Source organism: Argiope bruennichi, chromosome 10 (assembly GCF_947563725.1).
Source record: "Argiope bruennichi chromosome 10, qqArgBrue1.1, whole genome shotgun sequence".
NCBI classification, from domain to species: domain Eukaryota; kingdom Metazoa; phylum Arthropoda; class Arachnida; order Araneae; family Araneidae; genus Argiope; species Argiope bruennichi.
Genome location: NC_079160.1, coordinates 27,184,021 through 27,305,916, shown reverse-complemented (window position 1 = coordinate 27,305,916; position 121,896 = coordinate 27,184,021). Strand labels below are relative to the sequence as shown.

General features: G+C 28.9%; 3 protein-coding genes across 8 annotated transcripts; 2 read left to right on the top strand and 1 right to left on the bottom strand.

Moving 5' to 3' along the window:
- Positions 1 to 616: 616 nt before the first annotated feature.
- On the bottom strand, positions 617 to 65,259 carry LOC129989263 (uncharacterized). Of its 4 annotated transcripts, none has more exons than XM_056097668.1 (3): positions 65,189 to 65,259; positions 9,613 to 9,729; positions 617 to 5,226 (listed from the first exon to the last, which is right to left on the bottom strand). In XM_056097668.1, exon 3 carries the CDS (start codon positions 5,207 to 5,209, stop codon positions 2,825 to 2,827), a length of 2,385 nt encoding a protein of 794 aa, XP_055953643.1. In that variant the 5' UTR covers positions 5,210 to 5,226; positions 9,613 to 9,729; positions 65,189 to 65,259; the 3' UTR covers positions 617 to 2,824. The 4 variants fall into 4 exon arrangements, with proteins under 4 accessions (XP_055953643.1, XP_055953640.1, XP_055953641.1 ...); XM_056097665.1 differs by lacking the exon at positions 65,189 to 65,259 and adding an exon at positions 31,471 to 31,840; XM_056097666.1 differs by lacking the exon at positions 65,189 to 65,259 and adding an exon at positions 14,205 to 14,420.
- LOC129989264 (BTB/POZ domain-containing protein 3-like) lies at positions 63,405 to 78,135 on the top strand. The gene is made up of 6 exons (XM_056097670.1): positions 63,405 to 63,469; positions 63,600 to 63,691; positions 65,922 to 65,964; positions 66,757 to 67,031; positions 69,202 to 69,454; positions 75,886 to 78,135. Exons 3-6 carry the CDS (start codon positions 65,936 to 65,938, stop codon positions 76,577 to 76,579), a joined length of 1,251 nt encoding a protein of 416 aa, XP_055953645.1. The 5' UTR covers positions 63,405 to 63,469; positions 63,600 to 63,691; positions 65,922 to 65,935; the 3' UTR covers positions 76,580 to 78,135.
- A 16,358-nt stretch (positions 78,136 to 94,493) lies between these two features.
- LOC129989262 (BTB/POZ domain-containing protein 3-like) lies at positions 94,494 to 118,061 on the top strand. Of its 3 annotated transcripts, none has more exons than XM_056097663.1 (5): positions 94,494 to 94,635; positions 94,829 to 94,924; positions 98,328 to 98,554; positions 100,301 to 100,553; positions 114,755 to 118,061. In XM_056097663.1, exons 2-5 carry the CDS (start codon positions 94,893 to 94,895, stop codon positions 115,470 to 115,472), a joined length of 1,230 nt encoding a protein of 409 aa, XP_055953638.1. In that variant the 5' UTR covers positions 94,494 to 94,635; positions 94,829 to 94,892; the 3' UTR covers positions 115,473 to 118,061. The 3 variants fall into 3 exon arrangements, with proteins under 3 accessions (XP_055953638.1, XP_055953639.1, XP_055953637.1); XM_056097662.1 differs by having other exon boundaries at positions 94,540 to 94,744; XM_056097664.1 differs by lacking the exon at positions 94,829 to 94,924 and having other exon boundaries at positions 94,539 to 94,771.
- The last annotated feature ends 3,835 nt before the right edge of the window (positions 118,062 to 121,896 follow it).

Sequence of the window (121,896 nt, the reverse complement as noted above, 5' to 3'; positions counted from 1 at the left end):
ACAGAACAGTAAAGCATCTCATCTCAGTATTTACAATCGCAATGCACTATGGGATGCGTACCTAATCAGATATCGTCATCTATTATCCAAAAGAAAAGACAGAGTAATGCAACTGCTACTATACATATTTATATATATGTATGGTTAATTGACCTGTAAGATATTGAATTTATAATTTTTTTCAAAATACCACAAGCTCATTTATACACGGACAATATAGAAATTTCATACATTATTGTATTAAATATTATATAATTGTTACTATTGTTTAGAAATTATATGGTAGTAAATTTTGGAAAATTTATATTGATAAAAATAATAATTTTGTATTAAAAAAAAAGGGAAATATTGCATCAGAGACAGTGCGTTTTATTGGTGATAAAATTAAATATTCACATATTTTTATGTTACTAATTTAAAATTAAAAACATATTGTTTCTTTCATTACTTACATAATTGCTTTAAATGTTCTCTGATTCACGAGTTTCAAATGCTTAGTATTTCAGAGAATTTCTGTTTAAAAATGCATCAAAAATTATTTATTTGATATAGTAAAACAAATAGACCATTATGTCCAGTAACAGTCAAGAAGAAGGGGGAAGGATTCAGATTTTAGACTGATATATTATCGAATTAAATCCATAAAAGCAGCAATTTGTTTTGTTTTAAAATTCTTTTGATCAATTAATTATTCATCATAGCTACCATGTTCTCTGCTTTGTTTTTAAAAGGAAAAAACATGAAGAATTTTCTGAATGCTACTCTTTTCAACAAATACTTATATACGCACTGAGATTTAAATGGCAAAAATATATGTAATATGAAGCAGATGATTCACATTTAAAAAATGAATTATCTGCTGAATATTAATTATTATTTTGCTATTTAAGCTCCTTGACAAATTGCTTTAACAAATACTCAGAACTAACATTATTCAAACATTTATTAGTTGTCTCTTTTTAATTCTACAAACATTGCTACAAGATATTATAAGACTATGTTGAAGTGTCTCAATATTTTTTCAGATTTTCTCTCATTTTAATTTATTTTAACATCAACTTTTCTATCTAGTAGTAATAGATAATCTTTCACAGTTATAGTCACCATGTTATGTAGAAGAATTATAACTAGCCAAACTAGAATTTCTCTAGCATTGAGCATTGAAGATGTCGAGTTTACAAACATTCTGTTAAGACGAGTCAGCACAAAAATGTAGATTATAATTCTAGCGACTTCTAAAAAAGTTCCGCTTTTGTTTAAAATTATTTTTAAAAAAGAAAAGAAGAAAGAACAGTTCAGATACTTGGTTGCAAATCTGAAGTAAGTTATTTACCGCGATGATAATCCGATGGACAATGTGTTCTGCATTGTGCGTATATCCATTTTCTTGCATAAATTAATTTTTATCTCCAGAACTTTTGGATATAAAAATATTCAGATCTTTTAATCTTCTTCGGAGGAGGAGGGAATTGCTACAGGATATTACAAAACTTAGTTGAAGTGTCTCAATATTTTGTGAGATTTTCTCTCATTTTAATTTATTTTAACATCAACTTTTCTATCTAGTAGTAATAAATAATCTTTCACAGTTATAGTCACCATGTTATGTAGAAGAATTATAACAAGCCAAACTAGAATTTCTCTAGCATTCAGCATTGAAGATGTCGAGTTTACTAACATTCTGTAAAGACGACTCAGTCTCTGAAATCTCCTTGTTATGTAGAAGAATTATTACTAGCCAAATTAGAATTTTCCTAGCATTGAGCATTGAGGATGTGGAGTTTACTAACATTCTGTAAAGACGACTCAGTCTCTGAAATCTGAAGTCTCCATGTTATGTAGAAGAATTATAACTAGCCAAACTAGAATTTCCCTAGCATTGAGCATGTGGAGTTTACTAATATTCTGTAAAGACGACTCAGTCTCTGAAATCTGAAGTCTCCATGTTATGTAGAAGAATTATAGCTAGCCAAACTAGAATTTCTCTAGCATTGAACATTGAGGATGTGGGGTTTACTAACATTCTATAAAGACGAGTCAGCACGAATATGTCGATTATGATTCTAGCGGCTTCTAAAATAGTTCCTCTCTTGTTTAAAATTATTTTTTAATAAAACAGTTGAGGATACTGGCACATTGGCTGAAAATCTGAAGTAAGCTATTTACCCAGATAATAATGCGGCAGATAATGTATTCTGCATTGTGCATGTATCCGTTTTCTTGTATAAATTAATTTTTATCTCCAGAACTTCTGGATATTAAAATATCACAAAATCTTTTAATCTTCTTTGGAGGAAGAGGAAATTGCTACAGGATATTATAAGACTTTATTGAAGTGTCTCAATATTTTGTCTGATTTTCCCTCATTTTAATTTATTTTAATCTTTCTATCTAGTTACTAATCTATCTTCTAGCTACTTTTCTATCTAGTAGCAACGGATAATCTTTCACAGTTACAGTCTCTACGTTATGTAGAAGAATTATAATTAGCCAAAGTAGAATTTCACTAGTATTCAGTATTGAAAATGCGGAGTTTACTCACATTCTGTAAAGACGTCTCAATACAAATATGTAGATTATAATTCTAGCGACTTCTAAAAAAGTTCCTGTTTTGTTTAAAATTATTTTTAAAAAAGGAAAAGAAAAGAAAGAAAGAACAGTTGAAGATACTGGTACATTGATTGAAAATCTGAAGTAAGTTATTAACCGAGATGATAATCCGGCTTATAATGTGTTCTGCATTGTGCGTGTATCCATTTTCTTGCATAAATTAATTTTTAGTTTTAGAACTCTTAGATAATAAATTACCTTCAGATATTTATATCTATTTTCGAGGAGCTTCACAAGTATCGCAGTGCTTTGTGGGTAGCTTAAAAGTACCTTCTTGTGTCTGTTTCGAAACATTTTCACCGGGCACTGGTAAATTTTGTAGCGAAATTTCTGAATGTTTTATGGTGGCCTTCGATTTCTCATTTGTATCTGTAATGAAATTCATATTTTCATTCGAATTATTCTGAGGTAAATTTATTTCACGAGGGTTTCCAGAAACATTTTCTTCGATAATTATGTTTGACTCAACCATTGAATCAACTGGTGGATTTGATGAGGCATTAATATTTGCGATAATATTAGAATTTGCTGCAGCCTTGGCATTATTAAGTATTTGGCGAAGAAATTCTTTTGAGAACAATTCTTCATTCGGATTTTCCTTTGACTCTATCGACAGATCGTTAGAAGTTTCACTTCTATTATTGTCATCTGATGGCAATAGACAAATGGTAGATGGACAATTATCTGTCTCAGAGTCTTCAGTCTGAGAAGTAGTGACACTCATCGAGGATGATTCACTAACCTCCGAACAGGATTCAAAACGCAAATTTGGAGAATCATTCTGTTGCATTTCGTCACCTAGGTTTTCTTCCTCAGATTTAATAGAAAAGCGAGCAGATATTGTATGTGGTAGTTCAAATATGTCATCTTTTGTATTACGATTAAAATATTGAAGTGCTGGAGAATAAAATATTGGCTCACACAAAATCGATGGACCACCAAAGAAATCATCACCAGAGAAAAAAGGAATACTTATCAGAATAGGTGCATTTGCAAGTGTCGTTTCAGATGATACAAAGCCAAGGGTTTCAATATTAGAGTTAGTACTTTTCTGTGATACGTCTTCATTACTTTGCACATCATTACAGGCATTTTCCTGACATTCCATAGTTTCTGTTTCAATCTTTACTAGGGTACCAAGTTTTAAATCATTTGCGGATGAATCGATGTTTGACTCATTTTCGTCAGAAACCTCATTTTTTTGTGCTTCTTCATTGCTAACTGGACAATTTTCTGCCATATCTTTAACCGCTTCTTTTGTCTGTTGTTCATTAATAACATCCAACAAATGTTTTATTTGAGAAATAATTTCAGTATAAGAAACTGAGGATGAGCTTGGAATTGCCATATAACTATAATTAAATTCCCAGTTTTCATTAGGATCATTTTGGGCATTTTTTGATGAATGATCATCATAATTCATATTTATCGGATTAACATCAAAAGAAAAATTTGGAACTGTTGCATAGTTGTCACTGAGTACGTTATTTTCATTTTGATTCATTTTCATACAAACAGAATTCAACATATCATTAATGGCATTCATAACATCTGACATGTTTTTTGCGTTATAACCTGAAACAACATTAGAAATACAAATTTGGCCAATGCTTCCTCTGTTGTCATCATTTTGTCTATCCAGTTCACAACGTAAACGAGAATTATAAGACGTGATGTCTGGGTGCCGACTGACAACAACATGAGATGGTATTATAATGACTTCAGTATTATTTTCATTCAACTTGCCCTGCTCTACTTTTATATGAACATCATTATCCAAGGGATGGACAACACAATATCGATCTTCATCATTTATTTTATTCAAAATTCTCTTTTCAATCTTCATTTCAATAGGAGAATGGTTTTCCATGGGAGGATCGATACTTTTACAAATATCAATGTAAGACTGACTGGCATTGGCATCACTGTTATTTTCACAGGTTTTGTTTTGCACAGTTTTTGTTTGAATAGTATGGCAATTAATGCTTGTCGTATCAACAACATCAGCAATGCTGTTGGTTTGCTTATTTTTTGCTTGAATAGCATGCCAATTAATGCTTTTCATATCAACAACATCAACAATGCTGTTGGTTTCAATGCTAATAGTGTTTGGTCTGTCAGGTAATCTGTTCCCTAGGCAATTAGAGGTAGTTGAAGAGCATGGTAACTTTAAGATTGAATGAGAATTATCAATCAAATCGACGGATTCATTTTGCATTTTAGGGCTTTCTGTCATAATAACATCATCAGATATTGCTGGCTTCATTAATTTAAGCGAATCACTTCCTTTAATCTTTTTAGGCTTTGTGGACATTAATTCTTCTTCAGCACGACGCTTGAAAGTTTCACTTGGAATTTCTGACATTAGATCTTCTTTTTCGTTATCGACCAGCATTCCCTCGGTTTGAAAAAGGATGGTAGAGTGTGGTTGTATATCTGGATAAATTAAATCCTCATTTCTCAATGGCTTGTTTGCATCCATCTTCGAGACAAGTTCTATGGATGTAGGCAGCTCTGTAGGTGTATCAGGCGTTTGGCAAAGTTCTTGTAGTGAATATGTCTCTTTTACTTTGTCTTCTTTTGCCTTTTTTAACTCCATGGATCTTTTCTGGGCATCTGAAAAATGCATAAATGCAACTAAATCCATATTATATATCGTTATGCATAATGTATAAAATATTTAAGCCTATTCCATATAATGAAAAAAGAATAAAATTTAATCCGTTCAAAAGTTAAAGCATATAACAGTAAATAAAACTGTTTAAAATCTTGGGCAGAGGGAGAAAAGCATTTTTGAGGCTTCATATCTTAGAATCTTAGTTGTCAGCAAGTAGTGGAATTCTATGTTCTTTGCTGCCACCTGATCTATTCAGTTGTATTTTTACTTTTGAGACAGCCTGTTGGATAAGATGTAAAAGAACAATCCACACATTCTTGAACGAACTGCAGAAGAATATATGCAATGTCATCACTAACATCAAACAGAGAGAGCAATAGCATTCCGCCCTAAACATAATCAGGCTTAGCTGGAGAATGTATGTATGCAATTAATGTATCATCCAACTCCAGTATTAGCCTGATAATAAGATTGGATGATGTATTAGCCTGATAAGGTCTGATGTATCAATCAGACAATTTTGTATCATGTATCAATTTGATACATCAACCTGATAATGCATATTGATAATGTATCAAGTACGCAGAAGTGTCATGTAACCAGTATCAATGATGTTAAATGGACACGATTGATATTAAATGGTAATCTCTTCCACTTCATTCATTTTCAGTCTAGTGATACTATATCAATCTGATACAAGGTATTAGTTTTATATTGTATATTCAGGTACAAATGAGTATCAGTATCAACTTATAGCTATATAGCGAGTATCAACTCAACTCTACTATGCAGGGACTATAGTGGTCAATGTCTCCAGAAGCCTTTGTAGAAATAATTTTTCCCAAGCACTCATAATGTGCTCGTGCAAGCTAAATTTTATTTCCTTTTATGCCACATAAATTGTTGAAAATTATGATTAGAATATTTTATTAAAAAAATTCATTAAATATAGAAATTTAATTTATTAGGTTAAGATTTTCGCATCACAAAAAAGATTATTTTTTTGAACTTTAAGTTGATGTAAAAATAAGTTTTGTTCTGTAATATTTTTGGAAGTTATTTCAGAAGAACGTCAATATTTTGCTTAATTTTTAATTAATTAAAAATCTAAGTAAAATTTCAAAAAGTTCTGCAACTAAGTGCACATTTCCATCCTCCAAAGAATTATGGGAAAATTTTGGTAGCTCTACGTCATATAATCTGGTGTGTGGAGCGCCAACACAAACACATATAAATATACACACGCGCAAACACAAACTTACTTTCATTTAATAATCAGCCTAGAAGAAACTCTGGACATTAATTGGATTTTTTTTTTAAGACGGTGGATGAAAAGGATTATAATCGTGCGTTTTTATAAACTAATTATATTCAAATTTTTCATAAATCATTCAGTTTTAGTGATTGACTTAGTTGATTGGAGTGAAACTGATCTTATTTAAAATAATAATATCCAAGGATATTTTGTTAAAAATGATTCACAGGGCAGAGGATCTATGTAAAAGTTTAAAGTTCATAATTTGTCAGAGCATTTATTGATGCAAGTTACATAAAATAAAATTATTTACTTTATTCAGATCATTTTCTAGCAATTGTATGTCTGTTACTAAAAGTTTACAAATTGGTTGCTCGACCATGATTAGAGTAGATATCTTGTATATGTTAAATCTTGCTTATCTTAAATAAAACTGTATTCATTTAATTAATAAAATAGATATTGTAAAAGATCACAGAAAACTTTTTCTTGCATTTATTTTTTAGAGAGTATCATATTTATTTCATTTCATAGAGATACGTGCTGAAGATTACACTTTTTTAGGTTTAATATGCAGTAATAATTAACTTTTTTTTTAATTTGAACTTTTGTTAATATGATGGTAATACGTTGATAAAAGCTCATTTTTCCCATGCACACCTAACGTGCTCATGCAGGTTAAGTTTTATTTCTATTTTATGAGAAATAAATTGTTAAAAAATGTGGTTAAATACTTTTTTTAAATTCATTGAAAATACAAACTTAATTTATAGGTTAAGACATTAGTATAATTTTAATCATTGGCATCATTTTAATGATACCAATGTTTGAACCTTAATTTGATGCAAAAAATCATTTTTGTGCGATAATATTTTATTAAGTTATCACGGAAAAACGCTAAATTTTTGCTGAATTTTTAATTTTTTTAAAATTCTAATTAAAAAATTTTAAAAATGTTGCGAGGTGCACATTTTTAAACTCGAAGGTTATGTGTGCGAAATGTGATAGCTGAGGTCTAACGGTCTGGACTTTAAAGCGCCTACAAAGACACACACACATTTTCATTTTTATTATAAGTATAGGTTACATTAGAAAGTTTCTGAGTGATTTCTTCTGCTAATTTCTTATATGTTTAATTTTGCAACTTTTGTACACTAAGAAGTAAACCCCAGACAATGGTATACCCAAAACTTTCTCGCATATTCTCCAATAAAGGAGTTATCCCCCATTCGCCCCATGAAATTCCCATTTTAGAAAAAGTCATGAACGCAACGAGTAAGTACTCAGATTTTTACTTTCAGAATCTGACACATAAGAGATGTGTTCTTCGTAATATAGTAAAGAATATCGATGCACGTGTATTAATTACATATCATTGGCGAACAATAGTTAGGAAGCATCGATCTTTGGTATGAATATATATATATATAACCAATCTTAAGTAAGAAAAAGTTTGAAAACGAAACTAAAATGAAAACGAAACAAAACAGTTTCGAAATCGCAACTAAAATTTATAACCTATTTAAACTAAAACCAAAAAAGAACTTTGATTTTTTGTTTTTCCTATTAACTTGATTATAATACTTTTATATATATATATATATATATATATATATATATATATATATATATATATATATATATATATATATATATATATATATATATATATATATATATATATATATATATGCACTTGCCTTTTTTTATTATTTATATATTGATTACACTTGCCTTGCTATTTTTATATCCGAATAGTAAAAGATTTTAGAGACAAATTACCCACAAATTTCAATTTGTTTAAAAATATATTTATTAGTACTTGATACATTTAATTCAAGAAACAAACATAATGTATCAAGAAAATGAAAATATCAATATCTAATTCAAATATACAAAAAAAATCTTGAAAGTATATTTCATTACAAAATGCAAGTAAATATACAATACAAGTAATAATTATTTAAAAATGTATTAAAGTATACAAATACTTTTATACATTTTAGAAAATGGAAAACATTATCAATTTTAGCTGATATTGATTTCAATTTTTTAAAAAAGTATTTTATAAACATTGTGACACTGCTGTTCTTCGTAATAAAATACATAAAAATTTGCTTTAGTTTTTATTATTATTATTATTCCTTTTATTTTCATGAAATGTACTTAATTTCAGTTTCATCAGAGTTTTTGAAGTCTTGTGTTTATTATTTTTAATTTTGCAATATTTATTAGGCAGTTGTTGCTGATCTTATTATTTTAGAAATTATCTTTCAAAGACATATAACAGGAGACAAACTAAAAAGTCCCTCATGTCTTTTGAAATTAAAAGCTCTTCCACTAATTTCCTCATCAAATTACAGTGAAGGAATTACAGTTACAGTTACTCTGAATTTTAAAAATACAAGCTCATACATTTCACTGACTAACTATTGAATCACAAAGTATATGTGAAGAACAATATTAGTAACAAATTCTAATGGATAAAGTAAATTGTTTGTGTTTATTTTCTTCTCTATTTAAATTTCATTTTGGCTTTGCTTAGCTCGGAAAAACTGTAAAATAATACCAGAAAATATATTTATAAATTTTATGTCGAACAGCTTTTCAAATCAAGAAAGATTTAAAATTTTAATTGCAAATTTCTCAATTTTTCAGATAATTCAATGAAACTTTTTCTTGTGTTCTTATTATAGTACAGTGTACATTTTTCTTATTGGATGTTTTGACCGAGCTCTTTTATAATTTGTGTGATTTTTGTAACTTCTTTATTTCACTGTTAGGAGCAATGTAATATGTCTCAATAAATTCAGCTTAATCATTTTACTATAGTTACTTCTCTGGCTATACAAGACGCCGTTTTGAATTTGAAGAACTTGACAATTTTACATATTACTTTGTATATCAAAACATCCAACAGTACAAGAAATAAATTTTTGTTCTTTATGTATCTGAAATTTACTTTCAGTTTTCATTGATTTAATGTACAGAACTAAAAAAACTGACATATTAAAGCTGATTTTTTTATAGTTCTCTTACACTGTTCCTTCAAATTTCATCTTTCTACCGGTCCAACACAACCCTTTTTTCGTAAATGACAAATAAAAAAGACAGGAAAAATAATACGAACTGCAGCTTCTTTGAATCTTGGCTTTTTCAAAATGGCCGACAATGTTTCTCCAGTTGTTTCCTTTCAATAAGCTGTGACAAATTCTATACAGTTTTCTTTGAAATGCTTTTTACGTACCTAAAATAAAAAGATAATTCCAGAATTTAAATAATGGCTTAAATATATGGTATATTAAATCATAATTGCAAATAAACACAGCTGTATATATATAAATTCAGATTTCTCATTTTTCTTCTTCTTGTGTGTGTGTGTGTGTGTGTGAAAGGACGGGGGGGGGAAGTGGGCAGACTTTTCAAAAGCTGACATTTTTGTCATATCTGTCAGTGAGAAAAAACTATAATAAATAAATTAAATTAAACTTTTCTAAAAAGTAAATATTGCAATGTACTATCTAAATTTAATTTACTAAAAATATCCTACAATAGTCCTGCCTTATTGAAAATATAGTCATATTAGTTATATTTCTAATCTTAGCCTTTGTACTATTTTTTTTTTTTTACTTACCTTTGCATTTTTAAAAAGTTCTAAGTCTTTTTTCAGAAATGGCCTCTATCTATTTGAATTTTAACTCACCAAAGTCCATGTATGCAGCTTTCCAAAGGCTGAATGCATGGTATCAAGGTTTTTTTTTTTTTTTATTTGTCTCCGAAGCTTGTCGGGTATCTTAACTTCAAACTTTCAATAATGGTCTGCTTTACTTTGAGAAATATTTTTGTCTATTTTCATAAATATAGCATGCATATTCGAGAAGATATAAAAACTTTTATTGAAAAAAAAAAAAAATCCAAAATTTTTTCCCTCGGTTTTTGTTTAAAAAACGCTGAGTTTTCAACTAGGTAATACGAAATTCACTGAATATATGACAAAGTATTATTAAAGCCTTATATTAAAATTGAAGAGAATTCTTTAAATATTCAAGGTAATAAAGAATATTTTTACTAAATATTTTTTTACTGTGCACTAATTACTTTCTAATAATCTGAAGTGTAATCGGCCTCGAGATTTTGACGAATCTACATGCTTTGGTATCTATCTGTCTGTGACTAAAAACCACTTTGAGTCAGACTGATGAAATTTGGTATATGGTCTTTACACCAGATTAGTAAATTTCTATCAAATTTTGAGCAAAACTCATTCAGAGGAAGTCTGTATGTCCACCTGTTTGAATATAAGTTAACACGATAACAACAAAAAGAAGAGAGCTAGATGGATAAAATGTGATGCACAGACTTAACTTCTACAGTGTAGACATTTATCAAATTTTGAGTTAAACCCAACCTAGGACTGGTCGTCTGTCGGTATTTGGTATTATTTCTTATCTTGTAGAGAATTCAGTATAATTATTTAAAGATTCAAGTTTGAAAGATTTCAATTTCTGGGAAATTCTTCGTAATTTAACTTCTCTTCGAGAGCAACTGAAATTAAGTTCAATGAAAGATCGATATTTTCCTGAATCTCAAATGATATTTCACTGTAATTTTCACTTAAGTTGTCCTGTATATATTCAGCTTTAAAATTAAGGAAACAATAAAATGCTATAATTCCCGCATATGCGGTTAAAATTTATTTACTAAAAGTATTTATTCCTGTTTCCTTGAAATTTATAAATTCAGTTCAGATTTCAATAAAATACTTTTATTATATTTTGCCATATAATCTGTGAATTTTGTACTATTTAGTTGAAGTTTGCATTTTATAATAAAAAGAAATTTAGAGAAAAATTTGGGTTTTTTTAAAATTTCCTGAAAATTCGTGCTGTCTTTGCAAAAATAAACAAAATTGTAACTCGAAGTAAAGAAAATGTAGTTCAAAGTTTGAATTTAATCTTTTCTTTCTAAACAACGAATTGAATCAAAATGCCCCCCCCCCTCATCAATTTCTGGTCGGTCTCCTAAATGCTCTCATAATAGAATCTTAATGGTAAATTCCGAGTTAAAGTACATATTTTGCATGATAGAAATTCAAAAACTGTTCTTCTAAGTTTCCCGGGATATTTGGAAAAAATACATAAATCCGGTGATGTCCGATTATTTTTGATCATATAGTGCAACATAACAGACATAAAAAAAAGTAATAAAATAATTGCAATAAAAATTGTAGCCTATTCAAGAAATATTTTACAACAGAAATCTTTAAGCAATGCATTTCATAAACAAAATGTAATGATTGTTAGCTTCTGAACTTTCAGCATTATTAAGAAAACCAAATAATTTCATTCTAGCTTGAAATTTAATAAAGGCTCCAGAAAAATATTAAATTTTTGGTATTAAGTAATATTAATGAATTTCGGAAATAATTTTTAACTATAACTGCAGAAGCGTTTCTTACAGTAACTCCTAAGAGATGACATATAAATATTTATATGTAAATATTATACTCATAAACATTCGATTCAACTTTCTTTTACTTACGATTAAACTTACATAAAAATAAAACCTTATATGAATGTAATTACTACGCGACGAAAGAAAAATATTGATAGTTATTTGTAATAGATATAATCAAATACAGTGGAGTACCCAGAAATTTGTTTGGGAGTGGGGAGCATAAAGAATTTCCCCCAAAAATAATAAAGATACCATGAGAACAAAACTGTCTACTTACCTGAATTCAACGCCATTTAAAAATAATTGATAAAAAATCATTTACTGACTTAAAAAATGGTCACAATTTAAACAATGCTTAAAAAACAATGCAAGAATAATGAAATAAAAAATTATATTTTTAATTAATTATTACTAATTAATTCAATTGGTAATAATTAATTAAAATACTAATTCATTTTAATTAATTACTTTAGTTAATTAAAATTAATTAAAGCAATTTAATTAATTATTCCACTAATTAATTTTTACACAGTTACATGTATTTCCTATTTATATTTTTCAAAATATTTATGACTTCACCCTCACTTACAGATATATATTATGTATGTGAATAAGTATCCATTTAAATGTATTTTAGATTTAATTTTTTAAAAATATTTCGTCTTTGAAAAGGATTTTTCAGCAATATATGATGTAACAGGTTAAATAACAATTGTTTGTTTGTTTTTTTAACGTATATGGATATTCGAGAAAATATCTAGGTTGCAGTTTTGTAAAGCGTTCACTGTAATTAATCTAAGTTATTGTGCCAGTAATTCTTTTTTTCCCCTTCTTCTTCTTCTTCTTCTTTTTTTTTTTTTTTTTTGTAGCTAATATTCAGCAGTCAAAATACTAATACTGCAATCTGACAAAATTGAAAAATATGTTTCAATATTCCTAATTTATTTTCATCTGCAGAAAGGAGGTCATTCTCTGATTTGATTGCAAAATTTAATGAACTCATAATTACTTTTCACCTAGATAATATATTTTTTAAGATATAAAATACAGCATCCGGAAATTGATTAAAATTTGCAATCCTAAAATAAAATTCGGATGGGATTTTAGAATGCGGATGGGTGTTTTCCTTCCTGTTAGAACAATTCTATAATCTTCATATATTTGTTTTAAAACAGGTTCTAATTTGGGATGAATAGAATTGAAATTGGTATTCTATTTGACTCAAATTCTTTTGCAATATCGTAATACAATTGGATCGCGGAAAACGAGGTGAACTACCTTAGACTGCAAAATCTTAGGTAAAGGTAATGCAAGAGAAAATAAAATAACAACATAATTGAAACTGCTCAACGAATTTAAAAGAATGTAGAACTCCGCAGAATAATTGTTAACGTGCCATTTTTCTATAAATTCATGAATCAAAGTCTGAAACAATTACACTAGTGAATGATTTTCTATTTCTTCGCTGTAATTTAATTCACACTATTCTACTTCAAATTTATGTTTCAAATTTTTTTTCACCAGAATTAGAATAATTTAAAAGCAAGTTGTTTCCTCCAGTTTCTTCTCGAATCGAAAAATTAAGAAAATGATTTTAAAAATTTAAAGATATAGAATTATAAGCTCAGAAAATTGAGCAAAAGAAAGTATGATAAAACCAGATTTCCTGACCACTGTTCGTTTAAGGAGCCGAGACTACCGCTCATGGACGATTTAATTTTACAAAGGGGTGGTAAATACACTATGGTGGCCATTTTCAGAAGACCTTTTTAGAAAGTCGTCAGTTTGACTGACCGGAAGAAATGTATGCCTTCCGTGAATCTTTTCTAGAAAATTGTTAGAGAAGTAACATCTTTTATAGAGATGTCCCCCCCCCCCTTGGCCTACAAATAATAACTTAGAAACACTTATTTCAATGACAACACAGGTTGTTCTATTCTTTCCTCAGGAGCTTATTTAGATGAAATGGTTTTTTTTCTCTTATTGATGGAAAAAAATAATAAATAAAGACATGGGAAGAAGTACATTATTTTGAAATTTAGAACATCGATAATGGTATAGTAAAAGAATTATCCTCAAACATTTCAATTTCGAGAAAAAAATCTTGAGTGTGGGTAAATATGTCTTTTTGTACGCACTTCTGGGTACACCACTAATCAAATAACTCTAATATATTTGTATCAATTTGTTAGATTTATCAATACTTATATTTAGTATGTTTAAATGATTTAAAGGAAAAAACAGATAAAAAAAAATTACACTTACCTTTTTTAATATGCTTTTTCAGAAGGGACTATTAATAGTCTTGAAGGGATACTGCAGAATTTGTCGATTTCTGTCTGAAACAACATCACTGTCTTCAAATTACAGATGTCAGGTTTCCAGGACAGACTTACCCTGATTTACTCACTGATTTCGTCTCCCCCCCCCCCCTTAACGCGATGACTCATGCTGCTGGGTGTTTTTCACAGTGATATAGGAGAAAAGATTTGCGGGTCTTCTTATGTTTCAAGAGACGCAGATTATCACGGATCACTCACAGCTGATATTGAGAGCTTCGCTTTTCCCTTTAAATGATGACTCATGCCGTAGCATAGCAACCGGGAGCAAAACGGGGGGGGGATGCCTCGGGGCGAAGATTTTTGGAGGCGGGTACCGTAGTGAACAAAAGGTTAGAGTGTTTATGCCTCTTTTTGAAGTTAAATACGACGAGGGAGCATACACCCCTCCCCCAGCTCTATTTACACTTTCTGAGTAGCTGTTGGTGATGGTGTGGGGGTGAAAAATCATGGTACGCCCCGCTTATTGTTGCTATGCCACAGGGCATGCTACTGGTGTTTTTGTCAGCCCTTCAGACAAGTGGGCTTTCTTATATCTCGAATGTCACAACCTGATGAATAAGTTCATTAACATTGGCGGATTTATTATTTTGAAAACCTAAGTTGTACACATAACGAGGCCTTTTTTTTAAAAAAAAAAATAATAATAATAAATAGTGGCTAACATAGTAACACATTTCTAATGCACTTTTAACATTAATTGTTTATTTCAGATATTATTTTATTTTATTTTATTAACTTTGTGTAAAAAGTATTTGTTTTAATTCATTCATTATGACTCCAGACTATCCAGCATCTACTTTTGTACAAAATATTATTTAAATAGTTTTTTGGTGTTTAAAAATGTTTTAATAACTAAATGAACGAAATGAAATATATAGGAACATAGTTAATTACACCCGATAAAGTACTGCTGATAATCTAATATTTTATATTGCATAGAATTAATAATTTTTACAAGCTTATTTATGTGTCAAGTAAGGAAAATAAAAATTTTAAATCGACTTGCTGCGGCCTCCTTTTAGCATAGCGGTCATAATCAGCTGCTTAATCAGAAATCCACTACTGATCATTAATCTGAATTGATATCACTGACCATAAAATGACCATCTTAAAACTTTATTATCAGCTGGGATGAAACAGATGGTGGATGAAAACATTGACTTAATATATCAAAATATACCATAAAAATGGAGAACAAATATACCTAGGCACGAAAATCTAGAATAAAGAGAAAACAAAAAGTGGTCAATAAAGTATAATAATGGTTTTGCATCCTCAACCCTTTTGCAAATGATGCCCATAGCAACAAGGATAATAAATAATGTTTTCAAAAAAGATAAATAATCTGCTATATATATTGAATATTGGTATAATCCAGAAAAGCATAAATCATCATGGCATAAAGTGTTCTCGTGTAGATAGAGTTCTTTCTGCAAATACAGTGTTCAACGTACCTGTTGAACCAATCTGTTGTATCACAGATTCAATATAATTAAAAGACCAAACAAGAAAAATAAAAAATCCATCCTAATTTGAAACCTTCAACCCCATTGATGTTTATATCTTGATATTGGAATCACAAACTATGCCACTGGTGGCAGACTCATTCAGCGAGTAGTATGGTATCAAAAAGGTTCTTTCAAGAAAATTTGTGATATTTAGCCAAAACTCTGTCAGTATATCTGATGGATGTAGTAATCCTATAGTAATAATAAATAAATAAATTGAGGGAAATATTGAAATTTTCCTTAAATCAAAAAATGTTTGTGTCTATATCCATATAAAAAAATTTATTTTGCTCAAGAATTAATTATTTTTCACTCATCTGTGCATCGATAAATAGTTTCTGAATCAGGAACAAGTTCGTTGACTTTATATGATAAGGGAAAAAGGAATATATATGTTACGGCCAAAGTCCGAAGTATAGCCAGTTCGCGAATTGGCTGGCCAATTCGCGAACAGAGGTTTGGCCAAAGTCCGAAATACTTGCAATTAATATTGTATTTTCTACTTTGGCTGGCCATTTCGCGAAGTGACCGGGAATCCTTGGCCAAAGCCCGATGTGATAATCTATACTTATAAATAAAGCTCAATGTATGTTTGTGTGTGTGCGCGCGCGCATGTTTGTGTGTGTGTGTGTGTGTGTGTTGGCGCTCTACAGTCCAAACCGTCTGACAAACAGTTATCGAATTTGGAATATATATACCTTGGAGGTCGGAAATGTGCACCGTGGAGCGATTTTTTTTAAATTTTTAATTAGAATTTTAATTAAAAATCAAGCGTAAATTCGACGTTTTGTAGCTATAACCAGAAAATATTACAACACAAAATCGATTTTTGCATCAAATTAAAGCTTTATTTAATTAAAGCTTAAAATTTAATTTATAAATTATGCTTAGATTAAATTATGCTAAGATTTAATCTGCACGAGCACGTCAAATTAAAAAAAAATAGCTTTTATCAACGTGTTGCCATCACATTGATAGAAGTTTAAGTTAAAAAATAAATCAACTATTATTGCAAATTTAATAAACAAAATTGTAATTTCGGCAGGTGTCTGTATAAAATGAAAAAAAATGAAATAAGATATTTTTTGAAAAGTAAAAGGAGGAAAGGTTTTCTACGAGCTTTGACAATACCTATATTATTAATTCAATAAAACAATTTAATTTAAGTCAAACATAGTTTAATATGCTTAGGATAATCATTCTAATCAGCTACCATCAGCTAATTTGGGGCATACATTTGCTAACAAAATGGTCTAAATTAACTAAATAATTATATTTAATATAACTTTAGTCAATAAATGCTCCGATGAATCAGGAATTTTAAATTTTTACATAGGTCCACTACCCTTTGAATCATATTTAACAAAATATTCTTGATACACCACCAATATTTTTAATAAAAATTGTTGAACTCCAACCAACTAAATCAATCACTAAAACTGACTGATTTATGAAATTTCAATATCACTCTTCTATAAAAACTGGCGATTTTAGACCACTTCACCGACTATCTCAATGAAGATACGCTAATCCTCTGCAGGGTTTCTAGACAGTGATTGGCATGTGAGTATAAAAATGTTGATAATTCTAAAACTGATGCATAAAAACTTCATAAATCGGTCAGATTTCACTGCTGAACGACTCTGATTTCAATTTTCATATTAAAAAAAAGACATGGTTAGCTTTAATATAAAAAGCTTTTATATTGATTGCAGTTTAACATTTCCACTTTAGTTTAAAGTAGAAATTTTATGGATACTGACAGAACATTAGGGAAAGTAGTACAATGAAACAGAACTGTTTAAGGTCTACATAAAAGTACGACTGAATAATATAACTACCAAAATATGAAGCTCAAAAATATTTTTCAGAAAAAGCTACTAAGAGAGCAATTTGCATTAATTGAAAATTTTAGTGATCATTAATACAGGTAAACCGGCTGGTCGCCAAAGGCGACTAGTGGTAAATATAATGACATTCATGTATAAAATATAAATAAGGACATGGTGTTGGTGAAATTCGACAGATGGCGCCAACAAAGAAATGTCTTTAAATGATATTAATAACAAAACTATTTGTCCTACATATTTGTTTTAATTAGCCCTTATTTTTGTTATTTGCCTTTGCAAAAAATTTCATATTTTTTGAAGCGACATTTCGGGAGACAATGTGATCTGGGATCTTTAACATTAGGTCCATGGAGCAGAAAAAGACTAAGGATCACCCTTAAAGGTAATTGAAAACTGAATACTCAATTTGCCTTTGTATTCATACACGATACGCAACGCCTTTGCTCAAGATATAATTCTTCCATTTTGAAGGGCACAAATCTAATTTTCACGCTATCACGTTGTTAAAGTATATACGTTCACTGAATAATTTCTATTATCTACTTAATATGAGAACAGAATAACACGAGATCATATTTTTATATATTACAAGCTTATTTTTAACTCAGAGGTGTCACTTATATTTGAACTCGTTTCTGAAACAATTGTACTTAAAAAAAAACAGTACACAGAAGTACTCATTTTTAAATACTTCATTTTTAATAGGGTGTAAAACAATGTGCTCTTGATTCCTTTCTTTCTACTTTGGCCGATCGTTCCCAGCCATTTCGCGAATTGGCTGGCCAAAGCCCGAAATCAAGAAAAGATCGGACATTGGCCGGTAAGTTTACAGCAACGTTGGCCAGATCGCGAATTGGCCGGCCAATTCGCGATCTGGCCGATTTCGGGCTTTGGCCGTAACATATATATTGTTCGAAGATAAAATCTTTCCGAGATTCGACAGTTTGCAGAGAAATAAAACCCAAAGTAGATGGTTGATTTCGATAGATGAAAACCATTTTATTTTTTAAAAAGATAGGGAGAACCACATGTACAAGAACAATATGAGTACATTAATTTTTAAATTAAAATGGTACTAAAGATTTTCAATATTTCAGTAGTTTTAATAGGTAAAAATGAAAAAAAGTTTAGAAGCTCTAATTCGAATTATTGTAGCATGGTGTTTTAGATTTGATTCGCCAAGATTTATATTTTATTTTTCAAATTTACTCTTAATTATGCAGCAACAATAAGAAACCCACATAAATGTATTTAATGTTTCTAAACTTGTGTGAATATAAATTTAGAGACTAAAGCAATAAAAAGTATTGTAAAACATATTGAAAAACATTATTATAAATTTATTAAATAAAAAAAATGCACGAGAAGAAATCACTATGTTTTTAATTCCAAAATGATGTAAAAATAATTGTAAAAATGTAATTTTTGGCAATAATATTTTCCAAAGTTACTGAGAGAAAATATTACATTTTTGATTAAATTTTAATTTAAAAATCTAATTAATTTTTTTTAATACGACGTTTAAAAAAAATATCGCAATCGTCAAAATAAAAAATAAAAATTTTTAAATCTAACACGATATTTTGAAGATTTTTCTTATTTTAGATCTCCCTGATTTCAAAAAAATATTTTTTTTTTTTGCTATTATATCTGTCTGTGAATACTATAACTTAAAATCTTTTTCAGCCAGACGTATGAAATTTGGTATACATTTATACCAAATTTTTACATTTCTATCAAAGTTAGATCGAAATATATTTAGAGGAATTCTTTCGGTCCGAATAAGAGTTAACATGATAATTACAAAATGAATAGAGCTTGATGGATAAAATTTGGCACGCAGATTTAACATCTATAGTAGTACTTACCAAATTTGGAGAGGAACAATACCTTTATTTGAGAATACGCGAGAAATAGTTTAGAGATGACCACTCTCGCTGATTTTAAGTACAAGTACAACCCCAAAAGTAACTACGTGTTCGAAACCCAACGGTCTCCCCAATAGAGCCTTTTGAACAACTTTTTCATCATCCATGTTAGAACAATTAAGTTTCTAATCGCATCACCAATTTCGAAGCAATTATTATTTGTCATATGAAATTAAACTGATACATATTGAAAGCCACTTTTTAATGAACTTTTACTTGCATCTAGTCTAATTCTCAACATGAAAACAAACGGAGTTTAATATACAAGGTAACGATAACACATTTCTTTTACCTTCAAAGTTTGCAATAAATCGTCAAATCCTATGAAGAAAGTCTTCAAAGGAAAGTCTTCTTTAAGAATATGATATCAAACATTCATTCATTCATATTAACAATTATTGTTAATTATATTAACAATAAAAAAATACATAAAATATTATTACTTCTCCATATGCTATTTTAAATGATATTCAGATGAATGTAATATCTTTAATTTTTTTATCAGTTTTGAAATTTTAGAACTATATTTAATTTCAAGAATTTAATTCTGCTACTGAATCAATGTTTTCAAACATTTAGTTAGCTTAATTTCACTTAGAAGCAACGATCAAAGCACTTAATACAAAAAAGCAAAGTTATGGACTTTCAGACAAACATAATTTTTTTTCTCTCTTTTTGTCAGACTTCTGGTTATAATGTTTCGAACAACAAAGTAAAATAACTTGAACGAAAGTTCCGAACGTTCGAAAATTGTACAAAGAACTGTCGAATAAATTTTTAAAACACATTGTATATTCTCAAAAATGTACAAATGATAAATCATAATTTGCTTTTCAAAATTTTTATTCTTGATAATTTTTTATTACTTTTTATAATTTTGATTTCAGACTTTTAATACAATCATGCATTTTTTATAAAAAGGGTAAAGACAAAAAAATGCAAAAACATCCCAAAATTAAAATTTTAAAAAGAATTTTTTTAATCAAATTAAACTGAGAAACTTTCTTTTTTAAAGGTTTGCTTTTAATAAAACATTTGAATTCTTTTTTTATAACCTGGCGATTATAATTACAGATTAAGTTCAGAAATAAATTTGCAATTTTTTTATAAACCGTCTTTAATTTTTAAAAATTGCTTATTTTTTAAAAAATAAAACTGGATATAATGACATCTAGATAATGATAATGACTGGTATATAAAAATATAATATCACTCTATAAATGAGCCTTAAGTTTGGGTTTTTTTGCTTACATTGATCTCATTCTTTAAATAATACTTTAGATATTATTACACTTTAGACATTATTATTTATATATAATACTTTTGACATTATTATTAAAATATTATTAATAATACTTTAGACATTTTTTTAATTTACTTTAAGGCCTTACAGAAATTATAAAATATGATCGGTAGAGTATGTAAAGTTTCAAAACCAAATTATTCTGTTTTTATGTTTTTTTTTTATAAATATGTTTCAATTCAACAAGCAAATTATCAGATTAATTACAATTTTTTATTTTCTCATTTCAAATTAAGGCTCAAAGATTAAGTAAAATGAAAAACAGAAATGCACACCATGAACAGAATGATGTTTCTTTTAAAATAACACGAGTAAATTCTTTTTCGTATCAAATTTTAAAGTTAAAAAGAAAGTTTTCTAATGGGAGTCTTTTAAACCAAGTTAAAAATAAAGGTTTAATTTCAATTTCTTGCAATCTTCACGAGCTAACTATCTAAAATAAGCTGCTATCATATTTTCGCTATTCAAATTGTTTTATTCACAGCTGCGAAATCAATGCAAAATCACCCACGAGTGGGAAAAAAAATTAGAGTACCTTCAACAGCAGAAAGAACAGCTATTGAAAAAGAAAAATCGCATTACGAACCCCAGAAATCGAAAACGATGCGAACGATTCTTTTTTTACTCTCAAGTTTTCCCAAGTTCGATGCTTCTAAAAGATATTGTTGATTTAAGGATACATTTTTTTTTAATCATTTTTATTCTCTGTTAGAACTTATCATTTTTGTTTCCGTTAGAACTTATCTTCTCTTTAATTTCATTTAGTTTCTTTTTTTTTATTCATTTCTTTTATTTCCTTTTCTCATTTATTTTTTAAACAGAAATTTTTCCGTGAATAAGGCTGCGTCATATTAGCACTTCGATATATGTCATCAGTTTTTTTAATTTTATTTTTTTTATTCTACTTCTAGAATTGACCTTTGGTTAAGAACTGTCAAGTTGAAAAAAGAAAAGAAATAACATAAACTGCAACAATTTCTAACATTTGAAAGAGAAGAAAGTCATGCTCAAGAAAATAGTCTTGGATATGGAAATTTTCTCGAGTGGTTTGGGGTTTAATAAAAGGCATCAAATCAGCCATGAATAAGTCACTTGAGACTTAAATGCGCCATTATAAGTCACATGACTTTATTTTAAATATAAAATTAGAGCTGATATTTTCAGTCTATAATAATTAATTTTGTAGGAAATATTTATGCAGATCGTTGTTTAAAGTTTCCATGGCTCTAACCAACAACATTAAAATTACTCCAAGTTCCGACTACATAATATTCTCTATATTAGAATGCATATAATATATAAAGTATATTGCAACTTCTTTGATAATATATAATATACAGTACTTTTTTATGGAGACGCTGTCTTGACTCGATTGTATAGAATGTATTACTCCTTGTGTTCATAACAGTGACTTCACACGAGAGTCCCCGATGAAGAATTGGCTATTTATCAATGAATTTTTTTTTTCGATTCTTTTATAGAAGATTGGGTATGTAAGGCTACAAAATGGTGGATTATAAATATATACCAATTTGTTTAATTTTTTTACCTAATGGGTCTCGATCAAAGAATTTTTCAAAAAATTTAACAATTAAATATGTAGCTCAATCAACCTCACTCAAATGTGAACGACCTTACGGTAACCTTTCTTCCAGACTACAAAATATTGTCTCAGTTTTTTTTTTGGGGGGGGGGGGGTCATGCCTCCTATGCCCCTGCACTTTTTATACCGGCCCTGATTTCAAAAACAAATTATGCCTCTGAATCCATAATCAAAAATTAACGTTTAATATGTATAATATAAAACGTTTCGATTCAAATGCCTCAAAAACTTTTAGTTTAACTCATAAGTTCTTATTAACTCATCATGTTATAATGTACATTTTTACAAAGACATACATTAAAAAAATAGAAAGTTTATATGTTCAAAAAATTGGTATTATTGAGAAGATAATTTTCTGAATTTTAAGATGATGTAAAAATAAATTTTCTTGCTGCTATACTTCCATAAGTTATTGCGGAAAAAAAGCCAAAGTTTAATTTATTTTTTAATTAAAATTTCAAAAAAAATTTTCCGAATTGCACATTTCCAATCTTCCGAAGTATATATATGTCAATGTAGTCAAAGTATTTATGTATTTGGTAAATCGTCAAAAAGTTTGACCTGTAGAGCACCAACAGATACACAAATAAACACATATTTATCTTAATTATAAGTAAAAATAGCCGCCTTTGGTGATTAACTAGATACCGGGAATTAATGTTAACTAATATTTTTAATCAAACATTTTATGTAACTTGATCTAAATGGCTTCTTCGGCAAGATAAAGTATTTCATTTTGACAGATACACGACTCAGGCCACGACCTTCGTAATACAAGGCCTCACAACTCCCAACGCGTTCAGCCCGTGACGTCACGAGTTAGGATGAATTTTCAGGAAAATTCTAAAGGCAGCTGGTGTAAAAGAGTGCGGTTAGTCACGGTAGATGTTGGCGTAGCGAAGTGCGGGTAATGCGTTACTGGTTTTATTTAAAAGTTTTCTAATCTTTTTTTCATATTAATTTTAATTTATTGTAATAAAGATGCCTAGTGCGTGCTGTGTTCCTAATTGTAAAAGTAATTACACGAAAAATAGCCCCAATATTTCAGTATTTTCGTTTCCAAGAGATGAAAACACTAGAAGAGCATGTATCTCTGCAATAAAGCGGGACAATTTCGTGCCAACTAAATATACTAAGGTAAGTTTGATTCTTTTTTGTACAATTTTTAGTTAATTAATTCTCTTGAACTGTGAAACATTTAAAATTATGTATAACTTCCATTTCTGTCATTTTGTTTTCTCTACATTTAGTTGCTTATGCTTCCAATTACTTTGATATTGTTTGCTTGAGCTAAATAAAAAATTTCTTTGTTTTATTGTTACTTCTCATAGTCTTTTTTTTAATTTGTTCTTAATATTTAAAATTTTTTGTTTCTGTATCTTTTTAATTATACTTCATATATATTTTTTTAAAATTTGACTTAAGCCTAATATTTGTTTCATATATGTAGGTCTGTGCTAAACATTTTCCAGAAAATCTGGGGGCACGGCAGTGCCCCCGCCAAGTCGAGCAAAAACAAGCGGCACGGCCGTACTATCCTTTTCTCGAAGCAGTTCAGGCCATTTTCAACCCCTTATAACTTCGTTGTGGATAAAACTAGAAGCCTGTATTTTCAGTAACCAAGCAGGCATTATATAAACACGGTATATTTCAAATTTCATTAAATTTGAACCAGTAGTTTAAGAATTATAACTAGTCAAAGTTTGTGAATTTTGTCACTGACTGACTGACTGACTGACAGATCATCAAAACTCTAAGGCACTTCTAGCAGACATAGAAGCTTCAAATTTAGAATACAATTAGTGTTTAGTGTATAAATCAAGGAAAAACTAAAATATCCATGTAATAATGGACGGATCGATAAATTTTTCGAAGTTTCGAGCATTATCCATTTTGTCGGCAAATTCGTCACCAAGTCGCTAAATGGTCGCCAAGTTTGTCACCAAGCTCTCGTATCACTGGCTCGGCATCCGGCAGCATCCAATACAGATTACTATGAAACGGTCTTTCATATGATGACACTATTCTCGCTGGGAAAAATTAATTAAATCTCAAAATTACAGGTTTCTAATAATATCTAATTTGAAATAATTCAATTTGAAGCTGTGGAAGCTGCAAACGCAATGGGTGACTTCAGAAAATCAAAAAAGAGTCTTCGATATGATCACAAATAAAATGGACACAACCGATAATAACGCTGACGTTTTACGCTGTTTTGTGAGTGGAACTGGTGGAACTGGAAAGAGCTTTTTAATAAAAACTCTGAAAATTTGGGTTAAGACTTATTTAAACAAAAAAAGTGGCAGTTAGTACTCCAACAGGAATAGCTGACTATACATAGAATAGATTGACTATACATAGACTATTGCAACTGCCTGTAAAACACAAGCAAATACCGAAGTACAAACAACTTTCTGATGAAGTGCTCCTTCTGAGATCAGATTTGAAAGAAGTAGTGCTGTTTATAATAGACGAAGTGTCGATGATATCCAATGTTTAACATATATTTACTTACGCTTATCTGAAATATTCGACACAAGAGACGATCAGAATGGGTAGTTTGGAAAAAAACATCTTGTAGTTTTCGGAGATCTCTTACAGCGTCCGCCGGTAAGAGAAAAGTCACATTTTGAAAAACTCTCAACTGCTGAAACTAACAAGTTATTAGGTTCCCTCAGTGTACCGAATCTGTGGACTGAACTGTTCATATACGATGAACTTACAATTAACATGCGACAGCTCAATGATTTTGACTTTGTTGAAATGCTAAATAGAATAAGATTAGGTGTGACTACACAAAAAGACCGCGACTTACTCTCGACTAGATTAATAACTCTCAAATCCAATTCAAATGAAAACAGATTAATTGAAATAATTGAACCCCTCTCGAAACTTCCTAATGATATCGTTTGCTTATTATCTACAAAAAACATGTGTCAACAATTAAATACTGCAATGCTTAAATCTCTTCTACATCCCAAAATAAAACTTACAGCTGTAGATAGCATAAATTTCCCCAGATACCTAACAAAAAGAGCTCGTGAATGCATAAAAAAATATGAAGACAATGCTTCTATGACTGCAGGCCTGGAAGAGAAAATAATTATAAAAATAGGAGCAAAAGTCATGTTAAGGCGAAATATTGACGTGAGTCTTGGTTTAGTTAATGATTCTATCGGTATAGTGCAAAGAGTAAAGGTTGATCAGGAAAATACAAAAAATAATTAAGAAAATATACATTGCATTTAATAAAGAACATGTTTACGAGCTTAGTCCGGTCAAAACTAAATTTGAAATTATTAATAGACCTTATGTTCATCGCGAACCGTTTCCCATATGTATAGCCTATGCTATAACTATACACAAAAGTCACGGTCTGAGTCTAAATAATGCACTGATGGATATTGCTTCTGCAGCGTTCACATCCGGTCAAGCTTACGTGGCACTTCCGAGAGTTACAAGTCTGGACGGCTTACATCTAATAAATGTCGACTTTGCAAGTATTAAAGCGCAAGAATCCTCAATTTGTGAATACAACAGACTAAGAAGCATTTACCGTCCAGACTTGTCAAAAATTGTAACATCAAAGCTTACGAGAAAAACCCATAGAGACAGAGACTGGGCTTTGAGAAAAACTGTGGCTGAATCTCAAGAAGTAGTACCGGAAAAGAAAAAGGGGAAGACTACATACAAAAATAAGAAAAGGACTATCTACAAAAAGAAATGAGATGCCATCAAAAACATAACTTGTAAAAAAACCAAGTCTCGCAACTCAGCTCTTCTATCGTAAAAAGTTGTGAGATCCATGTAATACCAAGTCGGTCTATTTATTCAGTCCCTACTTAAGGGTCCTTCTGTCTTAAGTTATTACGTAATTAGCTAACCTAACAACATCTTATGGCGACCATATCAATATTAAAAATCTTTTATGGTTTAAATAAATAGATTGACTTGGCAATCGCACTAAACAATCTAATTTAATATAATATGTTAATGTAATCTAATTTAATGTAAAGATACATTGTGTTTTCATGCGATGACCAAGTCAATCTATTTATTTAAACCACAAAAGATTTTTAATATTGATATGGTCGCCATAAGATGTTGTTAGGTTAGCTAATTACGTAATAACTTAAGACAGAAGGACCCTTAAGTAGGGACTGAATAAATAGACCGACTTGGTATTACATGGATCTCACAACTTTTTACGATAGAAGAGCTGAGTTGCAAGACTTGGTTTTTTTACAAGTTATGTTTTTGATGGCATCAGTTTTTAACTGTTAGAGAAGCGTTTAATACCAGTACAGGACAACTTATTCAAGTACCAATGGAGTATAAAAGGTAAGTTTTTTTTAGAAATATGTAATAATTATCACCAAAATCTTACAAAGTACTTAAGTGATTTACTGTTATTATACTCTTATAAAAAAAGTTTAAAATCATCTAATGAATAATAAAACTTAATTTTTTATTATATATATCATGACTATAGATTGTAGCCAATTAAATTTATATTTTGTTCTAAAATATTATGTAAAAAAGTTATAGTTGTAAAACAATATGAATTGCATGCTCATATAGGTTTAGAAAATGTAGTTTTTGTTTATCTATAAATCATCAGATTATATATAAAACAATTAATATTTATTATTTTTAAATATCATTAGTTATACACAATCTTTAATTATAAATGAATGCAACTTATACAAAATATCTTAAACTTTTTAAAAAAAGTAATGAAATGTTAACTGTTTTTAAATCAATTTTTCATACCTTGTAAAATCAATTGATTAATTCATGTAGAATATTGTATTACTTGAATGGTAGTAATAATAAATAATTATTTTAGATATTCCAACACAATATTAAACTATTTATTTTGGATGAATAAATGTTTCTGTTGATTTTAATAGTATGATTTTATTTAATACTGTCCAATATACATTAGCTTTCTGTTTATGCATTATAAAATTACTAATTTTTTTTTATCTAATGAATTCCACTTTTTTTTTTCTAGGCTTGTACCTGGTGCTGTACCTTCAATTTTCCCTAATTTACCCTCATATTTTTCCTCGGAATCAAAAGCAAGAAGAGAAACTCCAATGGATAGGGCAACACATAAGGATATGGAAAACTTAAAAGCAGCTTTAAATAGCAGTCTCCAGGACATAGCAAAAAAAGAGGAGTTAGAAAAAATCAACACTTTTTCTGATTTAATTTTAAAATTTAAAAACTTTCAATCAAATATATGGAGTGTAATTCAAAAAGCAAACGAAATAATTTTTATTTGTCTAGACACTTCTCAAGCTCCTAAGGTAAGTCATTCTTTATTAATAATATATGCATGGGCTTCCAAATTAGAAGCCCATGCATATGTTGCAGATCATGAGGTCAGAAGTTTAGGCATAACAAGTAATATCAGTATAAATTGTTAATTGACTTTTATCACAATTGTTTCTTTTAATATTGTTATTAACTTTTATTTATAAATTTGTATTTTAACTTTATTTAATATTATAATTATTTTCATTTGTCTGTGTGAAATTTATAATAAAGTTAAGAAACAAAATGTATTTTGTTATTGTCTCTGAAAATAAAATGTTATGAATCAAATAGTGTGTGATTTTTTATTTGTGTTATCCTTTACTGTTACTTCAGATTAAGTATAAGTGCATTGAAATGTGAAATCAGATGTAATAAAAGCTAGTTTATTAAATTGTATGAATTACTAATATATTGAATGAAAACAATTCTTAATGTGAAAAAACAAGGTGTGAAAGTAATTCTTTTTTATCAACAGAATTAGTTGGTGTAAAATTTAAATCTGATATTAAATACATTAATGTTTTATTTGAAAGTTCATAAGTAATTTGAGAAGTAAACAATTATATGTTAGTTTATAAAATACATGTATTACCTGTCACTACAATAAAAAAAATCATCAAAAGCTTTAAAAAGTCTTAATGATTAATTTAATTTCAAGCTTTAAAAAATATTTTCAAGGAAAAAATAAAACGATTTTTAACAGCTTTTAATAAAATAATTAAATGGTCAATACGCTATAGAGGACTTTTAAGATATTCTATCATGCCGTTTCTTTTATTCACACGGGAAAAAATAAATCTTGAATTTTATGCAAGATTCATGTCTTACTATTAGGAATAGTAAGTTATTTTTAAGTGAATTTAAAATATACCTACACATCAAGGAAGAAAGCAGGATTCTGCTCACGGCAGGCAATCATCCTAATTGTGTGACGTCACAAACTAGTTGTGAGGCCTTGTATTACGGAGGTCGTGCTCAGGCTTGAAAGTTTGTTCGATTACTCTTATTATACATTTTCTTTATTTTTTGTCAGTAAATTCGTAAAAAAAATCCCATAAAATTCGTAAAAAAATGGATACACTTTAACAATATAATTTAAGTTTTAACCTAAAACAGTATGAAATTAGGCACTTTTCTTTATATAAATAATATTTTATAGATTTAAATCTTTAATAGATTCCTCCCAGATTTAGGTAAATGTTTTACTTGCTTTCCTGAAACCAGGTTTGTCAATTTAAGAGCTGGCTAGTAGTTCCAATTGCAAAATAAAAACGAACGAAAATATGTCTGCAACTTTTACAATGATTTTGATCTTTTGCCAGAAGTCGTGTGTGTGTGTGTGTGTGTGTGTGTTATGGTTCATAGTAAGTTTAATATTCATTCAGAATTCGTAAGATTTTTGTTGAAAATATGCTTAAAACATTTTTTTAAATAATTGATGAAATTAAGAAAAAATATTTAGGCAGTAAAAACATTAGTAGAACTAAAATGATAATCTTTTTGAATTTTAAGGTGATGTGAAAATTATTCTAGTACTTACTGCAATATTTTTTAAAGTTGCATCAAAATTTTATTTAATTTTTAGTTAAAATTCTAATTAATTTTTAAAAAAATAGCACCGATGGGGAAATTCCCACCTTCAAAATATTTGTATGCTAAGTTTGACAGTTATGGATTAAGCGATCTGATCGGTAGAGCGCAAACACACACAATCTCTTTACTTTAAGTAAAAATATAAGAATAAAAAGTAGAATTGTCCAGCATTAAAGTTTTATGTATGCTACAGAATATTTCTCATATTTCGTATAAGAATTCAACAAATTATTGAATAAAAAAAATCTTCTGATTCAACAAAATAATAATAATAATAAATGTACTAAAATAAGAAAGCACTTTTCATACGACTATAAAATTAATAGATTTTCATACATGCAATTATACCATATTAAAGTCTAGCAGTGTTTAAAAAGGAACATACCTTTAAAAAATTTCTTACTTATGAGTTAAACTTTGATTATAAGTACAACAAATTTCAAGTATATCAAAAACATATTATAAAAAAAGTCTACCTATTACAGGAAAATAAATCACCATAATATCATATCTACATCATAAACTTTGGGGGGAAATAAGATAAAACACTAGTAGAACTACTGAAAGTGGTTTAAGTTTCACAATAGCTAACAAATATATTGTAAAATCGGCATGAAATATTTTTCTTAAATTGATTAAAAATAAGAATAAAATTATATGGCAAGAAATAAGTGTCATTGAACAAATAATTTTAAAATGATATAAAAATCATCTTTGTGTTGTAATAAAGCTGAAAAACACCAACATTTTTAATTAATTAAAAAAATTTTTAAAAAATAGCACCGAGGTGCATATTTTAAACCATATATATATATATATATATATATATATATATATATATATATATATATGCCAAATTCAGTAACTCTAAATAAAATGATTAGCCTTAAAACACCAGCACACAAACACAGACATAAACACTTTCTCAGTCAGCTTATATCTATACTGCATCAAGCTATATATATATTAATTATCTTAATATGAAACTTTAATCAAAAATGATTTTAAAAACTACACGAAAAATTGATATTGAGAGAATTAAGAAATAAAGTTGACAATTACAACTAAAAACAAAATTGTCAAAAAAAAGTAATGGTTACAAGAACATCAAAATTAATTTAAAATGAATTCACGGAAAGCTTTGCTTACAAATACAGTGGATTTTAAAGCATTTAAGATTATAAAACACTATATAAAATTTTTCCAACACAGTTATTAAAAGAGGTAAGCAACAAAAAAACATAAAGAAAGAAGAAAGAAAAAAAAAGGACAAGTAACAACTGTTTATTCTTTTATAATCGTTTAACTCCTTTTCATCAACATTTTTTAATAGCCTGGAAAATCAAATATTTCTTCTTTATCTCCATACAATTCTAATATAATAATTATCTATCCAATAATTATTCTATTTAATTAAAATTTCATTTTAAGTAGAACTGATTTTATAAAATTGGGCAATTTTTGTTCAAATAATGTCAGTTTTCATTTATTTAATTAAATTTATAATTTATTTATTTAAAACAGTTAATTATTAATTACTGCTAATGTAATTATTCATTTATTTTAAATATTTAATAGACAGGTAACAATAGACATGTAACCTCGGTAACAATAACATACTTAATAAACAATAAGTAATTTTAAAAAGTACTAGCAATTATAACTAAAAAAATAAATTTTAAATATAGTTTCTATAAATAAATAAGCAACTTCAATAAACAGACTGTCTGTAGCATATTGAATAAACAGCTGTATAAAAAAAAATCTCGGAACAATTAAAACTTTGACAAAAATTATTAAATCCTAACGATAGGTATCAAATTTCATTTGTTTTATTTTTATAATCAATTCCACAACAGCTTTTTTGATGACGAATACTGGCATCAATATGATATCACATTAACATTTCAGTTTGGCGCGGATTATGGTTTAGTTTCGAGCAAGTATTAATTCTGAATCAATATTTAACATTATACTAATAGAAAATCGAATTCGAATTTAAAAATTTTGATTAAACGAATTTCATTGTATAGAAAAAAAGAAAAAAACAATGAAACATTAGAGCAAAAATGTACTTACCTATAAAGCTGTTAAAAATTATCTAAAGTGGATGGAGATCTTAAAGGATCGTCGTTCTTCACGCACTCCACTTTCACTTGAAATTCTGTCTGATTAGACGACTGCCGAATTTCGAATGATTCAGCAATTCAATTTACTCCCAACTGAGCAACTGAGAGAGGGAGTTTAGATTAAAAAGGTGGCGCAACGCATGTCTTCTTTTACCATAGAATACTGATTAACAAAGACAAACTTAACATAATTTATCGCTCTAGTTCAGACATATTGAATGAAACATAGATAATTTCCGTCTTCGGTCCAATCCGAATCATTCCCCAGATTCAACATGTCCCCCGTGCGCAGATTCAACAAGTTTCATCTCCAGCAACCAAAAGATTAATGCTCCACTGTTGCGCATTGACGTCAGCCCTACCTATGGTGTTTTTTTTTTTATTTTCTGTGGAGGGGGGGGGGTGGATTTCTAGGAAGTTGACGTCAAGATTTCCGGTATAAAAAATTATAAAGCTATTCTGACAAAAGCGCCATTTTAGATCAGACTTTTTTTAATTACAAATAATGATATTTTCTTACGAATTATAAAACGACATAACATAAAAAATTGCAAAAATTAATTTCAAAATATTGTTTCAATAAGTGTTTAAAATTCAAACGATGCTTGGCTTCGACTTGAAAAAAATTAAAAATGATTTACCATTCTAAATTAAACGAAATCACAAAAATTAAATTACCTTAAAAATATCACAGGGCAATCATAACTTCGGTGGGCCGAAATTGCAGGCCCCCTATGCAGTTGTCTGCTTTGTTTTTTTGGTAATTCGATCTTTATGAACATTGAAATACATTTTAAAAACGTTTCAAAGAATTAAGTCTTCAATTCATGTTTGCTTATTTTTAGTTTTATGGCACATGTATTCATGCTGTACAATATACATGATATTATGTTTATTGCAACTGCAAATAAGAGGACGGAAAAAAATTTACCTAAAAAAATTTCTGTATTTTCAGCAAAATTTGCTTTTTTTTTATTGTGGTTCTCTGTAAACTGTGTCGAAATTTAAATTTTTTTAAATATTTTTTTCATTAAAAAATTTAAAATTTAAAAAAATTACTTGTTTTTTAAAAGGTTTCTTCTTATTCAATATCAACATTTTCTCATTAAATTTTGTAAAAAAAGAATCTTCATTTTGAACTTTGCAGAATTGGGTATTCGATTTTGTATATCTAAATTAGTTTAAGAGGAAAAATAATACTTTCTCAAAAATTTATGTTTTTTTTTTTTTTTTGGAAGATATCCGAATTTTTCACGTTAATTAGTTTTAAACTTTTTGTCAAGAATATCCAAGAATTCAGCAATATTTCTGTCAAATTGATACTTGTGAGTTTACAGAAAAACTTTTCCAAGTAATTTGAATAAAATGTGTCTGACTTTTAGCGTTTTGTAGTAAACAAGATTTCTGCAAAAAAAAAAAAAAAAAAAAACTGAGAAAAACGGTTTAAAGATTAAAATACAGAAAACTTATGATCTAATTTCCTTATATGAAACCATTTATTTTCTCAGCGATAACCAAACATGTGTAAGTGTGAAAGTAATAATTTAATAAAATTTTCCATTTCCATAGTGAACTTGATTAAATTCAGTATCAATACTTTATTTAAATTCAGCTATAGCTAGAAACCAGCTTGAGTGGTCTTCCTCAAACTTACTTGCATACTCTTTAATAAAAGTGTTATCCCAAAGAAGCCTTGCAGGACATCAACTTACAATATTTACTTTTGGCGTGAATTTAGCATTTTTACTAAATCTATAGTGCCATCCTTGGCAATTACTCTCTGGCAAGTGGTTAATAGCATCTGAAAATCGAATTTGTGTTTTAGATACGTTTTTACCATCTGATTGAAACAAAAATTTAACACAAAACTACATTTGTAGTCATAAATTCCCAAAATAAATTTGACATATTTAAGTCATTGCGTTTTCAAGTTATAACGTCTACATATTTCTGAAAGTACAGACAAACAGACGGTCATATATTTATTATCTCCAAATGCAATAGTTACTAATTTTTAGGTAACAGCATGTGTATTACAAAAACGCTTATTTCTTCAAAGATTTTATTTATTAATAAAAAAAAAATGAGAAAATGGAATATGTGCATTATATTTTTCTGAAGAAAAATTTACTTAAATATATTTTGTATTGGCTTCAAATAAGAATGAAATCCTTAGTAAGTTTTATATTGAAATTAACAATGATTTGGCAGTTCAACTGTGTCTCGTTGCTTTTTTTTTTTTTTTACAGTAGCGGATATTTGATTAGACAGTAGCTTATGGCCCTTGTGTTAAAGGAGATAGCAGCAAGTAAATTAAAAATATGTTATTAGCCTAATTGCCAAATACATTTTTAAAAATACTAATTCACACCAATATAATTTTTAAAATATTCAAGCAATATTAACATTTTATTCAGATTCTCATAGATATTATTCTAATCACTTAATCGTCATAGTATTTATAAAAACCAAGCATCTGTTTAACCTTTTAACTAGGAATTAAAATTATACACATCTACGATGTCAAACACACACACACACACACACACACACACACAAAGAAACAATTGGCATAAGAAAATTAATTTCAAAGTATATAAAATTATTGGTGGATATCTGTACATCTATTGGCGACCACCGTACATAATATTAAATTTTAAAACATGAATCATCTATTGATTGTCGCCGAATTGCAAGGCAACTGTGCCAAATTGGCAGTCAGAGTTAAAGTGTTAAATAGTATTGTTAACAAATGCACCATACAGTCATGATTATCTTTATCTTTTCTTATAATAAAGATAAATTAGTGTTTGTTCGTGTTTGCGTTGTACAGGCCAAACCATTTGATCTAGAGCTACTTAACCCGGCCATATATACTTTGAAAGGTAAAAATGAGCACTCCGAGCGATTTTTTAAAACATTTTAATTTTTAATGATACCATTTTTTTTTAGCTTAAATATCTTTATTTTTAAGCGTATTTTCTAACCATCGTAAGAATTCTGAGCGAATATAAACATATCACGAACAATGTTAGGAAAACATATAAATTCTAGAATAATACTAAAGTTGTTGTCATCATTAAAGTTGCAGATTTGTTTTTGTTTTTTTTTTCGTTTTTGTTCTGTCATTCTGATCATTATTCTGCCTTTAAAAAAAATCGTTACTTACAAAAATTGAATTTAGGAAAGCAAGCGATATATTTTATTTAATATTGGAAAAAATCTGTAAAAGATTAAAATTTATATTTTAAAAACTTTTAATAGGAAGAAAAATGCCAAATTTTACATTTGTTTTTTTAGATTATATTATTAAAAGACTAGATATAGGCTTTTTATGAATTTTAAAGAAAAGGACAATGCATAATAGTAAAATGGAAAGAACAGTTTACCGTCTTCTAAAATATTATAAGTTATATATCTATCAAAATTTGAAACTCAAAAAAAAAAAAAAAAAAAAAAAAAAAAACATCGATGCCGTAGATTATTTACTTCTATTTTATGAAGATTATTTATCCTGTAGATTATTTATTTTTTTATCTAGAGAAACTTTAATCAAGTAACAAGTTCCTAAAGTCTTTAATTAGCTGGATTTTTTAAAATGCCCCTTCTCATTGATCTTAAACGAAAGAAGTTTTTCAATATTTTGGTATTGTTTATATTCTTCAGATATATGAAGCCCTCGAAATGTGAATGAATGTAATTATTTAAACTCTAAATAAAATTACATATTTCATTTTTAACTTGATTGTTATGACCAGTCATAAAAGATTTGTAACTTTTCCGTAAGATATATATGTGTACAAATTATAAAACTGGGATTCAATAATATTTTTACAGTCAGTTATACGAATGATATAAACAAGTTTTAAAAATGATAACAAAATTAAAACGTTATATACAAAAGCGAAATTTAGTGAAATTTGCCATGCTTTTTAATAAAATGTGGTTCTATTTAGATAATTGCCACCTTGTTTTTTATAAGAGATAAATTGGCTTTCATTGAACCGAGATAACAACGTATTAAGAAAAGCAAGAGGAAATGACGTTTCTTCTCATATAAATAATATAAATATTTCGAAACAAGTAATAATTTTTTTCCTATATTTTGGATTACTAAAATCTGAACATCAATTTGTTACTTCACTGAATTATAATTGTTTTCATTAATCAAAAAATATTGTATTTCAACAGTTTTTAATACATATTTTCTTTTTAACTCATTTGTTTAGTAGAATAAATACAAATGCCAAAGTCCATGGTATTTTTTTTCTTGAGCTTCAAATCATCTAAGAGTAGTTAGCGTTTTTAAAAGGAATTATGAGGATAGATGAATTACTAATGGAAAAATCTTGAAAAGGAATAAATAGAAAAAGGAAAATTCTAAGTATGGATGTTACATTTCTTGAAATGATGTGATATTTCGGCTTTAATTCAATGATTACTTATGAAGCATGTATATCCCATTAACCTTTTTTTTAATTAATTTAAATATTTCTTGATAAAACTAGTTTTTTGTAAGGATTGGGGGGGGGGTATTTGATTATTATATTTCATCCTCTGGTTTAAAAATCAATTGGAGAAAAAAATTCGAAAAAATTTGTTTTATTCAGAGCCTATTCTCTTAAATTGCGCAGAAAATGAAAAGAGAAATATTTTTAAAAAATCCGCTTCAAAATGTTAAAACATCAAGCTATAGATTTACAATTTGAAAATTTAATATAACTGTTTCACTTTATAAATTAATTTTTATTTATTTTTTGTATTAATGAATAATAAGAGGAAACCCCAAGCATGGATGCTATATTTTCATGAAATGGTGTGATATATCATTTTTAACATTTTGACTACTAATGGAGAATATATAACCTACTAATCTTATTAAAACTAGTTTAAATAGTTAAACTAGTTTCTTTGGATTTAACTGACAATTATGTCCCTTCCTTTGGTGTTTTTTATTTTAAAAAAAATCGAATAAATTTGTCTTATACCGTACATATTCTCTTTAACTGTGTAGAAAATAAAGAGAAAGATATTTTTAAAAATCCGGTCAAAAAGTTAAAACATTAATTTAAAGATTAGCAATCTGCAATCTTAACCTAATTGTTTCTCTTCATAGATTCCTTTTAATGATTATTTTTGTACAAAAAAGAGGCCTAAATTATTAGTTTGATAATTATATAATTTCTCATTTTGTATAATATTATATTTTATTAAATAAAATGACAGCATAACAATACCGCTGTCTTCATTTTATTTCAAAGTAAAATTTTCATATTTTTAATGTATTAAGTACAGTAAAAATTTTTTATAATCATTATTTAACATAAAAAGCAAAGGTTTTATATGTGGTCTATTTTCATCATTTGTCTTGGCAATGATTGTGGCATTCAGCTACTAAATTATTTCTGTAGATTTAATGGGACTAATTCCTAATTAATGGGACTAATTTCGATGAAAAAAAGTATTGAACTGGTAAATTAAGCTCCCTTTGATAAATTATGTACTACAGATTTTCGTGTGAAAGCATACCCAGTTAAAATTTTCTGATACAAAATTCCAAAAATTTCAAAATCAAGAATTATTTTAAATTTCTGCGTTTTGAAATAGCTAATGTAAGTCATGTGCAAATTAACTACGATTTGTGTCTAAACAATTTTAATTGAATTTGGGTAAAAATTTATTCTTCTGAATATTTATTTACAGGTAATCTTATTTATTAAAAAACAGTGAAAGAATAATTTAAATCTAGAATATTAACTTATTAACAAGATATACGGTTAAAGAGACATCTCCAAAAGAGACTGCAGTTTTATAGAATTCGAAAATCTTTCCGTCACTGAACTGGTTGATGACTTTCAAACTTTGCTAAAATTCGTTTTTATTTACCTACATCTACGATTTTTCCCCCAAAAGTTCAATGATCAAATTTCTTCTTTCTTTGAGAAGAATTTTTTAAATTTCACAAAACTCAGAGATAAATCAACCTTGAAAGATCTTTTTTTTTTTTTTTTTTTTTTTTTTACTTCTCTAGCGAGAATTTAAACTGAAGAATCATTGTAATTCTTATTCCTAAGAATTTGTTTGAACAAGAATTCTGTTTGGCGTTTCTTCTTTGGCGAGAATCAATGATAAAAAAATAAACAAATCTACTCTTTCCATGTAGGAACGATGACAGAATGTTTAAAAGAAAAATACGTTTTACTATACTAGTGTAGTTACTTTAAAAATAAAAAGTTGGTTACTTTAAAAATAAAAAGTTAGTTACTTTAAAATACTAGTGTATTTTTTTAGGGGGGGGGAGAACCCTCATCATCTATTAGACAAAAACGTCCTCCTTTCCTCTTTTTTTTTTTTTTTTTTTTTTTTTTCAATTGAATGGTTTCTTCTTGTCAATTTTGGGAAAGAAGCCCCAATTGCTTCACCGACGTCAACGAATCTCTTTCTCGCGGCAGCCTACGGCGAGAAAATATCGTCTGATTAGTTCCTTCGAGGGAATTGAAAACGATCCCTTCTGCCTCTGAACGACGCCGTTACTTTCGCCATAGAGTTGCGGTATGAATTTTTAAAAATTTCTTTATGTATATAAATTCTAATTTCGAAGTGATGGCTTCCTCACACTAATTACAATTAGTTTTTTTTTAAACTGTTTTTAGCCCATTATTTACGACGGTACTTTAGAGTACTATTTAAATCCGGTTGATATCTTCACAATACGATTATTTGTTCTAATAGTATTTGAAAGAACACGAAGAATGTATTTCCAATAGAAAGCAGTAGGTATCAACTAAAAATAACATTAAAAAACTTTTATTAATAATTTAATCATTTCATTAATTAAAAAAGGTTTTTCTTCTCCCTGGTTTATTCTGTACCAAAATTTAATCATTCGTTCAAAAAAAATTTTTTTTTTTTTTTTTTTTTTGAGAAATCGGTAGTAAAATAATTCGGTGAATAAAGGGTTAAAAATGTTTATTATTTAAAAAATATATTCTTGAAATGAAATATTGTTTTTTACTTCCATATATCGATTTAAGGGAAGAGTGATCTTTAAACTGTCGAAAAGTTATCTAACATTTGAACTATAGCAAATATTTCCTTATTTCAGTTTTTCATTTTCTGGATTTAAATTAAAAACTTTCCATTAAAATAGTATCCCTATAATTTAGAGAAAAAAAACATTATTTTAATTTATTAACGTGTATGAAATAACATTTGTGTTGTGCAATATTTAATATAAATTACTAAAAAGTTAAGATAATTTAAAAAAAACAACCCTAAAACACTTTTTTTCCAATGCAGATAAAGCCCGCCATTGATATCCTAAGCAACTTATGACTAATTTTATCATTGATAATGGTACCTTAACTCTGGCTTTTTCACATGATAGCTTGCATAATTTAATTATTTTCCATACTATTTAACTCCAATAATTTGTAATGTTGTGTTGTAATCACATGTTAAAAAAAGGAATCCAACATGTTAAAATAAGGAATCCATACAAAAAATTTAGAAAACAGAAATAATTCTTTCAAGTGATTCCTCTAATCTATAAGAAACAAATTTAGATTAAGAATAAATTCAATTTTTAAGAAAAATGGTTCACGTTTGTAAAATAATATTTTTGAATGTCATAATTCCATTATTTATTTTTTCCTTTCATCTTCTGCAACTTATGTTATTATAATCATTATCAACAAATCATAATAATTATAAAAATTTAATAATTAATAATTACCCAAAGAAATTTTTATACTTTACTTTTAGTTCTTTCCATCAAAAATAAAACGGTGAAAGTAAAAAAAAAAAAGTGAGAAATTTAAAATAAAAACAAAAGAATGCTATGCACAAGTTTTCAAATGTCGTGGCTGATAAATGTCAGGAAGAAAATATTATTTAGTGAAGAAACAAATTACGTATCGTCAGGAAGGACCTTTTGTTTTTATAAACGGTTATTAAACTAATTAAAACCAATTAAAAAGCAATTATAAAACCAAATTTTATTAATAAAAACGAAGATTAAAAAGATATGAAAATATTTTAAAACAGCAAAATAGACGAGCCAAAGTGTGATTATTTAAAAAGGCCTTCTATTACTTATCTCCAAGGCCCCCAGAAACCTAAATCCGTCCTTGATATTACTCGAATACTACATGACACAGCTCAGATGTGTGATCCGATCAGTAGTCATAGAGATGGCTTTTCCATTAGTGGCATTTTGTATTTTTGAAGAGGAGATAAAGGAAAACTCCTGGGGGAGTTATAAAAAAACCCTTCTTGTGAGGTTTTTCCATTTAAAATTTACCTTTACTTTATTTCCGGAAACTCATATTTTGTGTACTTTATTAACTGAGTTATATGGCCATATGAGAAACATATCCTAAACTGCCACTCCTTTTTCTGAGCCTCCATTATCCGTCCATATCAACCACACTTTGTGAAAAAATACTTGAGGGGAGGTACGATCCATTGAATATCTCCCTGTTCAATGAACCGTCTATAATATACAAAAGCTAAATAGGTCTGTGTAATAGACAGAATTTCACGCAGATGAAAGCATGTTTGTCGGCTGAGGTAACGGACAAAAGCGGCAGGAGGCCCGACGACGTAAACATGAAGTCGCAACAAAGGTGGCGGTGGGAACGATGAATACGCGATCGTTAGCCTGAATTATAGATGCCATGTTTGGGAAGGGAGCAAGTCTCTGAGTGAATTAGACCAATCAGTGGAAGTACACTTCACCGATCAACATCTAAAGATCGTCGACTTTAATTCATTTCAAACCCTTCAGGAGAGAACCTAGATGTGAATTTGAGGCCCGCACTCATTAGACCAATTGATATTAACAAATGTAGCCTGAATCTGAACTCTATGCTTGGTGAATCTTAGGTGAAAGCAATGGTTTAGTGATGGTATAACATGCGCCTCAGGACATAATATAAATTTTTCTCTCCCAGTCTTTATCAATGGTTAAGTAAATATACATGACATCCGGGGTAGGGTATTGTTTTTCCGCGCCTTCCTAATATTTCATTTAAAAAAATGGTGTGAACATAATAATATTTTGTTTTAATGGACGAATAGAATATTTTTTTTTTGTAAGACTGGCGCCCAGTACATCAATTATCCTCTTGCCCCGCTACATTATTTGAAAAAAGTGAGTTTGGAATTCAAATATCTTCTAATTCTAAAGTAGACATTCCACCAGGCAACCTCACTCGTTTCGCTTTTTAAAAAAAAGACATTAGGGCTATAAGAATAGAGTAGGAAAAGAAATAGTAGATTAAGGAAGTAAGTTACGATTTCTAAAGCTAACATTTGGCTCAAGGAAACTAAATATCTAGAACATATAGCTAAACATATTGTTTAAAAAAACGTATAATGAAAAAAATTATTATTGTAGTATTAAACGTATAGTGAAATAATTAAAATAATTTTAATTATTTTTTATAAAAATTTAAAAAAAATAAATTTGATTAATTGTTATTGATTTATTTTTTTAACCTTGAAGTACAGCTTTTATGAGAAGCAATCAAGGTAAAATATTTTTTTACATAAGTTTTTAAAAAGTTATTTCCCATTTTATTTGTATTATTTATACATTATTTAATTTGTATTTTATTTTGTTTCATTTTTTAAACTTTAATTTTCTCTAATTATTCGGTAATATTCCTTTTTTTTTCTTGATAAATATAAAATTATAAATGTAGTCTTAATGTAAATAGAGATAATCAAGCATCTTTGAGGTTTAGATTTGAAGGCAAAACTCAATAAATTTGAGATTTCTGAATTTTGCAAATACTTTCAAGATAGGATTGAAAGTAAAAGAAAATTCTACATATGATATTATTATCATATTTCGCATTTACTAGTTTGAGCAGTTATTTACTATTATGAAAAGAACACGAAACTGAAGTACTCCCAGAAAGATTTTATGAAGAATTTTATACTAATTAAATAATAATATATAATAATTAAAATAAATACACTAATTAAAGAAAGATTTCTCTTTTCAATTTTTTTAAATAAGTGCATAAAATACAATAATTTAAAAAAAGCAATAATTGATAGATGCGATTATTAAATTTAAAAGAAATTATTCCAATATTTCAAGAAATTAAAACAGTTACTTTTAATTAGTATACGTGTTTTTGAAATTTTTAATTATATTTAAAAGAGAAAAGACACAATTTATGTAGTTCAAATTCTTAAATATTGGATGTATTAAAGATGAACTGTTAAAACTTCAATTTAAAATATTATTATACATTTAAAAGATATTTTACGTAATTTCAAATATTTATTAAAGGATTTAGGAGTTTAGTTCGTGTAATAAGATAATAGTAGCATATTTTACTAAAGATAGGAATTTTTTAGAGGGGGAGGAGGAACTGCATTGAATAATTAATAGAAAAAAAGAAGAAAAAGGGCAGATTTAATAGAAATCTTCAATTTTGTGGTAGCAACTACAATATTTCTTTTGGATATAATCAAACAAAGAACTTATCTGGTAGAAAAAACGACTCATTTTTTTTAATGAATAATAGATTGAATATGCATTTCAAATCACTACAGCTCTTTTAATTTGAAAAAATTTCTTTCTTTCTTTACTTTACTTTTTTTTCCTCCTTTCTTCCTATTTTTTTTTTTTTTTTTTTTAAGTAGCTAACATTACTTCAGTTTCAGAAATATAATACTAAATGTATAGATTTTAAAGATAACAAAGAATTTAATACTTATGTATCTTTGCATTTTTGGGACAGAAAAAATTTATCAAGAATGAAAAAAAAAATCAATTACAAATTGAAAAAGAATATCGTTTTTTTTTCTTCCCCAATTTAAAGAATTTTTAGAGATTTTTTTTTTAATACTAAGCATCAATCCAAATTTCGAAATGCGGCATTAAATATGTAGATTTTTATACCTTTACTTACAGAAGATTTAATATCCTTGAACCTGTCGTCACATTTGTGAATACATCATTCGTAAACTGCAATTTCATTTGCAAAAAACTATATAAGAGACTATATAAATTCATTGTAGAGACTATAAAAATTAATTGTTTCATTCGAAAAAGTAATACTTGAAATAAGTTCAAAGGCAAAAGAATATTTGTTTGATATTGATAAATGGACGCTAACAAATTTAAATAAGGACATTATAAAATTTTTATAACATGATTTAAGAATTTTAAACAATTATATATTACAAGTTCAAAAGTGAGAATCCTAAAATAAGTGATAGTAAAGAAAAAAATTAAATATTATTAACCAAAATTAAATATTTGAATCATAAAAAGAACAAAAAGAAAAAAAAATTAAAAGTTAACAATTAAAACCCCTGCCACACCTTATCGTGTTTTTAATTTATTTATTTTAAATAGCATGGTGGAGTTTGCTATGGCAACTTTATAATTAATACAAAAACTTTTTGTTAAAACGAAGAAATAAAAATATGATTACAGAAAACAGAATCGTTCAGAAATAACGTTTTATGTGTACTAATTTTTTTTTTTTTTTTTTTAAGGATTTATGCAATATTTCGAAGAATTATGCAGTAAAAAATTCTATGGTTCATCATAAAATTTAGTTTTCAATTTTATTTCCAAAAGGATTTAAATGATGTAGATAATAATATATATATATATTTTATTTCAGACAATAAATGTGCTTCTAAAACAATTAATTATAAAAACTAAATTTTAAACAGTCTTTCAATCCTATAAATCATATTCATTAAAATAGTCTGAATAATCTAGCGTTTCCATCTACTGCGATCAAATCTGACCGAGTTATAAAGCTTTGAATATCATTATTTTGGGACAATCTAAAATTTCATTATTTTAGAACAATCTACAATTTCATTATTTTAAGCCAATCATCTAAAGGGAAATTCTGGGTGCTGATTGGCATATCTATTTTGCGAAAATCAATGGAGTAGTTTAAAATGCGTGTTTTTATACTATAGAGATATTAAACTCTTCTATAGAAATAATCATAACTCATTCAGTTCTATTCACAAGAGTAGAACTTTCTGTATTTAACCAGTTAATTGCGTTTGCCATGCATATACGTCAATCCAAATCTTCATTTTGGCGCAGACGATGTGCAATTTTTTATCTAATAAAAATTAAATCTTATTCGCTTTATTATATTTTTTGCCAAATTTACTATACAGCCATTTATATTGCGTTCGACATATATATGCGTCATTGCTTGATTTTAAAAGGGGTGACTCGAACGACTTTAAAAAAATAAATTCTGCAGTTAACAGGTAAAAATATTAATGTCTCAGTAATATTTTATCAAGTATGATTCATAAACAGAGGATCTATATAAAAATATTAAATTCGTAATTCATCATAACATTTATTGACTCAAAATGCATAAAATAGTATTTTTTTTTTTTTTTGACTTTCTTTAAATCATTTTACCTATTAGATGTACATATGCATAATACTAACTGTTTAGAAATTATTTGTTGGCCTCTTATTATAACTGACATCCTTTACATATTAAACCATGTTTGCCTTAAATAAAATTGCATTAATTATACAGATATTTTAAAAAGGAACAAAAGACTTTTTCTTGCCTTTATTTTTTGTAGAAAATATCCCATTTCATATTCGTTTCTTTTCATACAGACACGTACTGAAAATTTTATTTTTCTAGTTTGCAGCAAAAGTTAACTTAATCTTTTAATTTAAGTTCTTATCAGTGTGATGGCAACACGTTGATAAAAGCTAATTTTTCCAACACATGTGTAGTGTACTGATGAAGGTTAAATTTTACATTTATTTTGTAAGAAATAAATTATTGGAAAATATAATTAAATTAAAAAAAAACTCAATAAAATTAGAAACTTAATTCATAAGTTAAAACACTGATATCATTGGAAAGATAATTTTTTGGACTTTTAAGGTAATGTAAAAATTAATTACGTATTGTAATATTTTCGGAAATTTTCGGGAAAAAACACCAAAGCTTGTCTTAATATTTAATTAATCAAATTCTAATAAAAATTTCAAAAAAACCCATTCTCAAGCTCTAAACTTAATAAGTCTAAGTTTGAAAGATCTAGAAGGAACAGATTGGCCTATATGGCGTCAGCACACACACACATACACATTTTTATTCTAAGTAAAGGTAAAGATAAAGATAGACGAAAAGGTTGAAATTATATTTTGTTTAAAAATATTGAAGTAAATGGTCTTTCTAAAAAGTAATTTTCTTGTAAAATGTAAAAGGGTTCGAATTCATTTTGTAAAATTATAAAAGCAGTATGAATATTAGTAATAAATTGACATTTATACGACAAAATTTTAAAATAAAAGCTATGAAAAAGAATGCAAACTATTTGTTAAGCGAAAAGCAACTAACCCTTAATCATTTTCCCTTCTTGGTTATTACAGGCAAATAGGGTGAATCTCTGTCTCAGCTGTCCTGCCAAAGTCCAAAATTTCCATGCGAGGGGTAGAGGAGGGGGTAACACCTTTATTAGGGAGCATGTGAAAAAGTTTTGGGGGAAAACCACTACCGATGCTTTTTTTTTATGCACACAGTTGTTAACAATTACTGTCATGGAAGTATTGTTCCTTATTAAACTCAAAATGAAGGTGAATGAGATTCATTCTCCCATCGCTCGTCTTATTCAATTCCTAACAAAGAACCCTGGAAATGCGCTCATGTTACTCCGGACAACCCGCACCCCTCAATGTATCCCTCTCCTCTGGGATAAATTTTTTGCAAAAGTGAAAATATCGAATTCCTGATAGGAGGAACACTCCGTTTTCCTTTCTATGGGACATTTCGTATAGGAGCATGAAGCATACTATACTGGGCGAAATTTCTGGAATGAAAAGTACATGGATCAGATAACCATTAAACAAATGGAGAGGAGGGGCATGCATCCTATCGTCACTGTCATATCGAAGATTGGGGGATTGCGGTTCTGGTTTCGAGTTCGTCAGCAGACCTACTTTAAATAATGAGGCAGGTGCAAAATATTTTTTTCATAATTCTTGGTTAAACTAAATATTGAACATATGTAATTGCCGACGTCCTGGCCTAGGAGTAGCGCGTCTTCTCTGAGTTCTGGGTGTCCCGGGTTCGGGCATGGTTGCTCTTCCTCCTGTGCTCTTTCTGTGAGGTGTGTGCAAAGCCCCCTTGTAAAAAGGGGTTGTGAAGTGAGTACGTGAGTGTTATCTTCATATCAGCTAGAAATTAGACTTCTGCTGTCGGGGGTTTAGGAGTCTTTACTCTCAGGAGCTACTGCACCCCCTTTCCATTGTAACGTGGACACGACATCATCATCAATATATGTGATTGCAGAATTTTCTTTGCATTCGAAAAGATGGCGTGAGCGAGAAATGTTTAAGAGTCCCTATTCTGGAATTAGTGTAATAAATTATTATTCTATGTAATTAATTAAAAAGTATGAAGTAATGTAATTTTTTTAAAGTTTTTTTTAGCAAACAAAACAATGCATAATTGGATGTAAAAATATTTTTTGTAAAGGGAAAGTTGTCGTGCCTAGAAAAAGTTTAAGAAATCCTGTTCTAGAACCATCAAAAAATTTCTTCTTACGTAAAAAGTTTTTAAGTATAATTTGCATGTGCATTACGGACTTTTTGAGCATTTTTAAAACATTTTTCTAAATATTATATGCAAACAAAAGACTCTATATTTATTTTGTTAGATTTCGTCTGATGTCGATTCACAATTTTTTCAGCCATAACAAAATTGAATTGTACTGTGACTGACTTTCTTTTTTCTACATTATATCCATATAGAATTTTTTTGAATATTTCACAAATGCATTTCCGATTTTTTTTAAAAATTTATACAACTTACAATAAATATATGCATCCAATAGCTGAAAAATTCTCTTTGTATTATCATTCGAAAATTTATAAATTTCAATTTTCAAAAACATGAGTAAGATAAAATAATAGTCATGAAATCTAAAAATCTTGACACAAATAATAAAAATTAAAAAAAATATTATCTTGACACAACTATAAAAATCTTGACTCAGAAGTATAGTCATTGAAAAAATAAAGTCGAAATAGTACTTATTAATTTTCTGCTTTCAAACTGTGTTCAAATCTTAAAATATTGAAAAAATTATACCTTAATTGAAAACTGTATGTTTGAATTCTATCATACCTTGCTATTAATTTTCGAGCTTAAATTTAGAAAAAAAATTTCTTTTGCATAACAAAACTGAACAGCATTAATACTATCCAAATATTTTGATTCTCTAACTCAAGATAATTGAAATTTTTGTGTCGCCATTTTGATGATACTGCCTAAAACACATGAATCTCATTGTTTATTTGATTGCACAAAACATCTCACAGATTAATGCATTACTGAATTTAGATTTTGTATAATATTGACCCTCATAATTCATCTATCAATAAAGTAAGTACGTTTCTTGTACTATATCTCCTGATCTCGAATAAGGTCAAGAGTCTCACAGAATGAATGCTTGCGCCAATATCTTCAATATATATACAAGCGAAAATAGTTTTTAAAAAATTCACCTAGATTTAAAACATTTTACTAAAATTCTAAAAAATAAAACACGCTCGATAAAATTCCTATCATACAATATATCACTGTGATAACCGACAATCGTCATGTGCATATTATTCTGTTTATGGTTTTAGATCGATTGAAAAAAACACATGTTGATTTTAAGAAAAATTCTTATTTACCAAGAAAGTATTACTATCAAATTCCAATTTTATGTATCATTAATTGATTATATTATTATTATTTATTTCCTTACATCTAGAGTATCAGATTGAAATACTAACATGGGTCAAATAAGTAAAATCAATGTTTATATGAGTAAACCCAAATGATTTTTAAAATGTGACGGAAGATAAATTTTTTTGTAAGTTATAAATGATATTTAAAGAATAATAACTGCAAGTAATAATTAACTATCTCGGCGACAAAAAGATGAAATTATTTAAAATATCTATAGCAGTTTCAATTCAATTGGAATAAAAACACTAAAGATAAATAAATTTGTTCTATGTATTCAAACATAACTTTTTAGTAATAAAAATTGACCATTTAGTAAACTGTCACGAAGCATTTGCTAAAACCCGTCTTATGCTTATAATATTTATAAGTAAGGTTTAAGAAAAATCTACGGTTTTTTTATAACGCGCATTTGTATAAAAAGATTTTCAATTTAAATATAATCACAAAAAATGTATTAAGTTTTTTTTTCAACTCGTATATACTTTAAAAATTTTTTATCTATTATTTATAAAAACTCAATTAAAAAAATGGATCTGAGTGGCTATTGTCTTGATATCAATTTTATTAAATTTTTTGTGCCTGATTCAAAATATCAGGCTGATATAATATCACCCAAGATTTATTGTTTTTCTTTTCATAAAAATAAAAGTATACATATTTTTGAAATGTATTATATAATATTTTTATAATTAGATTAGATTCTATTGTTAATTATTATTATTATTTGTTTGTTGAATAATTCAACTGCATTCTAAAAATCTTTTATTGATATTATTAGATTAACAAAGAAGAGATTATGAGGTTATATACAAATAATAAAATTTCTTACCTAACATTTTTGCCAGAATAGCTGAAGGAATTACAGATTACTGGAGCCAAATGCCCCTTCATCTGTAAATCTGATTGGTTAAAGCTTAACAATCATAGATATTGGATCTATTATCAAATTGTATATATGTTACCGTTAAAGTATATAATGCAGTTATTTCATAGAATACCTAGTTATTCCATGAAATAACTGATCGTGTCCGTTAAAGTGTGTAATATGTTATTAATTTGACACTTTAACTAGTTATTCTATGAAATAACTAGGTATTCTATAAATTAACTAATGAGAGACAGTTAAAGTGTAAAATAAATAATTTATCTAAAATGAAATTAAACTAATGATGGACAATTAAAATGAAAAAGAAGTAATTTATCTAATTTATGCAGCATATAAATGGTATTTATGGAAACGTACCATAAAATCATTTGTTACAACAAGGATTACTAAAATGGCACTTGGAATTACAAAGAAGTAGGGGTGGAAGGTAAATGTATTTGTCGTGCGAGATATATGATATAGATTATTTTACACTTTAACGGGCTGCAGATCGTTATTCTATGAAATAACTAGTTAAACCATGAAATACAAGAGAGTTTTACCCTTTAACGGACACTATCAGTTATTTCATGGAATAACTAGGTATTCTATAACATAACGGATTTCATACTTTAACGGTAACATATACATAAACAATTAAATTAAGAAATTGAAAGAGTCATAATAAAAGTTTCATTCTCAGAAAAAAGAATCACTACTTAAAATTTTATCAAAGACCTATAGCAGCTTCAACAAATATACAGCAAATTGAAATATGTATGCATATATTTTTATACTTCTCTCTGCCAGCAACGAAGAGGCAGAACAAGGGAAAGGGGTGCCACGTGATTATAATAGGTTGAAAGTGCTGCGGGGTCTTTACTGTTTAGGAGTTTCAATAGAGTCGTACAGGGGGAGCTTACCTATTGTGGGATTATCAAAGGTTTTCAGGTTGCTTGAAGAAATTTTCCGCTAGCTAATGGGGGAGTAAAATGAGGGAACGTTAAAAGCTTTCTCTATCGCCGCGAATTTAAGCCCCTAAGCGGCTAGCACACCCGGGGGAATTACGTAGAGCGAGCACGGATGGGCGACTTATCGTGTGACGTGAGGGGGATGATGTGCCGATGCTAAAGGCGGATATACCAATATTCAGCTTGACAACCCCAAATTGAAAGGTTCGGTATAGCATTTTTTAAAATTGTTTCTTAAATGATTTTATTTTATTTTATTTATTTATTTGCTTATGTAATACCGTGGGTCTTCCATTTTCATTTCCGGCACTTCTTGCCATCACATTTTAAATCGGATTATCTACTCTGTAGCAAAAGATGCTAGAAAGACATTCTGTATCTATTTTAATAGTATGCGTCTGCCCCATGGCAAAAAGGTATGTACCTATTATATAAATAAATATAAAAATACATGTTAGATAGTAAAATTAGTACTTAACATGTTTGAGAATAAATTTTCACTTTTTTTTTTTTTTTTTTTTCGTTTTTGCATTTTCGTGGGTCTTACATTTTTATTTCCGGCTTTTATCTGCATTTCTTGTTGTCACATTTTAAATCGGATTATCTACTCAGTAACAGAAGATGTTAGAAAGATATTCTGTATTTATTTTAATATTATTAGTGGCCATCCAATGGAAAGAAGATATGTATCCATGTAATTAAATATAATAATACGTGCAAGATAGTAAAATCAGTACTTAAATTGGTTAAGAATAAAGTTTCCATTTGTGTGTGTGTGTTTTCATTTTCATTTCTGGTTTTGGTTTGCACTTTTTGCCGTCACATTTTAAATCAGATTATCTACTCAGTAGCAAAAGTTGCAAGAAAAACATTTTTTACCTATTTTAATAGTATTAGTGCTGCCCCATGGCAATAAGATGTGTATTTATATCACTAAATATAATAATGTGTGCAAGATAGTAAAATTAGTACTTATCTTGGTTAAAAATAATTTTTTTATGTGTTTTTTTTTTTTTTTTGTGGTTCTTATTGCCATCACATTTTAAATCAGATTATCTACTCAGTAGCAAAAGTTGCAAGAAAAACATTTTTTGCCTATTTTAATAGTATTAGTGCTGCCCCATGGCAATAAGATATGTATTTATATCGCTAAATATAATAATGTGTGCAAGATAGTAAAATTAGTACTTATCTTGGTTAAAAATAATTTTTTTTATGTGTTTTTTTTTTTTTTTTTTTTTTTTGTGGTTCTTATTGCCATCACATTTTAAATCAGATTATCTACTCAGTAGCAAAAGTTGCAAGAAAAACATTTTTTACCTATTTTAATAGTATTAGTGCTGCCCCATGGCAATAAGATATGTATTTATAACACTAAATATAATATAATAATGTGTGCAAGATAGTAAAATTAGTACTTATCTTGGTTAAAAATAATTTTTAATGTGGTTTTTAACACCCTAAGTTAATTATTCTTGACTGTTGTAACAAACATTACATCTCATTCATTTATATCTTTTATATTATTTGCTCTTCTTTTATAATAAAATTTTTTATATCATGTCAATATTTTCCTTTACGCAACCATATGATCTTATTTTGGAATAAAATGATTTTCATATTTAACATTTTTGATTTAATACTTACCTTTGTGGTTTGGAAAAATATATAAAATTATTGGAATACTTTTTAAGTGTTTTAATAGGTTTCTCTTTGTTGATTGAATAACCTATATTTTTTGAAGTTAAAATTGTTTTTTATATGTATTTGAAGTTAATAATTTTTTCAAGAATTTATACAGTTAGAATTTTAACTCGAGCATCTCTGTTTCACTCTTTCAGACATTAGAATTTGTGGAAAAATAATTACCTTGTTGCACACAAATAAAAAATTCATTGTATTCGACGAAAACTTTATTTTTACACTCAAAAGCGATCGTAAAAGTAACATTTCAAATTTGTACAAAAACTTCTTTGTTGTATTTTTTATGGAGTGGTACATATATAGTACCAGAATGTTTTCTATTTTCTAATACATGATATAAAGTACTTTTAATCATATCAAATCAAATTTATCATATCAAAGTAAATCCTATTTAATCATATCAAAGTAAATCCTATTTAATCATATCAAAGTAATTTAATCAAATTATTCGAAGTTGCGCCATTTAATGTTAAATTTTTAAGCTTTGGAAGCAAATCTGACCATTAGGATTTAAATAAATAACAAGAAAAAAAACAATTAGAGTAATGTGTCACAACAATAATTTATTATTCTAATTTAATTATTTTTTAAATTAAGGGTTATTTTTCAAATGTATCAAAATACCATTCTCAATTATTCCTTAGTACAAAAGTTTTTTGTTTTTTTTATGTTAAATATAAAAGTACTTGGCAAATTGAACAGATTCACACAGTAAGTTTTGCATTTTTTTTGTGTGTATGTATGTGTGTTGCAATTAACACATGTTCTTCTAATGGATCTTTCTAGCTGATGTGCCATAAATGTTTCTTCTGTCTAAATTATACAAAATGCTTTCATAATGTAGTTCGCAAAATGAACTACCATACTTTGGAAATGCCTTCCTTCGTTAAATGGATTAAGAACGAAACTACCATGCATTAAATATTTAAAGCATAAATGGCTCAAGAAATAAACCACCATATTTGGAAGAGTTAAAATGGATTCTTTCAAATCTCAAACTAAAAATAAGTAATAAAGAAAAGGCGACGGAAATTTAGTAAGTTAATAACTGTTAAAAATTAACAGAAATGAATGCTTAAGGGAAGTAGGATGTTCTTAACAAACAAAAATTGGAAAAATTTCAGTGGTAAATAATGAGAATTTTTTCGCAAGTAAATTTTATAACCAATAAAAAATTTAAGATGCATAGACCGAATGTTCTTATTTTAGTTATAAAATAGTAAAGAAATATTTTCTTTAAACGTATTTGTTTTTTAATGGCAAAACGATTATGTATTTTCATGAAATAATTTTCAAGCTCCTAATCATAAATCAGTACTCTCAGAAACTGAATTCTGAATAAAATCATTCCAAACGTAGCATTATATATGACATAGGTTTAATAATTATAGTGAACTTATTTTAATTTCAATCTGCTATTATAAAAGTTAAATATGCTAAATGTCATAACATTATTTTCTTACGCTAAATATGCTAATTTCATTTATTTCATGTAATTCAATTCTCCGATTAACGTGAAAGCGACCGCCAACCATTTTGGCGGGCAAAAACCGATTTTCGACGGGCAAATTGGGCGACGGATTGCCCTTGGTTGTCTTTCGTATTTCCAGTATGCTACGGCTACAATTGTGTCATATAAATATCGAGTAGTATCGAGTCATATAATAATCGAAAGTAGCCTTTATAAAAAACAAATATTTTTTAATTAATTTTTATAGTAGTAATTTTAAGTTGTTAATTTTGACAAACTGAAATAACAAAACGCTTAATTATATACTCACTTCCTTAAAGTTGAGTATATAATTTAAAATAAAGTTTAAGTATATTGTGTATAAAAAAACTTTTCTAAACACAATTTAAATCATATTTAATAATAGTATTACACGTATTTTTTAATTATTAGCATGCTAAAATTATTTTTTAGAATTATAAAATAAGACTTTTTTATAGCATATGTCAATTAATTAGGAATTATATTAGAATATTATTTCAAAATTAGTTTAAACATCATTCGATTTTAATTTCAGTAAGTTCGATTAAGTAGCCTTTATAAAAGCACAAAATTAAATAACTTTTTCAAATTTCCGCAAAAAAAAAAAAAAAAAAAAAAAAAATCGAGATTTCGGAGCCTTTTTAAGTTGTAAGGCCTTCAGATAGTTGCTAATTTTTTTAATTTAATAATCTATCCCTGGACTTTACAATCCTTCATAAGTTTATTTTCAATAATTTTATTTAGATTATTGTTCAAGTCTTGATTTGACAAGTGCGTTGTGACTTATGGCACTTTACAAGCCCGCTGACAGTTATCTGTCAGCGATTTAAGCCGAGTGAGAGTCTCTTGTTTTTTAAGTAACGCCAACTAGGGCCAAGAGTACGACTTAGCTACTTCATGCGTCACAGCCCTTTTTACGGGCACCATTCATGCATTTCATTCACTCATCCACAGATTGTAATTTAAACCTGAATCGGAGAACGATCAGTTCTGAACCAGTACTCCCAGTAGTATTACTCTCGACATGGAGGATTTTATGACCACGACAGATTTATACATGCACCAGCCACCACACACACGGAGAGTCTTTGGCCAGTGGGTTCGAACTCGCAACCCAAGGAACGCAAATCCAACGCCCTACCAACTAGGGTATCCCGACCCACCCTGACATGCGTAGATACCAAAAAGGTGAAGGAAGTAAATATGAAGAATTATTTGTTATTGAGAAAGAGGCCGGAATGCATCGATAAATTTATTCATTTTGTTGCTCCATGCAATGTACATTAAGAGACCCCTCCTCCCACTTTCAATAACTGGTCAATATAAATCTACATTTCAAGATGTTTTTAACTTAATCAACAATTTTATGATTTATTTTAACAATTTTTGAAATAATAACTGCAATTACTAGTTATTATGTGCTTTAATATATACTAATTAATGAATTTTCTTACAAAAAAAATTTAATTATTCCGAAAAATTATGAGAACATAATAAATTTCAAACAAATATAAAAATAAAAATTACTACTTTACAGCACCTGTACAGTTATTATTTTACTGTGCATAACTAATAAAACGAATAATTAATATCCAAATACACTTTAAAAATTCACTGATTATACTTTACTTAATAATGATTTTAATAATTCAATACAAGCACATATTTTAGTCAAAATATTTTATTATTCATGGAATTTGTATTCTTTACTAATTTTCTCATTTGGCAACTTGAATAATGAAATTTTTAATCGACTGCTTGCTGTCCAGTCAGTGGCTTTAGTCAGCTGTTTAGTTTGCGTAGAAGAAAATTTGCCATTACTGGAATTCCTACAAATTAAAAATTGATTTAAGGGGAAATATTTATTTAATGTTTTAGCGTCAGAAAAGAAAAAAAAAAGATGTCAGCGAAACTATTTTTCTCAGAATCTTAAAAATGTTTCAGATTCTTAAAATTATTCAAAAGATTCTATTTACAGTAACGGTTGGCTAATTAGAAAAAATTTGAATAAAATTCTTTGATAATTCGGTGTTTTTATTTTATCGTATGAAGTACAGAAGAAATATCGTAATCATTAAAAAAAAATCAAATTCTACATTTTAACAAACCTCCACATTTCAAACCTTACTAGTTTCGAAAAACACATTTTTGCAATATGTCTGTCTATCTGTGAACATGATAACTCAAAAACACTTTGGATGAAATTTTGCATTTGAGTGTATGTAATTTGAGTTGCATATATATTTTGAGTTTACACAAATTTATAGATTTCTATAACATTATGAAAGGAAATCCTTTGTAGTAAATCTCTTTGGCTGTTCTATTCTATACTGTAACTATACTGTTTTAGAATTTTAACTTTTTTTGGATGGGGGGGGGGATTATGCATTATTTTTATTGAAAAATAATGCGCAATGATAATTCCGTAAAGATTTTATTCTTTTTGCATACATTTAATGCATATACATATATTAAGACATCATTAAAATTGTGAGAGAGTTATTAAAATATTTATTATGATTCGAACAAATTTGTGTTAGATCTTCTAACACAACTCAGTATACTCAGTAATAAATGATGAAATTTTTGATATTATTTCAAAGAAAAAAGTAGCATGGAAATTATAAAATGAATATATATATATATGTAATGATATTTTAATTCTAATTTCAATTTAATTAATTTTCAAGATTTTATCTTAATTTAGCCCATAGTAACTTCATTCTAGAATATTTTCTTATTTCTTGATCCAATTCCACTTTCGGTTTAATTAATCCCTTTGTAAAAATAATGCGCCATCAGTACTACGTATTAAATGAAAGTGATACTTTTACCCTTCAAAAGTTGTCGAAGGTCACACGTGTATTGAATTGGCGTCTGGCCAGAAATCCTATGTTATATAAGACTAGTGATCATTTGTTTATCCTTCCCCCCCCCTTTTCTTGCTTCTGTGTGTGCCGCGCTGTGTTTTCTTGTATATAATCATGCCTGCCACTCGGAATAGAATAAAATGTAATTAAAAATACCAAGTCTCTTCACTGTTTCGAACCTGCATTCTACTTCAATCAAAATATGTTACACACACACACACACACACACATATATATATATATATATATATATATATATATATATATATATATATATATATATATATATATATATATAATAACTTACATTTTTAAAATTATTCATATTCTTATATAATCTACATTGGCATAATCTTTTGAAAGTTAATTTAATACATTGAAGTTGATTTTTAGCCATATTTAAACGAATATAAATGATGGATGTTTGATTAAACAATGTTGCTCCTTTTTTTTAACACATAATGCTAGACGAAATATTCTTAATGTAAAGAAATGGTTTCAATCAAAATTCCGTAAAACAAAGCAGTAGAACAAATTTGCTTTAAAGAAAAACTCTACAAGATTTATTATTATTATAGAAATAAATTGTATTTTGATAAAATTGTTATATTTACTATAATTCACGAATTTTTCTTTATTTTAATATTATTAATTCTTTCCAAGCTTTCTGATTGTATATGGTTTGCAATAGACGTGGTAAATATATACAGTCTTTTAATTATTTAATTATGAATAAAATGAATTTGAAGTTATATTATACCTCATTGTACCAAGTACATTAAAAAATTAGACATCATTTTTTTTATGTCGGCAATATTCGTTAAAAAAAGTGGGATTTTTATTGTTTCACACACACACACACCCTTCCAAGTGCATCTTACGTACCATTCCGTACTGATTAGGCAGCTGCCTAGGTCCAATAGGATGAGAAGGTGCCGGAAACAGCTCGATTAAAAATTGTTACCTTTTTGCCAAATAAATTTGTAAAACCTACAAATTCTTTAAACAATAAAATATTAGGAATATGATGTATATTTACATTCGATTATTAAAAACATAATTAAATATTAAAAAAATTAATTATTTATTTATGATATATTGAAATATTATTTCTTTAACTGGTTATGTTTATATTCCCTTGTACAAGTCAGATAAAATAATTTAAATGTTTTGCTTAAAATTTATAAATTCTCTACAGTCCACCATAATAATTAAATGCTTTTTTCATTTCTCGTTTACAAAGAAGTAGAAAGCATTGTAATCGTTAAAAAATTCGAACTCGAGATTTTGACGAATCTCCAAGATTTAAATCTCCCTTTTAGAAAATGTCTGTCTGCTTGTGCGTTTTAGAGTTTATAACTCTAAAACGCTTTGAGCTAAAGAGATGAAATTTGGTATATGGTCTTCACACCAAATTTGTAGTTTTCTTTCAAATTTTGAGCGAAATTCGATCGTAGGTTGTCTGTTTAACCAGCAGTCCGAATATAACTTGATATCATCAAAATGAAGAGAGGAAGATGGATAAACTCCGATACACAGATTCAACATTTGAGTCAAATCTAACAAGGGGTTGAACGACTGTCTGTCTGTACTTTCAGAAGCATGTAAATGCGATAACTCAAAAAACATAATGTTTTAAATATGTCAAATTTTAGTTAATTAATTAATGTTTTATCATTGCAATTTTAGCTCGGTGTCAAATTTTAATTAATTAATGTTTTATGATTCCAATTTTAGGTCGGTGTCAAATTTTAATCAATTGATTGATTAATGTTTTATGATTGCAATTTTAGCTCGGTGTCAAATTTTAATTAATTAATTAATTAGTTAATTAATGTTTTATGATTCCAATTTTAGGTCGGTGTCAAATTTTAATCAATTGATTGATTAATGTTTTATGATTGCAATTTTAGCTCGGTGTCAAATTTTAATTAATTAATTAATTAGTTAATTAATGTTTTATGATTCCAATTTTAGGTCGGTGTCAAATTTTAATCAATTGATTGATTAATGTTTTATGATTGCAATTTTAGCTCGGTGTCAAATTTTAATTAATTAATTAATTAGTTAATTAATGTTTTATGATTGCAATTTTAGCTCCGTGTCAAATTTTAATTAATATAATTAGTTAATGTTTTATGATTCCAATTTTAGCTCGGTATCAAATTTTAATTAATTAATTAGTTAATTAATGTGTTATGCTTGCAATTTTAGCTCCGTGTCAAATTTTAATTAATCAATTAATATTTTATGATTGCAATTTTAGGTTAGTGTCAAATTTTAATTAATTAGTTAATTAATGCTTTATGCTTGCAATTTTAGCTCCGTGTCAAATTTTAATTTATTTATGTTTTATGATTGCAATTTTAGCTCTGAGTCAAATTTTGGTTTCATTCAGGTTAGGAAAAAATGAGTCTAAAGCACAAATTCAGCTTTATTAGAGAGCACATAGGAAAGTTTCGTGGAGACCACACACCCATTTTTTAGAACTAAAGAAATCATTAACTAATAATTATGCTTACTTTTTCAAGAATTTTATTAATTTAAGCATTTTTTTTATGTCATAATTTATTAAAAATTAAATAATACGAAATTGCTAATATAAAAAAAATCAAAGTGTATCATTAATCTACTGATTAACAAAAATAAAAAATAAAAATGTCTAAGGCCATAAATTCTGTAAATCCGTCACTGATTCCGTACTCAAAAGCATAAATGGCTACTAATTAACGTAACTTTCGAAGCCTCCGTTTACTTTTTCAAAACCAGATATTTTTATCGACTTTATAATAAGGCTATATCGACTTTGACGGTAAGGCTCTTTTTTTCCTGAAACATATACATTCATCATCAAATATAAATTATATAAATACTCGAACATGAATAGAGATGAAGGCACAATTGTTAGAACACATTAATGAATTCTGAAAGAATAATAAAAGAAAAATTTGAAAACGGGCGATTCGCGGATGATTAACACTTTCATTTAGGAATAATATCTAAAATATATAAGCAGTTTTTAAATAAAAAAAAATATTGTAACTAAGATAGCAAATCTTTAAATTGCAGGTCAACTTTGAAAGAGTTCGTTTCAGTATTTTGCATGTAAATAGATATAAATTAAAAAAAATAATAAAAATAAAAAATTAATGAAATCTACGATCGCAAATTTCCAGTTATCATGTGAGAACATTATTATTTTTTAAGTCATTATTTGTCTTAAGTAATTTAAATCATTAACCGGTTTAAACCGGTTTACGAGAGCTCCAAAACTATTTTGCCAGCTAAGAAAAATTGAAAATGAAAAGTGCCATTTATGCTTTATTCATTGCCTACGCAATTCCGATCTTCAAAACTCCCTAACCAAAACAATATCATGTTCTCACAAAAAGGAATGCAACGTTTGGAAGTTGAATAACAAGCGTTCCCGTCGCAATGCGATTTCAAAATAATAAACTATTTACCAATAAATTTTTAAACATATCAATTTATATAGAATTTTTATGAAAACAATATTTTTGTAAACGCAAACTGCTATTTTCTAATTTCTGAGATCATAAAATAGTTTCATAATGGATTAATCTTAGAACAGGAGTCAAATCCTTCAATGTTTCCCACTTAGGGATGAATGAAGTGATATTTCCCCATTGGGGGAAAGAGAAAATACCTTTATCAAAACTGTTATAAAACGCGAGTGAAGTTTTTTTTTAACATATTATAAAAATTAAATTATTTAATTTCCTCCGAAAAAATTACATTCCATGAAAATAAGATCTATGATGTCATAATTCTACGTCAACCTTTTAAAAACGCATCTGCTATCAAAGAAGCATGCGTAATAATAAAGAAATACTAGTAAAAGCAGGCCAACCTTTTAAAAACGCATCTGCTTTCAAAGAAGCATACGTAATAATAATGCAATACTATTGAAAGCAGGTAAAAGAATATATATGCGATTAAAAAATGATGATGAAAATTGCCATTTATGCTTTATTGATTGCCAACGCGATTTCAAGCTTCAAAACCTCCTAACCAAAATAACATCATGTTCTCGCATGATAACAAGATGCTAACTTTTTTTTAACTCATTCAAATGCTTAATTCAAAGGTAGCAAAGACCGTCATTTTTAAACGGCCAGACAAATAGTGGGGAGGGGGGGAATCAACACACTAATCCGCAAGTAAAAAAAAAAAAAAAAATCTTGAGAGTAATGTTTGGAAATTTAAATAAACTTGATTCAATTTTAATTGCTTTTGCATATTAAATAAAAGCACAAAATTACATTACCTAGAAAATTATAACAAAAGAATTCGAGCCCCCCCCCTCCCAAGTTTTAAACAGCCTAGGACTTCCAGATGAGAGAAAAAGTACCATTTGAATGAAACTGGTTAATCAACATATATTCAAAATCATTAAATAATACATCCGAATTTCAATTTGTGTATGTTCGATTTTATTTATTGTTACTTTAATTTAAAGAATTTCTAAAGTAGCTCTGAATTTCAAGAGTTTTTAGACAATTAAAATTGTATAATAATTTTTATTAACAAATATCGCACCAAAATAAATATCCGTACTTAAAACATAATTATTTTTTATTAAAGCAGAAATTTGTACTATTTTTGCAATGAAACATTAAAACAGTTTTGATAATATTTATAAAAATATTTACTAGTTTATTACTTATCAAAGCCTAAAAGCATTGATATCACGAAGAGAACGCGTTATTTCTAAAAATAGCTATAAAATCGATAAAATCTTCTCTAAGATCATAACAGTTTTTCCTTGATAAGTGCGTCGTATTGCCTAAGCTTAGTGACCGTTAACCTCATGAATTGCAATTTATTTATTTTTCAGGCAGACAGTTTTAATTTTCTTAGTTTTAGAAGGGGGAAATGATAAAAAACACTAGTGTTTTTTTTTTTTTTCATAAAAAATACTCCTTCATAAATAAAGTTTTTATATAAAGCATCAATTCTTAATTATTTCTAGGTGATACGGCTTATTGTCTGTTTGTTCAAGAAAATTTAGGACAAACTAGATTCATCATTTCATTTCAAAGGGTTAGTATATACAAATTATCAATCATTATAAAAAATCAATCAGAAATCAGCCAGTATTAATACAAAGTAGAAGGAAACTTTTCGTTCAGTCTCACCTGTTGCTTATATAATAGAATTCTTTCTCGCAATTTGTTAACCGACCCTCAAAACTCTCCAGCTGTTAAGTTCGGTATTGATCGTCTCTATCAATCAGGGTTGCCAGACTGAAATGGGAAAATGGCCAAACATTCTTAAAACTGAGGAAAAACACGATCAAATTTTATAAATTGACTGAATGGTTTATCTGGTCCTGCCTGGATTTTAAACACTTTCATATGCAATTTTTTAATGTAAGAAACCACTTTGGAATGAAATATTATTATATATCAACTCATTCTGAAATTTTTTAAAAATCATGATTGAAATATCATTGAAAGAAATGATTTTAAAAATCACCGATAGTTGCTTTTCTCTATAAGTTAATAATATTTGTCGTATTAACTTTCTTAATTTTAGAAAGATGGATTAATAAAGAAATTTACGTCCCCCCCCATAAATAGAACTTTTTATATAAAGCATCAACCCTCAATAATTTCTGAAAAATACAACTTGTCATTGTCTGTTTGCTCAAGAAAGTTTAGGAAGAGCGCGTCTCATCATTTCATTTCAAAAGGTTAATACAAATTATTAATCAGCAAATTTAAAAAATAAATCAGAAATCAGTCAGTATTAGTATAAAGCAGAATGGGGCTTTCGTTCAATCCTACTTGTTGCTTTTTAAATAGTTTTCTCCACTTCACTTTCGTAATTTGTAAACCGACCCTCAGAACACTTCCCGGCTGTTCGGTATTGATCGTCTCTCTCAGGGTTGCCAGATTGAAATGGGGAATATGGCCGAACTTTCTTAAAACTGAAGCCAAAAACGATCAAATTTTATGAATTGACTTAATGATTTATTTGCCGCTGCCGGGGATTCAAACCTTTTCGTGGGAAATTTTTTTAAGTAAAGAATATTTTGGAATAAAATATTTTATTACATAAAATTTTTTTATCGCGTAAAATTTTTAAAAATTATTATTGATGTATTTTTGTAACAGATGATTTTAAAAACTGCCGATTTTTTCTTCTTCATACATTAGTAATATTTGTCACATTAATACAACAAATTTTGTTCACAAATGCTGAAATATAAGAAAGTTATAATAAAGGTTTTGAGAAACAATTAATTATATAGTTATTATTAAATATAATTATATAATTATAAGTAATTTTTTATTAATTTTTCATTAATAAAAAAATTTGAAAATGAACTAAATCAATGATTTTCTACTAAAAATGGTTAATCGTTCGCTTCTAAAGATTTGCCTTAGAATTTTGCTCAAGTGCTCTGGTAAAAGCTCTTCCTATGAAAATGTTCGTAAACAATAAAAAATAATTCATTTGTTTGCAAAAGAGTTACATTCCTAGCTTTCATTTGAAATTGAGAGGTGCTGTTATGTGTTTTTTTTTTTTTTAGTAATTTTGAATCACTGCTTTGAAACAAAAAAAAACAACAAAAAATAATATTAACATATATGTATTAGCATAAAATAGAAATTAAAAAAAATTGTGGTAGGTTAGTTCAAAATTTTTCCATTGAATAGCAAAGAAGTATTTATAAATTCCTGTATTTCAGAATCGTCTGAGTTATAATTAAAAAAAAAAAAAAAAAAAAAAAAACTAGTAACAATTGAAAAAAAATGGTACAAAAATGACGAAAAGGTAAAATTTTGAATATTAAGACAAGGCAAAAATATATTTTTAGAATAATTTTTGTTCATAAACTGAAGTCTGCTGTTGTCAAACATTTGTTTCATTTTCTTGATAAAGCGTTGCCTTTCCTGCCTTTACCTGAGCTATTGACCTATGTTTGATTTTAGGCGACGTTAAGTTATTTCTTCCATTTAATTGTAAAGGAAGTCAAATATATGTATAAAAAATAGTAATCTATATATTTTCTTAACTCAAAATTTTATGCATTAAATAAATAGAAATAATTAATAGCATTATAAGAAAAAAAACTGCACAGAAATAAAATTTCTATCGTTGTAAAGGGAAATTTTCGAATTTTAAAATAATGCATATATGTTTCGAAAATCATCTTTCCTTAGAAGTTGTTGTCAAAAAGATCTAAAATTTTTATTAATTTCTAATTAAATGAATATTTAATCAATCTTTAAAAAGTTGGCAGTATTTTTTCTCTTGGCTTAATTAATAAGTCAGCACTTCAACTCATTTATTTAGGAGATGTGGAATAGGCAAACATATAACCACCTTATGATTTATGCATACATATATATAGTCACAAAGATTTGTACACTTATAAAATGATTTTTATTTATATTCTGACAATAACAACTTGAAAAAGACAGAAATTTTGTTTGATTGTGGAAGTGCTTCGTTTGATTTTGGCTGTGCTCTCTGTCAGTAGGCGATTTTGGTATTTTACGACCCTAATCAAAATATATATATGACTAGATATTTCGAGCCCTCTCTTTTAATAAGATGGTCGGTTTAGTTTCACATTTCAGTATATTTTTAACATGTTAATGATTTATTTTACGTAAAAATTTTTTAAATATTTAATTGCCTTAGCGAATATTTATTTTTTTTATATATTATGACTTCAAATTATTCTTCATCCACATTGCATAATTGAGGTAGAATTTCGGTTTTATAAATATTCTACTAATAAAGTGAATATAATGAAACAAATAGAAACCTGGTTAATTATATTAAATTAAGGGTTAATATTAATCTTATATTCTATCAGTAAATTCATCAAATTTGTGTTTTTTATAAACTTATTTTATTAGCAACTATGAAAATAAAGTCTTTTAATCGACTTTGCCGCTTTCTTTCAACCTACGCAAGTGGTTGAAAGAAAGCGGCACTCAGTGGTATATTTCTAACCATGCAGCAGTCCTACTCAACTGCATGGTTAAAAATATACCACTGAGCTTTAAAATTAATATAAAAAATTATTCAAAAATAATAGAATTAAAAAAAATTACAAATAAAAAAAAGATTTTTACAAGACCTAGTTGCTATAAAAGGCGCTAATTAGGGCAATATAGTAACCCAGATCTCTAGTTTCGCCAATGTAATTCCGGGCTCTCATTGGCTGGAGTTAGCTGTTGTTATGATGTTTCATTTTGATTTCGTGGAAAGCAAAGGCCCCCGACGGAGGTAAGTAAGGCACGCCCTCACTCGTGGGGGGCTCGAGGATTCATTTGGGGGCGGAAGAGGCTTATTTGCTTTTCCTCCATCTCATCTGTCTAAGCGTGATTTAATTCAGAAGTCATTTTCTGTCTTAAAGGTTTTTCATGGAATCTGGCAATTTGCCGCCATTGGTAATTTTTTACTAGGCAGCTGTCAAAGGCCGCTAGATTGAGAGGAATCAACAAAGAGGTAGATTAAAAATTCAGTTCGATTCAAGTTTTATTTAGTTTAATTATTATTATTATTTACATAGTAGGATATATTAACTCTTTATTGAATACAATTGGTCAAATTCCATATGACTACTTAGTTATCAGAGTACTATTTGTAAGAATCGAACATCTACTTTAATAATAATGTGTATTAATATTGATGCTTGCATAATAAAAATAATAATAGATAAACCATTATCTATTCATAGATTAATCATATTCTACTATGATTAATATAATAGAGAAGTAAAATCTATCGTAATAGATAGAAAAACAAATTACAATAATTAAGTAAAAAACATATTTATATTCATAAAGTTAATTAGAAATATTAATCAAAAATAAATCTTTAACATGTTAAAAATGTGCTTAGATGCGAAATTTTATTGTTCCTTTAGTTAAAAGAAGACCTTATAATTGTACTGTTTACATTTTTACTGTTACAATTTTTATTATTAATTTTCCGTTTATTTTTAAATTTTTAACAGCTAATTGATAACTATGCTTGATGATGTTTTTTTTTATATTTTGTAATCTTTACTATATAGATACAAAGTATAGATAATATGCAGCAATATTTTAATATTTGGTATGATTAGTTAATGTGGAAAAGAGAGCATTTGGAATAATTTTTTCTTATGAAGGAAGGTAGTAAGGAATATAAAAATTTAGGAATCTGATTTAGCAAAGAAAGTAGAAAGAATTCCCCTCCCCCCCAAGGAAGAGCTTCACATATTTCTAATATTTCTAGCAAGCTCTCTATCCCTTCTAAATTTGTTGCATTACTTATCTTGTCCTTTAGAAAAATAAAACATTAAATGATCGATTTTCTGGCCATTCAGGAAAAAATCTTTATTTATTTATTTCGGCGGAATTATTGTGGAATTTTGCATTCTATTTATCTCAAACGATTAATAGATGTACACACATTCACACACAATAGAAAAAATTGCTAATTTATACATATGGCAAACAATCTAATTGAATTTTGTAGAAAAATCATGGGAGACAAAATTTATTGTTAATTTTCAATGGTTACTTCTTTTTCGAAAAATCAATCCTTTTGATGTATAACTTAATTCAACAAATTTACCTGCATATATTCTGATCCATAAACTACTACAACTTTCAATCACTTTAACAAAATTTCATTCATTTCCACTAATAATAACGATCATTCGCCTAAATATACCCACAAAACCCAAAAATTATATATTTTTTAAGTCTAATTATTTAATTTCATTTTAAATTTGAAACTTTTAATGATATTTTAAAAGGGCAATGTATTAATTGAATCTTATTTGTTCTCAAGTTTTAATTCCATATGCATGTATTAGATCTATGAAATTATTTTCATTCATGCCTGCCATAAAAAGATATTTTATATATGATAAGGATATTAACTGTTTTCATATGCTGTAGAATTCATATGTTATATTCTTAAGTCAAAGAACTTTTCAATATCTATACATACTTTTTTCAAGATATCTGTAACTTTTGGTTTCGAACATTGAAAGCTCTCATCACTGAATGTTAGAAACTCATAACTACATCCTCTCAGCCATGAAGACTTAGACAGGCATGCTTTAAATATAGTAGAAAAGATAAAAGGAATGTATGTAACAACTCATGCCAGCAATTATTTGTTTACTATTGTGTGTGTCACTGATTATTTTTATCAAAATGGAATATTCGATTACGTATACTAGTCATCATGATAATTTTTATCATGCAATCTTGACACGAATAATATTTTGAAATCCTGACATCTTCTTAATGTATACATGCCAACTGAATGAAAGAGGAATAAGTTCCAGCACATTCAGTTTGTGAACTATAACCAAATCATTTATGTTTGGTGATTCCTTTCAAAAGAGTTTTATTTGAATGTCAAAATGCTCCTTGTACTGCTTGAGAAATGGAACTTGCTGACATAACTATGGTTTTGTCAACCTCATTGGCAATATTTCTATCTCTTCAAATGAACAATCACATCAAAGATGTTTTATTTTAGATATGTCTGCAATACAAAAACCGAAATGGACGAATTGAATCATGAATTACGAAAGAAACATAGTCTTCTCAGAAACTTTGCCATTCTATTTATTGAATTAAATTTTTAGTAACAGACTTTATTCAGAAAAATGTGCAGATATTAAACATAAATGATTCATTTCTTTTTAATAATCTTATTTCAAATATTTTAGAAAATACGACCAAGATGCGTATTGCCTTGGATGCAGTGCTTGGGTAAGTGAATAAAAGTTGTTTCTTATAATTACAATTATGTTTAGTAATATTTTTTTATGTATCTGAAAAAATTATAATAGAAGAAAAAAATGTATTCACTCAGTAAAACAATTTTAATCATGAGAAATTAGAGTTTTTATATTTATTGCTCCATATAAATAGAAGAAATTTGCTCAATCATCGTTTTAGTCTTAATGGAAAATGAATGTAGAAGTAACTTCTATTATTTCTGAAAAACCTGAATATCTAATCAATTTTGAAGAAAAAGTTAATATTTTTTGTGTCAAAGAATTGAATTCGTATACTTTCTACAAAACTAACCAAAGTTACGGAAAGCACTATGTTTTTGGTAATAAGATATAATTTTTTACAAAAATACACATGCATTCTTTCGAAATAGGCTATACTTTTGAAAGATGAAAATAATGAGAAAAAAAATTATGAAAGCATTAAGAGTAGAAAGATTTGTTTGAATATTCAAATTAAAAAGAAACCATATATTTTACAAAAAAAGTATTCAGACCGCTTGGATATTCTTCTGTATAAGTTTGCAAAATGTGATGAATATGCGAAGGTTGTCACTATTCGATTAATTCAGAGTTAAAATTAATGTTAATGGACAGCTAAATGATACCAACATGAAAAATTAGTAATCAATAACGTATTGGGGTTATGAAAAATAACATATTTAGATTAAAGTATATAATCGACATTCGAATCTTCTAATACATAATTTTTCATATGTTTATGAAAAAACAAATTTTTAAATAATTTTTTTTATATATGTTTTAGTATCGAAAATGAGACATCGGAAGGAAAAATTATCAAATTTCCCTTTTTGAATGATGACTGGAGGGCCTTGAATGAGCAGGAAAATAGTGACATGAATAATGACACGATGGTCTTGACTGATCAGGAAGATTGTGAAATGAATTCTGTAGATGATTTTAGTGAAAGTACCGGATTAAACTTTAAGCCTCCTGCTTCATATGATCAGTGGATGTCCATGGAAAGTTTTGAGAATGGTTTACAGATTATTTTGAAAGATGATCAAAATGCTGTTAAAGGTAACATAAAACTGAAAAAAATGATAGCTTATTTTAAAAACATTTTATTGATAACTGAAAAGCATTTGTTGTAGTTTGTATACTTTTTGATATTAGGCATGTGAGCTTAGATTTAATTTAATCTAATAATATTGAGCTCTTTCGGTAAAAACTGGTATTAAATATCTGTGATATAGTATATAATAGTTATAATTTATTAAATTGCAAATGTATAGAATTGAAGATGTGTGTATATTAACACTTGTCATTGTTGAATATAAATGAATTTTGTTATGAAATAATCAATATGTCAGTATTTTTTAATGATTGATTGCTGGCATTTTTAATTGGTATGCTAATTTAAATATGTAATATTTACTTTAAAATGTCATTACTTTTCTCATAATAATAAACCAATTTTTAGTTAAAAAAACAAACAATGTATTTTTATCTAAGATTTAGTAGATGCTATTTAATGAAACATTTAATTCCAGTGCTTATTTAGAAACTAAGGATGATTATATGAACATGAATAAATTGTTGCTGTAACTTTTAATTAATTTGGAAGCCATTAAAAATTACTTTTACCTAATTATAGATAACCAACAGGTTACCTACTTCTTTTAAAACTAAAATCAAACTGAAAAAGCTTGGCCATTCTTTGTTAAATTTTTCTTTCAATTCCATTGAATAGTCACTATTGCACTGCTGTTAGTTACAATTTTCGATATTTATTTTAGTTAGTTAATTACTTCGATTTAAAGTATTTTGGATTGATCAAAATGAATTTAAGTTGATAAACCACACACTTTATTCAATTGAAATTTTAAATCTTATGAATATTTTTCTCATAAAATTTAATATAAATAAATATGGATTGTTTGCTTGAGCAGAGCATAAAAAAATATGGTGGCTAATTGAGCCACTTGGAAGACTAATCTCTATTTTGATATATTAAGAAGAAAAATGTCTGATAATAAAACTTTCTCCAATTTATATTTTTTCAATCAATAGAAAATGTTTGATTGCTGTAAAAGAAATTCATTGGTTTAAAATTTTTGAGAAATGGCTCTTTAAATAAGAAATTGAAGTATAAAATTTGCCTTTGCTTAGGGATGTCTAAAAATATATTCTTGTTTAAAACACTGAATTTTTATAATTGAATATTGGGAATTTTATTTCACTTAAACTGTTTTGTTATTATACATTATTTATATATGTATATAAAGAACTTTTTCAATCTTTCAAACTTTGCAAGTTTATCCAATTTTCTTAAAGTAATGAAGTTTTGAAACTGTCATAAAATTGTCACTTAAAGCTATTTAGAATTTCAAAATAAAGATGAATATATTTAATATAAAGGTAGGAGTCAGATTGTAGATTTTTTTTTTATTACAAATTTTACATTTTGTAATATTTATGTATGTTTATAGATCTATCAAAAGATAGTGAAAATGAGTGATTTGTGTACATTTGACTTTTTCAAACAATTTTAATCTTAAACTCACCTGAATACATTCAGATTTGTTCTTGCATATATATGTATAAAATTTTATCATTTTGATTAGATATATGATGTAAACATGAGTGCTTCCATTTTTCCTCCAATGAAAAAAAAAAAAAAAAAAAAAAACTGTGAAAATGAAACAAAGAATTTTTTAAAAAAGTAATAATGAGAGAATAGCTTGAAAAGCGACTAATCAGAAGGAAGTATTTATTAGTATTAAAAATATAGCTTATTAAGATTACCATCCATTTTCAACATTGACTTTTAAATTTTAATCTTGTAGTACTGCAATTCTTTTCTTTTGAATTTTTCATTATTATTTGAAGCACTGGTTATACTGTAATAAAGCCTACATTTTGAGCTAGAAAATTCCAGATTTGAAATCCCAATTCTGTTGAAGAGTCATTGAGCTTGGTTGTTCAAGTTCAAAAGGCTTCCTTCTAATATGACATAGAAGTTTAGTGTATGGCATAGAAGACTCGAGTCTCATTGTTTTCACCTGATCATTGTTCTATATATATGAGGTCTATCCTAAAATTAGCTCATATTGCTTCAAAATGGAATTTTAATATTAAATTGATTATTATTGTTGTATAAAGTTGTATTCCCTTAGTAGTTGTTATCAGAATCAGTACTGTTCCTTATTATTTAAAGAAAAAATTTCATTTATTTATTCTTTTGTAGATAATGCTTTAGATTGTTTTGAGAGTGATTGGCGAGCTGTTCTAGAAAGATATTTATTTGCTTCAGAAAATTCCTTCTTACCAGACGTCACTCTAGAATTGGGACATGAAAAAACTCTATTTCACGTTCACAAGTTCATTCTTGCCTTAGGCTGTGATGTCTTTAAAGCTATGTTTTATGGACCTCTTGCAGAAAAAGGAGAACAAATTGGCATTCCAGATGTCTCGCCTAAAGGTTTTAAAGTTCTTTTAAGGTACTAAGGTTTTTACAATAATTTTCTATCTACACTATAATAGCATTATAAATTGCCACAAATAGCATTGGGATTAAAATTTAGAAAATATTTTTTTGGGAAAATATCCTTGAAATATTTAGATACTTGTCTCCAAGGGCAATTTTCACTTGTAAGTAACAGTCCAAACTAAAACATCAATAAAAAGGTAATTTAATCCTGAGTATTATGTTATATTTTTAATATTATTGTTGAACTAAAATGTATAAATTATGAAATGCATAAGAAATTTTTTTGGTGTGAGATTATCATGTTGATTATTACTCTAAATAACACATTAGGCACATTTTTCAGCTTAGCAGTTCCTTCTAATGGATGTATTTAATTTTTTTTTTTTTTTAGCTATGTATATGTTATGCAAAAGAAGCATTGAATTATTTTATTTATGCATTGCTTGCATATTCAGCTGCTATTTCTCATTTTTCCATGCTTTTATCAGTTTGTTGTACTCCTTTTTATCAGATTGTACTCCTGGTCATTCAAAGCTATTACTTTATATTATTTTCTGTGTAAAATGTTTTAACTTCTTAGATAACTTTTTAAAAAATTTATTCAAATCCATTAGATAAGTAAAAACTGTTATCTAAATAAACTGAACTACAATCTAAAAAGATGCTTAAAAATATTCCCTCCTTAACTCTTCATATTTGACAATTGTAATAACAGCTGGATTGTACCAAAACAAGATGATTCTAGATTCTCTGAGTGAATGTGTTTATTCAACTAAAGAAAACTGATTCATATTGATTGAAGCAAATTATTCTATCTGTGTTAGATCTTCTTGAATTTGATAGGATACAGATAATTCAATGCATTTTATTACAATTTCTTTAAAAATTTAAGTTAGCTTTTTTATGATGTATATATACTAGTTTGATATTTCATTGGGAAAAAAAATAAGTTGTTTTATGAAGTATGAATTATTAAAATATTTTTTTCAAACAATTACCACAGTTTTCACTACTAGTATTTGTTGGAACATAATCTTTTACCAAGTTGGTTGCCAGGTTCACAATATATTAATATTGTTGAAACTCTTATGTAGAAATTTCATGAAATGAAATATCTATTAAATTTATTAATATTAAAAGTTCTACTAATTTATGAAATAGCTGAAATTTTTTCTTCAAATTTATATGTTAGAGTATGTTCAAATTTGTGTGCCTAATAAATGTATGCTTATCTATTATGTGGTATTAAAGAGGGTTTTGGAGATTGGTCCGCTGAGTAGAAAATAAGAATAAAGTGAGAAGAATTAGGTGCTCCGAAAAGTTAGATATACCTAATAGAAAGAAGTTGCACTAAAAGAAGTAACAGTAGAGCTTTTTTTAGTACATTACATATTCTATCATTATTCTCATTAATGTCATTTTGCCTTTAAAGGGATATTCCTATGCGAGATTGTATTAAAATTTTTCAGTGTGTAATTACATTTGTTGATTGTGTAAAATTTAGTTTGATCAGATGTTAACTTTCGGGCAATAAGTTTTAAATTGTAGTGATTTCTTGTAGTGTTTTAAATTGTAGAGTAATTTTAAAATGTTCCCATCCATTTGAAAATTATCATTTGTTGGATTAATTTCATCAAAGTTGATTTGTTCCTTCGTATTTTTATTATCCTTCAATATAGTATAAATCTATCATGTATAAAGATTGATGATAATTAAAAGATATTTGAATTCTTAGCAAATAAGTTGCAGACCAACCAAATTTAGGTTTAAATGCTGTAATCTGTGTGGAAGTTCTTTTTAATTCTTCCAGAATTGGCTGTCTATGTACTTTAGAACGCTGGCATGATAACACATGTGCTAGTACATAGTTGGCCATCTTTATTCATATTGGACCTTAGGAAAACTTTTTGTTATCAATTTTAATATGAATCTTATTCCAGGTCGAAAATCTGCAGGTTGATGAAAATGTTTTCTGCCAAAATTCTGCAAGTATATACTGGATGTCCCAAAAAGATTGAAATGCAGTTTAATTCTTTACCCATTAGAGATGAGTGGATGATGTATATTGCAAAAAACTGTTCAAAATAAAGTACAGAATAAGATTACATTAATAAAAAAAAAAAATTACTGTTAATTTTCAAAAAGTTACGCTTTTAAAATATATATGCAGCCCCTCTAGATAAATTTGGTCAATTAGAAAATTTGTCTTTTCCATCCAACAAGATCATTAGAAAAAACTGCATATTTGTATTTTTAAAACCTAATGAATGATGATACAGAAAAAAAAATGTATCCCATTTTTTACATCATATAAAAATTGTTAGTAGAAGTTTTAGATCAAAAATATGACAGCATGTGTCAAAATATCCAAAATACTCTTAAATGAAGCTTTAATGGATCGAGATAAACAGTAGTCTGCCTTTGCAAGCAGTAAGACGCATGTGGCTCTGAATTTCATTTTATGCATTCTTGCAGTTATAAAAATAAAGCAATTATAAAATTTAAAAAAAAAAAAATCTGGCATACAAATGGATTGATATTTTATAAAATGTACTTTAGAATGATCTTGTGATAAAAGACAATCATCTGCTTTTCACTATACAGTTGTTTTAAAAATATTTAACATCCCTATTTGAAACGACTAAATTGCAGTAAAATAAAAGAAAGTAAATCGCCTGTGAATTAATTTGTTAGGATGTTGTTTTAAAAATTTATGATAAATTTGAAAGTAAATTACCTGCCTGTATTTATTTTCTATTTCAATTTTTACAAATAAAAATGTCAGTCTGAACATTAAAAAAAACCTTTAAGAATGGTACCACGAATATGCCCTAAACAGGCAAAAAGGGTTTTAATGTAAATATGATTATACATTTTATATTTTTACAATATGTAACAAATTTTATTTCTATTTTGTTATATGGTCCCTACGCAGTGTGTTCGATTTTCAATTAAGTCTAACTCACTCAATTTTAAAGATATGAGTATGCGGTTTTTTTGTACTGATGTTGCATAATAAAGTAAAGCTTTCAAATTGAGTAAATTTACAATATCTAGAGGGGTCGCATAATAATTAAAAAATTATGACTTTTGGAAAACTAATGGGAAATTTTTTTTTAAATAATGTGGTCTTATTTTGAACTATTTTGCAAATAAAATTGCCCACTTATCTCTAAAAGGTAAAAATTAAACTGCGTTTCAATCTTTTTGGGGCACTCTGTATATGGACACTTATAATTCGTGGATGTATCGCAGTATATTATCTTATTGTTGCCCAGAATAGGAATTTTTAAATTTAGTTGTTTCTCAGTATTTCCAAATCTTTATCATTTTGAGAATTTGTTTAGTTTGTAAGTTTAATGTGGATGGCACAGAAATGGTGTTTATATGATGTAGTGCATCTACAACAATATTTTCATTCCTTTAGATTAATTGGATATGAGTTGATAACTGCTAATGTAGGACAGTTGTCTAGCTTGTCGTGGTAGGACTCTTCTTCAAATCTTGTTGGAAAGCAAATGTTTTGGTTTGTAATCCATTTTATATTGTAAAAGAATTGGATTTCCAAGATATATTTGAAATGTTTCACTACTATGTAGTTGGCCAATAGTTATGTCCTAGGCACATTATTTTATTTGTGCTGGTGTTAAAATTTGGTTTATAAAATTTAGGAGGGTTTTTATTATTTACAATTTGGTGTAAAAGAATTCCAATAACAGTGTTAGGGGCATTAGTGATATTTGTCAGTGATATTTCAGCCTTTAATTTGTGGCATGACTAAGTGTATCTTTTAAAGCTTAAAAAGCATATTTTGCTTCCTCCTCCCAGGCTACTTGTTTTCTGCAGTTGTTTTATGACACCATTGAGCCATGGTTCTTGAAGGTTGTTGCAATTTTATAAAATTTGGAAAGAATTTGTGATAAATTCCTGCTTACCTAAAAATTGTCTTAATAATCTCATAATCATTATCATACCTAAAAAACTGTAGTTAATTAATGCCTTTGTTCTCACGAAATTATTAATTGCATCTACTCTTGTTGAAAGAAGCTTAAGCCTTTCAACTGACATTTTGTTCCAGGAATACAGTATTGTTTAGTTTGACTGAAATTCCACTTTGTCATATTAATACACAGACCATATTCGTTCATCTCTCAAGGATTGCTGATACATGTTGCCGAAGCATTTCTTTCGGAGAGGCTTTTAGAATATTATCTAAATAACAAAACTTAAATTCTAGTCCATACCTCTTCGTATTCATGAAATGGTGTGGGGATCTGAGTTGCATTTCGTAGGACGATAATGAATGGGAATTAAAAAAAGCCAAATGGTGTGAGAATTGATGTTTTCTTTATATCTTCCTCTTAAGCAGGTATGTGTTGGTACACTGTAATGAGATATATGGGTTAGAAAACTGTTATTCCCCCAAAATATGATTGCCACCTTTTAAAAATGAAAGGGGGTATCTATCAGGAATCGTGATGCTGTTGAAACGCACGATTGTCCCTGCAATTTCTCCAGTCATTTAGTTTCTTCATAGCAAAATGTAGTGGGCTCAGCTAGTTTCTCATGTATGGTCTACATAAACCCATTTGGAGTATAAATTCAAACTCCTTTTTATCTGTTTTGAATTTTTTGGTCAATAGCCTCCTAGCTGTAGCGAAAATGGGTGGACCTTTAGTTTCGATGTTGTGATTTTTAACTTTATTGTTGATTGCATTATTATTTTAAAAACAAAAAGTTCCGTTACTTGTTAACAATGCAGTGCCATTAATCAACTTGAGATTTTTGTAAGTTACCAAAAGATTACAATTTACAAGAAGAGCCTTACCTATTGTTGGCTTTTTCACTTCCACAAGAAGCCATATAGTCTGAGTCCAAAATCAAGTTTTAAATAGGTTTTGGGCATATAATTTGATTTTCCTGTCATTTGCAGCAAACAGTTCTAATTTTGAGACGATTCATTTTTTTTTTCTGCAGATAATAGAGGAATTTCGGATCATTCTGCCTCTTCGCCGATGAATAGGCAACTCAGATCCATCTCATCTCTGTCCGTCATCAGTGAGAGACAAGTTCAGATTTTTCGGATTGGTTGTTTAGGATCTAAGAGGTTGTCTATGATAAATATAAGGATTGCCCAAATGAAAATGGCACTACAGTCGATTACATAAATGGTTTAATGGTAATAATATAAATTAGTATATAAAGGTCAGAAATAACACAGACGTAACAGATTTGTTAGACTACGTCACCTTGTAGGTTGAAACAAGTGTCCCAGCTGTCCACGAGATTATGGATATCCTGAGTTTTGGAATCCCAGGGTTGGTTGTGAAATCAACTTTCAACTGCAGCTTGGACTTTATTATCGTTGGCAAACTGCCGTCCCTTCATAGCTTTCTTGAGTGAACAGAAGATGTGGTAGTCACACTGATAGCAGCCCGGATTGTAAGGGAGATAGATATTCGAGAACCTTTTACCAGAATTGCGTAACAATGTTTGGCACGCTACAGCCTCATGAGGATGAGCATTATCATGAAAGAGGATAACCCCACGTGACAGCATGCCTCGTCGGCAGTTCTTGACATTCTTTCTCAGTTCATGCAATGGGACAGTACTGATAATCGTGTCCATGAGTAGCTATTCCTGCAGTAGTGGGCCATCGATATCGAAAAAGCACGTTAACATAACTGGTGTCGCCATTTCATGCTCATGATTTTGGTGACAGACTGGATAAAAGTAATGGCACCATGTTTCAACAGCAGCAATGGTGCTTTAAAGGAATTGGTTCCGCATTTCATGGTACCACATTAGGTGTTGCATCGAAACAAACATGCAATGAATTTTCTGACCCTCTACCAAATGTTTCGTCACCCGTTGCACGCAAACCTTTACCTGCAACCTTTCAAGCAGCACTGTTTCATGCAGAACTTTGACGCTTACTTTGGCGGTTGCTGTGATTATTGCATTAGCTTTAATTTCTCTGCTTTCCTCGTCGTCAGAATTTAGAATTGTATCACATACAGAAACAAATAAAACCTCTTATATGCAAGTTTATATTAATGCTCCAATTCCAATGAAATTAGTATTTTTTTTTATTTACAATTACTTTTAATATTTCATTTGGATTTTGTTGCTTCGAATCTTCCAAATCAAAAATAGAGCCAACATTGTTTGTTTTTGTTTTCATGGTGACTTAATGTTGCCACACATTTGTAACTTAATTAGAATGATACAATAAGTCAATGTAATCAAAGTGACGTTACCTGGAAAGTAGGGTGTTAATGTGTTGTTTGTTAGTCTGAATGGTCTAGAATTATGAAGTCTCTTGCTAGTAGTGTTCATGTAAATTCGGTCTAGGATATTATTTATTAATTGGGACATGTAGTTTCAGAATTCCTGATTTAAGAAATATATAATATACTAAATTTTTTTTTTTTTTTTTAGGTATTTCTATGGAGCTCTTATTGTTTTGACAAATGTAGATGAAGCTAAGAATACTTGGATTGTTGCTGATAAATATTGTGTTGAAGAATTAAAAGAGGAATGTGAGAACTTTTTCCGCTGTTGCCCTATATCCTCAAAAAATGTTTGGAAACTCTATGACACTGCTCTTTTTATAAAATTTGCACCATTAATTTGCAGATGTAAGAGATTTATACACAAGCACACTGAAGCATCACTTTCTGATGAAAGTTTTCTTGAGGCAAAACTTCAGACTCTTCAAGAGCTCTTCAATTTGCCAATTTTACGTGTTAATGAATTGCTTCTGATGAAAAGTTTGGTACATTGGGGCAGGAACCAAGTTCAAATTGGATATGCCTATTCACTTAGAGCTGCTTTAAGACATCTCTTACCAAATTTTCATTTTTGTGCCTTGACACCAGTAGAGTTTTGTAAATTCTTGGATTATAAATATGATGTGCTGGATGAATTAGATGCTTTGGCTATCTTGAAGCATTTAACAAAGCCCCTCGTATATCCTCTTCCTGAATGGTGTGCCGGGATAGAATGTTCTAAAGCTCATGAATCAAATAAGCACTTATATTCACACAGATATTTACAAAAAACAAATAGAGCTTCAAAAAAACTTAAAAGGCAACATAGTTCATCACTCAATCATTATTATGACTGTTTGTAATAACTATCTCTTTTTGATTGTGATTTTTACTATCATTGAATTTGTAAAAGTTTATGGAAGTCTTAAATGAAATTTTGCTAAGAAGAACATTTTTTTATTATTATTATAATTCTTTAGAAATGCAATTAAATTTTATTTTGCATAGGCTCTAAGATGTTTTTAAATTTCAACCAAACTTCTAGTTTAATTTGGCTATTTCTTTTATTCTTGAAGAGTTTAAAAATTTCTTTCTTCTTTGCATATATTTTGTAAATTGCGATAAATGTTTGTTCCTTTTTGAAATGTTGATACATTATAAGAAAAAATTTGAAAAGTAAAATACAGATTTTCAGAAAAAAAAAATTTTAACTGTAAAAAGAAATGGAATTTTGATCAAAATAAAGCTTATTGTGTTTATTGAAGTTGCACTATTAAATATCTAAAGTAAATCAGATTTCTTAAATACATCTTGGAAAATTCTGTAAGATCTGTTTATTTTAACTGATGAGAGGAATCAGCATATTTTATTTCTGGATTATATAAATTAACTTGAAATGTAAGTTTTCTTTCTTTTTTTATTTTGTATTACTGTTTTGAAATGATGACATTAAAATTACATAAATAATCTTTTAAGAGCCTTCAGATATGCAATATAATTTCAGAAATATTTGGATATACCACATGTATTCAAGAAATGTCTCAGTTAATTATGTATTTATTATTTTATTAATAATTGAAAATACATTTAAAGGTCTTTCTAATTTTTATATAGCTCATATTTTAATCAAAGTGGCTGAGTCTCTAAAATATTATAATTTTTCTAAAATGTTTAAAATAAAATGGCTGTATATAAATATATGAAACTGTTTATGATCTTTGTATAAAATGTGCAATTTTGAATGCTGTTATATTTTATGTTGTCTCTTTTTTTCATTTAAGTTGGTTAATTTTTTTTAGCAAATTTGAAAGATTTTAAAAGCATATATTGTTGTTACTGAAACTTTATTGCTGAAATTTAAAAATGATACAATTATATTTAAGATGTTTGTGTAATTTATAGAATTTTATCTAAGCAAGTTTAAAGATGTTTATGATTAGATTGTTTTAAAGATGTCTTTAATTGTCTTAAAGAAGTTTATTAGAGATTTTTTTCTTGTGATTTTATTCTGTATTTGAACACTGAATATTTCGAAAATGGTTTCAAAATGTATTGATTTCTTTTTGCATGTGATTGTTTTAGTTTTGCATGAGCATATATTAAGAATTTCAAACTAAAAATCCATTGAAATTTTGTTCATTAATTATTAGTGATAATTCATTTTTCTGTTATTTTATTGGTATCCAGAAATTTAAAGTGATATAGTGTCCTGTAAATATTTTTATGTGTAGAATTAGAATAATCTTTTTTTATTGTTTAGAATTGTATATATATTAAAAAGATTGCATTTTTAAAAGCATTTAGTAATTGTAATGCTATTGTGTCATAAATTGGAACTGCATTTTTGTAATGGTCGAATTCTTATTTTTCATTTGATTAATTGATGATTTTCAGTGTTTGTTTCTCTAATTTGTATAAATTTGGGCTGCCTTTTTCTTAAAAAATTATGTATGCAAAATATTGAAATGTGAATTGTTTTATTATTATAACTATTTAAAAAGTGATTAATAAATGGTTTTATTCCTTGATTTTTCTTCTCTACCTGTGTTAAAATTCACTTTTCTTTATTTTTAATATGCCTTATAATTGATTTTGAAGAAACAGTTTTTCTGAAAAACATTAAAAAGAATAATGTTAGAAAAATATTATTTTTAGTTGTTGATTCAAAATTACTCAAATTGTACTACTGTAAATTTGAATTATGGAATATTTTTTTTCTCCATTTTGCCAACCAATTTCGGAACATTTCAAAACGGGGTGCACTCTTAGTTTTGAAGGGAGCAAGTGGATAATATCTTTAAAGAAAAGAGTTATTCTTTAGTTTTTTTTTCCATTCTTCAGGAATTAATGTCACTTCTTTTCACAGATAAAAATACTTCTTTTAACTTTATGTTCAAAAACTAACATATGAACTATGAAACAAACATATGAGCTATTTTAGTTATTGATTCATTTCTTTTTAATAATCTTTAATAATCTTCGAATAATCTTCGAAATAAGATTTATTTCGAAGATTTTTGAAAATACATCCCAGTTGCATATTGCCTGGGATTCAATGTTTTGGTAAGTGAATAAAAGTTATAAGTACGATTATGTTTAGTGATATTTTTTTTATATATCTTGAAAAGTTATAATAGAAAAAAAAATGTTTTCACTCTGTAAAAGGATTTTAATCATAAAAAATTAGTGTTTATACATTTATTACTCTACATAAATAAAAAATATTATTGTTGAAAATCCTGAATATCTAATCAGTTTTGAAGAGGAAGTTAATATTGTTTGTATCAAATAATTCATATATTTTCCACTAAATTGACGAAAGAGACGGAAAACACTACGTTTTTGGTAATAAGATATAATTATTTGCAAAAATAAACATCCATTCTTTCCAAATAGGCTATATTTTTGAAAGCCGAAAATAGCGAGAAAAAAATTACGAAAGCATTAAGAATAGAAAGATTTGTTTGAATATTCAAATAAAAAAGATACAATATATTTTACAAAAAAGTATTCAGACTGCTACGATGGATTCGAAACATTTAATTTTTTAAAAGTATTCTAAGAGCAAAAAAAAAAAGCAATATATATATATATTATTTTCTTTAAGCAAAAAAAAAAAAGTTTTTCAAATAAAATATTTTTCTATTTTTTATTATTATTTTTTTTAGCATTAAATTAATTTTTGAGGTCTTCTTACAAGTCTTATTTTCTTTTGTAACTTTTTTTAATTCTATTATTTTTGAATAAAGTTTTTATATTAATTTTAAAGTTCAGTGACATATTTCTAACCATGCAGTTGTTTAGGGCTGCTATGTTCAAAGAGGAGCCACAAACTAGTTGCTAATTAAATAAATTAATAAAAACATAAATTTAATGATGGAACATTAGGATAATATTAATGCTTAATTTAATATAATTAGACAGTTTCCTATTTGCTTCATTAGGGTCACTTTATTAGTAGAATATTTATAAAACCTTCTACTTCAATAATGCAATGTAGATGAAAGATAATTTGAAGTCATAATATATTGTTACAAATTTTTTCTTCTACAACAAATACCGCCACTCAATTGTAATTACTCAGCGCATTTAATTGCTATAGTTCAGCAGCTTTCTTGCTGTCTAATCCTCCAAGACCTCTCCGTCTCGAATGCTTGCGTTTTTTATAGCCTTCCCACAGGAAGTGACGTAATCTTGGGAAAGTCCCAGAACTTTCTCCAAGTTTCAAGGAGAAACTGGTCTCGGTGATATAATCTAGAGTCTTCTAGAAGATTCCTTTCGACGCCAAGGTCGCCAACATTTGTCGCCAAGACCGCCAAGTTTCCCGCCAAGTCACCAACTTTTGTCGCCAAGGTCGGCATGTCAGGGATACGTTTTTATCACTTCGTAACTCTGCTCCCCCCTTCGAAGACTGCACGACCCGGGCAGTCTCATTACATAGAACTATGATCAGTGGCCCGGTACGGAGCCAGCCGATTAATGGGGATGACTTTTGGCTTGGCATTCGGCGACCTCCGTACTCTGTAGATGACATCGTTTAATCTCTTGACAATAGTATAAGGTCCTTCCCAGTTCTGTTGTAACTTCGGACTCAGACCTCTCCGTCGCTTCGGGTTATACATCCAGACTAGATCACCCTCCTTAAATTGGTGGTCGGTCGCTCTGGAGTCGTAACGGGTTTTCATTCTTTCGCTGGCCAGTTTAATTCGCTCTCTGGCAAAAGCATGTATGCTTTCCAAACGCGCTTCTAAATTGTTCATGTACTCATTCGGCGAGGAAGGTGTTTCACTCGCTCGTCCAAAGAGAATATCACAGGGCAATCGTAGCGTTCGACCAAAAAGCAATTCTGCTGGGGTCAGTCTGGTCGCCTTATGTTCTGCGCTCCTATAGGCTAAGAGAAAGAGTGGCAGATGTACATCCCAATCAGTCTGATTTTTCGAAACGAATAAAGACAGATTGTTTAAAATTGTTCGATTAAACCTTTCAACCATTCCATCGGACTCGGGATGCAACGCCGTCGTTCTAGTCTTCTCAATCCCCAAAAGTTTACAAAGTTCAGTAAAGAGAGCGGAATTAAAATTTGTTCCTTGATCAGAATGCAAAATCATAGGCACGCCGTAACATGAGATCCAACTTCGAAGTAATTCTCCAGCTACAGTCGAGGCCTCCTGATCAGGAATGGGAATTGCTTCGGGCCACTTGGTAAAATAGTCCATTAACACCAGGACATATTTATTACCCTTTGTCGTCGCAGTAAAAGGTCCTAGGATATCCAAGGCAATTCTTTCAAATAGTGCTCCCACATTATACCGTTGTAAACGACCCTTCGTTCTTGTTTTAGGTCCTTTTCGGGCTCCGCAAGCATGACATTCCCTGCACCATTTTTCAACGTCAACGCGAAGTCGATCCCAATAAAATCTTTCCCTTGTTTTACTCAAGGTTTTCATGACTCCAAAATGCCCTCCACTTGGGCTGTCATGGGTGTCTCGCAGAACTTCTGGAATTCTACTCTTTGGGAGAATTAATTGCCATCGGCAGGTGGTTCCATCATCACTCTCCCACTTGCGGTATAAAACACCGTCTTTCAGATGTAAGGAGTCCCAAAGAGCCCAGTATCACTTCGTTGCCGGACTTTCCGGAGCGATTTCTTGCCAAGATGGTCGATCCGCCGAATTTAGTTTCTTCTTCAAAATTGGCTTAATAGCGGGATCTTCCAACTGTGCTTTTTGTATCTCACTTGAAGACCAGGGATCCACCGTTGTTTTTGTTAAAACTTTCACAGAAATATCCGTTCCCATTCCGAACTTTTTTTCCGCATTCGTGCAATGTTTGCAGCTTTCCCTACAGGGTCTTCGAGAGAGGGCATCTGCGTTTCCGTGAGAGATCCCTTTGCGATGCTGGATCTCGAATTCATACTCCTGAAGTCTTTGAATCCAGCGAGCTATCTGACCTTCAGGTTCTTTAAAATTTAAAAGCCATCTCAAGGAAGCATGATCAGTCCGGAGAAGAAATTTCCGTCCATAGAGATAGTGATGGAAATGCTCTACAGACTTTACAATGGATATTAATTCTTTACGTGTGACACAATAATTTCTTTCTGGCTTACCCAAGCTCTTGCTGAAGTAAGCGATGACACGTTCTTCATTTCCAATCTTCTGGGATAGCACATCCCCTATTCCTTCATTACTAGCATCCGTATCCAATATAAAATCTTTGTCAGCCCGAGGGTAGGTCAAGACAGGGGAAGTTGTCAAAGCCTGCTTTAAACTGTTGAAAGATTTATCGAATTCTTCTGTCCAATTAAATTTAGATTTAGCTTCAGTTAATTTGTGTAAAGGTCTTGCTATTGTAGAAAATTTTTTTACAAAGCGTCGATAATAAGTACACAGCCCAAGGAAACTTCGAAGATCATGCACTGTCTCTGGACGAGGCCAATCGACTACTGCCTTAATTTTCTGTGGATCGGTTTTAACTCCCTCTGCTGAAATAACATGTCCGAGGTAAACTACCTGCTTTTGGAAGAATCGGCATTTCTTAGGGCTTAACTTAAGGTTGGCTTTCTGTAGTCTCTGGAATACTTTCCGAAGGTTATTCAAATGTTCTTCAAATGTTCGTCCTACTACTATGATGTCATCTAAATACACTAAACAGGCTTCAGACGATAGTCCACGTAATACTGTCTCCATTAGTCTTTCGAATGTGGCAGGAGCATTACAAAGTCCGAAAGGCATTACCTTGAATTGCCAAAGGCCTTGTCCTGTGGTGAAGGCCGTCTTTTCTCTATCTTCAGGTCGGATCTCTACCTGCCAGTATCCACTTTTCAAATCCAGCGTCGTGAACCATTGATTTCCGTTCAAAGCATCCAGGGTATCGTCTATTCGCGGTAGAGGATAACTGTCTTTTTTTAGTAATTTCGTTCAATTTCCTGCAGTCGACACAGAATCTTGTCGGTCCGTCTTTCTTTTTGACAAGAACAATAGGCGAAGCCCAAGGGCTAGACGTTTCCTCAATTATTTCGTTGTCAACCATTTCTTTAATTAGTTTCTCTGTTTCTTCCTTCTTTGCAAGGGGCAATCGTCTGGGGCGTTGTTTAATTGGTGGATGGTCACCGGTATCGATTCTATGTTGTGCCATTTTGCACCGGCCAGCATCAGAGTCACAGATCGAAAACAAGCTTTGAAATTCATTAAGCAATTTTCTTACTTCTCTCTTTTGCTGTTCATCAAGTCCTTCAAGATTCTCCAAAATTATCGGAGGATGTGCTCCAGAAAACTCTTGAGGACGAGCGACGATATCCACCACCGGGTCACACGACGCAATAACAGTTCCTTCGCTCACGATCTTGGGTCTATTGTTCAGATTCAATACTCGAACGGGGATGGCTTCCGTCTTCAAATCAACCAGTGAGGCCGCCACAAGCACACCCTTTTGGGAAACTTGACTAGGAAAGTCCGTTACGGCGTATCTGAACGGTGCAGAAACTTCAGAAACCCCCTGGATAAGACATTCAGATCTTGGCGGTATTAAAGTTCTCTCCTTGGCCAATACAGAACATGATTTTGAATTCTGTACATCGGCTGAAAACAGAGGAATTTCTTCCCCTGCTGTCCGTATCTCGTTTCTCTTAAGGTCTACAGTAAAGTTAAATTTTTGAAGGAAATCCAGACCTAGAATACAGGGATCGGTGATGTCAGGTATGTAGATCTTATGATGAAATTTTCTTGATCCCAATTCAATGGATGCATCTAATTTGCCATGTATTTTCGCATTTTCACCTGTAGCAGTCTTTAAAGAAATATTAGGAGCTGTGTAATAAAATTGTTCTTTTAATTTCTGGGCCAAGTCTGTTCTTAAAAGTGTGACATTTGCTCCCGTATCTACCAACATCATACACTGTATGCCGCAAATAAGTCCTTTTAAGTAAAGTCCATTTTTATTTCCACTAAGAGCGGAAACTCTCAGTCCTTCTTCAGGGGCTTCATTCAGAAAAGGCAGCCTTCGCCCCGCAAGACGGCCATGAGTTAGTTTCCCTGGTTGGAAATAACCACCGAGCACTCTCTCTGTAAGTGCCCCTTCTTGTTGCACCTCCAGCAAGTCACATTCGGGTTTCGGCGAGGGATGTTATTCTTTTCTCCATCATGACTGTTCAATAACTTTTCCAGCAAACTGCAGAGTGATTCAAATTTGTCATCACTTTTCCTGCCGGCATCATTCTGAATCTCAATCGGTCTGACACATCTGGGACTCCGGGAAACAGTTTTTGCAGCCTCATACTTCATGCTATAAGCTAGAGCTGATTTTAGATCTTAGAGCTGTTAGCCTCGTTGCAAGCTGTGTGTCTTCGTCTCTGATGGCATCGACGAAATACTGCACTGCTAGGCTTTCCCGAACATCCCGAGGGCATTCAGCGTATCCCTGGCTCATTAATCGCTGCACATCTGCGGCCAAAACTTGAAGGCTTTCTCCTGCCTTTTGTCGTCTTGTCTTCAGCTGTGTTCTGTAAAATTGGGTTAGATGGCTGTCCCCAAATCTGGATTCTAAGGCTTCTTCAATTGTCATTAGGTCCGTCAGCTTTTCAGATGGAATTCCTTGAAGAACCTCCGCCGCTGATCCACGGAGAGATGCTACAAGTTGGCTGGCTTTTACAACATCTGTCCATCCGTTTGTAGAACTGACAACATCAAATTGGGTTTTAAAAACAGTCCATGATGTCTGTCCATCAAATGTCAATGGTTTAACTGTCGGTCTAGTATACGAGAATTCTGAATTTGGTAGGAAGTTGTTTGGTCTGTCCTCGAGTTCACTAAGTCTCTTCTCGAGATTGCCGATCCTCTTCTGAACTCCTTCGACATTGGTTCGAGCCTCGTCCTTCACTACTCCAATCTCCCTCTCGACACTCTGGACGTCTTCTTCTATCTTTTCTACGCAACTATTAACGTGATCCTTAATTCCTTTTACTTGACTCTCGACCTGCGTCTGAATCTTATCATTCAATTCTTTCCTGTCCAGCTTTTATCTCTGCCATCATGGCAAGTAGCTCTGTGAATTTTTCATCCATTCCTCTGGTCCAAGGCATATACGGGAAAATCCAACTTATCCCACTTCTGACACCAAATGTTACAAATTTTTTCTTCTACAACAAATACCGCCACTCAATTGTAATTACTCAGCGCATTTAATTGCTATAGTTCAGCAGCTTTCTTGCTGTCTAATCCTCCAAAACCTCTCCGTCTCGAGTGCTTGCTTTTTTTATAGCCTTCCCACAGGAAGTGACGTAATCTTGGGAAAGTCCCAGAACTTTCTCCAAGTTTCAAGGAGAAACTGGTCTCGGTGATATAATCTAGAGTCTTCTAGAAGATTCCTTTCGACGCCAAGGTCGCCAACATTTGTCGCCAAGACCGCCAAGTTTCCCCGCCAAGTCACCAACTTTTGTCGCCAAGGTCGGCATGTCAGGGATACGTTTTTATCACTTCGTAACACTCGTAACAGTATTATATTAATGCTTAATTTAATATAATTAGACAGTTTCCTATTTGCTTCATTAGGGTTACTTTATTAGTAGAATATTTATAAAACCTTCTACTTCAATAATGCAATGTAGATGAAAGATAATTTGAAGTCATAATATATAAATAAAAATGAATATTCGCTAAAACAATTGAATAAAAAAATTTTTTAACGTAAAATAAATCATTAACATATTAAAAATATACTGAAATGCAAAACTAAATTGACCATCTTATTAAAAGAAAGGGCTCACAATATTTAATAATATATATATTGCTAATAATATACAGTTTGGTTATATAAAATTATCATTTTTTTTATTTCTTATAATGTAATTATTTTTTTTTAGTTATTTATAACTTTTAGTTTAAAAAAAAAATTGTATTTCATTAAATATTAACCATCTTTAACAACTAGCTGGTTCACCGAGATCAATGATCTCAAAAATTTTAAATTAAATATTTTATGTAACTTGCTTTTAATAATTTCTTCAGCCAAATTTGTAAGCTTTAAATTTTGGTAGGTACATAATTTATACTTTTTCAAAAATCGTGTCATTCTATTCATTTTACTATGCATTTCCCTTATTTATGACTGTTACCTTAAACTTTGAAAAAAAAATGTATTGTAAAATTTATTATTTTTCTTACTGTTAATAGCATATTTTAAATATAAATTTAAATCTTTTAATTTTCTCATAAACTTTGGTGTTCTCCCAGAATTCTCATTTGTTTTATAATTATTATTATTATAGTTCGTGATATATTTAGCTTCGTTCAGCATTCTTGCATTTTTTCGTATTCTTGTTTTGGAAAAAAAAATACTTTAAATATTTTTTAAAGCTTGTTTAAATACAGATAAAAAAATCTATAAAGCAAACAAACAAAAAAAAACATATTAGCTTTAACACATATTAGGTTAACAAATGTTGCCACACTTAACACTTAGGTTGTCATGTTGCTTAACACATATTAGCTTTCTGCGCCGTTTGATTCATCTGTTAACAACCGTAAGGTATTAGAAGGAATTATTTAATTAGATAGAAAGTATATGGCAGCAAACATGTTAAAATTGATTCATCTGTCATGAAGTTATATTTAAATACCATGTTTAATAATAATAATTAAACAAAAACAGCAGAAATATTCTATTCTCAGTTTTTTCCCCCTTCCTTATAGTAAAGTAATACGGCATAATCTGTTTAAGATCGGCTCGCATAAAAACGGGACCTGATGAGAAGTTGATTTGCGTGGCCTTGAAATAATTTCTTACAACAAAATTACATATTTTTTAATAATTTATATTTATTATATTGCACTGACTGGTTTAACAAAGACTTATAGAATGCATGCTAATGAGACATTCTCAGGGAATTTTTGCTAATAAAAAAAATTAATATGTGAGTGTACTTGTATGCTGTTAGTCTACTGACCAGACTAGTAATTAATTAAAAATATGTAAGTATTATTAATTAAAAACTAAGCAGGAGTTCGGAAAATATTTCAGCAGAAAATAATTTTGACATTCTCTTAAAATTATATATATTTATAAATGTCGTTTGAATGATAACAATTTTTTTTTTTCGAAATTTAACTAATTTTCAAAAAAATATTTTGGGCATATTTTACAATTATACATTTCATTCTTGTATTAAAACTCAAATCATTTTCATTTGTGGTAGTAATATTTCATCTTGGCTTTTTATTTTCATTTGCTATGATTAAGATGAAAATATTTAATTTATTCTTCTGTGTTGAGTAGGTTGCAATATAAGACATGTTATCAATAAAATTTCTAAAATTTTGTTGTTCTTATAATTTATTTAATTTAAATATTAAACAATGGTGGAAATGTTTTTGAGTGCTCCAACTTTCTGTTCTGTGATATACTTGATTATATAAAAATATACTAAATAGAAAACTGAGAATGCACAGCACAATGAAAAGAATGGTGTGAGGTCCTAAAATAATAAGAGTAGTACATTTATGAAAATTTCGAGTCTGAAAATATTTTCTTCAGGAAGCCATCAAGACCAAGTTACTAAAATATTTAAAATAAATTTTTATCAATTATTAATCCCGGTGAATATATTTCATCACTGAAGGTGGTTAGTTGTTATTATAAAATTAACATTCAATTCCAGTCACAATTTTTAATAAATCAAATAATAATTAAGAATTGCTTAATAAGCTCCTTAAATACAATTTGACATGTGAATTTCTAAAAAAAGATTACAATGTATGATTTTTATTTCATTTTTCTGATATTTTTTCTAGTTTTATGACTAATTCGGATTTGATCGATAAAACGAATAAACAGTTGAATCATTCTAGGCAAATATTAGATATATAATTTCTTAATTATTATTTCGAATCTTGAGAAAGATTCTTCTTCAGATGTGACGATAATGCATTAATACAGTTGTAAATTTTTATGCATTTATATGAATGTTTTGCATGTAATGGGGTTAACATTGCAAGTTTTTCTAGTTCAGATGTTTAAAAATTTTTAGAAGAAAGAATTTCTCTTGGAAACGCAAGAGATAATATGGGAGTTATCTTTAATTTCTGTCATTTGTAGTTGCAATTTTCCATCTTATTATAATGTGATTTTTAAGTAAATTATAAAAAAAAAACTTCCAAGAAAAAAAGTTATTGTAATAGACAAAAAGATGATTAAAAAATTCAGCAAAGAAGTGAATATATTAAAACTAATTTAACTGCTTTCATTAATTTAAACTGCTTTTTATTCAAATGGAAAAAAAAAAAACCCTTACAAAACTTTAAATAAAAAATTAACTGCATTCTAGTGAGAATAAAAGTAATCTTCAAATAATATTTAAAAATCAATTTTTAAAAATTTCTTAAAATTAGACACGATTTATCATAGGAATAAAATCAGCATAGTTTGAAAAGATAATAAATCTGTTTATAAAATGCTGTAAGCGTTTACAAATAAATTAATGAAATTAATAAATTAAAAAAAAATATTGAAAAATGAAATAACAATGAAAATATATGAACAAAATAAATAAATTGAAATGAAATTAAAAAAGGAGATTTATTTTTCCTTTATTATTCCTCTGACGAAAGCAATGTTCTAGGTTCGATTCGCTTGTCTATATAAATTACACTAATATGTGCATAAAAAATGCATTTAGTATTACTGCAACGCGCGTATATCTAAGAGCAGTTAACTAAACAGATGACAAATATTTTTGAAGAGGCGATTTTAAAATATTTTGTGATATATTAATATTAAAGGGGAAAAAATTCTGAAAAGTCAATTTTTTGAATTTCAAAAGATGCAAAAATAATTTTGGTGCAGTGATATGATTCGATGTTATTAAAGAAAAATGTTGAAGCTTCGGTTAATTTTTAATTAAAACACTAATGTAAATTTTGAATCATCTTTTCTTAATATATCAAGATGTAACTAATTGCCTGACAAATAGAGTAGCTTTAAATCCAAAGATCATTCTTGAAGAATCTATTTAACCTACTTTGCATGCCGGTATTGATAGTATACCAGCCTATAGGCATTATTACATTAAAATTAAGGATAATTTTATCTCATACTTTTTAACAAAGGAAAATCATTAGAACTTTGATTGGTACAATAAACTGATTTGTCTTTCATTGCAATTATGAAAATATTGCTAAAAATAATATTTAAAAATTCGTTGAAATGAAGAGAAAGAAATAATAATCACGAATTATTATATAAAAATATTTATTTTTCCAAATTTTGGCTCCAAAATGTTTGTATTGTTTTCCTAATTTGAAAATTTTTTTCTTTCAGATAAAAAATTATCAATGAAACAGAAATATCATATAAATTTATGCGTGATTTATAAATATCAATAAATTTGGTGCGTGGTTTAACACGCATTGCCAAATTTACTTTAAATTAAAGTATTAAAACATTTTTACTTAATGAAAATTGCCAGCCATATAAATAACAAAAATAAATTTTAATTACAAATTAAATTAACAAATATATATAGATCACGATACATTGGCCGTAATTCCATCGACCAGCAGGAGACAGACGTTCTAAGATAGCTGGCGAAGGCAGGAAGTGAATCACTCGTATCCGTTGGAGAGCAAAGTTTATCTCCAAAGGTATGATTCATGCTTATCGCCAGTTGGCGAAACAAACAGTCATTTATCGCCTGTTTGGCCGCTGCACACTCCCTCCGCAGTCTCATTGGAAATGGACATAACGACGTGGGGGTCGAACTTGTCGGCCTGAGCGAGTTGTTTGCCTTGCTGGAACGATGATGGATGTCTCAGCTGGAAGTGTTTTGGTACACTTAGTAGTGGAACTTGCTTCTTGCTTGGCCGGTGGTATACTGGAACACTCAGAAGGAATAATAAAAGCAGGTTTCAGACGGTCTATAGAGATGGTATGGGAAGCTCCCTTGATCTCGAGATCGAAAGTTTTCTGTCGTCTGACAAGAACTTTGTAAGGTCCATCATATGGTGCTTGTAGAGGTTTACGTACACCGTCGTGTCTCACAAATACATGTGAGCACTCGTTGACTTGAGGATGTACAAAGATTGTTCTTTGTCCATGACAGGAAGTTGGAACTGGTCTCATCGTTGCAAAATGGTGTTCAAGTTCTCCACGAGCTGCTTGGGTGATGCGCCTCCAGGTGTTGGATCGAAAAATTCTCCTGGTAGTCGCAGAGACTTGCCATACACCAGCTCAGCTGTCGTCGCTTGTAGATCCTCTTTGAAGACGGACCGGAATCCGAGTAACAAGGTGGGCAGTGCTGCAGACCACTGATCTGTGTTGTAGGCTTTCAAAGCTGCCTTTAATGGGCGGTGGAACTCTTCGATCAAGCCATTCGCCTGAGGATGATAAGGAGAAGATCTTATCCTTTTAATTCCTAGTAGCTGAGAGAGAGCACGGAACAAATCACTCTCAAACTGTCTGCCCTGGTCAGTAGTAATTCTTACAGGACAACCAAATCTGGCTATCCAGTGCTTAAAAAAATCTTGTGCTACTGTCTGTGCTGTCATGTCTGGAATTGGTACGGCTTCTGGCCATCTCGTGAACCTATCTATCATTGTTAAACAATAATAGTTTCCTTGAGAAGGAGGTAGAGGGCCTACAAGGTCCAGGTGCACATGTTCGAACCTCTGTGATTGGTCTACAAATTTTCCTACTGGGGTCTTAGTATGGCGAATTACCTTCGATTTTTGACACGGGATGCAATGTTTAGCCCAATTGTTGCAGTCTTTTCGAATGGAAGGCCAAATAAAACGCGATCGAATTAATTTTGAAGTGCTGCGAATGCTAGGATGAGATAAATTATGTAATGATGCAAAAATTTGTTGACGAAATGATTCAGGAATATAAGGTCGAGCTGTACCTGTTGATACATCACAATAAATGGGAGTTTCGCAATTTGGAAAAGCAATTCTTTTAAATTGTAATGTTGCAGAATTATCGATTAAATTTTTTAATTCAGAATCAATTTGTTGTGCTTGTGCAATTTCGTTATAATCTATGGGATTTGGCATGTTTATTGCGTTTATCCTCGAAAGTGCATCTGCTAATATATTCTCAGAGCCTTTTATGTGATGAATATCGGTGGTAAACTGAGATATAAAATCTAATTGCCTAGCCTGTCTCGTAGAGCATTTGTCCAAGCGTTGTTGGAAAGCGTAAGTTAACGGCTTATGATCCGTAAACAAAGAGAAATTTCTAGCTTCAAGCATATGCCTAAAGTGTTTGATGGCAGCATAAGCTGCTAATAACTCTCTGTCATAAGCGCTATAGTTTCTTTCTGCTGGGGAGAGTTTCCGAGAAAAGAATGCGAGTGGTTGCAATTCTTCATCTACTAATTGAGACAATGACCCACCGATCGCAAAGTCTGAAGCGTCGACTTGTAAAATTAATGTGGCATCTGGTTTTGGATGTGCCAATAAAACAGCATTTGCAATTAATTGTTTACAATTTCGGAATTCTTCTTCCGCTTTATCTGACCAGTCCAATTTCGTTTTATCATTCTTTTTCGCGCCTTTTAAATACGAAGTTAGTACCTGATGTTTTGCTATGTTAGGTAAAAATCTACGGAAAAAATTTAAAAAACCTAAAAATCTTTGAAGATCTTTTACTGTTTTTGGTTGTGGATATTTGAGAATCGGTTCAACTTTATGGGGTAAAGGTTTAGTCCCCGAACTAGTAATTAAATGACCTAAGAAAGGAATTTCTGAGACGCCAAATATGCATTTTGAAGCATTTATGGTTAGTCCATATGTATTTAATCTCTCTAGTACGATTCGTAAATGAGCTTTATGCTCTTCTTGGCTGGAACTAAATATTAAAATATCATCCAAATAAACATAGCAAAATTTAATATCTCCCAGGATTTCATTCATGAATCGCTGAAAAGTTTGTGCTGTCCCACATAGTCCAAAATTTAAGAATGGGAATTCAAACAGTCCAAATGGTGTACAAACTGCGGTTTTTTGTATATGATCCGGATGCACTGGTATGTGAAAATAAGCACGGACTATATCAAGTTTTGAAAAAATATTTTTCCCGTGGAGTGCATTGGAAAAATCCTGGATATGGGGTATAGGATAACGGTCCTTTACCGTACAGGCATTCAATCTCCTATAGTCACCCACAGGGCGAATGCTGCCTGAGCTTTTGGTAACGACATGAAGGGGAGATGACCAAGGTGATTTTGAAGGCCGGCATATGCCTTGGTTCATCATGAACTGAAACTCTTTTTTGACGGCGTCATACATTTCTGGATTTAGCCTTCTAGGTTTACTATGGAAAGGCGGACCTGTTGTTTCAATAAAATGCACCGTATTATGTTTAACAGGTTTTAACCCAAATGTTAATTTTGTTAATTCTGGGAATTCTTCCAAAATTTTATGGTATATTGATTCACCAGAAATAAGTTTTAGAGATGCATAATTTGTTGATTTTGAAATTATTCCGGATTGGGTAAATTTAGTTACATTATCAATAAGTTTGCGTCCTTTGAGATCTATTAATAGGTCAAAGGTTTGTAAAAAATCCGCCCCTATTGTTGGAACAGGCACATTAGCAATTAAGAATTTCCATGGAAAATTTCGCCTGAGACCTAAGTCCACATTTAATAATTTAGATCCATAAGTATAAATTTTGGAGTTGTTAGCTGCAAAAAGTTGCAGAGAATCAGGTTTTAAATTTTTTTGGTTTTTGTTGAGTGGTATGCATGAAACATCAGAGCCAGAATCGATCAAAAATTTGAAATGTGATCTCTTATCAAAAACATGCAAACGATACGATTGCGCGGCTGCCGTCGATGTAGGTTGATCGACAGCCGCTATTGCGAGTTTTCCGGATCCGCGTTAGTTGAGTATGCACATGGCGATCGGCACTTGAGTGCCTTTTCTCCGAAACGCGAATGATAATAACAGAATTTTCTCTCACGATCACCGGAACGCCCACGCGAAAAACTGCGCTGTCTGTTTTTCCGATGGAAAGAGCCTCTGCTTCTGTCGCGGGAAAGTCGTTGTACCTGCTTACTTAACGCGGCGATTTCGCTTCGGAGTGCAGTAAACTCATTCAGAGTGGAAGCTTTCCGCATGGCATTACTTTCCGCTCTTCGGCTTACGGCAAAGACGCTACTATCTGTTGAGGAAATACGGACCTCGGCAATTTTGTCAGCCATGTTGGCCAAATTATCCAGGAGTTCAGAACTTATTGATAAAATTGCCTGCATTTCTGACGGTAGTCTTTGCAGCCATAAAGTTTTGAGAAAATCGTCTTTTATGCCTGTGCCACCACCGAGTTCGCGCATCTTTCGAAGTAACTGCGATGGTTTATCGGCGTCTAAATGTAGTTCAGAAAGCAGTCGACGGATTTGTTCAATTTCCGAAGCGGAAAATTCGGCTATAAGTCTAGCCTTTAATGCATCATATTTGTTGGTGTCGGGGGGTGCGAGTAAAATATCAGTTACCGCTGTTAAAGTTTCCGGATCAATAGTTGCAATCAAATGATTGTATTTTGTAAGGTCATTAGTTATTTTTGCTAGAGCGAAATTGCTTTCTACTTGGATGAACCATAATTTTATATTGTTCCTCCACAGCGGTGGTATTTTCACCGAAAGATGGGACACCTGCGACTCTATCGGAGCGTCAGCATTGACAGTTTCGTTTTCAGAATTAAGCATTTTTGGTTACTCGATGTGGGAAACTGATAATTTTTACAATATGTATGAGTATCAGAAAAAGTTATGATTATTTAAATACATGTGTTTTTAAAAAAATTTAGGAGTTAAAAATCATAATAGTAAACATGGTAGCCAAAACGAAAGTAATAAGAAATTAATACTTCGAATATGAAAAATAACACGAAAAATAATACTGAATATAAATAATACGATTTCTTCGCCAAAATAATGGGGAAATAAAATATTGACCAATCACAGAGAAATGAACAGAAAATTTGAGCACATACCTGGTCCTTGATGCATTACTTCTAGGCACAATAATCCATTACGAAAAGTAATTGAAGAGCTCAATCACCAAAATCTGATTTGAGCATATTTTAAAATTTTGAGGCTGGACTTCGCAAATTTTAGAAGAGTAAAAACAAAAGTACCGGGTCACCAGTTTGGTGCGTGGTTTAACACGCATTGCCAAATTTACTTTAAATTAAAGTATTAAAACATTTTTACTTAATGAAAACTGCCAGCCATATAAATAACAAAAATAAATTTTAATTACAAATTAAATCAACAAATATATATAGATCATGATACATTGGCCGTAATTCCATCGACCAGCAGGAGACAGACGTTCTAAGATAGCTGGCGAAGGCAGGAAGTGAATCACTCGTATCCGTTGGAGAGCAAAGTTTATCTCCAAAGGTATGATTCATGCTTATCGCCAGTTGGCGAAACAAACAGTCATTTATCGCATGTTTGGCCGCTGCAAAAGCAATAAAAAGTATAAAAAAATTAATTTGTAGTAGAAATAAAAGAGCTTAACTTAAAGTTTCAGTGGCACTTGCCATTTCTGGCACAGAATGGAATGAAAAAACTAAATCACTTAAGGTAAAATGAAAAAAAAAAAATCTAAATAAATTACCATGAATGTGCTTACGTAGCATATCTTGTAACCCGTATTTTAATAACTTGTTGGAATACAGATAGTTCCTATTAGCGCCTATAGACGGCGCTAATAGGCTGTCTACAGGATTAGCGTCTCAATCGCAACGTCTATCCCTATGAGATGGGCGAATCCATCCCAAACCATACTTTCGACAGGTAGGGACGTTTGACCGAGAGGGGCAGCAGGGATAAAGGTTGTCTTTTAAATGTCGAGTTGTAGCTTGCTTATCCCGGTTCAGTTGAATCGTTTTTCGCTGTAGTGGAAGGATCCATTTTCCAAGCAAGGTGTCGACATATTAGCTTAAAACATATTTTTCAGTGACCATTCATCTTATTTAATGGATATTTAATACAAATACCATTTAATCAAATTTATAGCAAAAACACAACAAAGGCAATATTTCAGACAATTCATTTTCTGGTATCTTTTACTTGTTTTCTACTGTTTTTATTATTATTACTAATTCTGTTTTTATAGGGTTCTGAATTTCCTGGTTGTTAATGAATCTTGAAATCATTTAAAAGTACTTTTGACCCGAAGAATGTTTCCATTAATACATCATCTTCAAAACTGGTAATTTACTGATTTTGAAAAAAATTTAATTGTAATATGATAACATTCCTTTACAGAAAAATTTCTGAATAATATGTAAACATATTTTTCATTTACATTTAACATGCACTATTTCTGCATAAATAAAAAAGATGTGCCTATTAGAACTTTATATGATTGTATGGATATAATATATTTGTAGTCTGAGAAAAAAATATTCTGCCAATGATTATATTTGCCTTTACATTCCGAGAACTGTGTATGTCTATTTTTTTATAATTCCTAAACTTCACATTTCTATAATTCTTAATATGTTACTATGAACTGAAAAAAAAATGTATTCTGCTATTTTTAAATTTAAAATATGACATGAGAACATTTCAATTTTGTAATATAAACTAAAAGTTGGATTTTTAAACCATAGATTTTCATAAAAGACATTGACAAATTGAAGTATCTGAAATATATATACTTTAAATAGAATAAGCTTCATGATATAATCTTTCTGTAGAAGTATTTTCTATAATATGATTAGAATTTTGTTAATTTAGAATATAAACTCAAACAGAATAAATTTGGAAGGGATTTAGAATGTTTTCTGATATTTTGCATTTTCTGCAGTCCCAATTTAAAGATATAGCTGGCCAATTTTTTTCTGAAATAAAAATCTCAATCCCAAAACTGTATCATGTTCTCATATCATAAAAACACAATTTAAGACATTATTTGGGAACTTCACATGTTTTACATTTATTTTACATTAGCCAGTTGCAATTATATAGTTTCTAAAAATAATTATGCTATGATAAATTCTTTTTAAAAGGAAAAAAATCCTAGTAAAATATTGCACACATAGATTCATAGTGTCTCTTTTAGAATGTACTAAGTATTCAAAAATTGATTATTCAAAATCAATTGCAGTATTGGCAATTTGAATCTTGGAACATTTTTTTAACGATAAAATGCGACGCATCACATGATTTGTGAGAAGATATACTAGTGTTTAAAATACTTAGGTAAATTTTTCCTTCTTGTCGCTTTCTTTACTTTATTGATCCTGAAATTGTAATTATGGTAGCTATGCTTTTCAGTTGTAATATTTTTTTTTTATATTATGCGTTGTTCTCATTCTTAATAAAGTTTACACATTTTGCTTAGCATTTTATATGTAGTTTGTGTATTTAATATGTATCAATTCATTGCAAAACCTATTTGATAATGTTAATTCCTTTCATTAAAATTTTACATTGTAAATTAGAGCCAAATATATCAATTCAATAGACAAAAAAAATTTTCATAATAGTATTTCAATTTAGTTACATGCTAAATAATTTGCTATTTTTATTATTTGATTTTTAAAAGTTATATTGTAAAATATTCTACATCCAAAGCATCTCCTATTATGCAATATCAATGTTTGTGGGATTAACTCGGTCAAATATTCATGTATAAATGTTTTTCATTGTCAGTCTTATAAAGTATGAGAATTACCTATATAATTCAGTAAATAAATAGCAGATTGTAGTTATTTTTTTTTATCACTAACCACTTACCAAAGAAATTTTTAGCAGGCATTCAGCTAAGTGTAGCCTTATGGGTACCAATCTGTAAATATTCTTACTATATTCTTGAACACTGTAACATTTCTATATTTTATGGGAATAAATATTTTTCCTTTACCTATAGCACAATTATGAGAATTACATATATAATGCACAATGGTTCCAATGCTAACTGAGACTATATTGTCTATGCTTATCAGCCATTCATATTTTGGTTTCCTTAATGATTTCGAAGCAAACCTAATGAAAACAAATATATCATTTTCTTAACTGCCTCACAAAAATGAGCTGTTATGTAAATATTTAAAACAAGTTTTAATCAAATTACTTTCATTCTGTTTCCTTGACTTTTCAGACTTGCTATAACTTTGTTTCTAGAGTGACCATCCAACTTTATTTTGTGTTTATTATTTTTTTATTGTAAAACAATAAAATAAATAATATAAAATTATAGAAATTTAATATTTCTTCTCATAGAAAAGAACATATTTTTATATAAATACTAATAAAAAATAGATATAACTATTTTCATTATATTTTTTAATTTGTGTTGTTTTTTTTCTGCCTCTTAAAGTCAAATAGCACAATAAGTTTTTCAAATGATGAAATATATTGTATGCTTTTGAAAAATTCTTTGTTTCTAATAAAACTACAATGCTATATCTTTTAATAATTAGATACAATATACCAATGGAGAAACTAAATTGCATTTGAAATTTTAAAAAAATCTGCCTTGAAAAATTTAGATTCATTTGTATATTAAGTAAAAAAAAAGTATTTCACTTCTTATTCTATATTCAATAAAGATAATAAAAAAAAGTTGTTTGCAATAGAAAGTTTATAAAATATTATTATTTAAATTTATTAAATTAAAAATTTCTATAAAATATCTATTAACTATCATTGAGCTATCATCAAATTTATTCAATTCTTGAGAGCTGAAGTTCTACAGATTCACTAGTTTATTTAGCATAATTATAATATATAAACCTATATATAATATATAACCTGCTATTGTATTGAGTTTTGAAATAGTTGTTATTCTTATATTTTGCCTGTGAATTATCTTGTTCAAGAAAAGAAAAAGACTTGCTTCTAAATTCCTTTATGTACTTAAAAATATTATTTGTATGATATTAACATGTTATTTATAAATAATTAAATAAAAAAAAATATGTACTAGTTCCTTTATTATATTTTTAATTTTGTGATTAATCGTTGTTTTGAAAGGTACATTTCTCAGTGTTTCTGATATTTGTGTTCCAATGAGAATATGAAAAGTTTTTACTGTAAACTATGACAGTAAACAAATGCATATACGATATTAAATTACACTTTTTAAGACTTAATATTTGAAAAGAATATTTATTTTTGTGTTTTAGCTAAAATGAAGGATTGACTTCGTTAAATAGAGTAGGATTATTTAGAAGAGATTTTTGTTTCATAAGGAAAATGCAACAAAAATAATTCAAATAAAAAAAAAGAAGTAAATTTTGAATTATTTTGATTTATTGTTTTGTAAGATATATATTTGTTTTTTAAAAGCTTAATAAGCTTGTTACATTATGATAGTAAAAGGCATTGTACACTTTATTAATAGTTATGTTTGTTTTATTGAGTTAGTTTACAAGCTACAACTGTGAAGTAAATATATTTTACATGTTATAATTCATTTATCAGCATATGCAATTGACATAAAGTATGACACAAGACTGTAATAACAACTGAGTTACTATTCAGAATTGCTGTAAATGCCAAGTGTTTTGAATTGTTTTAAGTATTGTGCTCCATAAATTTAATTTTTAAGATTTTTTTTTAAATATATATATGAGACTAAATTTATTTTATATTTGTTTTTGTAGTGAAACTAAGATGTCGGAAGGAAAAATTATCACATTTTTCCTTTTGAATAATGACTGGATGGTCTTCACTGACCAGAAAGATCGTGACAAGAATACTCCAGTAAGTGTTTTTAGCCAAAGAACTGGATTTGAATTTGAGCTTCCTGCTTCATATAATCAGTGGATTTCCATGGAAAGTGTTGAGAATGGTTTACAGCTTATTTTGAAAGATGATCAAAATACTAAAGGTAACATTAAAATGGTGGCTCATTTAAAAATATTTTTGTATACTTGATAACTGAAAACCATTTATTTTAGTTTGTATTCTTTAGTTTGGTATTAGAAATGTGAGATTAGATTTTATTTAATTTGATAATAGAGTTGTGTTGTTTTGGCAAAAATTGGTATTAAATATCTATGATATGGTATGGTATGTAATTGCAGTAATTTATTAAATTTCAAAAGTATAGAATTGAAGATGCTTGTGTATTAATACTAGCCATCATTAAATATAAATGAATTTTAGTTCTGGAACAATCAATTTGTCAATGTTTTTTAGCGATTGATTGCTGGCATGTAGTTAGTTTGTATGCTAATTTAAATATATAAGGGTTATTTTAAAACCAATTATTTTCTCATAATTATCAACCAATTTTTAGAGTGAAAAAAACTGTGCTTTTATCTAAAATTTAGTAAGTGCTATTTAATGAAACATTTCATTTCACTAATTTGAGAACTAAAGATGATTATATGACATGACTAGATTATTTCTGCAACTTTTAATTTATATGTAAGCCATTAAAAATTACATTTATCTAAATATAGATAACTTTCAGGTTACCTACTTCTTTTAAAACTGAAAAAGCTTAGCCATTCTTCATTAAATTTTTCTTTCAGTTCTATTGAATAATCACTTTTAGTTGCTGTTAGTTACTTGCTGTTAGTTACAAGTTTCCATATTTTTTTTAGTTAGTTAATTGTGGATTGTGTGAAAGTTAATAAACCACACACTTTATTCAATTGAAATTTTGAAATCTTATGAATATTTTTCTCATAAAATTTAATATAAATAAATATGGATTGTTTGCTTTGTCATCTAGAGCTATTTATAGTTCCAAAACAAAAATAAATATATTTAATATAAAGGTAAGAGTCTGATTGTAGATTTTATTCGAGATTACAAATTTTACTTTTTGTAATATTTATGTATGTTTATAGATCTATCAAAAGATAGGGAAAGTGAGTGGGTTTTGTATATTTGTCTTTTTCAAAAATTTTTAATCTTAAACTTACCTGAATACATTCAGATTTGTTCTTGCATAAATATGTATAAAATCTTATAATTATGATTATATATATAGTGTAAACATGAATGCCCCCCCCCCACCATTATCCCTCCAATGAGAAGGGGGAAAAACCTGTGAAAATGGAACAAAACTCAAAATTAAAAATTAATGGGGGAAGTATTTATTAGTATTAATAATATAACTTATCTATTTATTTAATTCAGATTACAGTCCATTTTCTTTATTGATTTTCTAACTTTTAATTTTAATCTTGTAGTATAATTCTTTTCTTTTGAATTTTTCATTATTATTTGAAGCACTGGTTATACAGTGATAAAGCCTACACTTTGAGCTAGAAAATACCAAACTTGAAATCCAAATTCCATTGAACAGTCTTTGAGCTTGGTTTTTCAAGTTCAAAAGTCCTGCTGCTAGTATGACATAGAAATTTAGAAAAGCAAGGAGTAATGTCAGCTCAAGTGTCATCTTTGTCACCTGACCATTGTTCTTTTTCTCTCTTTCTCTCTATATATGAAGCCTAGCCTAAAATAAGCTCATATTGCTTTAAAATAAAATATTAATATTTAACTTCATAATTATTGTCATATAAAGTCATTTTCCTTATTAGTTATTATTAGAATAAGTAGTATTCCTTATTACTTAAAGAAAAAATGTCATTATAATTTTATTTATTTATTTTTTTTGCAGATAATGCTTTAAATTGTTTTGAGAGTGATTGGCGAGCTGTTCTAGAAAGATATTTATTTGCTTCAGAAGATTCCTTCTTGCCAGACATCGCTCTAGAAGTGGGGCCTGAAAAAACTCTATTTCATGTTCACAAGTTCATTCTTGCCTTAGGCTGTGATGTCTTTAAAGCTATGTTTTATGGACCTCTTGCCGAAAAAGGCGAAAAAGTTTGCATTCCAGATGTCTCGCCTGCAGGTTTTAAAATTGTTTTGAGGTACTAAGATTTTCTACAATAATTTTCAATATACACCCTTAATAGCATTATTAATTGCTACAAATTGCATTGGAATTGTAATTTAGGAAATATTTTTTGGGAAAAGTGTTCTTGAAATTAAACAAAAAATAACTTTTCAATTATATTAATTTTGATTGCATAAATTAATTTTTTTCCTTAGTTTTGGTAAATTTTGAACACAATTTGTAATGATAATTTTTATTATACTGAAATTAAAAATATTTTCATTACTTCAAGGAATTGTTGAGTCATGTGATTAAAAAAAGGCTTTAAATTAAGCTTAAAGATTTTAAACAACTTCATTCATTTATTTGAAGAGTCGTGTTAAAATATGAGACGAAATAGTATATTATCTAATAATTGCTTCAAAAAATATTTTAAAAGAGCAATTCCCCCATCCCCATACTGCATCTTATTACAGAATTGGCAACTTTATAACCCAATATGCTATCACACTTTTATATGAATAAAACAAAATTAAAAAGTCTTAAAAATATGAAGTCTTAAAATTTTTTCATAAGTTCAAAAGCTTTTTTTAATTGAAAATTGTGAAATATTTACAAAAAGCTCTTTACTAAATTTCAGAAATAAGAAATAATAATTTTTATAATTTTACCATTTCTAAACACTTTGTGTTCATTCTTGATTCTATTGCACATTTTCATACACACATTTTTGTACTTGATTTAGTTTATTTTATTCATTGATCTCATTTGATATTATTAAATCATGTTTATATATCTCATATTGAAGCATTTGATTGTAAAGTAACACATTGTTTGATTTCAAACAAAGAAACCATTTAAAAAATTTTTTGTTTTATATATATATATATGTGTGTATATATATATATATATATATATATATATATATATATATATATAATATAAATTATTGAAATATACTGTATTAAAACTAGGTATACATTTATTTTTATTTCATGTTTAAGACATAAATGCCTCTTTATGTAAGTAATAAATAATTAATATTTTAAAATTTCCAAAAATTTATGCACACATGTCAGTTATGTCCCAAATTTTTATTTTTTAAGACAATTTTAGTTTTTAAAAATTGAAACAGATTTTCAATATTATAAATATGAATGATTTTTTTAAAATATAAAGAATTTTCATCCTAAAATATATGGATGATTTTTTAAAAAAATATAATGGATTTTCATCATTAAAAATATAAAAGGTTTCATTCTTTAAAAAGTTCTAAAGCTGGTAATCTTTCGGTTTAAATACAAAGGATTTTCGTCATTAAAATTTTAAGTAAAAAAATTGGATGATTTACAATTTATAGCAAATTCTATTAATTTTCTACTTTGATATAATTTTTTAACTAATGCATTCAAATAAATTAATTTCATTTCCTTTCCCACAACCATTTCTTCCTTTATATGTAAATGTTTATTTTTTAATTCATGGAATTAATTTATTTTTTTCTCTATTATTCCATAGTTTGGGGAGGAAAACAATAAATCGACCCCACCTAGTTTTCATCTATTAACTGTACAATTATTTTTTCATTATGTTTTGTGGACATTTATTTTATTTCATTTACAAAATATTCCCTATTAATTTAGAGACCCTTTCATTGTTCGAAGGATAAAGTTTCAAGAGTATCCGAGGCATTCAGCTTTCTCAAGACATCCATTTATAAGCGAAAAGATTTTAAAAATGAAAATCCTTTGTTTTTTAAACCAAAAATTATCACTTTTAGAAGTTTTTCTTTATGACAAATAATTTATTTTGCATCATATTTTATTATAAATTTCAGTATTTATTCCATCATATTCAATAATAAAGTTTATAAAAAATATTTCAGGGTGGTTAAAAATATTTTAATATAACATGCACCTCCTTTATATAAAAGATGTGTTTACTTTCCATGAAAATAAAAATAATAATAAAAAAAATCAAAGAAGAATTAAACTCTGAATGTTTTGATTTTTCTGTTAAATTTTTTAAGGTCGAAAATCCTTTGTATTTTTACTATCCTTTAATATAGTATAAATCCATCGTGTATAAAGATTGATGATAATTAAATATATTTGAATTCTTACCAAATAAGTTGCAGACCAACCAAATTTAGGTTTCAATGCTGTAACCTGTGTGGAAGTTCTTTTTAATTCTTCCAGAATTGGCTGTCTATGTACTTTAGAATGCTGGCATGATAAACATGCGCTAGTACATAGTTTGTCATCTTTATTCATGTTGGACTTTAGGGAACACTTTTTGTTATCAATTTTAATATGAATCTTATTCCAGGTCGAAAATCTGCAGGTTGATGAAAATATTTTCTGCCCAAATTCTGCAAGTATATACTGAATGTCCCCAAAAAATTGAAATGCAGTTTAATTCTTTAACCATTAGAGATGAGTAGATGATGTATATTGCAAAAAACAGTTCAAAATAAAATACAGAATAAGATTATGTTAATAAAAGAAATTTGCTATTAATTTTTAAAAAGTCACGCTTTTAAAATGTATATGCAACCCCTCTAAACAAATTTGGTTAGTTAAATTTGTCTTTTCCATCCAACACAATCATTAGAAAAAACTGCATAACTGTATTTTTAAAACCTAATGAATTATGACACAGAAGAAAAAAAAAATGACGTCTCCCGTGTTTCGCATCACGTAAAAAGATGTTTTTTCGGTGAAAATAGGGACCGTCTAAAAATCGTTAGTTGGAATTTTTATATCCAAAATACGAGAGTGTGTGTCAAAATATCGAGAATGCTCTTAAATAAGGCTTTAATGGATCGAGATAAACAGTGGTCTGCCTATGCGAGCAGCGTAATGCCTGCGGCTCTGAATTTCATTTTATGCGGTCTCGCAGTTTGCAAATATAAAAATAAAAAAATAAATTATTCAAATAAATGGATAGATATTTTATAAAGTGTACTTTAGAATGATTTTGTGATAAAATAAAATCATCTGCTTTTCACTATATAGTTGTTTTCAAAAAATTTAGCATCAATATTTGAAACGACTAAATACGAAATAAAATCATCTGCTTTTCACTATTTAGTTGTTTTCAAAAAATTTAGCATCAATATTTGAAACGACTAAACTGCAGTAAAAGAAAAAATAGTAAATTTAAATTGCCTGTGAATTAATTTGTTAGAATATTGTTTAAAAAATTTATGATAAATTTGACAGTAAATTACCTGCATGTATTTATTTTCTATTTCAATTCTTACAAATAAAAATGTCAATCTGAACATTAAAAAAAACATTTGTGATGGTGCCGAGAATATGCCCTTAGCAGACAAAAAGGTTTTTAATGTAAATATGTTTATGCCTTTCGTTGTTTATGTTTTAAAGATGTTTTTAAATACATATATAAGCATCGCAATTGGAAAATAAATTATTGATAATAGAATATAAATTTTATAAAAAAAAAATTTTTATGTGAAATTTTTTGTTTCTTACTTCTGTATCCTTAATGATTATAAATGGTATAGCTGCAAAATGTTTGTTTCAACTTCATTGTCACATTAAACTGTTTCCTTTTTGTATTAAATTTTGGCATACTCACACATGAGTGAAATTTTGCTCTTATATATCTTTCTCTTGCAATTGAACCATAGACATTTTGAGCCAATTTGGTCACCAGTTTCGCAGCTGTTTTCACTACTGTAATGTACATGCTTTGTAAAGAAGCACTGCAGCTGCTTTACAGGACTTGGGACAGATATAGTTGCATTAGCTCTATCTGATATTCTGATACAGTTAGAAACAGAAACTACAGATGTCAATTTAGTATGTATTTGAGTTCTTTTGTGTTCATTCTGTCTTGAAGGGCATAATAATTTTATCTCTTCTTGTATATTTGAAAGATCTCGTTAGTTTGTCTTTTTTTGTAAAGAACTTTGTTGATCTTCAGCACTGTCATTATCTCCAGTAACTGTTTTTGACACACTAGTATTTTTTTTTCTTAATTATTCTCTGTTGTTCTTTATTTTTTCTTGCTTCGTTCTTCAAATCACTTGTCTTGTATTTATATCAATATTACTTGTAGCCATTTTCCTGTTAGAACCTTTATTGTTTAGAAACTCTCACACTCAATACTTTTTTCCCCTTTTTATACAAGTATTAAAATGACACACTTATAGACAGTAATATCAAATAAACATTTAGTTTCTTTTCTAAATTTTATGAATTGGAATCAAACTTATCTGACCATTTTCTGCTTTTAGACTTTTATAAACTTCTATACTTAGCAAGATAAGCTTTATCATTTGTAAAATTCTTTTGCTAGGAACAATGGGAATAGAAGATCCTGACCATATTTGTTCTATTTTGGGAACTAAAGTGTCACATATTTCACTTACAGAAGGATCTTTCTCTGAAGCAGTTTTAAGGTTATGTCTTACCTCTTATAACATTACGTTTCATTACAAATTCGTAAATGGGTAATTAAACTTCAAGCAAATCACTAAATTTCCTAAAACTAGGGCATTCTGACATGTGCCTTCACTAATTTAAATTTCGCCATTTTTACTTAGAACAATGCTCACAGACTAGCAAATCAATTACACAATAAATGGAGTGAAGACACCAACTCATCTAAACTTGGCAAATCAACTAACCAGACACAAGCTCTGAGCTTGTGTCTGGTTTTTAATATTGCACGCAAACAAATCTCCGCTTCTCCTCCATAACATTCGCTCCGACGATGACTAAGTGTCCGGGATGCCATGCCAATGCAATAGTAAAACCACTTTCATATTTCTATTCTTATATAACACCTATTTAAAAAACTTAATAATCGAGACACAAATCTTTGAAAAAGTGTGTTTTTACGAAACCTTAACGTCCTAGTGGCATTTCAAGACAATATGTTTAACATATTGATGACTATTGATCAGTTGATTTATTATTTATCAAACCGTTTAGTAAATATATTGAATATATTATTAGCAGTTATTGATATATGTAGTAAATATACTTTTTCTATACCGATTTTTTAAAAAAATAGGAAAAGTTATTGAAGCATTTAATGTATTATTTTAGGATCGAATTCATGAAAAATTTCGAAGTGCTTAATGAAATTGAATTTATTAATAAACATATGCAAAGGTTATTAAAAAATACATTTCTCTGGTTTACAGTTGAAGATGTAGAAAATAAATGTTCAGTCAATGAAAGATTTAATAGTGCGTTCCATATTAAAAATGAGAAAATATTTAGCTCCTAAGGATATGAAAAAATACGTTAATGTATTAAATCACCAATTAACAATTATAATAATTCATATTATAGATCTGTAGAAAATGACCGCTGTTGAAGTGAATAAAGAAGAAAATAAATCGTTAGTTTATCATAATTTTTTCAAAAAAAAAAAAAAAAAAAATGTTAAAACCGAAACACTGTCTGTCAGAATATCAAAATATAAAACAACATTTGTGAGAGGTTATGATTTCACATTTGCTGAAATTTTTTTTTATCATTTATGAAGTACTAAAAACAGATCGAATCAAAAATTTGAATAAAAAGGAAATGAAAGGCACTTTTTATGAAAAAAGAATTAATTAAATACACAAAGTGTTTTTTAAACTGACGGTACTGAGATACCTCTGTAACTCGAACTATCAGCCGCAAAGCCACCGAATTTTTTACGAGGACTATTAACGACATGGGAAAAAGGAATCCTCGAAAAAAAATTTTAGTTGGGAAAGTTGCCGATAGGGGGAGTGTGGCGCTTTTGATCTAAATGTTAAGTTTAACTGCACGATAAAATTTTAAAAAGCTACAGTAAACAGATAAATGAATAACAAAGAATTAATTTTTCCACAAATGTGCTTTATTCGAAAAAATAACTTCTGTAAATGGTTACAAATTAAAAAAAAAAAAAAAAAAAAGAGGATTCTATTCGACTTCCTTTTTATTCTTTGTCCTTTTGTTTTTATTCAGTACAATCACGTTCCTGGGGAAGACATCGGCTATTTTCAATATGACCTCTATTTTCTTGGACTAAGCATTGCATTCTGTGCACCGTACTCTCTACAGCTGAATGCAACATTTCAGGAGGCATGTTCATAACAGTCCGTGTTATGTTTTCCTTTAAAACTGATAAGTTCGAGACTCCACCAAGATAAACCTTTGATTTTAAATAACTCCACAGAAAAAAGTCACATGGGGTTAGATCTGGGGAGCGAGGTAGCCATGCAACACGAAAACAGCGACTAATGACTCTTTCCTCTGTAAAGTGATGGTGCAGCAGTTGCTGTATGGATGTACCAGTATGTGGTGGTGCTCCATCCTGCATAACGATAATTTTATATAAGCATTACCGTTGCCGAAGTTGTGGGATAACAAAACTACTCAGCATATCATGATCTTTGAGCTTTACGGAACCGGTATGCGGTCCTGCTTGGGTAATAGTCTGAAAAAAGTATGGTTCGATGGTAAAATCTGCTGTTAAACCACACCAAACAGTTACTTTTTGAGAATGAAGTGCGATTTCTTGAAATGCCTGCAGTTGTTCAGATGTCCAAATTCTAGAATTCTTAGTGTTAACAGTCCCATTCAAATAAAAATGGGCCTCATCACTCCAGAGAATTGTCCAAGGTCAAGCCTCGTCGACCTCCATCCTAAACAAGAAATGTCAAAGGTTAATCGAAGATCATAATCTGTAGCTGTTTATTCATGCAAAAGGCTAATTTTATATGGATAAAATTGAAGAATTTTTCTTAAAACTTCTCATACTGTTGAAGCACTAATATCCAGTTGTCGGGTGCGTGTCCACGTGTGCTGCTATTAGTGCTCATCTGATTTCTTTCAACGATTGCAGTCGCAACATCTATGATTGTATCCTCCGATGCCGGTTTCCGTCGTCTACCAGTCCGAGTTGCGTGAGAACCTGTTTTTTCAAATTTTTTAATCATTGCTTTCACTTTATTAATTGATGGAAGTCCTTTACGTAAATTGCTTCGACTTCTAAATTCGCGAAGAGCGACCGCTGCATAGGATTGACTAAGATAAAAGAGCTTCACAAGTAATGCACGTTGTGCCTAAAGTGAGACGCATTTTACAAATCAACTGATACTTGAAATGATTTTCAATGCCCCGCTTCTTATTTATAGCTCTGTTACAGCTTCACGCCGATAGATGGCGTATCTGTCGAGTACAAAGTTCTGTTAATTCCTTTTTTGTATCAGAACGTTGAGAGTGTGTAAGAACGATGGACGTGGAACCCGATTGTGAGAGGTGTCCTAATCTGTAATAGTCTACATGAAGTGGCACAAAAAACGTGTCCAAAAATAAAATGGTGTTCACCAGCAAGAAATGAGTAATTATTTGAAGAGAATTACAAGCTCAAAATACTGGCGCTGGTGTCGACTACGTAATCGGGATTTTGCAATTTTTCCCCGTGTTTTATACAAAATTTTAGCTATCTTTAAGTGTAAAGCGCCACATTTTCCCCTATCTGCAATTTTTTGATTTTTTTTCCCCATGTTGTCAATAGTCCCCGTACAAAATTTGGACTGATATTTCAAGCTAGAGAGGTCTCGTGAGTACTATCAGTTTGAAAAAAACACCCTGTTCTATAATTCGGGGGTGGGGGTGGTCATACTCAATTGAAGAATAATAGAATATAATAAGGATTTTTTTGTCCTTAAACTTCGATGGATTTTCATCCTTAAAAAGATTTTAACTGAAAAATTATCACCTTCTGTTTTCTTTAATTTCAATTTTTAGTTTTAAAGAAAAATAATCAGGTTTTTTATATACAGGAAGTGTTATTTTTTTCAATGAATTTAAACATTTTCATATGTTTTTAAATTCTTTATAAAAATAAAATGTAATGAATGGAAACTTTCAAAAATCATATGATTAAATTTTGTGAAAATTATCATAATGTTCATGTAGTTACTTTAGCTAATTTATATATAAATTATATACTTTTCTTATTCTATACAATAAAGATTTTTATCTAATTCATTTAATAAGTTTGAACTATTTAATATATTAATGTTATTACTGAATATGATGAAAAAGAAATTATTTGTTAATTAAGAAAACTTTTTAAAGTTTATAACCTTTTAGTTAAAAACAAAGGATTTTCATTCTTAAAATTAATTTTCTAATAAATGGATGTTTTGAAAAAGCTGAATGCCTGAGGTTCTCTTGAAACCACATTTTTCAAAAAAATTGAAGGAACTGGAAATTGGTAGGGAATATCTTGTAAATGAAATTTTAAAAAAATGTCCATAAAATATGGTGAAAAAATTATTGCAGATTTAGTAATATGTGAAAACTGGGAGGAATTTACCACTTTTCTACCCAAACTATGTAACAATAAAATAACTGAGAAAGAAATAAAACAACACAATAAACTATCCGAGTAAAAATTTGTATATAAAAGAAGATAAGATTGAGAAATCTTATCTTCTAATTAATTTGAATTCATGATTAGAATAATGTTATCAAATAATTGGAAAATTAATAGAAACTGATATTAATTGTAAATCAAGCGATTTTTTTTTTCATTTTAATTATTAAGGATGAAAATCCTTTGTATTTTAACCATAGGGTTACTAGCTTTAGTTTTTTTTTTTTTTAAAGAATGAATATTTTTTATATTTTTAAAAGTCATCCATATTTTTTTTTTTTTTGGGATCAAAATATTTTATATTTCTTAAAAATCATCCATCTTTTTTAGGATGTAATTCCTTCATATCCATCATATTTTTCCATCATATCCATCATATTTTTAAAAAACGAAAATCGTCTTAAAAGCATAAAAACTTGAGAGGTGTGCACAACTTTTAAAAATATTTTTTAAAGACTAATTATTCTCTACTTGTATTTAACATGTATTTGTAGTAAAATAATATATTATAAATATTAGTAAGTTAAAATAGAATTTTGCATTTGATAGTGCACTGAATGGTAAATTCAAAGGGATTTGCTGACCTGGTGGATCTTAATGTACAGACAAGGTCATCTAAAAAATTGATCACCCTTGGTTAGAGTATTTTTGCTCCCCATGGGATCCATAATAGGGACTGGAATATCTTTGACCCTACAGAATTATATAAAGTACTTGCTTTAAAAGAAGTGATATGATCTCTTATCTCAATTTTGCAAATGGATTTTATTTCAAAGTAGAATTTTGCACACCATCTTTCGCCACACTTGATGATATACTTGATTAATTTTAATAATTGTTGTATAAAGTATTTTTTCTGTTCAATATATTAAATAGAAAAATATGAGTCATATGCGTATTATTATATTAATTTAAATATCATTTTATATTTTATTTTGCATTTTAAAATTTTGATTAAAAATTTTTAATATAGAATATATGAAAATAAATTTATATCTATAACTCAATATAATATTTATATCTGCTCTGCATCATTATATATATATCTCTCTCTAAATCGAAATTAAATCATAATTTATTCTCTAATTTTTATCTTAATTTAGCCCATAATAACGTCATTCTAAAATGTTCTCTTATTTCCTGATCCAATTCCTCCTTTTTTATGGAATTAAAGCTACAGAAACTCTGTAAAAATGTTTTAATCAGCTGTTCAGACGCTCCGCGTGAATGGATAAAAATCTGTTAAGCTAAATGAATTTTTTTAAAAGATACTTATGCTCCATTCACCTAAAACAACACGTGTAAAGAAATCACTGTTAGAATCTCATAGTATATAATGACCGAGGATAAATATTTCTGGCTCTTTTCATTCTTCTGCTCTTGTATCATTTGTGAATGAGCGTCAGTTCATTCTCGCTTCTTCTACATAAATTATGCCTCCCGGGATGGAATAAAGCGAAGCTTTAAAATTATAGAAGTGTCTTCTCTCTTCTGCCACGAAACTGCTCAAAAATATGTGTGTTTGCATTATATATATAATATTTGTGTGAGTGTGTGATGATATTTTAAAATCTAATTTTTGTTCTAATTCATTTCCAAAGTTTTAATCGTAATTTAGCCCATATTAACTTCATTCTAAAATGTTCTCTTATTCTCTGATCCCATTCCACTTTTTCTATTTAATTAATGCAACAGAAAATTCTCTAAAAATGATTTCGTCGCCGGTTTCGAGTGAAGGGATAAAAAAAACAAAATGATAACCTAAACAAAATCTTCTGAAAGATCCCTATGATTCTCTTACCTATGGCCGACACGTGTAAGGAATCCCGATCAGAATCTCATTGTATATAAGTACTAGGAAAATTATTCTCCCTCTCTTTTACGATAATCTGCCCTTGTATCGCGCTGTGAACGGGCGTGCCTTGTCCGCGTCTTTTGTATATAAATCATGCCTTCCGGGATGGATGAAATAAAACGAAGTTAAAAATTCAAAGTGTCTTCTCCTCCTTCTGCCACGATTCTGCTTCAAAAGTTATGGTTACATATATAAGATTATCTAAATGTCTACACCTGTTCAGGAAATTCAAATTCTAGATTTTGTTAAATTTCTACATTTCAGACATCTCTGAGACTGAAAAACGCATTTTTGCCTTATGCCTATCTACCTGCCTGTAAAATGTGATAACTAAAAATTGCTTTGAGTTAGGTGGTTGATATGTGGTATATAAAAGAACGATGATATTTGTAGATTTCTATCAACTTTTGAACAAAATCCATTCACAGGAAATCTGCCTTTCTGTTCGAGTACAAGTGAGCTCATTAACCACAAAATGCAAAGAGTTAGATAGATAAAATTTGTTGCATAGATTTAGCTTCTAAATTGTAGATTCTTATTGAATTTTAAACCAAATTCGTGTAAGGGTCTGTCGTCTGTCAGTCTATATTTTAATTTCATAAATGCAAAGACTGAAATCAGTAAAATTCGGTTTGTGATCTTATGACTACAACTGTTGTTTTCTGTTAAATTTTGGTTGTAGGTCAGTAAGAACCAAAAATATATATTCGTATTTTGATAAGAATTCACACTACAGATCTATATTTCGTAACTGTTGTTCACTAATGCCTTGCAAGGTATTCATGGTCATCCAGGGTTCATAATTTTATGCAATGGAACAGTGATACGACTTTTATTGGAATGTATGCAAGAAAGTTTGGGAGAGACCACACTTCTGCAGATGGTTTGTTTTCTTTTAAACCGTTTTCCCCTCATAATTACTTTAATTAAGAATATTTCTTTAATGAATTTTTATTTTGCATGTTTTTTTTAACCCTTTAAAAGGCCATTTTTTTTCTAGTTGTGGTATATTAAAATATTTTTAGAATTGAGATTGGCTTAAGAAAAGAAATTCATTTAACTTATTAGATAAATTTAATTTGATTGATTAATTAATTTGGCTAATTAATAATTAAGTAACATATTTAAACACGACATTTTGTATGAGATAAAGAACTGAAGCATCTTAAGTTTCTGTCTTATTGAAAAATGTGTTAGAATGTACGCCAATCTTCATAAATTTTTTCGAAGATTGATAAATTTGGTGGGCAGCATATTTCCCATGGCCCTTGAAAGGGTTAATACAAAAATAATGAGTTATGAAAATTGAACATTATATGGAACATTATATATTTTTATTTCATACAGTTTAATAGTCTAAATGGTTTTCTTAAAAATATTTCTATATGTTTTCTTCTGTTTGATTATAAATTCTCGACCTTTAGAGATCAGAACTTAAACTCTAGATTCCCATTTCATTAAATCTGAATTGTATGTGACCTTGATTGAAGTTAATTTTCTCAAACAACTGCTTGTGAGGAGTGATAGTTTGGAATGAAGTGTCTTGTATGTATGTATATATTAATAATACACTTCCAAATTATTCTTGCAATAAAATTGATATTTTTTTTACTTATGTAGTGTTACTTATTTATATTTATTTCTAATATTTCATTTATATGTATTCTCTTCGAATCTTCCAATTCAATAGGACGACCAACATTGTTTTTTTGTTTTTTTTGTTTCCATTAATACTTAATGTTGCCACATATTTTTGACTTTAATCAGAATGATACAATAAATTGATGATAATGATATATTAATTCGAAGCGATAGAAATGACACGGACGAAAATAGTGATAACGAAAGATGATCTTTTAAGTAATTGAGAATCTTTAAATGCCTGTCATTTCTGGTGGTCTTGGTTTTATGCTGAGTTTTTGAATTTTCTTCTGCAGCCTTGAGTTCAGGGGATTGGCCCAGTTCTTTTCTTGGAATATAGTTCTTGGGAATGAATTTCTTTCTATAGAAAACATGGTTTTATTCTGTCGATTGAAATTCTTTTAACTTTTCGCAGGACTTAAATATCAAAATATTTATCCTGCCCTCTTCTTACAGAATATGTCCCGATATAAAAAGCTTTAGTGAAGAATATATGAGAATATGTGAGTTGTTATGTATGTGAGAACAGTGAGGGGAAATGTTTAAAAATCAAGGACTGTTCTATTTCCATTGATTGTTGTAGGTTTTTGCTTCATATCTCTTATTATTTTTCTGAAGGTTTTGAGAAATGACTGTTTTTTGAAAAGGACTGTTGAAAATAATTCTCAACTGTCCCAGATATAAGTTCTGCTGATGAGCTATCCAAGTCTTTGACAACTGATCTCATTCCTAAAAGAATAAATAGTAATGTTTCCAACCATAATTTTCATTCGAGCTTTTAATATTTTAGGCTTGCTTTTAAAGTTCTGTATTGTCTTTCGATTAAGTCATTTGCCTGCAGTTGATACGCAGTTGTAGCATTTACATGAAAACCAAAATATTTTTCCCAAAACTTGAAAAGGTTGGCTATCAAACTAAGACAACAAATGCACAACCGAGATAAACACATGCAACTCACAACAGCACACTACAGATGCTATCGAGTACTACCAACAAGTAGTAATTGGTAATAATAACAACCACAGCACACAAATCGGCCAGCTAGAATTCAGCAGAAGGAGGGAATCTATGCAGCTTCACTCTACGGCCTTCTCCAAACCTCTGCAATTCTCCACTGCCCCCTCGCTTTAGCTGTATCCAACTGATGACTCACTACTGCATGACTGGCTACTCTACACACGACTCGATGCTGCTTTCACAATAAAGACTCAGGACTCGGCACACAGCTCAATTCAGCAGTCGCTTGAGCTCCTTACAACGCTAGCTCTTCGCCGGACCTGTGCAACTATTGGCCGTTGACTCTTTCCACAACTCGTTTCACGACTGACTGCGGTTTGAGATTGCCGGCATTTTATACTGCCGACAAGTGAGCGTAGAAGGTTCTGGAACAAACAGGCATATGTCAGTTCCTATTGGATGAATAATTAAAATTCTGGACGTTTCCAGTACTATCTATTTTGTCGCCAAATGATCGCTAAGCTTGTCGCCTAGTTCTGGAATCACTGACGAGACACCCGATCAGCGTCCAGCAGAGCTGATCAGACAACTGCCTTTTCAATGATTGAACTAACTCTGCTGAGTAGCAACATTACAGATCTATAAATGGTCTGTAACAGCATAATAAAATTGATCTGCCGTTTATTTCCTGATATTTATATCTTGGAGCTGACTAAACAAAACATTAAGTTCAATGGAACGTATCACGTATAATCATATTTTATTTCATCTCTAATTATCTTTGCATTTCTGACCGTATTTCTAGTTGAAGAAACCTGGTCCTTACTGTTCTGGAATTTTCGAAAATGGTTTTCAAAAAGATAGAACTTTGACGGTTGCTATGATTATTGCATTAGCTTCACTTTCTCTGCTTTCCTTGTCGTCAGAACTTAGAATTGTATCACATGCAGGGAAACCAGTGAAACGTATTATATGCAAGTTTATATTAATGCTCTGATTCCAATAAAATTAGTATTTTTTATTTACGATTACTTTTAATATTCCATTTAGATTTAGTCGCTTCGAATTTTCCAAATCAAAAATAGAGCCAACGTTGTTTGTTTTTAAGTTTTCATGGTGACTTAATATTGCCACACATTTTTAACTTAATTAGAATGATACAATAAGTCGATGGAATCGAAGCGACGTTACCTGGAAAGTAGGGTGTTAATGCGTTGTTTGTTAGTCTGAATGGTCCAGAATTATGAAGTCTCTTGCTAGTAGTGTTCATGTAAATTCGGACTAGGATATTATTTATTAATTGGGACATGTAGTTTCAGAATTTCTGATTTAAGAAATACATAATATATAAAATACTCAATTATTATATTTTGTTTTAGGTACTTTTATGGAGCTCTTATTCATTTGACAGATGAAGATGAAGCTATGAATACTTGGATTGTTGCTGATAAATATTGCGTTGAAGAATTAAAAGAGGAATGTGGGAACTTTTTCCGCTGTTGCCCTATAACCGGAAAAAATATTTGGAAACTCTACGAAACTGCTCTTTTTTTTAATTTGGAGCAATTAATTGACTGTTGTAAAAAATTTATGCGGAGGTATACTGAAACATCACTTTGTGGTGAAGGTTTTCTGAATGCAAAACTTGAGACTATTCAAGAGCTCTTCAATTTGCCAGTTATACGTGTTAGTGAATTGTTTCTGATGGAAAGTTTGGTACATTGGGGCATGAACCAAGTTCAAATTGGAGTGGCCCTTTCACTTAGAGATGCTCTAAAACCTCTCTTGCCACATTTTCGTTTTGGTGCCCTGACACCAGAAGAGTTTTGTAGATTCTTGGATAATAGTGCTGATTTGCTGGATACGTCAGATGCTTTGGATATCTTGAAGCATGTAACAAAGCCCTGCACATGTCCTCTTCCTGAATGGTGTAGCGGAATGAAGTGGTCTAGAGCTGATAACTTATCTGAACGCTCATTTACTCAGTATCAATGTATAAACAAATATATAGGACATAAAAAGGAAAAGACGAAAAAGCTTGAAAGACAGCTTGAGATGAATCTGCGTAAAATAAAATTCAGCCATTTCTTTGTGTAACAACTATCTCTTTTTGATTGTGATTTTTACTATCATCGAGTTAGTAAAAGTTTATATAAGTCTTAAATTATATTTATTTAATTTTGCTGAGAAGAATTTTTTTTTTATATATATACATATAATTCCTAAGAAATGTAATTAAATTTTATTTTGCATAGTCTCTAAGATGTTTTTAAATTCAACTAAACTTCTAATTTAATTTGCCTATTTTTTTTAATGCTTGAAGAATTTAAAGATTTTATTTTTCTTTGCATATACTTTTTAAAATGCGATATGTGTTTCTTTTTAAAATTTTGATACATTAAAAGAAAAAAAATTTTAAGAACTAAATACAGATTTTCAGAAATAAAAATTTAACTATAAAAGGCAATGTAATTTTTATCAAAATAAAATGTATTGTATTTATTGTAGTTGTGCTGTTAAATATCTAAAGTAAATCAAATTTCTTAAATATATCTTGGAAAAATCCGTAAGATCTGTTTATTTTAACTGATGAAAGGAAACAACATATTTTATCACTGGATTGTATAAATTAACTTGAAATTTAAGTTTTCTTTTTTGTTATATTGTATTAAAGTTTTAAAATTACATAAATATTCTTTTAAGAGCCTCCGGATACACAATATAATTTGATAAATATTTGGATATACCACATGTATCCAAGAAATGTCTCAATTAATTATGTATTAATTATTTTATTAATGTTTGGAAATACATTTAAGGGCACAATTTCTGTCTATTTTTTTTTTTTTTTTTTCCCTGGAGGGCTTCAAATAGTTTCTTAAAAATAAATCTGTTAGAAATTTAAAAATATATTTGCTAATTTTTAAATTGCATTCCGTTAACCTTGTAACTGTTGGCAAAATCTTGTGTGATTTGTGCAACAATACCATCTGATCCTGCAAATACAGAGTTTTGTCATTTTCCTATAACGCTTATTTCCTTTATTATGAGATATTAGCATATCATGTTAAACCCCCTACTCAGAGCCAATTTCTTGTATTCCAAAGCAGTGGATATGGTTAACAACATATTACAAAATAAAGCATTTTATGAAGATATATATGTGCTTATTATATACCTGTAATCAATAATAAATTTCCCAATGTATATGTGCAAATCGAAAGCATTTAAGATTAAAGAAAAAATTCTTATATGGCAAGCAGGCAGACCAAGACAGTTAAGATAAAAATTGAAACTAGTTCTCTATATATGCTCTTGATTATGTCTTAATTTTTTTTTCTTTAATCAAAATGGATAAGTCCCTAAAATATTATAATTTTTCTAAGATGTTTAAAATCAAATGGCTGTATATAAATATAATTTGAAACTGTTTATGATCTTTATATAAAAATGTGTAATTTTGAATGCTGTTATATTTTATGTTGTCTCTTTTATTCTTTCGAGTTGATTCATTTTTTTTTATTAGCAAATTTGAAAGATTTTAAAAGCATATATTGTTGTTACTGAAATTTTATTGCTGAAACTTAAAAATGATATAATTATGTTAAAAACCCTTTGTACAATTTATAGAATTTTATCTAAGCAATTTTAAAGATGTTTGTGAATAACTTTTTTTATGATTTTATTATTTATTTGAACACTGAATGTTTCTAAAATGATTTTTAAATTTATCTATTTCTTTTTGCATGTGACTTTTTTAGTTTTGCATGAACATATGTTAAGAATTTCAAACTAAAAATCCATTGAAATTTTGTTCATCAATTGTTAGTGATAATTCATATTTCTGGTATTCATTTTATTGATATCCAGAAATTTATATGGATATAGTGTCTTGTAAATATTTTATGTGTAGAGTTAGAATAATGTTCTTTTATTGTTTAGAATTGCATATATATTAAAAAGCTCGCATTTTTAAAAGCATTTAGTATTTGTAGTGCTATTGTATCATAAATTGGAACTGTATTTTGTAATGGTCAATTTCTTATTTTTGATTTGATTAATTGATGGTATTCAGTGTTTTTTTCTCTAATTCATACAAATTTGAGCTGCCTTTTTCTTACTAAATTTTGTGTGTAAGATATTGAAATGTGAATTGTTGTATTATTATAACTATGTAAAAAAATGAGGAATAAATGGTTTTATTCCTTGTTTTTGTTTCTCAACCTGTGTTAAAATTCACTTATCTTTATTTTTAATATGTACTATAATTGATTTTGAAGAAACAGTTTTTTTTTTGAAAAACATTAAAAGGAATAATGTTAGAAAAATATTATTTTTCAAAATTTCTCAAATTGTACTACAATAAATTTGAATTATGGAATATTTTTTTCTTCATTTTGCTAACCAATTTCGGAACATTGCAAAACAGGGCACACTCTCAGTTTTGAAGGGAGCAAGTGGATAATATCTTTAAAGAATAGACTTCATCTTTAATTTTTTTTATATTCTCCAGGAATTAAAGTCGCTGCTTTTCACCGATAAATACTTCTTGTGGCTTTACCTTCAAAAAGTAACATATGAACTATCAACAACAATATATATTTATGCATGCTCTTTTCATTTTTGAGAGATTTGGAAATTGTAGAAATGTTGGAATGATTGATTTAATAACATGCAGACAAAGTATTTACGAAATTTAAAAAAAAAAATGCAGTTATGAATAAAGTTTATTTCTAATTTTTATTTCTTATATATAGAATGATAACATTTTTCTTTTCTTTTCTTTTTATGTAAATGTATGCTTATCCATTTTTTTTTCTTTTCTTCCTTTCTTTCTTTTTTTTTTGCATAAATTTCAGATGCATATTGTGTACATTTAAAAAGGCAAATCAATGATTCTAAACACAATTTTATTTGCCTTTTAGAAATGGATTTTATTTTTATTAGTTCCAATAAACCCTTGATTTATAATTCATGTATTTGAAATCTTGAACTTAATTTTCTCCTCCCCCTCCCCCTTCAAATGCATTAAAATGTTGTTCCACTCTTAGATAGGCCGTCATTAGTAATTTGAGCTCCTATGATCCAACGGAAATACCTCTTATAAGATAAGTAAGGAGGAAAAGAAAGTCGCCTGACCTTTTGAGTTTACAATCTTCAGAGCTTTTTAAAAGAGAAATTTACAAACCAATTTCAGTCGCACTTAATTGCAAATATGATGAGTTTAATGGTTGCATTATAAATATTGTAATATATTGTTACAGAACGATCAAATAAGAGAGTAGCGTAACAAAACAATTCTTTTATTTACAGCCTTATATATGTATACAAAAATAACTTGTTCTCATCTAGGTTAATATTATTTACAAAATTCATACAACAGTTAAAAGCATGAAATAGTTCCTCGATCAAATAGGCACCATAAAAAACAATAACAGACTGTCAGTTCCAATGGCTACACCAGAAATCCAACGATCTTTATCAGGTGGATCCTAGCACAGAAACCCGAATCACATGGAGCCTCTCACAAACTTCGAATGCTGACGTTCCTCCGACTTCTCTTTCGACGTCTCTCACTGCTCTGCTCTCTTCTCTCCCTCTTCATACAAAAAAAAAAAAAAAAAAAAAAAAACCCTCATTTTATTTTCATCAGATCTCCGCCTCTGACTTTCTCTTTGGTGAACTTGAGTTCCTTATCACCCAACAGCTGCTCAGCGATGCTTCTTCAATGATCTCCAGTCGACTATGGGAATGTCTGTTGATGATCCATCTTTGTAACTGACCCCTCCCGAGCACATGTTTATCATAATCAATTCACAGCTAACACCGGGTTAAAGTCCACCTGACTTCGACACTTAATGAAAACAGTTGCTGGTAATTGATCGTTTCTTAAAGATTTGAGGAGTTCATAATTGAAAAAAGTTTAACATCTGGATGTTTTGTCGTTCTTCTCACTTGAAGACATGATGGATCTATTTGAAACGACGAAACACACATATGTGGCCCTTTATTTGGATACAACACATGACCAGACACAATGACTCTCTCAGTGAAAAGGATTCACATCTGGCGGCCCGTAGGCACTTAACTATGAGTGAGAAAATGTTTGAAGTTACATCTGGCCAGAATGCCAATTACCATGTGAGGGAGGCGGGAAAACGTTACAATATAAATAATCATTCAATGCCTCTCTACTCGAGTATTTTTTTAAGTGTCTGTTACATTACAAAAAACTATAACTGTCATTTTGTTTTTAAGATCATGACAAAATATAGTATACTCCTGAAAATCCGGTTCGTGACTATCCAGTCTAGTTTTCTTTAATCATAATTAAATGAGGAAGATGGAGCGTTGCATTGCCAAGGCACTAGAAAGGGGGTGTCTGCTATGATTTTCGTATATGTGTGCAAAATACAAGCTGTGATAGGAAAAGAGCAGCATTCTACTCGTTCATTGTTTGGTGAGCGTAACGAACCTCAATTGTTTGACTATTATGTTAAGGTTACCTTTTCAAATCTGTGCAATCATTTATCAATGAAAAATAAAATAAGTTTGAGTCAAATTTTTTTATAATGCCTACGAATTAAAATATTCTTGCATTTAAATTAGGCATTACAGAATTTATGTTAAAATTTGAAGAGTTTATATCCTTTAACTTACTTTTTCCAAATAAATTCTTGAAATGTGCAGTGCAGTATATAAGCATATATAAACTATACTCTGTTTCACCCTAACTTGGCAGTAGTGTATATTCTAGGCATGCCGAATCGCAGTCGTCGTCAGGGGAACAGGGTTACTTTAAAGTACAAAGTTACTAGAAATGCAGATCGCTGGCGAAACTTTATCTCGCAAATTTTTCGCCAAATAGTAAATATTTATTTACTTTATCATATTATCACTTTATCGGAGAATTAGTTGTTTCCTTATTTTCATTATTTTTTCAATATTATTGACACATTATTTTAATAAATCATTAAAGTTATTTCCTTTCGTTTCACCGTTTCTCAAAAGAAAACAATATATCTTTCAATATTCTGTAAAGCGTAGTTCGGCTAATGTTTTTCGAAAAGATATCTGTATCATCGTTCACATCTTTTAAAACTTGATCTAATGTTGAGATCTCATTTCTGCGAAAAAAAAAATGCATGGATTTTTCGTCAAATACAGAATAATGTAAAATCATCATATTTTACAAGACCTGAATGTTTATCTGCTGAGCCTGGTCGCTTCTTTCCAGGGTACTCAAAGGATGCCTTTCTTTCTTTTTTCAAAAGGAAAACCGTTCATTGCGAAACATCTGTAAGATGCGAAACTTTATCGACGATTTGATTGATAGAATCTTAAGGGTTTTCTCGGAGTCGAGAATAAACATTTAATATGTTTCTGCGTGCTACACTTTTTGATGGTTTCACTCGTCTTGAAGGTGTGCACAGCGTAGTCGATGATAACACTTTCTCTTTTTCAAACATTTTAGAAGTTAATAGAAATGATGAATCGAATAAATATTCACCAAACAAAACTAATAACTACTAATGCGATTAATAGTATCAAAAATATCAGCTGCTAAAAAAGCGAGAATAAAAAAGTACGAAAGATGATAATGGTTGCGAACTGAATGAAGTTGAGTTGGCGGAGACGTAAAAGAAAAGCGCGCCAAATATTTGACCTTGAAGACCGGTTCTAGCCAAAGTAGAATTCATTATGTCAATCTTTTAGTTTTATTCGTTCGCTTTATTTACAAAATACTTAACATATAAGCACTTCTAACTTGAGAATAATTTTAAATACATATTGATAGAAAAAGGATTTCTGTAATTTATGATATTATTTGATAAATTTCTGCGCATTTTAACTATTTTAAAGTCGGAATTGATGGGGAACTCTTTCCCAACGCGGAGCGTCACATTTTCTACCTTTTACAATACTGCCAAGTTAGGGTGAAACAGAGTATACCAGTACAGAGCTTTCTATTTTAACTTGCCCGTTACCAGCAACTTCTAATATGATTCACCGGACCATAGCCGCTTTCATATTCTACACGGCTTGAGATAAATGGTGAGTAGAGATTGCAATACCGGTATTTTGAGCCATTTGCACAATTTTGTAATACCGGTATTCACAAGTTTAAATACCGGTTTTTGCGGTATTTACTAGAAATTTTTAAAATTGTCACCACTATATGTTCAGGGATCGCGAACATAGCAAAATGGTATACGTTTTTGTTTTTATGTCACCCTAACGGTCGAAATTAATTAGCTAATCAATGGCTTAATTATTTGCTTAAATCTGAAGTAACGAAACATGGATTATCCCGGAAAGAAGATATTGTACTCATAACGACTGATGGAGCAACAGTTATGAAAAAAGTTGGAAAGTTGATTGATGCAAATCAGCAGTTGTGCTATGCACATGGAATTCAATAAGGAGTAATAGATGTATTATACCAAAAAAATAAAGAACAGAACAATCCAAATACTGTGGATGTAGAAACTTCGGATTCCAACTTTGAAGAGAGTAAGAG

What these genes read in the sequence shown, in the direction of transcription:
- LOC129989263 (XM_056097668.1), bottom strand. Translation starts at nt 5,209, where the DNA reads ATGGAGTTAAAAAAGGCAAAAGAAGACAAAGTAAAAGAGACATATTCA.
- LOC129989264 (XM_056097670.1), top strand. Translation starts at nt 65,936, where the DNA reads ATGCGTATTGCCTTGGATGCAGTGCTTGG. An exon ending in GCCTTGGATGCAGTGCTTGG is followed by an intron (nt 65,965 to 66,756) that starts GTAAGTGAATAA and finishes TATATGTTTTAG; the next exon opens with TATCGAAAATGAGACATCGG. An exon ending in GGTTTTAAAGTTCTTTTAAG is followed by an intron (nt 69,455 to 75,885) that starts GTACTAAGGTTT and finishes TTTTTTTTTTAG; the next exon opens with GTATTTCTATGGAGCTCTTA.
- LOC129989262 (XM_056097663.1), top strand. Translation starts at nt 94,893, where the DNA reads ATGTTTCCATTAATACATCATCTTCAAAACTG. An exon ending in ATACATCATCTTCAAAACTG is followed by an intron (nt 94,925 to 98,327) that starts GTAATTTACTGA and finishes TTGTTTTTGTAG; the next exon opens with TGAAACTAAGATGTCGGAAG. An exon ending in GGTTTTAAAATTGTTTTGAG is followed by an intron (nt 100,554 to 114,754) that starts GTACTAAGATTT and finishes ATTTTGTTTTAG; the next exon opens with GTACTTTTATGGAGCTCTTA.